This window comes from Lepidochelys kempii, chromosome 6 (genome assembly GCF_965140265.1).
Source record: "Lepidochelys kempii isolate rLepKem1 chromosome 6, rLepKem1.hap2, whole genome shotgun sequence".
NCBI lineage: Eukaryota > Metazoa > Chordata > Testudines > Cheloniidae > Lepidochelys > Lepidochelys kempii.
The window spans coordinates 12,983,576-13,124,207 of record NC_133261.1 but is presented as its reverse complement, the minus strand read 5'-3'; the positions used below and the strand labels follow the sequence as shown (position 1 = coordinate 13,124,207).

At 50.3% G+C, this 140,632-nt stretch overlaps 5 protein-coding genes and 1 pseudogene across 9 annotated transcripts in view; 4 read left to right on the top strand and 2 right to left on the bottom strand.

Moving 5' to 3' along the window:
* Positions 1-23,168, top strand: part of ZFP91 (ZFP91 zinc finger protein, atypical E3 ubiquitin ligase) — a 31,740-nt gene extending 8,572 nt beyond the window's left edge. Inside the window, exons 1-10 of one of the 3 annotated variants that reach the window (XM_073346739.1) lie at positions 5,774-5,976; positions 8,626-8,841; positions 9,136-9,172; positions 11,432-11,524; positions 12,433-12,561; positions 16,975-17,025; positions 17,498-17,576; positions 18,469-18,583; positions 19,155-19,254; positions 19,466-23,168. In XM_073346739.1, coding sequence (XP_073202840.1) covers positions 5,904-5,976; positions 8,626-8,841; positions 9,136-9,172; positions 11,432-11,524; positions 12,433-12,561; positions 16,975-17,025; positions 17,498-17,576; positions 18,469-18,583; positions 19,155-19,254; positions 19,466-19,976 — 1,404 coding nt within the window. In that variant the 5' untranslated portion in view covers positions 5,774-5,903 and the 3' untranslated portion in view covers positions 19,977-23,168. Of the gene's footprint in view, positions 1-5,773; positions 5,977-8,625; positions 8,842-9,135; positions 9,173-11,431; positions 11,525-12,432; positions 12,562-16,974; positions 17,026-17,497; positions 17,577-18,468; positions 18,584-19,154; positions 19,255-19,465 lie in introns of those variants that run through there. The other 2 variants (XM_073346737.1, XM_073346736.1) reach the window with 2 other exon arrangements.
* A 139-nt stretch (positions 23,169-23,307) lies between these two features.
* CNTF (ciliary neurotrophic factor) lies at positions 23,308-30,077 on the top strand. Its single transcript, XM_073348900.1, is given in 4 exon segments — positions 23,308-23,321; positions 25,501-25,636; positions 29,317-29,618; positions 29,620-30,077. Coding segments are annotated over 4 exon segments (618 nt in total). The 3' UTR covers positions 29,786-30,077.
* A 5,136-nt stretch (positions 30,078-35,213) lies between these two features.
* LOC140913786 (macrophage-expressed gene 1 protein-like) lies at positions 35,214-37,954 on the bottom strand. Its single transcript, XM_073350581.1, has one exon. The coding sequence runs from the start codon at positions 37,789-37,791 to the stop codon at positions 35,629-35,631; it is 2,163 nt and encodes a 720-aa protein (XP_073206682.1). The 5' UTR covers positions 37,792-37,954; the 3' UTR covers positions 35,214-35,628.
* An 18,851-nt stretch (positions 37,955-56,805) lies between these two features.
* On the top strand, positions 56,806-59,565 carry LOC140913121 (serine protease FAM111A-like; annotated as a pseudogene).
* Positions 59,566-89,675: 30,110 nt separating this feature from the next.
* DTX4 (deltex E3 ubiquitin ligase 4) lies at positions 89,676-115,591 on the top strand. Of its 3 annotated transcripts, XM_073346735.1 has the most exons (10): positions 90,488-90,528; positions 96,520-96,733; positions 97,401-98,124; positions 102,765-102,826; positions 103,300-103,461; positions 103,739-103,800; positions 104,640-104,792; positions 107,085-107,246; positions 110,553-110,642; positions 112,212-115,591. In XM_073346735.1, the coding sequence occupies exons 3-10, from the start codon at positions 97,508-97,510 to the stop codon at positions 112,443-112,445; spliced, it is 1,542 nt and encodes a 513-aa protein (XP_073202836.1). In that variant the 5' UTR covers positions 90,488-90,528; positions 96,520-96,733; positions 97,401-97,507; the 3' UTR covers positions 112,446-115,591. The 3 variants fall into 3 exon arrangements, with proteins under 3 accessions (XP_073202834.1, XP_073202835.1, XP_073202836.1); XM_073346733.1 differs by lacking the exon at positions 96,520-96,733 and having other exon boundaries at positions 89,676-90,528; XM_073346734.1 differs by lacking the exons at positions 96,520-96,733; positions 104,640-104,792 and having other exon boundaries at positions 89,676-90,528.
* A 9,163-nt stretch (positions 115,592-124,754) lies between these two features.
* LOC140913785 (lectin-like) lies at positions 124,755-134,996 on the bottom strand. Its single transcript, XM_073350580.1, has 6 exons — positions 134,825-134,996; positions 132,914-133,032; positions 129,307-129,453; positions 128,612-128,726; positions 126,261-126,333; positions 124,755-125,581 (listed from the first exon to the last, which is right to left on the bottom strand). Exons 1-6 carry the CDS (start codon positions 134,871-134,873, stop codon positions 125,560-125,562), a joined length of 525 nt encoding a protein of 174 aa, XP_073206681.1. The 5' UTR covers positions 134,874-134,996; the 3' UTR covers positions 124,755-125,559.
* Positions 134,997-140,632: the final 5,636 nt, after the last annotated feature.

The window sequence follows — 140,632 nt, the reverse complement described above, 5'->3', positions numbered from 1 at the left end:
GTTTAACTCTGTATTTTCTATATCTTTGTGTTTAACTCTGCAGCCTTCACATTGCATTAATGCAGTGGTTCTCAATCTATTTATCATTCTGGTTCACATATGCAGCTCACTATGTTTTATGTGGGTTCCATCCACACAATATATATACTACCTTTATGGCCCTGAGGATGTCACATGGGCTGTAGCTATGTGCAGATTGGGCTGCAAGGGGCCCACAGGCTGAGAACCACTGCATTGATGGGATTTCCTTGGATTTTTCAGTCAAAAATGAAAAAGGACACGTGAAGTACGTGTATGGACATTGTATGAGGATTTGACCTGTTAGAGGTGGGGTGTAGTAATTTTTGTTCTCAGAAGGGGGTTGCGGTTGCAATGAAGCTTAAGGACCACTGGAATATTCAGATGCTTATAACTTACTTATGAATGATGACTGGTCTCATTAGGAGTTAGTCATCACAGATTTGAAAACTGAAATTTAAACTATGAGTTAAGCCTGAAAAAGTGTATTGGACTTGAATAACTCTAGTAGCCAGACTCATTCTTGAACTTCCCTAAAATACACTATATGTTGCATCCAAAAAGTTTCTAAAGTGCAAACCAGAGGAAATAGGGGCTTACCCTAGCCTCATTTTCAGCCTCATTTCCTAGCTGTGCCACAGCAGTAGAGTGAAATCGTATTTAATGCAACTTCATAGTCAGGTGATTGTACTAATTAAAAGTCTAAACATACATCCCAGAAAGCTAACTTATGTTAATACAGTTTTGTCTTCAGATTAATATCTCACTTGAAACTCTAAAGCACAAGTGAGTCTTTTTTCATTTACACTTAATTAATTTACACAGGTTAATTTCTGATTGTCTACGGTGTATGCATAGAATGTCACTTTCAAACACTCATAATATAAAGATGAAATTTTCAAAATTTAACAAAGGTTCTGCCCCTCACTTAAAAACCAAGTTTAGATGGTTCGGGTTTTTTGTACCTGGGGAGGTGGGAAACAAATAGATAAATGGCATATTTGTTATACTGTTGCAACTTTGAAAAAAAAAAAAGAGAGAGAAAGAAAAATGGATTTTTGCAACAAAATTACCTTTGGGCTGAGGTGGAGCATAAAATGCTCCTATCCTAAATAGGAGTCATAAATAAAAGTTCATGAACATCTGAAAATGGGTCTATAATGGGAAGGTCTGCAAACTTTATATAGCTTCCACTGGCAGTGAAATCAGCAATTCAAGATTAAAAAACAACACTGTTGTAAAAAGTAAATATAGCAAATTAAACAATTGCCATTTTAGTTCTTACAGTGATAGTGGTTGAAAGGGTCCCCAAACTGCTGCTGAAAAGGTACCATGCCACACTGAGGGAAAGGAGCAACTTAAAACTCACTTTCTTCGTTCCTTTTTCTTCCCTGTCTGCCTGTTTCTTTAACCCCTCCCCCTTCCACTGACTCTTGTCATCCTTCTGTTTAAGGGAGGATTGGAATTTTTGTTTTTAATTGATGGAATCTCAACTGTGCACTCTTGGGAGCTGGTGCATGGGGATGACACCATCAAAATAGCCCACCAAGCTAAGCAGAATGTGACTTGGCATGTTTGTCCTCAGCCAGTTCTAATGTGCAAATATCCCTTGAATCAGTCACTTCTAAAATACTGTTTTAGACTCTTCCCTCATCACATGATTCATTGAACCTGCTTATTGTCACTGGCTAACAGCAGCTGAAAAGTTTTAGCAATGATACATTTCTGGTGCACTTTGGAAGTCAAGCTAAAGCTTCAGTTGCAGATTCCACAGGAGACTGTGACTCTTAACAATGGAGCAAGTTACATTGGCTTTTCAGAAGACAAATGTAATAAAGGTTTTGACCCATTTTTGGTCTTTATGATGAATTATGTCTTTTTCCTGTCCAGTATCTGATACCTCTCCAGAATTTCACTTTCCTTTTCCTCCAATGTTCTGGTGCATTCACTTCAAGGAGCACTTGTCTGTGGAGTGTCTTTCTCTTCTGCTGGGACTCTTTGGTCAGCCAGCATGCTAAAATACAGATGCACTATGGTACTCTTACATAACTCATAGAATATCAGGGTTGGAAGGGACCTCAGGAGGTCATCTAGTCCAACCCCCTGCTCAAAAGCAGGACCCATCCCCAATTAAATCATCCCAGCCAGGGCTTTGTCAAGCCTGACCTTAAAAACTTCTAAGGAAGGAGATTCCACCACCTCCCTAGGCAATGCATTCCAGTGTTTCACCACCCTCCTAGTGAAAAAGTTTTTCCTAATATCCAACCTAAACCTCCCCCACTGCAACTTGAGACCATTACTCCTTGTCCTGTCCTCTTCCACCACTGAGAATAGTCTAGAACCATCCTCTCTGGAACCACCTCTCAGGTAGTTGAAAGCAGCTATCAAATCCGCCCTCATTCTTCTCTTCCGCAGACTAAACAATCCCAGTTCCCTCAGCCTCTCCTCATAAGTCATGTGTTCCAGACCCCTAATCATTTTTGTTGCCCTTAGCTGGACTCTCTCCAATTTATCCACATCCTTCTTGTAGTGTGGGGCCCAAAACTGGACACAGTACTCCAGATGAGGCCTCACCAATGTCGAATAGAGGGGGACAATCACGTCCCTCGATCTGCTCGCTATGCCCCTACTTATACATCCCAAAATACTATTGGCCTTCTTGGCAACAAGGGCACACTGCTGACTCATATCCAGCTTCTCGTCCACTGTCACCCCTAGGTCCTTTTCCGCAGAACTGCTGCCTAGCCATTCGGTCCCTAGTCTGTAGCTGTGCATTGGGTTCTTCCGTCCTAAGTGCAGGACCCTGCACTTATCCTTATTGAACCTCATCAAATTTCTTTTGGCCCAATCCTCCAATTTCTCTAGGTCCCTCTGTATCCTATCCCTGCCCTCCAGCGTATCTACCACGCCTCCCAGTTTAGTATCATCCGCAATTTTGCTGAGAGTGCAGTCCACACCATCCTCCAGATCATTTATGAAGATATTGAACAAAACCGGCCCCAGGACCGACCCCTGGGGCACTCCACTTGACACTGGCTGCCAACTAGACATGGTTGAAGAGATCAAGAATGTAGATAGACCAAGCTCCTGGAAAACTCCTCTTAAGGAAAAAGCTGGTATCGGACAATGGTACGCTACTGATGGATAAGAGAGTGTACTAAACTTGTGGAAATTTCACTGTTGCCTTCCAGTGAATTGTCATGAGAGCTGTGGGAATTAGATTTTTTTTTTTTTTTTGCCATGCTGCAGAAAGCTGAAGTTCAGAAGGAAAAAGTTGTCTCAAGCAATAGCAGAGTGGAGGGCTGCCAGAAGTACTTTAGCATTTAACCCTTTTGATATCTGGCTGCTTCAGCTACCCTTACATACATTTAAAATAAACTGAATAACTCTATGATTTGGGGTTTGAAGGAGAGGACTTCCTGATCTCTGTGAAAAATGCCCCAAAATCAGAACTTGCACAGTGAAGAAAACTGTTTACCTTGTGCATCTAGAGTTGGGACTCATGATGCCCAGCAGATGTTGTATTGAGTATGGAGGGTTATTTGAGCGCATTCAGTTGAGAGAAGTGAAACACTGAATGTCCAGAGCTCTGTCCGCTTTGTTAGCGTGGCATGGAACAATAAAAATTTCATAACAAATCTTTGCAGCTAACTCCCTTATTTTCAGTGGATGGCATTTTCTTTGCTTGTAGTAATATTTAAAACAGTTTAATGGTTATTGTGATGGAAGTGGAGCTACTCAGTAAATTACAAATGCAGTATGTTGACCTGATTATTGGGATGTTTACTATGTGAATGTATTTGTAATAGGGGACTGTAAGGGTAAACAAGTGGAAAGGGAGGAATGGCTCAAGATGAAAGCTGCTTCTCAGCAAACACTTAAGAGATAATGCCAGGATAGGGAAAGACCTGGAAACCAAAAAAACTGAGACAGAATTTAAACAAGGGACTCTGTCAGGAGACAAGGATAGGTGTTTGGGGTAGTTGTCCAGGAGAACCAAAGTAAGGCACCTGTGGAGGTGTCTGAAGAAGGTCACCAAATGCCCAGGTCAGCATCAGGAGATGGGAAGCCTTTGGGTAAGACTAAACATGAGTATAGACTGTTTGTTTTAAAAAAAATTTCTCTAAATGCTTTGTTCCTACTGTTAAAATAAACAATCCTTTAGTTTAAAAAGGCTGTTTGGTCACTATACACAAATGGTCATAGACTCCGGAAGGGAAGAACCATGGGTGCCAAACTCACTCAGACCTTCCTGGTAAGCATGGTTGATACACAGGATGCTGTAGCCCAGGGCCCAGTCCAGGGGTAGGTGAATCTCAAAGCAGAGAAGGAGTACCAGGTGGAGTTGTAATATATCTGCAGCACCTCCAGAGAAAAGGTAATAGCTTCCTCTAACACATTGGGTTATGTGAGCTAGACAAGAATATGACAGTGGAAGAAGGTGCTGCTTTTTCCTTTAAAGGATTCTCAGATCTATAGACACTGATTGCAGAGTTGTAATTGTTAGGGGCACATGAATACTGAATTGAAAGGCTGGCTTCTTCAAAAGAACCACTCTTTTCCTCTACAGAAATGGCTAAGCACTGTGAGGAGAAAACGCTTACTCCTACTGTGGTTCATTGGGATCTCTTCTTTAGGACTGATGAATTGCAGTGAACATCTGTTCTGAGTTCATCTATTAGTAAGGCTGAATGTTTGTTGCAGCTGCACCTTGCATGACACAACTGTGACTTTTACACACATGGCTCTGTATGTATCCAGGATAGTGAATTCTGGGGTTTATAATGATTTTAAACTAATAGATGTACATTAGTTCACAACAGCTTTTAATATAAAACAGAATATTTGACTTATCATAATTTCCCAGTATTCATCAAATATTTGTGTTTTGGCTGTACAGAAGCCAGCTTAACATGCAAAGAGCAATGAATTTGCTAGACAGTGATACCAAAGCAGAGGACCGTATGGAAATGAGAAATCAGGAAATGGCTTATTAAACATTTTTTATTTTGAACAAGTGCCATGAAATTGCCACATGTGTTGTTTTGAGTGTACTTTATACATGGTAACTCTGAGGCCTGTTTCAACTTGATTCACTGGATTAAAGTTTAAAATACTAGCTTTTGCTAGCCTGCCAGCCAAATAAATGTGTAGGACATACGTCCAATCTACAATGTGGTTAAACATTTTTCAAGCAGCAGAACAAGGGTTAACATTTATATAGAAGTGGCACTTGATATGGAATAATTTGAGATTCCCCTAAAGTATTTAAATGAAGGGACTGTTTGGTAACTGCACCAAAATGAGAGCGTTTTGAATTGAGACAGAAGTAAAGCAGAATAGGGCTAGAGATCTTAACATAAACTGAGCAGCAGATAAATCTTTTTCACTGTTTCACAGTAAACTTGCAATACTTCATACAGTCTAAGCCCCAGTCATTGATTACTTATTCTAACCATTGGCGGCGGGGCTTGAAAAATCCGCTTGCCGGAGATCAAGGGAAATTTTGCCTGGTCGGGGTGGAAGTGTTAAGCCACAATTTCTGCAGAATCCAAGTCTTCATCCTTTTAGGAAAAAAAGTATTTCTCAACCTTATGTCTGGGTGGCTAGGTGGGGACTTTTGAATATGACTCTCTGTGGGGCTGTATCCTAAGGATGCAGAGGGAACTATTGTGTTGCTGCTTAAACTTTAACCAGCAGCAGAGTGAAGTTACCAACACTTGTCTGTTTCACAGTTGCTATTCCCTACTTCTGGACAGCAGTGAAACTGTCAAGAATCAGGTCAGTTTAACAGTACTGCTGTTGTCAAGAAAGCTTTCTGAGTAGCAGTAGAGACAAGCATTTGAGCTATTATCTGTGGAGGACTCCAAAAAAGAGACTGCAAAATGAATACAGTAGAGAAGTACTCCTACAAACCTCCTCTACAACAAGAAGGAGGCCCTGGAATAGGAGAAATCAGTAAGTGCCTTTTTCGAATATCTGGAGAGAAGTAGAGCTTCAAGTTTTATCAGACCACTCTTAGCCAGAGGCTGATATAACAGATAATACCTCACATAGGGACTCCAGAGACAGCATCCTGGTAGAAATCCCAGCTGGTGCTTATGGAACACAGGTTTCTCACAGGAGACCTGACTCTCTTGAATTATTGGACAAATCTGTTGCAGTGCAGAAGAACACGAATATATTGAAGATCCATGATGGTTGGGTGGGGGGACAATGATATAATAGTTGGTTCACTTTGCCCATCAGACTTCATTAATTCTGGGACTCTGAATTAAGATATCAGAATGGTGCTTTTGATGGTTTTCACGCCCACATGCATATGGGCTGCTGTTTTCCTATTAGAATTCAGCCCTCATATCAAGAGAGGCTGACTGTCAGGGAGAGATGCACTTAATAACTGTCAAGTATTGGGGGGTAGCCATGTTAGTCTGTATCCACAGAAACAACAAGGAGTTCAGTGGCATTTTAAAGACTAACAGTTTTATTTGGGTATAAGCTTTCGTGGGTAAAAAACCCACTTCAGGTGCATGGAGTGAAAATTACAGATGCAGGCATTATTATACTGACACATGAAGAGAAAGGAGTTACCTCACAAGTGGAGAACCAGTGTTGACAGGGCCAATTCGATCAGGTATCCTGTCTCGGCCTATCGTTACAAAATTAGGACTGCCTCTTCTGCAGGTCCAAATGGAAAACACTTTTATGTATTTATAGTTGGGCAACTAAATTACATACTTAGCTAGGTTATTTACTTGCTTTGCCAGACTTTCCTAGAAAAGACAGTACGTACAAATCAGCTAAAATGGACAAGTAAAAAGGAAAGGATGGATGCTCAATTTGGATTGCAGGTCTCTCGGAGAGCTGCACTTTGTTCTAAAATAGTAATACAATACCTGAGCATAGCCAGCAATTCGTTTCTTCTGCACATCAGGATTCACTAATTGTGAAGAAGCACATGGCTTCAATGGGGCTAATCTGATGGCAAGTGGGAAATGAAAAAAAAAAATCTTTGAGTTACTGGGGCACAAAAGGTTTTTCTGAAAGTTGCTCCCACAACTGTTCTACCAGTTTTATTGACTTCCCAAACATTTACATATGGGGATCAATCTGAAATGCATCAGCCCAAAAGGAACAACTTGTAGTAGTTATAAAGGAGTGAAAATGCAGGTTAAGAATGTGAGGGCTTGTTAAAATTGTTACAGGTGATTTTGTTGTTGCTTGTTTTTGCATAGAAACCAGCAAGTCTCACTCAGCTCAGATTCTTCGATGTTTGCAATGTGTAAATTTCAGTTTAAACAGCAGTGTTTGGGGATTCTATGAATAAGATTTTCAATGTGGGCCAAACTTTTGCAGGTCTTTCATAAAACTTGCTTACTGAAATCTGTTATTTTAGTGCTTTATAATAAATTATAGAGTGATGGTTGAGGACAAAGGGCAACAAAGATGATCATGGGCATGGAATGGCTTCCATACGAGGAGAAACTAAAAAGACTAAGGCTGTTTGGCTTAGAAAAGACACAACTAAGGAGGCATATGATAGCAGTTTCTAACATCATGAATGGTTTTGAAAAAGTAAATAGAGGGGTTTTGTTTACCCTTTCCCTCAATACAAAAACCACAGGCCACCCAGTGAAATTAATAGGCAGCGATTTTAATACAAACAGGAGGAGGTACTTTTCATACAATGCACAGTTACAGAACTCATTACCAGGGGATGCTGTAGTGGCCAAAAAGTATAACTGGGTTAAAAAAAGAACTAGATAAGTTCATGGAGGATAGGCCCATCAATGGGTATTAGCCAAGGTGGTCAGGTACCCCAACCTTATGCTTTGTGTGACCCTAAACCTCTGACTGTCAGAAGCTGGGAGTGGAAGATCGGTGGATCTCTCCAAAATTTCCCTGTTCTGTACACTCACCTTGAAGCTCTGGTACTGTCAGAGACAGGATACTGGGCTAGATGGATGATTTTTCTGACCCAGTGTGGCAGGTTTTGTGTTAAGTCTTTTTCATGTGAGCCTTAGCTTGAGAAACTTAATTTTTAAAAACATCAGATTATTTTGTTTTCTTTAGTCTGAGTTAGAGATCAGGATGGCTTCCAGAGAAAATACATGGGTAGAAAAATTTGAGTAGCAGCCATGTTAGTCTGTATCCACAAAAAGAAAAGGAGCACTTGTGGCACCTTAGAGACTAACACATTTATTTCAGCATAAGCTTTCGTGAGCTACAACTCACTTCATCGGATGCATATAGTGGAAAAAGCAAACAAACAAAAAACAAAAGCTTATGCTCAACTAAATTTGGTAGTCTCTAAGGTGCCACAAGTACTCCTTTTCTTTTTATGGGTAGAAAAGTGTGATAAGACTCTGTTTATATGCTGTGCAAAGAGTTCTTCTCTGTGAGGTGAAGGATATGGCCTGTAGCCTATCTGTATCACTTTGCAGTGTTACAGTCCAGATCCTCAGCCTTCCACCCACTTACTGAACATAGAGGGACATCTCCATTATAGAATAAGCAACAAACTGGTGGAGATATGGCCAGCAAAGTGTAGAGATGGGTTTGTGTTCATTGTTAACCTAGGAATTGTTTTGTGTGTTTCCCGCATAGATCCCAAAGAAGAGAGGGAGGAGGAAGAGGTTTCCACCATCCTCACCCACGGGTCTCCCGTCAGTACAGCCAGGCCCGGCCGAGGCTGGCGCAGCAGCAGGACAGCTGCTGCTGCTCGCCAACGTGACACAGAAAATTCACGCAGCTCCAGGTCCAAGACTGGATCCCTGCAGCTCATCTGCAAGTCAGAACCAAACACTGATCAGCTTGAGTATGGTATGTAGCAATTAGGGGAGTGGGAAATATTGGGATTAAAGTGTGAACAATGCCAGCAGGACAGTTTGAGGCTGATAAGTTAAGTGTGGGAGACTGGTGCCAAAACACAAGCAATGTATTAGAGACCACTGGCAAAAAGCATGGTGCCTTGCTATCCTGAGCATATTCTCATAAACTGCAGCACATCCTAGTGCTGAAGATTGGCAGAAATACTTCCAAATGTATATGCACATTGCAGTCTGGTCTGTGTCCCTTGTGAACAGTGATTAAAAACCTAATGGCTTTTCTTTTCAGAGATCACGGAAGAGCATCAGTCTCCAACTGGAATCAGGTAGGATACTCTGGTTTGGGCCTTTTTCTTTTTGGTTAAGGCTATGGGAAAAGATGTGGTAACTTTGGAACCATTCAAAGTGATAACTCTTCAATCTAAAGGATCCTGAGCTTTCTGTGGAAGGACCTGTTCAGTTTCCATTTTCATTCAATTTTGCATCTTTCCTCATTTCCCTGGATTGGTGGTGACATCTTTATAAAGTGGAGCAGTGGTTTTCAAGCTTTTTTCTGGCAACAAGGTTGAAGAAAATTATTGATCCCTGTGACCCAACAGAGCTGGGATGAGGGGTTTGGGGTGTGGGAGGTGCTCAGGGCTAGGGCAGGGGGGGTTGGGTTGCAGGAGGAGGTCAGGACTCTGGGTTGGGGCCAGGGATGAGGCGTTTGGGTTGCAGGAGGGGGCTCGGTTTGGGGAGGCTCAGGGCTGGGGCAGGGGGTGGGGTCTGGGCTGGGGGTGCAGGCTCTGGAGTGGGGCCAGGGATGAGGAGTTTGGTGTGCAGGAAGGGGCTCTGGGTTGGGGGTTCAGGGCTGGGGCACGGGGTTGGAGTGCGGGGTTACCTTGGGCGGCTCCCAGTCAGTGGCATAGTGGGGGTGCTAAGGCAGGCTTTCTGCCTATCCTGGCTCTGCAGACCACACTGTGTCCTGGAAGTGGCCAGCAGCAGGTCTGGCTCCTATGTGGAGGTGCGCAAGCAGCTCTGCTCAGCTCTCACCCGCAGACACACTCTCCCCTGCCCACTCCCAAACTCTGAGTCGGGGCGGGGGCAGCATGCAGAGCCCCGTGGTCCCCCCACCTAGGAGCCAGACCTGCTGCTGGATACTTCCGGGGCACAGCACATTGTGAAAACAGGTAGGGACTAGCCTGCCTTTGCCTGTCAGCACCACCCACAGGACTGTTAACGGCCCGGTCGGTGGTGCTGACCAGAGCCGCCGTGACCCAGTGCCTTACATTCCATGATCCAGTACTGGGTTGCAACCCGCAGTTTTAAAACCACTGACGTAGAGGACGAGGTGATGGTGTGGGGATGTAAATAATACAGCGTGGATTTTATCCAGGCTTACTACATAGCAATGGGGCTCCTTCTTCAATAGATCCTATAATCAGGTTGCTTGGTGGCCCATTGTTGCTAGAGCCTAGTAAATCTTGAAAAGGTAAAGCAGGCTCGTGTTCCCATCAGGCTGTTTAGTCAGAGTCTGATGTGCTGTACCTAGAGGGTCTATTTTGAAGCTGTCTCTGCATACTGTCACAGTGCAGGGCAACTGCATCTCTAGTCCCCCTCCATGGTCCACAAAGGGAACGCACTCTCAGGCTTTTGGCTCCCTATCTGTCATCTCTCCTGCAGGAGACCCATATTGCTTTCCCTCCCAACTCTGGGGTATTCCCAGGCTGCACAGCTCCCTGACTACGCTGAATTTCCCCCAAAGGCAGACTGCCTTAGCAGGCCGCTTTGGCTTTCTCTTCAGAGGTTGTAAGCAATGTCACTGCCACAATTAAGTTACCACATTGCTCTTTCTAAGCAGCCACATATATTCTTCAGTTAAAAGCATTCCCTAGAACATGAAAACAATAGGAGAACTTACATGCATGCTAACAAGCTTACCAGAGATTCCCCAACCCTAACAAGGGCTCTGGCAGTTCTTCAGACCACACCAGGATTATTTTTTTTTCCCCAGTGGTTACAAATTCATAACCACATTGACTCAGAACAAGGACTCCCATGAATCTAAGAGTCATTCTCTTATCCACTTTGGGCCTTTTAATCTGTCCTCTCATAAGTGGTCAGCAGACAAAAGGTCTTCTCCCCTCAGTGCATGAGTTCAGTGCATCTCCAGAGGAGTTTACAGTTGCACACACCTCCCCCTAGGGACTTCCTGGGAAACCCACTTTAAAAAATTCACATTATTTCAGATAGTCCTTGTAAGCTCTGGGAGGGGTTCTGAGCTTCAATTAGTCATCCCACCTCCCATTCCCCACCCCCCCTGCAGAGATGTTTCATAATAATACAGGTGTATTTTCAACACGGTGAACTCCTAAGATACTTAAACCTAATTCAGTAAGGTTCAACTTAATTCCATAAGTTTTGGCCAGGATATAGGAGGAAATTGTCGTGTCACATGTCCCCTTCCTTATTCTGTATAGTCTGTTCATTTTCCCTAAACAGTCTTGGCTGAAGGATATCCTCCCCTATTCCAGGGAGTGTCATACAATGACTTATTTCATATATAAGCCGTTCTACTACCTCTTCTTTTGCCTTCTCCATCATAGCAGTGATGAAGAGGAGGAGATGCTGATCAGTGAAGAAGAGATTCCCTTCAAAGATGACCCAAGAGACGAAACCTACAAACCCCATTTAGAAAGGTATGCTGGATTATATACATGCATAGTTTGCAAGACCAGAAGGGACCATTATGATCATCTACTCTGACATCCTGCAGAAAACAGGCCAAAGAACCTCTCCACATAGTATCTACATCAAGTCTAGAACTTTATTCGAGCTATAGCATATATTTTGAAAGAAAGATGGTTCTCTTTTAGTCCAGATTGATGAGTCTCCACTGCTTAGAGCTAACAGGACAGTTATCTTATTGAACAGCTCAGGTGACTTGGGTTTGAGTGCCGCTGTCTACCAGCTTGTCCCTGAACCTTGGTTTGAGATATCCCTGTCTCTGCAGGGAGGTGTATGTAACATTTTGTATAGGAGTCCAAAGTTGCCTATTGAACTCCCTCCCCTCATCATCCTTAATTAAAAGCATAGGTCAGAAGGAATATGACAGGGGGAGGCACTAGGTATGGTTACTACAATTCATATGAAAAGTTAACACCATCAATTTGGGCTTGAATAGGGACTGGAAGTGGCTGGCTCACTGCAAAAGCAATTTTCCCTCTCTTGGTAATGACACCTCCTCATCAATTATTGGGAGTGGACTACATCCACCCTGGCTAATAAATTGGCCTTCAACATTGGTTCTCCACTTGTAAGGTAACTCTTCATGTGCCAATATATATTTATGCCTGTATCTGTAATTTTCATTCCATGCATCTGAAGAAGTTTTTTTTTACCCACGAAAGCTTATGCCCAAATAAATCTTAGTCTTTAGGTGCCACTGGACTCCTCATTGTTTTTACTAAAGTTGTGCAGTTTCCAGGGATTGCTCAGGTGGGGCGAGAGGGAGAGCAGTGGTGTTGCAGTGTAAATGCAGAGGGCATTAAGACAGATGGAGGATTTCTGCTGAGTACTAGAGTGTATCATATTTGTATCTTTGCAGGGATGCTCCAAAGCCAAGGAGGAAAGCGGGCAAGGGGAAGGAAGAAAAAGAGAAACAGAAGGAGATTAAAGTGGAGGTGGAGGTGAAAGAAGAAAGTGAGTTTCGGGGAGATGAGGAGCCACCCAGGAAGTGAGTAAAAGATTCCAGGAACAGCTATTCCTGCATGTATGTTTTTGCCTAGGCATTCTGGCCAGTGTCTTACAAACATTAAGAAGCTCTTCTCTTTAGCAACTGAGTGAAATCAGCTGGGATGCATCTAGGGCTGTGGTTTGCAACCTTTTTTTTCCCTTGAATTTGCAGACCCCTAAAAAATTTTGAATGGAAGTGCCAGACCCCTTTAGAAATTGACATAGTCTGCAGACCCCCAGGGGTCCGCAGACCACAGGTTGAAAACCACTGATCTAGGTTCAGGGGTTTCCAAACTGGAGTGTATGTGCCACTGGAGGTACGCGAGCTTAGTGTTCCATCAGTTCACTTCCCAACAATTTAAGAAGGTGGTGCATGAACCAATAAATTTGGGATCCGCTGGTCTAAGTCAAGGCCTCACTTTAGCACAGGGGTAGGCAACCTATGTCACATGTGCCAAAAGCGGCACACAAGCTGATTTTCAGTGGCACTCACACTGCCCCGGTCCTGGTCACCAGTCCGGGGGGCTCTGCGTTTTAATGTAATTTTAAATGAAGCTTCTTAAACATTTTAAAAACCTTATTTACTTTACATACAAGAATCGTTTAGTTGTATATTATAGACTTCTAGAAAGAGACCTAAAAACATTAAAATGTTTCAATGTTCCGGTATCAATGTTCAATGTTTTCAATGTTCCGGTATCAAGTGGAGTGCCCCAGGGGTCGGTCCTGGGGCCGGTTTTATTCAATATCTTCATAAATGATCTGGAGGATGGTGTGGATTGCACTCTCAGCAAATTTGCGGATGATACTAAACTGGGAGGAGTGGTAGATACGCTGGAGGGGAGGGATAGGATACAGAAGGACCTAGACAAATTGGAGGATTGGGCCAAAAGGAATCTGATGAGGTTCAATAAGGATAAGTGCAGGGTCCTGCACTTAGGACGGAAGAACCCAATGCACAGCTACAGACTAGGGACCGAATGGCTAGGCAGCAGTTCTGCAGAAAAGGACCTAGGGGTGACAGTGGACGAGAAGCTGGATATGAGTCAGCAGTGTGCCCTTGTTGCCAAGAAGGCCAATGGCATTTTGGGATGTATAAGTAGGGGCATAGCGAGCAGATCGAGGGACGTGATCGTTCCCCTCTATTCGACATTGGTGAGGCCTCATCTGGAGTACTGTGTCCAGTTTTGGGCCCCACACTTCAAGAAGGATGTGGATAAATTGGAGAGAGTCAGCGAAGGGCAACAAAAATGATTAGGGGACTGGAACACATGAGTTATGAGGAGAGGCTGAGGGAGCTGGGATTGTTTAGCCTGCAGAAGAGAAGAATGAGGGGGGATTTGATAGCTGCTTTCAACTACCTGAAAGGGGGTTCCAAAGAGGATGGCTCTAGACTGTTCTCAATGGTAGCAGATGACAGAACGAGGAGTAATGGTCTCAAGTTGCAGTGGGGGAGGTTTAGATTGGATATTAGGAAAAACTTTTTCACTAAGAGGGTGGTGAAACACTGGAATGCGTTACCTAGGGAGGTGGTAGAATCTCCTTCCTTAGAGGTTTTTAAGGTCAGGCTTGACAAAGCCCTGGCTGGGATGATTTAACTGGGAATTGGTCCTGCTTTGAGCAGGGGGTTGGACTAGATGACCTTCTGGGGTCCCTTCCAACCCTGATATTCTATGATTCTATGATTCTATGTATTACTGGCACGCAAAACTTTAAATTAGAGTGAATAAATGAAGACTCGGCACACTACTTCTGAAAGGATGCCGACCCCTGCTCTAGCATGACGTAATCTCGAGAGAACTTCTAGATGGGAGAGGAAGAAGAGCAGGTCTCCCTCTGCTGGACTACACTGCCAAAAAATAAGCTGTTTGTGGAGTTTAGTCCCCAGCTGTGGTATCTGTTAAGCTGTGGTTGATTATATTTCTGCAACTCTAATATTGAAGTACAGTAGGCCTCAGAAAAGTAACTCTTCTAAACCCTGGCTTTGTGTGGCTCCCTGATATCTTCAGTGACTCCAGATCAAATATGCTCAGTTTGAGGAATTAAAATTATGCCATTCCTGTGAGCTCATTCTGAGATCTAACAGTCCCTGTGGGTTCTTACTAGCTCACATACCACCAACAATAAAAATTCAGCAAACACAATGTTATTAACAATTCTGCTTTGTGAGCCAGGAAAGAATCCATCTCGCTGCTATAAATGTGCTTGTGCTGCAGTGTTAACAGAAGTAACAAGTTACTTTAGGCAGGTCTGTTGCATAAGGTGGTGCCGTTTTTATACAGTTGTTCTTCAGAGCAGAACCACACTTAAAGCTTTTTGTGTCTGGATGTGTGTTGGTGTCACGGAGTCACCGGGTCAATGCCCCTGGAACTACTCTGTATGTAGCCAGTCGGGACTCTGGGGGAGCATGCCTCCTCTCTCTGAACATACTGTCTCCAGAGCAAGAAGCTTGCACAGCTTTGACCTTCCTAGGTCTGACCTTGGAGCATTCAGCATCCCCTTGCACGCCGTGCGCTTCCCGTAGCAAGTCCGCACAGACAGGGCTCCTGGGGAAGCCAGAGGGCCCTGCACCTCAACTCTGCAGTCAGATGTGACTCTCAGCCAGCCGGTAAACAGAAGGTTTATCAATCAACAAGAACACAGCATAGAATAGATTTTGCTATGACGGAAATCAGTGACTTTCAGGCAAGTCCATCTTGGAAATCCTGGGCCAGATGCCCTAAATTCCCCCTCTTCCAGTCCCCCTATGCAGACTTTCAGTGACCTGACCTCCCGACAACCCCCTTGTTGCTCCTCCTCCTTCTCTTTGTCACCTGGTTATATCCCCGCTCCTGGGTTTCAGATTACATAGGTGCAAACAGCTGGGCAGCCTCACCTGTCCTGAGGGCCTCAGTAAAAATCACACACCCAATTCCCACCACGGCAGTATCGGTGCAGTAAACAGGGAAACTGAGGTACACACAGTATTAGTATAGGACAGTAAGACTCACGTACAACATAACAAGGTGAATAAAACCCCACTTCGTCACAGTTGGACAATCATGTGAGCAACAGTGTTCAATTCTTGAGTGCTCGATTATTGTAAACTAGAGGGTGCTGAGAGAAAAGCAACAAAACACCATTAGAGTGGAAAAGATTCTTACGACATACATCATATCAATCCTTTAATATATCTCTTTCACAAAAGAGCTGTCTTACTCCAAATCTTCTTGTGTCCAAGTCACACCTGATTGCTTTTCTGAGACAAGGTTTTTGCTATTTTTTTTATGACTGTTAGCTGTGCGGAGCAGATAGCAATGAAGAGTGAGCTGGCTTCTGTAGATTAGCTTGGCTATTAACATTCACTGAGAGCAGAAGCTCTTGTGCTTATATACAAGCCAAAAGGGACCTTACTTAACTTTCAGATCCCAATTTGTTTTCTGGACAGTTAAAAACACCTCCTATAAACTGAGCAAACTTGATAGTGTCATTGAGAAGCTTGACGGTCCCAGGTACTGTCACATCAGAGAATCCTGAATCAGAGCGACCTCTTCTGTTAGGTCATCTAAGCCATACCCTTCACCACTGTCAGTGCAGGCTCCGATTTCGTTGCTTCTCTGTGGTGCCTGTGTGTTAACAGCTTTTATTTCTTTTTCACTACACAGAAATGTTTTGTGACTATTCATATATGTTTTAAAGTTTCTCTGTGAGCTCTTCGGTACAGGCACAGTCTTTTCTACGTGTTTATATGGTATCTAGCATCTTGATGGCCTCTGAGTGCTACACAACAAATAATTGATCTATATGACATGAATACTTGGCTGCAGGGAAAAACAGATGGAAAAAGCACAATTTCCTGAGGACCTTTTTTGATCTTTCAACCCTTCGTTCTGCTTGAGATCCAGAGCAGTGGGTATAGAAGCTAGCTACGCGGACTGAACATAGCTGGATTGGTGGGTTTGGCACCCTCTAGTGGCATAAGAATACAAAAACCAAAGTTCTTGTTAATAGTTCTTATGGAGGGAACATCCCTGTGTGAGTGGGACATTCCCACTGGAAGAAAAACCCCTATCACTTGGAGATCCTCTAGTGTAGCGTGCTGGGGGCTGAAACATGTCTTAAAGTTTGGATAGATGCTGGTTATCTGAGGTCATATACGCTATATGACCCTGATCCAAAGGCTGTGGAGGTAAGTGCAAAGACTCTCATTGACCTCTGTGGGCTTTGGATCAGGCCTGTGGAAGCTATTCCCTGCTCTCCCCCCCCCCCTTCCCCCCCCGACTGAGACTTTCTGGGGCTTTGAAATGGTGTATTTCTTCCATGACACAGAGCCGTGCTCTGGATTGCTCATGTGGAGAAGGCTTCCCTATTCCATCTCAGGTGTGCCTTGCAAAGGAGAATAATTTTTAATCCTATCTCTGTAATCCTGTCACAGGAGGGGAAGGAGGAGAAAAGATGACAAGAGCCCACGGCTGCCTAAAAGAAGGTGAGTGTGACTTACTTTTCTCCACCTTCCTTACTATAGATTTTAGTCCTTTCCATTTCTTGTGTGGAGAACCCCCTCAGAACCAGCTATTTTCATACATGTTTTTATTGAGCATAGTTTAGAAATAATTGTAGCTCTCTCTAAAACCACCATGATGGATTCTTGCAGTCAGGTCATTTTGAGTTGGTCGGTAGCATGGCAGAAGCCAATGATAAGGCTACGGGTGCTCTGTCACTGTCATCTCTTAGGTGATGAGCACGTGGCTAAAACCCATGAGCAGTCCTAGGGGTGGAGAGCTACAGGGGAGAGCACAAGCTGAAATGTGCTGACTCACAAGATGGTTGATCCGGAGACCATGTCACTTCCACATTTTTGGTGAACTGCAATGGCTTTCTTGTTTAATCTAGTACTGCATCTACTTCACATTTTCCAACTAACCTCCCTGTGCATTACTCTCCCATGTACTTCTTAGGAAGAAGCCTCCAATACAGTATGTACGGTGTGAGATGGAAGGCTGCGGCACAGTCCTCGCCCACCCTCGCTATTTGCAGGTCAGTCAGGCTCTTCCACTCGTTTGGATCTGGGGTCAAGGAGCTGCCACTCTTTCATCTTTCACTGCAGTGTTCCTTTTTAATGTAGTTTGCTAAGGGAGGCACTGGTTTAGGAGGTGGTGCACTGCACTGGGACTCAGGAGTTTTGGGTTCTGTTCCTAGCTCTGGCAGAGGCCCATTGGGTGACCTTGGGCAAGTCACTTTCCCTCCCTGTGCCTCAGTTTCCCTGTCTGTAAAATGGGGATAATATGCTGACCTCTTTTTGTAAAGTGCTTTGAGATCTACTGATGAAAAGCACTATAGAAGAGCTAGGTGTTATTCTGTATTCGAAAAAGAAAAGGAGGACTTGTGGCACCTTAGAGACTAACCAATTTATTTGAGCATGAACTTTCGTGAGCTGTAGGTGCCACAAGTACTCCTTTTCTTTTTAGGTGTTATTACTAGCCAGTAACAAGTAATGAAGCTAAGCCCAGCCCAGTTGTAACTGTACCGTATGTGCCTCTTCACCTGTATTAACACTAGAATGCGTTACCTAGGGAGGTGGTAGAATCTCCTTCCTTAGAAGTTTTTAAGGTCAGGCTTGACAAAGCCCTGGCTGGGATGATTTAGTTGGGGATTGGTCCTGCTTTGAGCAGGGGGTTGGACTAGATGACCTCCTGAGGTCCTTTCCAACCCTGATATTCTATGATTCTATGATTTCTGCTTTTCATCAGACCTCAGAGCCTGGTATAATTGCATCCTGTTAGCTCTCCTGCAATGCACAAGGAGGTAGATTGTAGCCCTTACGGTCTGTCACATTGCTTAACTTACCTTGTAACCTGGGATCTGATTTTCAGCAGTTCCTTTAGTCAGACAGGGAGAGGGTTTGTAACTTTTTCGTCGTCTTTCCTAGCATCACATCAAATACCAGCATCTGCTGAAGAAGAAATATGTGTGTCCCCATCCCTCTTGTGGACGGCTTTTCCGGCTCCAGAAGCAGCTGCTACGGCATGCCAAACACCACACAGGTACTGGGAAAGATGGGGAGACTTGAATCCAACCCATCATCCCATGGATGGATGGAGAGGGGAAAACACTCACCTCTCCTGAGGTGAGGAAGAGTCTAACCTAGGGAGCGCATGTGGCTGGTGGTTATTCCCTTCCTGCTGGGACTGCTGTCGAATTGCTTGTGCACACCCATTAGACAGTGCAAGTAGGTGGAAATAAGCCTCTGCGTTTGTACTGTAGCAGTATTTTATTGGCATATAGGTTGCCTTTTTGCAACAGTGTCATCCTGTTTTCTCCACATTTAAGATGCTCTTTTCAAGCTTCACCTTGTCAAGCATGTGGGATTGGTCAGGACTCCCATTCAAGCCCATCAGCTCTACCTGAGATGCTTCCTCCTTCATTAGTCCTGGTGGGATCAGACAGTTCTTAACACTCAAATTGCTGCCTCACTTTCAGGTAGCTTCACCCAAGAACCTTCAAAATTAAAAGTGGGGTCATAGGGCAACTTTCAGATGAGTGGACTTTCAACCCAAGCATGTGGTTCTGATCCAGATGCAAGTATTAAGATGAGATGTGTGTGCTGCTTTACAGATCAAAGGGATTATATCTGTGAATACTGTGCCCGGGCATTTAAGAGTTCCCACAACTTGGCTGTGCACCGGATGATCCACACAGGCGAGAAGCCTTTACAGTGAGTATAGTCCTGCATTGTCTTGCCTTTTGAAATATGCCTCTTCCTCCTTCAGCTGGCCACATTTCCCTGGCCACAGCTGACTCTGCCTCATGTGCCTGTCTGTGATTCTGTTTCATATCATAGAATCATATGCCTGCATTCTCTGTTGCACCTCCTTGTGTGTCCTGTTCCCATATTGACGTTTCTTTTTTTCTCTCCCACTCATCAGGTGTGAGATCTGCGGCTTCACCTGCCGGCAGAAGGCCTCTCTGAACTGGCACATGAAAAAGCATGATGCAGACTCTTTCTACCAGTTCTCCTGCAACATTTGTGGCAAGAAGTTTGAGAAGAAGGACAGCGTGGTGGCACATAAGGCCAAGAGCCACCCAGAGGTGCTTATTGCTGAAGCACTAGCCGCCAATGCAGGCGCCCTAATCACCAGCACCGACATCCTAGGCACTAGTCCAGAGTCCATTGCCCCACCCACCGATGGCCAGGGCCTTCCCCTCCTCCCTGACCCCCTGGGAAGCACTGCTCCTGGCGAGTGCCTACTGCTGAACCCCGACGGGATGCCAAAGGCGTACTGCAGTGGGGCTGAGCGCATGAGCCTGATGGCCGATGGCAAGCTCTTCGTTGGTGGCGGTAGCAGCGGGAGCACGGAAGGGCTGGTCATGAACACAGAGATTCTGGGAGCCACCACAGAGGTTCTGATTGAAGATTCTGACTCTACCGGACCTTAGCAGGCAGGGAGCACGTGGTTGTTGGGACAGCTCGGACTTTGTATTTAAAAGAAAAAATGGAGAAACTTATTAAAAAAAAAAAAAGAGAGAGAAGTTAAACAAATTTAAAATACTAGTAAATAAGAGAAGGGCCTGCTCCTCTCCAGTGTGGATCACAGCATCCCCCTCTTCCTGACCCCTTCTCTGTCCTCCTGTCCCTTTTCAGAAAGGGATGCCACAGTTACTGGAGGGAGACAGAGCAAAGGAATTCTCCGAGTGAAGGGAAGCAGCCAGAGGCCCTCACTCACCCCAAACCCAGGCGCCTTCCCTGCTCCTCAACAAATCCCTGTTTGCAAACTTGAAGGAGTTTGGGCTGTGGACCAGCTTCTCGTTCCTAGGACTCCCTCTGCCCAACTTCTATGCATTGCTGCATTCTGATCCTTGCAGTCTTGTCTTCTTCCTCCTGGGTCTGGGAGTTTGGCTTGGCACTTTAGGGCCCCTCAGCAGGGTGAGCTGTAAAACAGCACCTGTCCCCGCCTCTCACACCCTTCCTCTCTGTCACTGATGGGAAGTAGAGGGCACGCCCTGGCGCTCAGATGGTGCTCGCTTGCTGAAATGCTGGGGCTTGGCTCTGTACGAGAGCCCTGTGTTGGAGAGGCAGTGAGAAGTCTCCAATTGGTGACAGTCATTTGCACTTTGAACATGTTTCGTTTTTGTGTGGTGGTAACGAAAGTCCTTATTTATTGATCAGAGGGTCTGGTATTTTTAATTACATTTGGGGTGGATTGGGCTATTCCAGAGGGGGCTCCTTTACATCAGTGGAACTCATAGGGGTAAGCCATGCTGGAGCAGCAGCTGTAGGGCTGATCCCCACCACAAAGATAATCAGGGTGAAGAAAGCACTAGGGAAGCCGAGTAGCTGTTTGTAAACAGGTCAGTGTGATAGACCCCATGGGAGGAACTCCATTTGTATTGTGGAGTTTTGGAGCAGTTGTTTGCTTTGGGGTGGGGTAGGTGGTGAGGAATGACTAGCTTAGTTTAGGGCTCTGAACTGCAGAAACAACTTATATAGTGGTGTGTCTCCCTCCCCAGTTTATTCCAAGCTCCTTGCATTAACCCTTTTTTCTCACTGATTCATCCTCACTCCCTGCCGTGGGAAGAATTAGCGCTGTTAGCCAAGGAACTTGTTCCAGTCTTTTGACAGATGTGTAACTAAGTGGTGCAGGATATCACATTCCCTATCCAATTCTGCCTCTCCTTTCCTGAAAGAGATACAGCTATAGGGGGAAGAAACTGGGCTTAGTTATCTTGCACTTGATTTGAATAGAGGCAGACTGACTGACATCTGGTTGTGGGAATGGCAACTTGTCTCCCTGCATGGACACCCCTGGGGACAGAGCATGAGGTGTGTTCCCTCTACACATGCTCCTTACAAGGCCAGCTTTCACAAATGTTCTTTGTTTCTATGAGACATGGTGGTGTGGTTTTGCCGAAGAGCGAGAGATGGGCATGCATAGCCTTGTAATTAAGACAGTTGTTGTCCCTCAGAAAGGTTTAGGACATAATGTATCTTAAGTTTTGAGCGCAGATCTTTGCTCTGTCCGTTGTCAAACTTTGTGCAGTGACCCAGTGACCTTACAGTTGTTTGCTTTTTGGAAAAAGCAAGGAATCTGTTTGGTCATGTCAATGTGGTTTGGAAGGAAGTTACAATACCCTGTTTAAACACCGAGCCAGTAAAACTTGTTTGTAGAGCTGGTTGGAAAATGGAGTTTTTCTGCAGAAAATTTTGACGAACTAGAAGAATTTCATTTGCATTGGAAATTTACCACAGAACGTTTTGATTTTGTCTGAAAACTGGAAACAGGCTGACCGCTGAAATCTTTTGGAAAAATCACAGCAAACTGTCTTGTTTCTGGTCAGGTCGACCCACATATGTCAAACATATTGTGAAACAATTCACTTCAGTTTGGGTCAGTTCAACATTAAACTGTTTACCTGAGCTGCTGCAGGTCACCCTATGGGCTCGGTTCCCTGGTCAGACTAAATCTCCCTTGATGCACTATGTTCTTCCCTCTTTCTGATTGATTGGTTGTGTGTCATCTAGTGACATGATTGTGGTGCATCATGGGAGATGTAGTCCAGCTGAGAACATGAGTAGTTAAGAATGGAATGAGGGCTTAAGGCATCAGACCTACAACTTGCAGCAGCCCAGGAAGATGTGCTTTAATGTTGAAATGAGACCAAACCAACTTTCATTTGGAATGTTGAAATGTCTCATTTCAGTTATAAATATCAAAACAATTTTAACATTTCCAAATTGATGATTTTGGATTTTGAGCAGGAAGCTGAAATTTTCTGCAGAAAATTGAACTAAATAATTTGCTCAAAACCAGTTTTGATGGAGAGCTTTCAACTAGCCCTAGATATGGTTTTGCTGGCCAGCATGGCTGTGGCCAATTCCTGACACCTGTGTTCAAAACTCTTCTAGTCTAGGTCCTGACTTTGCATGATTAAAAGCTGTTGTGGTGCAGTTTAGCTTTGGCTAGCTGGTCAGCCAGCCAGACCCTGCTACAGACCAGTTCTGCGGGAACTCTGTGGAAACCCTCCATCACTTGGTTTGAAGTCTGGTGTAGACCGGGCCTTCCAGGGAACACTAAAAGGAGAACTTAGCCTTATCAATTTCCTTTTATTTCTAAGGATGGCACTAAAATGCTGTGTTGGGTGGAAATCTCACTCTGGGGTGGTGCAATAGCTAGACAGCGTGCTGTGGAGACTGCCCCATGACTTACCTACAGAATGATGCAGCCCAGTCACCTAGCATGGGAAATAAGAATGTGGGCTGCTCAACTTCTCCAGTAGAGGGAAAGTTTCTCACATTTCCAGCAGGCAGCAATGAGTGGGTAATTCACCTCTGAAGTCCTTCCTATCCCTGTCACTTCCTTGCTGTCATCCCACACACTCTCCTGGTTTTAGCCTTTCTCCCTCCCTCCCTCCCCCTTTGGTCTCATCCAATTGTTTCTGTCCTTAAACACAGCCTTCTAACCTCCAGGGCAGGAGAGACCTGTGTAACTTCCAGCCCCGGGTTTAAAAAATGAAAACTGACACTCAATGCCTTCCTGCTGCTTCTCCCCCTCCATGTCTCTCCCACCACTCGCATGCAGTTTGCTTCAATAAATTATTGTAGTAGTTTGCAATAAACATTTTTGTATTTTTTCCCCCATGTATTTATTTTTTCTCCGGCGGTGGGAGCACGTTGGGGAGCTGGGCTTAGGGTGCTTCTTTCCCCTTTCACGTAAACTGGTTTGTGGTGACTGACTTAACATCACTCCCCACCCCTTCCTTTTAGTATTCAATGTGGGCGCTCATGTAAGCTGCACTCTCCGCAATTGGAGTTGCCTCTTCTGCGCAAGCTTAACCTTGATAGCGGGACACGGAATTGTGCAGAGGGGCTTTTGCTTTGTGCATGGGGCGTCAGCTGCCCGCTGTCACTCTGCTGCCACTCCATCTGGCATTGATGCTTCCTGAAAGCTGGCTGGGCATTCTTCAGCTCCTGGGACAGGAGGGGAGGCAGGGGACACAACCTTGATTTGCATGAAACCTGCCAATGGGGAGGGGGGTTAAACTTGATACTGCTTAGCAGCACTACCTGCAGTAGCCACCAGGTGGCAACACAGCTGTTGCATTGGCACACCCCTCTAGTCGGGGGGGGGGGGGGAAGCTGGGGAGAGGAGATGCATAAGCTGACAAACCTTTGATTGCTATAAGTCTTGTCCCACAGCAATCTCCACAGGGAGAGGGGGAGCCCAGGTAGCTACCTGAACCCAACTTGGGGAAAGGGTAATGTAAAATGTAATAATAAAGGGATACTCTGCTTTTCAACTCGTTTTCTCTTAAACTGGGTAAGACATAACCAAAATAAATGTATAAAGGAAAACACAATAAAAGTTTTGTCTTGGTGCATGCAGCTTGTCTGCAGTGGTTGTAGTGGATTATCCTGGGATCACAGGGGTAGGGCATGGTTATGTATAAGCAGTGTGGGAGCCATTAGTTTTCAGTTACATTTGAGCAGGGTAAATACCCGATTCAATTCCCAGAGGACTGCAGATAAGCAGGGATGTGGGTGGTAAGGATGGATGACACTAGTACCATGCCTGCTGGATGGGGCTTTCTCCCTTTGCATCAGGGGTTTGCATCATGGTCAAAAGTCTGGAAATCGGGTTGAGCTGTCTGCTATTTGGTGACATGAGTGTGCAGGGGCTGTCTTCTGCCTGGAAGGACACAGTCACCACTAAAAGCATTGGGGCCCTTTGAATCTCAGGAGAGAGACAAGCTTTCCAAGTGCATATCTGGGTGCAAATAAACTCCTGCAGGTGTGCAGAAACAGAGCTGCACATGCTGTCCTGGATTTGCGAGCCCTCAGCTGGGGGCTGTGGGCCTGAGCTCCCACAATGTGAGTGGTGCTCTCCAGTCTCAGCTCAAGGAGAGGGAAGCAGCCCATGGTGATAGAAAACATACCTTGCCTCTGCAATGACGGGCTCAGGAGAAGAACCTAGTGGGGAGCACTGGCCAAGATTGTAAAACCAGCCTAAAAGGGATGGCTTGGTTTTTCAAACTGCTGAGCAGCCACTAGCTCCTGTGGACTGCCATGGGAAGTTATCAGGTGCTCAGCATTTTGGAAAATCAAGTCACTTATTTAGATACCTATATTTGCAAATCTTGGTCCCTGTGTAATGGTTGTGGTCTCTGGCTGTTGATCAGACCACCTTTGCTGAACAAGAAAATTCAAGTGTGGATGCAGCATGCATGCTTATTTTCTCTTATATTCATTTATCTGGCTGTGATTTGTCGTTGCTTAACATTAGCTAGTGAAATGACTACAGGTCTGGGAAGAGGGTTATGGGCACTAGACCTGGCTCAGCGTGATAGAAAAGAGTGAGAACTTCCCAGACAGAACCAGGAGGATGCAGGAAATAACGGATCGTATCAGGCTTCGTCTCACATCTCAGTGAGGGATTATCAGGAATCCCATTTGGCAACTGTATACAACAGGGGTAGTCAATAGGACCGTGGGCCAACTCCCAATTGCCAGATGCTTTTGAACAGACTCCAGAATCTTTTTATTCACTTTTTTTATTCTTTTCTCTGGAGTTTGGACCTTGACTTTACCTTGACCAAGAAATTTGGACCTTGACAAAAAATAGACTACCCCTCATACAAGTTGTGAGGGACGGATGTAGTTGCAGATGAGTGGACTAGAGCTGTAGGGAGACGGGCTGTGGGGGAGGAAGGGTGGAGTGAGTGGGAGACTGATTCTGGGCCAGACAACTTGAAGGTGCGTGGAGGAGGGACATGGTAAGAGATGAAAAATCTGCCTTTGTCCAATGCAGATGTGTTCAGTCTCTCCCCAGGCCTCAGAGACAGAAGAGTGGGGGAGAGAGGCGCGTGAGTGACTAATGCTCTCTAGAACTGGAATGTGTGAGCTGAGCAAGGGATTTTTCTGGCTTGGCCGTGGCACAAACAGCCCTGTGTGAGCTCTGTGGCTTAGCTGCCATCTGCATCTGGGACAGCCGGCTTTGGCCGAGCAACCCCCTGTGACCCTCCAACACCACAACCTCTGCAGCCACGCCATCCTCCTGGCTGGGAAGATCCGCTCCAACGTGGCCAGACTCTTGGAGTCCTACGTGAGTCTCTTCCTCTTAGGCCGATCCGTCAGCTGCTCAAACTGCGACATCTCGCCTGGCAGCTGAGCACGGTGGCACCTTGCTCCAACACGGTCTTTAAAAGCAAAGGGAGTGGCTCTAGTTTACACCCAACCCCCAGACAGGGAGGTCATCTTCCCATACTGGATACGGATGCATGTTGGGTACAGGTTTATAACGAGCTGGGGCGCGGGGTATTCAGTCAATCAGCTCAGCCAGTGGATGGGATTTGCCAGGTGAGCAAAAGAGTCCTTGTGCAGCCTCATAGAGGTAGGGTGTAGACTGAATTCCTCCTGTGCTTTTCCCCTCTCCGTGTTGGTAGGGAGATGAGTAATCAATGTCTCTTCCACCTGTTGCAGAGAATCCAGGCTCTTCTCCTTTGTCCGACTGCACCTCTAGTGCAGGTTCTGTTCTTTTTTTATCACCCCTGAAGCAGAAACACAGCCACCTCTAAGGTAGAATGGGACTAATGCTTAAAAGCAAGCATCACGCGCACCCTTCTGGGGACTGAACTAGCGAGATAGAGATTGCTACGGCCTCATCACCACCCTCTGGATCAGGGAGAGAGGACATGGCGCATGTTTCCCTTGCGCAGAAGTTGAAGCGGTCTCCGTGGGAGGGAATGCGCATCTGTGGGCAATGTGGAAATTCAGGTGGGGTATGGGTTAAAATTCCTGCCCTTCGCCCCAAAATGCAGTGGGAGGTTTGGGGGGGGGGAGGCGAAGGACCTTGAGTTTTTCTCAACAGATGGTAGAGCTTGGGGGGGGGGAAGGTGGATGCTAATATTCAAGGTGCCTCAGGCATGGCACCTCCTTGTGGGCGCCGCTAGAGAAAGAAACAGTGCTGATGGTTCATGGAATCTGCGTCAGTCCTGAATCCGCTTTCCACCAGCACATTGGTGATCTGGGCTGGTACTATCACAGGAGCACGGGGTGCCAAGCTCTGGAAAAGCCCTGGTGTAAGTTTCCCTAATCCTCACACCTTCCTTGAATGCTCCTGACTTTTCATCAGAGAGCTTTCCAGCAGGGATTTTCTAGCCAGTTCTAGAGGGCAACTCCTGCAGAGCTCCTGCAATTCTGCTTTTCCATTGGTTTGGTGCTTGCTTAGGAGAGGAGTGACCCCCAAATTCATAGATTACACTGGAAGGGACCATCGTGATCATTTAGTCGGACTCCTGCAAAACACAGGCCAGAGGACTGCCCCGAAATCATTCCTGGAGCAGAGCTGTGAGAAAAATATCCCGTCTTGATTTAAAAACGGTCGGTGATGGAGAATCCACCACAACCCTTGGTAAATTGTTCCAGTGGTTAATTACTCTAATCAGTAAAAATGTACTCCTTATTTCCAGCCTGAATTTGTCTAGCTTCAACTTGCAGGCGTTGTTAGACCTTTCTCTGCTAGATTTAAGAGCCCATTATTTAGTATTTGTTCTCCATGTGGGTACTTAGACTGTGATCAAGTCACCCCTTAATCTTGTTTTTGTTAAGCTAAATAGATCTTGCTCCTGGAGTCTTACTCCTTGCTCACTGTAAGGCAGGTTTTCCAATCCCTTAATCATTCTCTTGGCTCCTCTTTAATCCCTCTCCAATTTATCAACATCCTTCTTGAATTGTGGGCTCTGGAACCAGACATGGTATTCCAGCAATGATTGTACCAGTGTCAAATACAGAGGTAAAATAACCCCTCTCCTCGAGAGTCCATTTGTACATCCCAGGCTTGCATTACCTCTTGTGGACACAGCGTCGCCCTGGGAGCTTCTATTCAGTTGATTATCCAGCACCACTCCACAAATTTTTTTCAGAGGCCTCTATCCTGTATGTATGGCCAGTACCGCCATGGGCAGCACCTAGGGGCTGGCTACTGTTTTCTCTGACAATAGGCCTTGAAACAGAGACTTCCAGAGCTAAACCCGTGACCTGCTACATCTTCAGCTAAAGAACCAGCCTGGGTAGGTAGAGACTGTAGCAGACCCATCTCCTCTGTGAATCAGAGACAGAGGGACACACAACACTGGCCAGTGGCTACCTCCTAGCTGTCCCATCTAAGGGCTGACTAAAGCAAACCCAGAACAGCAGAAGCTAGGCCAAGGGCAGGCTATTCTGTCCCTTCTGCTGGGTTTACTAGCAACAATTTTGCAAACTCTTGTCTCCTCCTTGCTCAGTTCTCCATTATTCAGACAATGTGGAGCAGCCAAGGCCCAGGGCAATGATGGTAGCAAGCTGGTTCATAATAAAGATTCCTCTTCGTTCACTGGCCCTACTGTGGTCTGCCTTGGTGTACGAGTGATTGGTGACTGTGCCATTGCCCAGGGTACAATTTGGACTGCTAAACAATTGTTTCCCCTCAATACTCCAGCCTGGGGTGCCTTTTACACTGTTTTGATGTGAGAGCCACCACTCCTGGTCTGTTCACACACAGCCTTTAGCATACAAAATCACCCCCAGCTGTTTTACATGATTGCTCTGGCCAGCCACTCATGAATTACATACAGGGTAACACCAGCCAATTCCTAGTGGCAGACCTTTCACCAAAAATGTACATCTTGTACAGCCCAACACCCACTGGATGATACAAGCTCATAGAAAGGTTGTAATTTCATCAAAGGACAATGATATGCACAGACCCTGCTATCTCAAGTGGATGTTCCCAAACACTTCAATCCAAACAACAATGGTTTAGATAAAACAAGTTTATTAACTAAAGAAAGAGAGAGATTTTCAGTGATTACAAGTAATGAGGCATAGAATTCAGAATTGGTTACAAAGAAAATAAAAACGTAACACCAGCTAATACCTAACAAATGGAGTGAACTTAAAAACAAAAGATTTTTCTCAGTATATGCTTACAGCAGTCTGGTTTGGCTGAAAAGCCTCCCAGCCAGGACCCTTCCCCCAGTTCAAAGATGTTTCCTTTGTCTTTCAAGCTTTGTAGCTGTCCTGAGTAGAGATGTGGGGGAGAGAGGTGATTTGTGTTGTGTGTCCTCTCCATTCTTATACCCTTCTCCCCTCTTGGAGGATTACCTCTAACTGGGGTTCAGGCAACAGGCAGTCTGTTTACATGGAAGCTCCCAGTTGTCCTATTGTCAATATGTAAAGTATGCTTACACCCTTCTTCCTGCCACAGAATGGCCATTTAACTAGGTGACTGTCCAATTGATTATGCTGACACGTGGCCGGGGTGCCAGTGTGTCTTTGTCTCTGTAGAACTGGTTTGGGCCTGCATTTCTAACTCTGGAACATATCACAGCAATGTTACACAGTAGAATCTTATAACTTTACATACAATGTTGCCACACATTTTACCTGGACAATAATGTTCAGCAGATTATGATTTTTAAATACCAGCTCACAAGGCATACTTTGTACAAAATTTATCATGGTCTTGTGAAAAGGGTGAACTTGGGGTACAGTCTGTCTCAGTGACACTGGGATTTCTCTTCTCCCTGGCATGGGTTCTGGTTATGAGGAAAGGAGTGAGTGGTTGGCGTGGTGAGGACAAGTGAGTGGGTTTGGCTGCGGGGGCTGGTGAGGTGGAGTGGGTGGTTCTGGGGTGATGGTGTGGGGAAAAGGGGAGCTGATGAGGTGGAGAAGGGAGGGGAGTGGGTGGGGCTAATAGGGGAGAGTGGAGGGCTGATCTTTCTGTTACTGAACCTCCCCCCTCAGGTGGAGAGGCAGGGGCTAGACAGGACCATCAGCCTGGACTCAGTGGAGGGTGTGCCAGGTCCGGCCATGGAGCAAGGGGGCGAGCTGACGGTGGCTGTGCGGTTGGGCGCCAACCTGCAGGCCTACCGGGCACTCCAGACATTGCTGGGTGAGGTCCTGGAAGAGCAGGGGTTTCACCTGACCCCGCTGGACATGGACTTCCACGCCTCCATCCAGTCCATCCTGCTGCAGGTGGCGGCCCTGGCCTACCAGCTGGAGGAGCTGCTGGTGCTGCTGAGTCACAGCAGGCCAGCCTGGGAGGCAGCCGGCCCCAGGCCATCGCAGCTTGTTTGAGATGAAGCTGTGGGGGCTGAAGGTGCTGCAGGAGCTGGCTCACTGGACTGTGCGGTCCGTGCGAGACCTGCGCCAGGTTGCCAAGCACAGCCAGGGCTCTGGCACTGCCCATGGGAACCAGTCCCAGAAGGAATGAGGCTGTCTGCCTCCCTGCCACTGGGGTAGATGGGGCCTCCCCATCCCCCCTCCCTTCAGCAAGCCAAGAGCTGGTTTGGCGGGGGGGGGGAGGGGTGCTCTGCCACCCAAGGGCCAAGTCTAGACTCTGGCATCCCGCTCAGCCTCCTCGACAGCGTGGCCAGCTGGGCCATAGGCGGAACCTATTCCCAAACCATCCCTGCTAGCTCTGCAAGCCAGCTGGCTCTTCGTTGGGGGGGGGGCAGGCACCAAGTGGGCACTGGCCAGTGCCAAAGGGCTAATGGGCTGCTGTGGCAAGAGGCAGGATGGCCAGGTGGGGGTGGGGGAGCTCAAATCCCTGATGTGCCTGCTCTGTCCATTCCCCCCTCCTCTTCAGATGGGAAGGTGGGATGGCTCTGGCTCTGGGGTGGCTCAGCACAGGGTGGGGAAGGGTATGTGTGTGGAGAGAGGGGGACAGGAGGTGTCTCCTGACTCCCACTTCTCACCTTAGAAGCCGATGGCCCCATTTGCTCACAGTGGGGAGGGAGCTGTGAAGTGGCTGGAGCCTGGAGCAGCTCCTCAGGGGTGGGGGCAGGGGCTGCCCTGCTGGGAAGAGGAGGCAGGGCTGCTGCAGGGATCCCCCATATGTCCCAGCTGGGATCCCCCTCTTCCCTCTCCCACTGAGCTGCCTCCCTCTCAGGGATTTCCCTACACCCCCCACAGGGGTGTTTACCCCCCCCACCCCAATTTCCCCAACACCCCCCACAGTTTTGTGAACTAGTTACATGCAGTGATTGTTTGGAAATTTGAATTAAAATTGAAACATTAATACACACTTTAAAAGCATAGAACGTGTATCATAAAATATGTGTATCTGAAAAAGTAAAATAGATTTGAAAAGTATGAACATAGACTAGCTTCTTTATACAGCTCTTGTTTTTTATGACCATGTCAGAGCATTCATTTCAGTGATGTTGGCCAACCTAATAATTTCAAATTATGATTTATAAGCAAAGTCTAAATGAGTTCTCCCTGACAGCTAGTGATGAGCTGGGGGCTGGGGGGAAAGGCTTCAGGACCAGATTGCATTTAGGGTTCTGAGGCAAAAATTGGGGATTTGTCCTGCTTTGAGCAGGGGGTTGGACTAGATGATCTCCTGAGGTCCCTTCCAACCCTGATATTCTATGATTCTATGAAGGAATGGAAGTACCGGAGAAGCCACCAAAGATGAATGCATTGCATTCAAGCAGTTCAATAAGAGTTGTGCAAAATTATAACAAGAAACCAAGAAGGATGTAGATGTCGTGCTTCATGGAAGGCTTGAGTAGCCAGCTTTAATTTGTGTGATGATTTTAAAATCTAATAAAATGGTCATGAAACATTTTTCAGTTTTTACTATGGTGCCATACAGCCCCCCTTCACCCTCACGGTCTCACCCCTCATCAGCTCTGACCCCCCCACCCTATTTCAATTCCTGGGGGAAAACACAGCTTGCCCCGCAGCTGATCCCAGCCATGGGCTCAGGCTGAGCCCTGGCACTGGGGAGGCAGGCATGAGAAGGAGACACAGCTCAGAGCACATCGGATGTAGGCGGGAGTGGAGTGAAATCTCTACTTGGGGGGGGGGAAGCAATGTCTTCCAGGGCAGTGAGAGGGAAATGGGGGGCTTCTCTGAGACAGAGGGAGAAGGGTAGAAGGCTGGGGAGGAACTTGGAGCTGTTGCAGGGCGTTCTACCCACCTCCCACATGGTTTGAGGCCAGCTGAGGCCATCACCGAGTACCCACCTAGCACCACATGTTCCCTGCCCTGAGATTACAGTTGCTCTATTTGATGGTCTTGCTACCGGGGGCTGAGCTCTTAAGGGAAGAAGGCCAGACAAGCTTCTTCATCTCACTGCCCCCCCCGACCATGGAAGTTGGGGTCTCCTCTCCCGCCCCTCCCAGCCTTGGCTGCATTTAACCAGTGTATTGGCACTTGGAGAGCTACCAGGAAGTAATGGCTCCTGCTTAACGGGGAGACGGGGGCCCAAGACTGGTGGCGCTCCTGAGCTGGGGGCCACGTGCGGCTGCAGCAGATACTCCATGAAACCCACTAGGGCCTGTGCTGTTGCTGTTGGTTTGACATGATGCCCAGATGCTATGGTGATGGACAGCAGGATAAAACCCAGAGGTGGATGCTTCAAGGGTGTGAAAGTCAAGTGAGCAGCTGACCCATTCTGCCTGACGTAGGGCAGGTGGTTGAAGATGCTATAGGAGCTGGCTCGCTGAACCGTGAGAACTGTCTGGCTAGGACCTTAAGCTCTTTCCAGACTCTGATCCCCATTTTCCAGGTGAGAAAACTGAGGCATGGCATTGGGCAAGGTCACACAAGAAGCTTGCATCAGCCACAGGAGGGGAGCTGAGATCTGCCCACCTGTCCTGCCCCTTAACCATGTGACCCACAAAACTGGACTGATTGATCTGGCTGCTTTGGGGTCAGACACTCCCACGTGGGATCTGTGAACAGGGAGGAGCAACTGCCAGGAGAGCCCTGCTGTGTTTGTTTTGGGCAACCCTCAGGGTCCCAAAGTGGGTGTAGCCCTCAGTAAATTCCATTGAGGCTCCCAGGAAGACTGTTCTCAGCCTATACCCCTCCCCCACCCCACCCCCACACACACCCTCCTGCATCTGCTCTGGAGACGGGGCAAGAGCAGCCTCCCAATGTGTAGAGAAGGCTTGAAAAGCATGTTCTGTTTCGTTTGCCCTGGTTTTCCTGACTGCCTCCTTGAACAGATGGTGAACAGTGGTAGGATCTGGCATGAAAGATCCAGATTAAGCATGAAAAGAAATGACTTTTATCCAGACTGTGGGTTGTTGTTTTAAGCATGCATTTAACTCAAGCGCTTTGCAAACAGGTGGGAGAGAAGAGCTCTGTTAAAAATAAATTCAACTGAGGGCTGAGAGCTGGAAATCCAGATCTGCGCCTTCCTTCCAGCTATCGTGCCCAACCAGATACACCACTTTGATCCTGATATTTGGAAGGTAAAACACAAGCAGAAAAATAAAGTTTGCATTGTTTCTTTATATGGAAAAACAGCCCTTTCAGGCCTTTAAATCTATGTAACTAACAAAGGGTTTTCTCTAGTTTTCATCCCTTACAATGTGCTACCAATGTGTTTTTCTACAAAGAAGTAAAAGAGACCATACCACCTTGCCACACATTCACTCGCCCACTCTCCTCCTCCTCCTCCTCCTCTCACCTTTAACCACTATCCTTCTACCATGGCTGGGTTTGTACTATGTGGTTGAACTGTTCTATGAAATATTTTGACACATGTGAGATGGTCTAGATCTGACTGGTTTTTGGCTTTTTGCTTTCGAAAAATTAGAAGGAATAATTTAATCTGTGACTGGCGATATTTTAATAATGACCCATGAAACTTGGCGCTCTGTAATTTTACAATCTCACTTCACGATCTCTGCTTCTTGTAGAGGGGATCTTGGAGTGATTTGTTTGGGCCTGTAGAATGTTTTCTTATATTTTCCTGAATGTAACAAACAGATGCAGAAAGAAATTGAACCTAAATGGCATATCATGATTTTGCTTTTTCACTCCCCAAAACATTGCTTTACCAATTTTTGTTAGAGACAGAGTACTTTTTTGTTTTTGGGGGGGTTTGTTTAGTTTTTGTGAACACATACAATATTTTAGACTTAGCAGGAGTTGAAATGTTTAGTGTAGTTTGGGGAGATCATTGCTGTCAGCTGTTTCATACTGGGGAAATAAGACATGGAATGTACCAAACAAAACTTTTGGTGGCTTGGGGAAAGGAAGGTGGGGAAAATACAGGTGGGCGGGGTTTTAATACCTCCCCTGGACCGCAGTGCTGGGCCTGCCTTAGCCCACCATGTCCCCTGTCTACACATGGGAATGCAGAATAGTCAGCCTAGAACAGTGGTTCCTAAAATTTTCCACCCTGTGCCATATTCACAGGGATCACTGCCCTGGTGGGTGCTGGGGAAAAGATGAATATTTCTGCAGTGCAACCTCTCAAAACACTTTACAAATACAAGGAGTGAATCTGCCTCACAGCCCTGCCCAAGTATCACCCCATGGTTAATGGGGAAAACTGAGACACAAAGGTTAGTGGTCAAGGGGCTGCTGAGCAACTCAGAGCTGGGACCAGAAGGAAACTTCTGCTTCCCAGCTCTCAGCACTAACCACTAGCCTGTGCAGCCTTCTGGAAAGGGTTTGGCAGGGGGCCAGGACCTGTGCTGCCTGCTTGTGGTTGGGGCCTCTGTCAGACCCTCCCTTAGCACAGGGGGCAGTAATGTAAAGGGATACATCCATATGTGTGCAGCATTTATTTGGTTAGCAAAAAACCAACCATGCATGACCCAAGGACGGGTTTGAGAGAGAGAGACAGACAGACACACACACTCTACTCTGTGGGGGAAGAGGTATAAGGGCGGGTGTATGGCAATGTAATTGGGTTTGAGCTGTCCTCCCCACCCCCAAATTACACCACAGCATCCATTTGTCCCTGCTGCCCACACACAAGAAAAAACAACCAAACATAAAAGGAAGAGAGAGAACTATAATGAAAGCCCTGAAACTGCTTGGTGGGGTGAGCCTGGAACATTAACCATTAGACTGCTGCAGTTTGGCCTCCTCAGGCTTGCTAACTTGCTCCCCACCCCCATCCCACCAGGGCCCATGTCTCCCAACATCCCCTGCTGCAAACTCCCCCCTTCCTGTTTCCCTACCAAGCCCCCATAGCTGGTTGCCACCTACCTCAAGCTGATGGCTCTTCTGTTACTGGCCGCTCATATCCCCCACCCCCTCCCTGCCTCGCCATTACCTCCTCCGGTTATCAGCAAGCAACTGAAAATCCTTCTGTTCCCCACCACCTCCCCCTCCCCCACAAAATGCAACCTCCATCACAGCCCCTAACCCCCTCCTCTCCCCAGCACTGTCCCAATCTTCCTGTAAACTGCTGACAAGTAACCCTGATCCCCCGTCCCAACCATCCCACAATTTCCCCCCAGCTGCCAAATCCGCCCAGTTTTCCTCCATCTGGAACCTCAGCATTGCTGTAAGTGTCTGCAGGCTCAGCCCTGCCCTACAGCAGAGGCTTGTGGGCAGCTGTTGTGCAGAATGGCAGCCCCAAGAGAGAGGGTGAAGTTCTGAGCTGGGGTGAAGGTCTCTGGCCAGGCTCAGAATCCCCTAGAGGCTGTTCTGGGATGGTGGGGGCGGGCGGGATCCCCACATGGCCAACGCTCACTGGTTTCATTACGCTATTTAGTACATTTATCAAGGCCCAGCTCCTGGAGGCCCAAGAGTCCCTGAGATTCTCAGCTTTCGTTTTTTAATAACGTTTCCAGCCCTGAGGGTGGCAGGGAAGTGCTCAGAACCGTGACCCCACAACGCTGGCAACCCCCAGGAAGACAAAAGAAAAACAAATCCCTCAAAACAGTATTTTAATCAATCTCATGATTTTTGAACCTGGGGATTTGGCAATCCTGGGATCCATATGTGGCCCCTTCCCCTTTAAGAGAGAGATTTTCTCACTGGTAGACACTTACTTTCCTTTGTCCCTGTTGGTGGGTGGAACAGTGCCCCCCTTCCGCTAAACATAGGAACTTCCTTCCAGTTGATAGGGGGTTCCTAGGGCTGTTCTAGACAGATGGGGCTTCTCTTAAAGATGCCGCTACCGTCCCTGGGTGCATCAGAGAGCTGCCTGAGCGCAGCCTGCAACACTAATGCATTCATGTGATTAAAAGCTACTGCTCCCCCAGCCTTGCCACGCCCCATACCCCTCACCCAGGAGGTGTGAGCCATTCACAACTCACCCCAGGGAGAGTCCTTGGCCCAGTTCCCAGGGTCTCAGGCTGAGCTAGTCCCAAGAGACATTGTGGTGGATCCGTAGGTCCCTTGCTCTTCTGCTAGATGGCTGGGGGGCTGTACCTCCTGGTACCCCCTGCTCTTGTACCTCCGGGTGCCATAGACAGCCCCCGCAATAGCCGCTGCCAGGACAAGCGTCACAGCCACTGAGATGCCAGCCACAGCGCCCCCTGTGGGCCCCGCGCTGGACTGAGCCTGGAAGAGCTGGGCCATCTCCCTTTCATCGGTGACATTGGCTGGCCGCCAGCGTCCACTGCCCTGCAGCTTCACCCAGGCCTGGCTGCCCTCTCCCAGAACCAGGATGGTCTCGGCCACGCTGACATTGCGGGACGGCCGGCGGAGGAAGGGCGGGAGCTTGATGGGAGCCAGCTGCTGGGCAAAGAGGCTCCCAGCCTGAAGGCAGTAGAGGATCTGGCAGCCGTCACTCAGATAGGCTTTGTGCTGGCTGTACCCCTGGGGGCACTTCATGGGGTAGGCAGTGTCAGAATCCTGGTAGAAGAAATCCTGGAGGAGCCCAGGGCTCTGTCCCTTCAGGGGCCCAGCCAAGGGGTTGCCGGCCTGGCAGCTGAAGAAGCCACCGAAGGGCAGGCCGAAGCGGGCGCCCATCTCGTAGTCGTCGCTCACGCACACCTTCAGCCCACCGAAGAGCGAGAGCGGGTAGAAGTAGGATGGGCAGGCATGGGCCCCGGTGAGTGGATTCTCCTCCCCGGCGCTGTACAGCCCCCCGAAGAGGAAGCCAGAGTCTTGGGCCACAGGGCCGGTGGCAGCACACCAGTAGGCTGTGAAGCGCACCGTGGTGGAGTAGTAGCGGACGCCGCACTCCTTATGGCAGCAGGAGAAGAAGAGCCAGCAGGAGTGGCACTGCTCGTGGCACTCAGCTTGGGGCTTACTGGCCGTGCGCTCCTCGCTGTGCAGCGGGATGGGTGTGAAGCCTTCTGGGCAGGAGAAGCCCCCCGTCAGTGGGTTCTGGGTGCTATATGGCTGGCACATCTCCTCCCCGTCCAGGCCCGACACCCCGCGGCATTCTTGGAAGACACCCCCGAAGGTGAAGTTGGTGCTGGCCCCCAGGCACGAGCCATCATCCACGTTGGCCTGGAAGTTGAAGTTGCTGGCGTCGGCCTTGACACAGCCTGGGTGGGTGTTGATGGCGTAATAAAGATGAATGGCCTTGTCCACCACAGCTGTCACCCTCTTGGCTGTGGGTGCCGGCAGCTCCGGCAGGGCTTCCGGGCTGATGAAGAAGGGCAGGGGCAGGCCGGCCCTACCGATGGCCACTAGGTGGTTGGGGATCCCCTCCTGCCACTTCTGGAGCGTGATGCCCGGGTAGAAGGGCATGCTGCCCCGGCTCTCGATGCGCGAGTCCACCGTGTTTTCTAGATAGCTCTTGGTCAGCTCATCCTGGACCTGCGCAGCGGCACCGATCCCCATGTTGACCTTACCGAAAAAGGAAGCGGAGGCCGAGGCGGTGATGCTCGCCTTCTCGGCTACCTTGTCCTGCAGGAAGGTCAGTTTGACCTGGTCCTCCTGGATCAGGCTGGCTCCAGCCTCCAGCCTGGTCAGGACATGGGTGCCATAGTTCAGCACCAGCAGCTCAGCGAGGTACGTGGCCGCCTGGCTGTGGTTGTTCTCCAGCTGGTTGCCGATGGCCAGGAGCTGGTGCCGGAAGCTGGGGTGGAGGGTGAAGGCCGGCTGGGCCTTCACCGAGTAGATGTGGTGCCGCACTTGCACCCGGGTGGTGACCGTCTGGTCATAGACATTGTGGGTCTTGGTCTCCTGGCACCCAGAAGAGAACTTTCCATTGAGGATGCCCAGGAAGGAGGCCTCAGCATTGATGGAGTGGGCAAAAGCGTCGGTGTAGGAGAGCCAGTCCTCGATCAGCTCGGCATTCACCTCCACCCTGCTCTCCCGGAGCGGCACCACTTCCACCTCATCCGGCAGCAGGTACTCGCCATCCTCTGTGGTGCGGCATTGCGAATAGTTGAGGCTCATCACTCGCCCCACCTCCATGTTGCGCAGGTTGTCCCAGCCCCCGCCTGGCAGCACCTCCAGCACACTTACGTTCAGGGCCCTCTTGCAAGCTTGGAAGCCGTCCTCCAAGGCGCCCACCCCAGCTGCCACCAGCAGAGCCCAGAGCCAAGGCACCATGGCTGCGCCGTCCTGTAGCCGAGCTTCCTTCAGTGGGACGCGGCCCCTGCTCCTCTTGTGTTCTCTCCTGGCTCCTCTCTCTCCCAAACGCTGGCTTGACTCTTTCCCCAGTGAGGTTCCTTTTCCAGGAAGTCTCTGATTTTTAAATGTGCACCAAAAAGAAGGAACTGTTAGACTGTCCAATGGCCTTCGTGGAGGCAAGGCCTCTGGGCATGCCCAGAGCTAAGTCACCAGAGTCATCATCTGACTTACCATCCCCACAAAAGAGGAAGAGAAACCTACCCCTGAAAAGTTCCCCAGCGAAAACACAACGATCTCTGCATCCCCAGCCCACACACTCCCCTGCCCATCCACACTCACCAGCCCTGCCACAGATGCTTTCAGAAAGTTCCCCACAGCACCATCCCCTGAAGAGCAGATGAAAATAGACTGGTGTCAGTCCTTGGAATTTCCAGCCCCCATCATAGGCCAGTCGGAACCTGCCTGTGGCTGGGACACAGAGAAAAGGGGATTCCCTGGCTGCTGCAAACTCAGCCTGCCTTGGCTTTTCCAGCTGAGGAATTTCCCTAGGCTGAGGAGGCCCCATGCCAGAGCAAAACTGAAAGAGTTGCACAGTGTGGAGCAGCCACGCCTGGAGCAGGAAGACCTAGAGCTGTGGGGCTGGGAAGCAGAGGGTGGGGAGGCATCTGGCAGCCCTTTGCTGATGTCAGCTGAGGGGGATGGGGGGGCTCCTGTAGGGCTGCAGGGGGGAGGAGGAAGATGGGAAAGTGGTGTGATGTTGCAGGCTCAGTTGTCCACTGCCTTGCTCTGACCCTACCCACTAGGGCAGTGCCCCAGATCTCTGCCCACCTTGAGCACAGTGCGCCCTGGGCTCTGCCTGTGGAGGGGTTAAGCCCCAAAGGGGGAGTGCCTGCGCCCTAAAGGGACGTGGATAGCTAGCAAAATTCTACCCTTCTCCTGCGCTGAGCATGGTAGAAGAGGAGTCCTGGGGAGCAGACCTCCTGCTCAGTAATATCTCCCATGGCTGTCCAGAGTGGGGCCCAGGCCACACACCCTTTCCTTGCTCCCCTCAGCTGCCTCTTTCTGGCAGACAATCAAGGCCTGGCCCAGAGGTCATGGGCTGTGCCTTAGTGTGAAAGAGCAGTTGGGTTTCCTTGCACATGGCTGCATGGGGCCGCGGGTGAGAGGCCCTGGGTCCGGGGCAAGAGAGGGAGTACGCGGTGCAAACAATTGCTGGGGAGGTGAGCACTGAGGGGCAGACTGGTGCACGAGCCTGACCCTAGGACAGCCATTGCCGGGGAATTTCCTGGCCTTGCTGATCTACTCCACAGCTCTAACAGTGCCTCTCAATTCTGATCCGCAGCCCCCTGCTATCCCAGCCCTGGCCTCTCCACACACACAGCTCTAACGGTGCCCCTCAATCCCAACCCACAGCTCCCTGCTAGCCCAACCTTTGGCTTCCCTTCCCCAGCTCTGCTGGTGCCCCTCAATAGTCCAGTGAGAGAGCCCTAAAATAATCAATATGGTAACTCCTGTGTGGGCTTCCAACCTGCTGTTTTCAGTAAAGTCTCAAGCTAAAAACACAGTGTATTTTCCACAGCGACCTGTGACTGGAACAGACATGGGGTCACATCCTGCAAACCTCCCCCATCTCCAGTCCTGGGGGCTGGAGGTGGCTTAGCAGAGACACCAGAGGGTGGTATGTTAGGGGGCTTATTCCTTCACCCTCTCACTTTCCTGGTTCTTCTCACATGAACAGAGAACAACAATACCCAAAGTCCAAAGGTGCAAACAATTCAATGTTTATTGGGGTGAACTTCCAGCAAGTATGAATCCAGTTTCCTTCCTTAGTGTCCCCCTTCCCAGCTCTGACACCACAGAGCCTTACCTGTGGCCCTCTTCCCATTCCCACCACCTTAGCAAAACGTAATTCCAATTCCCCCCCTTACTTCCTGATTGACTGCAGACTATACAGTAAAACGTTGAGTTCTGCTTAGCTATACCTTAACCAATCATTTTCCTGAAATTTAACTCACCAATCCTAACATATTGTAACATGATTATCTAACCAATTATATCCCACCACCTTAATTGGTTTACACCCAACAAAATTAATTATACAGCAGACAGAAACAATCACAGAACCAGGCAGAGATTATTCAGACAAACAATAGAGAAATGAAAAGGAGGAGAACTTGTGGCACCTTAAAGACTAACAAATTTATTTGAGCATAAGCTTCTGTGGGCTAAAGAAGTGGGGACTACAGTGGTAGAACAACAAAGAAATAAGGATTTCACAGCTTAGCTATCGATAAGTAAGTTCTTGCCAGCAGGATGCTATCAAACTAAGTTTTCTTTAAATCTTTTAGGCTCTCCCCTTTCTCTGAAGGTGATAAATCGAATCACCTTTCTAACAGCCCCAGATTGCCTTATTTCCATGTGACTAGTTTGAAATGTGAGGATGTGACCATAAATTTCCCAGCTTATGGCTGCCCCTGCTGCTTAGCCAAAGGCCTTAGTTTAATGTAAGCAGAGACAGGGTGGGCTCCACCCTGACATCTGGTGGTGAGGTGTGGCAAGTTGTGGAAAAGAACTTCAGGGGCTGATCTCATTTGCATAGGCACACCCACCCTGCCTAGAATGAGGCCATAACTGCCCAAATCGTCACTTTGGCTGCTGTGGGATCCCCAGTGTCTCTGTTATTGGGGCGGGAAGAATAAATTGTTAGTACCCTGATTATGGGAACTGTGCTTGGAACTGTACTTGGCCTTTTTGTTATGATGGAGGACTCACCATCAACTGAGTAGCACTCACTAGGCAAGGGACATGGGTTCCAAAACTCTGTGAATTGAGAGAGACTTGAGACAGGTATTAGTGCCTGGTGGTGTAGGCCCCTTTTGTGAGGGCCTGAAGCACCAATTGCACCTCTGTCTCTCTCCACTGTGGAATGTCAGAGCTAATTTTGGGTCTATTAAGAGTTTTGTTACAGGTATTGTGCTGAATTCACTTCAGCCTTATAGTGCACCAGCACTAAGGCTCCCACTACTATGAGCTGAAATCACTGAGAGCTGAAATCACTGAGCACTGTGTCAAGTAGGGGGGAGCCGGAAGTTCTAGTGTGCAGTGGAGCCGGTCGTGAGACAGCAGTGTGTTTGTGAGACGGCGAGCTGAGCGGAGCCGGTCGTGAGACAGCGGTGTGTTCGTGAGACGGCGAGCTGAGCGGAGCCGGTCGTGAGACAGCGGTGTGTTCGTGAGACGGCGAGCTGTCTGGAGCCGGTCGTGAGACAGCGGTGTGTTCGTGAGACAGCGAGCTGAGCGGAGCCGGTCGTGAGACGGTGAGCTGTGCAGAGCGGAGCCGGTCGTGGTGGAGCGGAGCAGAGCCCTGTGGGGCAGTCAGCTTCAGGACACGTAAGGTGCCCCTTACCTCTTTCCCCCACACCCAGGCACATTTTAGCCAGATTGGGGAGTAACACTCTGCAGGTGAACTTTTGAACTCCGGGGCTGGACTTTTTTTGGACTTTGGGCGATTAGTGGATTGCTGGACTCAAGAGACGTTTGGGTTCTGGGACTCAAGAGCCTGAGGGAAAGGATGTGGCCCAAATTTTCTGGGGTGGGTCAGTGTTCATGGTTTGGTTAATGAACACTAGTTGTGGTGTTTCCCCAATTTAATGCTGATGTTGTTTGCCTCATGTTATTAAAGATTCTCTACTACACCAAGACTCTGTGCTTGCGAGAGGGGAAGTATTGCCTCCTTGAGGCGCCCAGGGGGTGTGTAAGATTTTCCCAGGTCACTGGGTGGGGACTCGAGCCAGTTTTGCATTTGCTTTAATGAGAGGGAACCCCTGTGTATTGAACCCGGCCCTTGCTGCTATCAACTTGGCCTGGCAGAAGGGTTACATTAAGAACAGAGCCTCAGACTGTCACAGTGAGAAAAGGTCCTTACACAGGCAGACAGTGATTTTAATTCTTGTTTTGTACCTCTATAACTAGCTAAGTGATAAGAATACACCTAAATTCTTAAAGTATAGGCCTTTCTAGACAGGCCTGAATAGCTATATCCTAACATGGTAGCGTAGCCTTGTTCTTACACTTTGTCACCACTGGTCTGGCTCCTGCTGCCGATAGAGTCTCATTGGCTGGAACTGAAAAAAGTCGAGGAAAGATTGTGAGTGCAGCACTGAGTCCTGAGAGGGAAAAGTCCTTCTGAGAGCCTCGTGTCAGCAACATCCTCTGCAGGCTGAGTGGCTTTGTGGATAAGATGTGGCCCAGCTGTGGTACAAGAATTGTCCAAACTCTGATGAGCAACTATGGTGTGTCTGAGCCACATCACTGGACCCGACCCTGCTCAGCTTTGGTTAAAAAACATTTGAAGGTGAAAGGGGGTTTATCTGGAGATTTATGTGTGCGCATGCATAGGTGTGAAGCGGGGGGATCTAAAATGAAGCTTCCAACAGAAAAGTAAAACTGGGGACCAGATCCTCAGCTGGTGTAATTCAACATAGTTCCACTGCAGCTCAGCTGCAATGAATCCAACAGACTTCACTGATTGACTCCAGCTGGGATCTGGCCCATGGACTCCAATGGAGCTATGGCCGATTGATACCAGCTGGAGATCTCTTTTATGACTGTGCAATTGCTCCCCCAGAACAACAACAGTTTTGTTTTAGGGTGGCAGGTGAAAGCATCCCAGTGCAGCCAGAGCCTGAATGTGGCCGAGGGTCGGTCAGGCTGGGAAGGTGGCATCGTTAACTCAGATCTGCTCTAAGGCTTACCCCACAGGAAATTGCTCACCCTCCCTCCTGTCCGGTGGCCTCACTCATTCTCTCCAGCACAGCCCCTGACCTTCTTGCTACATTTCAAGGGCTTCCCATGGCCCACTGAACAACCAGGCTATTGTCTGTGATGCAGCTGGATGAAAACAATCTCCCCTGGCTTTGATTCAGAGACATGTGCGTGTGTGAATTGCTGGTCTGCAAAGAGGGTGGTCCCCAGAGCAGAGAGCACATCAGCCACCCGCCATGGCTTTTCTGCACAGTCTAGATCATAGACCTCTCGCCTTCAGTGAGGAAGGATGGAGCGGGGAGGGTTGGTGAGGAGTTCCCCACAAAGCCACTTATGCAGCTGTGAAAGGTGCTCCCTGCTTTGGCTGCTGTTGTCAGATGGTGTGCATGTGTGCTCTCTCCGTATGCTGTACCAACCCCACAGAGAGCGGGCTTAGCAGTCCTCAGTAGTACTACCCAGAAAAACCACAGACTCCGTTCGGTGGCGAAGGCACTTGGCTGGGTTTATTGCCAATGAAGCGTGCTACATGTATGCCCCGTACAATGGACTCAGCTCAGTCAGCAGCGGGACTGTCTGCTGCCCCCTAAGCCAGACAAAGGTGCTCCCCTGTGATTTCTCTTTTATACATTGAGACAAACAAATTATGTATTACACTCCTGGCATGTTACCAACCCTATCCAGTGCCTGGTACTTCTTGGGAGTGCCTGTATTTTAGTAATGCTCACCATGCCTTTGCCAAGTTCATGTAATGGACAGCAAACTTGTAAGCAAGAGTCTGCTTGATGACAGGGCCTGACTTCTGCTCATGTAAGCAGAGTCAGGATGAGCTCCACCCTGACATCTGGTGGTGAGGTGTGGCAAGTTGTGGAAAAGAACTTCAGGGGCCGATCTCATTTGCATAGGCACACCCACCACGCCTAGAATGAGACCATAGCTGCCCAAATGGTCACTTTGGCTGTTGTGGGATCCCCAGTGTCTCTGTTATTGGGGAGGGAAGAATAAATTGTTATTACCCTGATTATGGGAACTGTGCTTGGAACTGCATGTGGCCTTTTGTTATGATGGAGGGATTCACCATCAACTAAGTAGCACTCGCTAGGCAAGGGTCATGGGTTCCAAAACTGTGTGAATGGAGAGAGGCTGGGGATAAGTATTAATACTTGGTGGCATGGGCCCCTTGGTGGGGGCCTTACATGCTAATTGCACTTCCTCCTCTCTCCACTGTGGAACATCAGAGCTAATTTTGATTTCGTTAGAAGTCTAGTTATAGGCTGCTGAGCTCACTTTGGGCTGACAGTGCACCAGCACTGGGGCTCCCCTATTATAAGCTGAATTCACCTAAGAGCTGAAATCACTGAGTGTTGTGTTAAGTAGTGGGGGAGCCTGAAGATATATTGTGGAGCAGTTCGATGCGGCGCAGTGTGTGGATGGCAGGAGCTGCTTGTGGGCTGTGGAGCTGAGTGAAGGAGTTCGTGGGGCGGCTGGCGGAGCGGAGCGCAGCTGAGCGAAGGAGTTTGTGGGGCGGCTGGCGGAGTGGAGCGCCGCTATGGGGCGGTCAGCTTCAGATCACGTAAGGTGCCTCTTACCCCTGTCCCATTTCCACCCAGGTTGGGAGGTAAAGCTCTGCAGATAAACTTTTGAACTCTGGGGCTGCCCTGACCAGGGACAGAGACTTTTGGGGCATTGGACTTTTGGGACTTTGGGTGATTTGGGGTTGCTGGACTCAAGAACCAAAGGGAAAAGGGCATGCCCCAATTTGCCTGGGGTGGGTTTTTTTTGCTCATGGGTTGTGTTATGAATCCGGTTGGTGGTGTTTCCCTAACATAATGCCATATTGTTTCTCTCTGTTATTAAAAGACTTTTGCTACACTCAGACTATGTGCTTGCGAGAGGGGAAGTATTGCCTCTTGGAGGCGCCCAGCGGGGGTGGTATATATTTGTCCCAGGTCACTGGGTGGGAGCTCGAGCCGGTTTGCATTGTGTTATTGGAATGGAACCCCTAGATATTGAACCCGGCCCTTGTTGCTGCCAACTCTGACGGGCAGAAGGGTTACACTCATAGCCTGGCTTTTGCTGACTTTGGTTCAGATCTCAGGTCTTGCACTAGGCCCGGTGCTCCAGTCTCTCTCTCTCTCTACTACAGCTGGAGGGTGTGGAATTTCCTTGGGAGGCCCTGGTGTGACCCCCGTGATCCCTTGTGGACCAAACAGACTTGGAACCTGTGTTATTGGGCACTGTGCCTTTAAGGACTGAGCTTCTCAGACAGAAAACCTGGGTAGGGTGCTGGGAAGCTTTTCTTACACAGCCAGCTGGAACGGGACACAGCGGGAAGCAGAGCTCTGGCAAGCCCCTTAAGCACTGAGGCCCAGATCCTCAAAGGTATTTAGGTGCTTAACTCCCACTGATTTCAGCAGGAGTTAGGGGCCTAAATTCCATTGAGGATCTGCACCTAAGTGTTCACTGAACACCACAGAACTGGCCCCTGAGCCTTCCCAGGGTCTCCCAGCACCCATTGCTCCTGGTCCCGCCCTCAGGTTCTCCCAGCAGCGGGCAGGGCTAGGTTATTTAATCAAGGTTCCTAGTCCCTTTGCGGTGGTGGTTGAGTTAGTTCCATTTCCTGATCTGACAGTTTCCCCTTTCCCAGGATGCGTGGGGGCCTCCGCATACCTATCAGAGCCCAGGGTAACATCCTAACCCCACTTTTCACCCCCGAGGCTGCTCCCCATCTTTGTCAGAGCTCCAGGGGTGTACTGTCTCTACACACAAATCCCATTGCTCTAGGGCTTCCCCATTTCAGAGGGAGCCTTTGTCCAGGTTTCACCCTGCTCCCCAGTTCACTGAGTTATTTATACTGGTTTGTTATCACATTGTCAATTGTGAGTGCTGGGGTTGCACGTAGTGGCTTGTGAAGGTCACTCACTTGTTCTTGGGCCACTGGTGTCTGTCATCACACATCACCGGTGTGGTGCTCTGATCTGTTCAATGATGGTAACAGTCAGCTGCATGTGTGTGTTCCCTCTGTGTGCTGCCCCGGCTCTGCAGATAGCTGACACAGCAGACCCCGAGAGAACCCCCAATTATCACAGACTCTGATAAGGTATGAAGGCACCCGGCCAGGTGTATTGTCAAACAAAGCACAGTAATAGTTTCCCGCAGACTCTACAGGGCACATAGGAGCTGACTCTGTGGGTGCGCTGCACCCACTGGCAGCTCCCCGCCCCACCCCTCCCCAGCTCACCTCCGCCTCCTCCTCTGAGTGCGCCTTCCCCGCTTCTCCTCCCAGCACTTGCTGCCGCGAAACGGTGTAACAAGCTGTGGGAGGAGCAGGAACGTGGCATGCTCAGGGGAGGAGGCGGGGCCGGGGCGGGGATTTGGGGAAGGAGTCCAGTGGGGCAGGGAAGGGGCGGAGTTGGGGTGGAGATTTGGGGAAAGGGTTGGAATGGGGGCAGGGAAGGGGTGGAGTCAGGGCAGGGCCAGGGGCAGGGGGCGTGAGCACCCACTGGCGCCAGGAGAAGTTGGCGCCTATGACAGGACATACTACGAATATGTGCCCCCTGACAATGGACCGGCTCAGCCAGGGGCAGAATTCTCCATTGCCCCCTAGGCCAGACAAAGACAACCCTTCAGGGGTACGCTTTTATACACAGGTACAAACAAGTTACACATCACTCCCGACGTATAGAGGTGCAACCCCTCTACATGTTGGAGTGCCGCCTCTCACCTTGTACATGTTGGTTCAAACGAAACAACTCTATCCATCATATTACCCTCCTGCCCCTGTCTTTAGGATGGGTCAGCATGTTCCTTGCTATCTATGTGGAATGTGCTAGTACCGGAATGTTCTGGTACCATCCTGGCACATGTGTATATTACTAGTGCTTAGTACCTTTTAGGTATGTGTATATTTGCAACATCAGCCGCCTTCTTGCCAGCTTCTGCCTCTGGCTCACAGCTTAACTTTGCTTTATGTTAGCAAAGTCTTGACCGTTATTTTAGTTCAGGCCTTAGGTCTCATTCCAGGCCTCTGATACAAGAGTTTGTGTTTCAGGGCCTCATCTTACCACAACTGGTATGTTATTGTAGGGTTTTTCATGAGCACTGGGGCTGTAGACACTGGTTGGTTAGTAGTACAGGTTCATCTAGATAGGAGTACTGGGGCCCTGCACACTGGTATGTTATTGTAGGATCTCTCTTTGGTGCTGGGGCTGAAAACGCTGGTTTGTTTTTTGTTGGATGTCTGTTCAGCACTGGGGCTGTAAACACTGATTTGTTATTGTAGGGTCTCTCTCTTTGGCACTGGGGCTGAAAACACTGGGTGTGGGGGTGGGGTTGGGTTGCTGGAACCAATTTTTTTATACCAGAGAGCATTTAAACATCTGTTTTGAAAGAGGGATCAGATCACAAAGGCGGAATCACAGCCAGTGAGCAGATCTGGGGATCTAGGGTAGGCCACACAGACTGAGCCACCCATCCTTAACTCTATGCCCGAGGGGACCTCTACGGGCTGGTTCTGGGTCTGTGCAGCCTGCTCACAAGTAGTCATCTCTCTCTATCAGCTGGATCTCACCAGGTCTGCAATTTTCCCAGTCCCCCTTCTCCTTCCTGCTGTATTGCCCCTCATTTCTCTCTGATCTGAACCCCTGCCCCACTGGCCCTTCTACATTCTGACCTATTGCCCTCCATCATGCACAGCACTGGGGCTGTTCTCTCCAGAGTGGTGAGGGCTCAGCATCCACATAGCCAGATCAGCCCCACGACCCCAGCCAGGCCAGGTGTTGTGGGGTCACAGGGAGCCTGGCACATGCTTCCACTAGTGCCAGTTGCACAGGGGATGATCCTGCACCCTTTGCCATCTTGCTGTCCATGGAGCTCAGGAGGGAATGCACTTGCAGCTGCTGTAGTTGGGTGCAGTGAAGTCCCTCCACATCCCAGCTGATAGCTTCATTGCATGGAGTCGCCTTCAAACCCTATGTCCTATGGTGGTGGCTGCGGCATAGGACATATCTCAGGCTTCTGCTGCCAGTGAAGCTCCTGATCCCATCCACTTAGAATCATAGAATCATAGAATTTCAGGGTTGGAAGGGACCTCAGGAGGTCATCTAGTCCAACCCCCTGCACAAAGCAGGACCAATCCCCAACTAAATCATCCCAGCCAGGGCTTTATCAAGCCTGACCTTAAAAACTTCTAAGGAAGGAGATTTCACCACCTCCCTAGATAACGCATTCCAGTGTTTCACCACCCTCCTAGTGAAAAAGTTTTTCCTAATATCCAACCTAAACCTCCCCCACTGAAACTTGAGACCATTACTCCTTGTTCTGTCATCTGCTACCACTGAGAACAGTCTAGATCCATCCTCTTTGGAACCCCCTTTCAGGTAGTTGAAAGCAGCTATCAAATCCCCCCTCATTCTTCTCTTCCGCAGACTAAACAATCCCAGTTCCCTCAGCCTCTCCTCATAACTCATGTGTTCCAGTCCCCGAATCATTTTTGTTGCCCTCCGCTGGACATTTTCCAATTTTTCCACATCCTTCTTGTAGTGTGGGGCCCAAAACTGGACACAGTACTCCAAATGAGGCCTCACCAATGTCGAATAGAGGGGAACGATCACATCCCTCAATCTGCTGGCAATGCCCCTACTTATACATCCCAAAATGCCATTGGCCTTCTTGGCAACAAGGGCACACTGTTGACTCATATCCAGCTTCTTGTCCACTAGGTCCTTTTCTGCAGAACTGCTGCCTAGCCATTCGGTCCCTAGTCTGTAGCGGTGCATGGGATTCTTCTGTCCTAAGTGCGGGATTCTTCTGTCCTAAATGCAGGATTCTGCACTTGTCCTTGTTGAACCTCATCAGATTTCTTTTGGCTCAATCCTCCAATTTGTCTAGGGCCCTCTGTATCCTATCCCTACCCTCCAGTGTATCTACCTCTCCTCCCAGTTTAGTGTCATCTGCAAACTTGCTGAGGGTGCAATCCACACCATCCTCCAGATCATTTATGAAGATATTGAACAAAACCGGCCCCAGGACCGACCCCTGGGGCACTCCACTTGATGTTGGATCATATTAAAGAAGTTCTGTATTAAAATCACAAATGAGTTTGATTCCCCAGAGTTTCAATTCCAGGGTATTACTAATTAAGAGGTCTCTTGGTTTTTGGTACTGTTTCTCTCCCTCTATGTGTGAAACTTGCAAGCTGCTAATTGTGTTAGTACATTCTAAGACAGAGTCTGTTCTCTAAGCAATTCACAGAGAGAGAGACTCAAAGCAATACTCTAACAACAGAAACAGCACCCAGAGACTCCCCGCCCTTTTGTTGTATTAACAATTGTGATTACAATAGAGATAGAGGATGTATGTGGATGGATGCTTGGTGTGGATAATAACTGAATGATCAGGGAGGTGCCAGCCTAAGAATCCAGTGTCCATCGGCTGAAGAAGGCGTCAAGTGGAAATAACCAGAGGACCCCCTCGGAGGGCAGACTGGAATCCACCCAACAGCCTCAAGAATGGGAGAACCAAAGAACAAGATAACATCTAGCAGCACGGAGCCGTCAGGAATGTGCTATCTGCTGATTGATTCAGCAACAGCATGATGAAGCAATTCCCATAGACTGGCATAGGAAGAAATTCCTATAAAAATAGACTCTAAAAAGTGAGAACTTTGGGGTCTGATTCTGCAAACCAACTTCCAGGAGCATCAGATGAGTATCTGACAAGGCCCTGCTCCCTCCTCATGTCCAGGCCACCTGGCCAGTGGCTTGGCATGAGCAACTCTAAGGCTGGTAACTATAGAATCATAGAATCATAGAATATCAGGGTTGGAAGGGACCCCAGAAGGTCATCTAGCCCAACCCCCTGCTCAAAGCAGGACCAATTCCCAGTTAAATCATCCCAGCCAGGGCTTTGTCAAGCCTGACCTTAAAAACCTCTAAGGAAGGAGATTCTACCACCTCCCTAGGTAACTCATTCCAGTGTTTCACCACCCTCTTAGTGAAAAAGTTTTTCCTAATATCCAATCGAAACCTCCCCCACTGCAACTTGAGACCATTACTCCTCGTTCTGTCATCTGCTACCATTGAGAACAGTCTAGAGCCATCCTCTTTGGAACCCCCTTTCAGGTAGTTGAAAGCAGCTATCAAATCCCCCCTCATTCTTCTCTTCTGCAGGCTAAACAATCCCAGCTCCCTCAGCCTCTCCTCATAACTCATGTGTTCCAGTCCCCTAATCATTTTTGTTGCCCTTCGCTGGACTCTCTCCAATTTATCCACATCCTTCTTGAAGTGTGGGGCCCAAAACTGGACACAGTACTCCAGATGAGGCCTCACCAATGTCGAATAGATGATATGATAACTATGATAACAACCTTGCAGAACCTGTGTGTGTGTGTGTGTGTGTGTATGAACGAATGTGTGAATAAATATGAGATTGAATGGAATGTTACAGCTGTAACTAACTGCTTACTATGATTCTTTCTGTACTCACAATAAATGTGGTATTTTGCCTTTTTCCCTTTAATAAGATCCTGCTGGTTTTTATTTTATTGGTACAACATTGATACCGGCTGCCAACTAGACATGGAGCCATTGATCATTACCCGTTAAGCCCGACAATCTAGCCAACTTTCTATCCACCTTATAGTCCATCCATCCAGCCCATACTTCTTTAACTTGCTGGCAAGAATACTGTGGGAGACCGTGTCAAAAGCTTTGCTAAAGTCAAGGAACAACACGTCCACTGCTTTCCCCTCATCCACAGAGCCAGTTATCTCGTCATAGAAGGCAATTAGATTAGTCAGGCATGACTTGCCCTTGGTGAATCCATGCTGACTGTTCCTGATCACTTTCCTCTTGTGTAAGTGCTTCAGGATTGATTCCTTGAGGACCTGCTCCATGATTTTTCCGGGGACTGAGGTGAGGCTGACTGGCCTGTAGTTCCCAGGATCCTCCTTCTTCCCTTTTTTAAAGATTGGCACTACATTACCCTTTTTCCAGTCATCTGGGACTTCCCCCGTTCGCCACGAGTTTTCAAAGATAATGGCCAGTGGCTCTGCAATCACAGCCGCCAATTCCTTCAGCACTCTCGGATGCAACTCGTCCGGCCCCATGGACTTGTGCACGTCCAGCTTTTCTAAATAGTCCCTAACCGCCTCTATCTCCACAGAGGGCTGGCCACCTCTTCCGCATTTTGTGATGCCCAGCGCAGCAGTCTGGGAGCTGACCTGGTTCGTGAAGACAGAGGCAAAAAAAGCATTGAGTACATTAGCTTTTTCCACATCCTCTGTCACTAGGTTGCCTCCCTCATTCAGTAAGGGGCCCACACTTTCCTTGACTTTCTTCTTGTTGCTAACATACCTGAAGAAACTCTTCTTGTTACTCTTAACATCTCTTGCTAGCTACAACTCGAGGTGTGATTTGGCCTTCCTGATTTCACTCCTGCATGCCTGAGCAATATTTTTATACTCTTCCCTCGTCGTTTGTCCAATCTTCCACTTCTTGTAAGCTTCTTTTTTGTGTTTAAGATCAGCAAGGATTTCACTGTTAAGCCAAGCTGGTTGCCTGCCATATTTATAGTCTTTCTACACATGGGGATGGTTTGTCCCTGTAACCTCAATAAGGATTCTTTAAAATAGAGCCAGCTCTCCTGGACTCCTTTCCCCTTCAAATTAGTCCCCCAGGGGATCCTGGCCATCCGTTCCCTGAGGGAGTCGAAGTCTGCTTTCCTGAAGTCCAGGGTCCGTATCCTGCTGCTTACCTTTCTTCCCTGTGTCAGGATCCTGAACTCAACCATCTCATGGTCACTGCCTCCCAGGTTCCCATCCACTTTTGCTTCCCCTACTAATTCTTCCCGATTTGTGAGCAGCAGGTCAAGAAGAGCTCTGCCCCTAGTTGGTTCCTCCAGCACTTGCACCAGGAAACTGTCCCCTACACTTTCCAAAAACTTCCTGGATTGTCTGTGCACCACTGTACTGTTCTCCCAGCAGATATCAGGGTGATTGAAGTCTCCCATGAGAACCAGGGCCTGCGATCTAATAACTTCCATGAGCTGCCGGAAAAAAGCCTCGTCCACCTCATCCCCCTGGTCCAGTGGTCTATAGCAGACTCCCACCACGACATCACCCTTGTTGCTCACACTTCTAAACTTAATCCAGAGACTCTCAGGTTTTTCTTCAGTTTCCTACCAGAGCTCTGAGCAATCATACTGCTCCCTTACATACAGTGCAACTCCCCCACCTTTTCTGCCCTGCCTGCCTGAACAGTTTCTATCCATCCATGACAGTACTTCAGTCATGTGAGTTATCCCACCAAGTCTCTGTTATTCCAATCACATCATAATTCCTTGACTGTGCCTGGACTTCCAGTTCTCCCTGCTTGTTTCCCAGGCTTCTTGCATTTGTGTATAGGCACTTGAGATAACTCGCTGATCATCCCTCTTTCTCAGTATGAGGCAGGAGCCCTCCCCTCTTGCGCGCTCCTGCTCATGCTTCCTCCCGGTATCCCACTTCCCCACTAACCTCAGGGCTTTGGTCTCCTTCCCCCGGTTGAACCTAGTTTAAAGCCCTCCTCACTAGGTTAGCCAGCCTGCTTGCAAAGATGCTGTTCCCTCTCTTCATTAGGTGGAGCCCGTCTCTGCCTAGCACTCCTCCTTCTTGGAACACCATCCCATGGTCAAAGAATCCAAAGTCCTTCTCTCCGACACCACCTGCGTAGCCATTTGTTGACTTCCACGATTCGACGGTCTCTACCCAGGCCTTTTCCTTCCACGGGGAGGATGGACGAAAACACCACTTGCACCTCAAACTCCTTTATCCTTCTTCCCAGAGCCACGTAGTCTGCAGTGATCTGCTCAAGGTCATTCTTGGCAGTATCATTGGTGCCCACGTGGAGAAGCAGGAAGGGGTAGCGATCCGAGGGCTTGATGAGTCTCGGCAGTCTCTCTGTCACATCGTGAATCCTAGCTCCTGGCAAGCAGCAGACTTCTCGGTTTTCCCGGTCGGGGTGGTAGATCAATGACTCAGTCCCCCTGAGGAGGGAGTCCCCAACCACCACGTTCTCTTGGGAGCGGTGGTCATGGAACCCTCAACCCTAGGATAGTGCATCTCATGCCTTTCAATCGGCGGAGTCTCCTTCTGTTCCCTTCCCTCAGATGTATCATCTAGTCCACTCTCTGCATTAGTACCTGTGGATATTCAATTACCTAGTCAGAGCTGTGAGTCAAACCGCATATGATGTCTTTTGTCTGGTGAAAGAAAATTTCCCTGGAACCTCTACAGCCCCCTGACACACAGGGACAGGCTACTTGGCATCGTTGGCCACACCATGCTGAACATGAACATGAAAATGGTTACTTACCTGTATCTGTGTTGCTGGTACATGGACACTCCCCTTTCTTCTTCTGGAGGTCACATGCTGCCAAATTTCCCCAGGTCTTTTCCTCCAATTCCTCTTGAGGTCTTCCAGCCTCTTGTCACTTTCTCCCATTAAATTGACTCACTGCTGAGGAAAGACAGTTTAGTCACATTGTTTCTGGGAAGGGGGAGAGTAGGTTGGGACTGAAGGTATATTGGCAGAGAAGTGTGTGTATGCTGAGCCCAGGGCTGAGATAGCAGAGGGATGCAGGTTGGGATTAAGGGGCATCTGCAGAGCTTTCTGAGTGGGGAGCTCAAAGCTGGAATAGCCGGGGGGCTGCAGGGCAGAACTGTGGGTCATCCACAGAGCTGTGAGGGGTTCCAGCCAGCTGACATAGCTGTGAGAGTTGTGAAATAGGATTGATGTGCACTGAAATAGCTGACCTGAAGCTGGGTACGTTTGCAGGGGTCAGATTGGGAAAAACAAGGTGGTGATTTTTATGCTTATGGCATATACACAGAGAAGTTAGATAAAGAACATAAGACTCTTGTTGGAACGTTGCAAGGTAACACACCTTTATTTCTTAGAATTCAGAGCAATAACCCACCAGAGCCCCAAACCAGAGAGAAACAAACCAGGCTGCTCCTTTAAAGGGCATGGCTCACCCCACCTTCTTGGAGGCTGTCTGTCTGCAGACTGACTACTACAGACACAGATCACACTTTTCCCTAGAATCCCCTGCCCTGGAAGCAGGACCAGGAAAGACCTGTGAAATTTAAAGTGGCAGCTTGTAATTTTTAATTTTCAAGGGACTACAGCATTGCCTCTTCCAGTGTGCTCTGCCCCTGTGAGTTGCCAGAATGAGATGCTGCTCACAGCAGATAGCAGCACTGTGTGTATCTCTGAGCTCTGCTGGGCTCCTTCAGGTTGGCTCCCCCTCGGTGGGGCTTGGATAGGGGGATTGTCTCTGCTGGGCTCCTTGAGGCTGGCTACTTGTTTGAGGGGAAATAATATGGCATCTCCCAAACATAACATCCTGGTGGCACCAAAGTCACTTTACAACACAATGAAATAGTTACCAATATTGGCATTTAAATGACCATTGCTGGGCATCTGAGCTAACTAGGGTGGATGGGGCTGTTCACATCTCTCCGAATTGTTGCCTTGGGCTCTCTGCATCCATTACTCACAGGTCACCTTCTTGAGGGCGTTTTTTAACCCCTACAATCATAACAGCTAGTAGGAACTGATGGGAGGGGGAGGGCTGGGATATGGGGGGCTGGATTGGTGAGGGGTTGGGTAGGGAGGGGGATTTGGGGGGGTGGGGGGGTGGGGGAGTGGCTGGGATGTGCCGTGAGGGGCAGTGGGGATGGGGTTCGCAGAGAAGGGGCTGAGATATGGGGGTGGGGCAGGTGAGAAGCAGGGATGGGGGTATGTGGGGGCAGTGGGAGGGCTGGGATATGGGGGGCTGGATTGGTGAGGGGTTGGGTAGGGAGGGGAATTTGGGGGGTGGGTGGGGGAGTGGCTGGGATGTGCGGTGAGGGGCAGTGGGGGTGGGGTTCGGGGAGAAGGGCCTGGGATATGGGGGAGGGGCAGGTGAGAAGCAGGGATGGGGTATGTGGGGGCAGAGGGAGGGCTGGGATGTGGAGGGCTGGATTAGTGAGGGGTTGGGTAGGGAGGGGGATTTGGGGGGGTGGGTGGGGGAGTGGCTGGGATGTTCCATGAGGGGCAGTGGGAGTGGGGTTCGGGGAGAAGGGGCTGAGATATAGGGGGTGGGGCAGGTGAGAAGCAGGGATGGGGTATGTGGGGACAGTGGGAGGGCTGGGATGTGGAGGGCTGGATTGGTGAGGGGTTGGGTAAGAAGGGGGATTTGGGAGGTGGGTGGGGGAGTGGCTGGGATGTGCGGTGAAGGGCAGTGGGGGTGGGGTTCGGGGGGCGCAGCTGAGATATAGGGGGTGGGGGGAAGTGGGGGAGGGGAGGAGGCGGGACAGACTGTGCCCCGCCCCCTCCCGTGATGCGTGGGGAGGAAGCGGAAAGTTTTTGTTTGAGACGGATCGAGTGGGGTGGGGCGCAGGCTGCCTGAGCGGGACTCAGCTGGCTGGGAACGAGACACCCCCTGACCCGTGCGAGGCGAGCGGTGGGGCTGAGAGGAGCGGTGGGGGGTGGGAGTTGGGGGAGGAGGGAGTGGTGGGGGCCGGGAGTTGGAGGAGGGTGGGAGTTGGGGCGTGAAGGGGGGGTGGGAGTTGGGGGGAGGAGGGAGTGGTGGGGGCGGGAGTTGGGGGAGGGGAGACTTGGGGGGAGAAGAGGGGGCAGAAGTTGGGGGAGGGGGAAGGAGAGGGGGAGGGAGTGGTGGGGGCAGGAGTTGGGGGAGGGGAGAGTTGTGGGGAGGAGAGGGGGCGGGAGTTGGGGAGTGAGGAGGGGCGGGGGAATGTCTATATAGTTTGACAGCTTGTTATGCAAACAGCATGGTGTGGCCATCGATGCCAAGTAGCCTGTCCCTGTGTGTCGGGGGCTGCAGAGGTTCCAGGGAAATTTTCTTTCACCAGACAAAAGACATCATATGCGGTTTGACTCACAGCTCTGACTAGGTAATTGAATATCCTCTGGCCCCAGAGCTCTGGTGAGGGTGTCGGCCAACAATACCCCCACTCCTAGGCCTGCAGACTCCTCCCCATGCAAGCTCCAAAGGTTTGGGCATGATAGCGCAGGCAAGTGCCATGTAGGAAGAGACACTGTTCTGCATCCTTCCGCAGCACCTGATGGGGATGTCTCTGCTGGCCTCTGAGCAGCAGATCACACAAATGCCTGCTCCAGTTAGCCACTGAACGCCCCTCCCCTACCCCCTGGGATGCTGGAGAGACCAGTCGTCTCCTAAGGGAACCAATCTGCCAGGTTGCATGGTACACTTGGGATGCACAACGCAGAGGCACTGGGCCTCTAGATCCCTGCAGAGCTGGAGACAGCCATAGGCTTCTGGGGCCACAGGCACTGATTTTTGAAACTGCTTGGGGGTGCTCAACCCCCGGCTCTGCCCTGGGCCCCACCCCCACTCCACCCCTTCCGCTAAGGCTCCATCCCCACCCAACCTCTTCCCGCCCAGTTCCACCCCTTCCCCCGAGCGCACCACGTCCTTACTCCTCCCCCCACCCCGCCTCAGCCTCCCTGCATGCCGCAAGACAGCTGATTGCAGCTGGCAGGAGGTGTGGGGCGGGAGTGGGAGTGGGGAGGCGCTGATCCTTGGGGCCCGCTGGTGGGTGGAAGGCACTGGAGGGGGGACATGTTAGAACATTGTGCAACTTTAAACGAGCATGTTCTCTAGTAGAACAATGACATAATAATGAAACAACTTTAACCAGACAACTTTAAGTGAGGAGTTACTGTAATATATTTTATGGAGCCAACTGATGTTGGTGAAACAGACAAGCTTCTGAACTTACACACAGCTCTTCAAGTCTTTTTAATTTATATATTTTTTCTTTAAATAAACTTTGCGAGCCTCCTCAGCACCCCTGCCCCTTCTTTACCTATCATCTGTCCTTTCAGATCAACTTTAAATACAAACTGATTTGGTAGCAATATTGCCAACCGCAAACATTCAGACAGCGTGTCAGGCCCCCAAATCATAGATTGGTTTAAAAATCATGACATTAAAAACCCCTCCCAGTTTTTTTTTATTTGTCTTCTGAGGGGTATAAGCCTTTGGGGTTCACATTTTCACGCTTTCAACACCAAATATCAAAAGAGTGGTGGTAATAGTGTGAGGTAGCAACACAAGAGACAGACACCTTGTTGTTAACATACCCTGTGCTCTCCTTTATAGTGTGCTGTCTCCAGACACTGAAAACTGTCTTTTACATGTTCTCAGTTACATCTTCTTTGAGTCAATATGGGACCCAAGAAGCAAGTTGATGGGAAGAAGCTCTCCCAGAATGGAAAATCGGGCAGAGATGGAAATATCCTGAAATATGTTCCGGTATATTAATATTGGCTTATTCTGAGCAGGGCTACCCCATCACAACCCCCAGTAACCATCCTACAAGAAGAGGGATTGGTATACCAGCCACCCTTCCTAAAATATGCACACACAGAATGCAGGAAATGCTACACTGGATCACACTAGTGGCTCATGTAGCCCAGTATCCTCTTTCCAACACGGGTCTATACTGGATCTTCAGTAGGAGGTGTAACTCTCCCCCTCCACCCATAAGACACTTGTCATAGTCCTAACCACCTGCACCTGTGCTATTCCATTTTTCTTCTCAACTGTACATAAGCACTGTTAAGTAAGTTGCAAAAGAAGAAATGAGTTTGTGCCTTTATAAATGATAAAGAAAGCCTGAAGGGTTTTTCCTAAGATTTTTTTCTGTTTTATTTTATATTATAAATTCAGATCCAGTTTATGTTGGAAAACTTGGTGGTGACTGGAAAACTAGAGAAAGTAGAACATCATAAGAGCCAGGAGAATGAAAGAAAGGTAATTAATACAAAGGGATTCTAAAAATTCCTTCCTTTATTGTTGTCAATTCTTAACTTAAATAACTGACTTTTTGGATAAAGGAAGCCTTGTTTTTTCACCTAAGATATGAGCAATTGAAATACACATGCTGTAAGAGTCCCAATATTTCTTCCAGGAAAGACTGAACTTTACATTTTTTATTTTTCTAATCAGGCTGCCCTTGTGACTCCTAAGGAAGCAAAACAGAAGTCCATTTTTCTAAACTTACTCTGCAGGTCATCATTAAACCTGAGTTCTTAAAGAACTGAGGTGGTTCTCAGACTGTACTTTGATTCTTGGATGCCAGATTTATTTTCCACTGCAGTGAGGCAGTCCCAGCAGCACAGGGAATGAGCAGTTGAATGCTGGAGTCTTTCCACGCTCAGTGCTAGCTTTTTAACAACCTTGGATGTTACGCTATTTCTGCTTATTCTTTTTGTCCCTTTCCCTGCCTCAGCATGTTCTGTGGCTCTCCCACTCCCTATATCTCACAGTACTTCTCACGCAAGAATCTACATCTGTAGCCATGTTTGAGGATTCCTTGAGCCCGGGCTGGCTTAGACTCAAAACTGGTAGTGCCCAAACTTTTCCAGTTGCGCCCCCACTTACCAGTAATGGAATCTCTCTGCGCGCGCCCCCCCCCCCTTACTGCACAGTTGGCTCAGCAGAGGAGCTTGGGCTGAAGGCAGAACTGGGGATGGGGACTGAGAGAGAATGAGGGCTGGGCGGGGGGGCAGGGGCAGAGCTGGGATGGGTGGCACTCTCTTCCTTGCCCCACCCCTCCCCCCGAGTAGGGTCTGGGCCATACCCGGTCCCACTGTGCCTCCCCTAACGTTCCTCTGTGACCCCTAGGGAGGGTGCATCCCACAGTTTGGGGACCACTGCTCAAAACAAAGCTTAGCTGTAGTCTGGGCAAGGCTTGAAACGGGATATAAATGTGTATATATATATATATATACACACGCACTCCTCCAGTGCTGCCTGTCAAAAGATGGAAGAACTTAACAGTTCCCCATTTGTCCCCATTTATCTCTTACTAGTTTCAAATGCTGCCATTATCCAAGTCCTTGTTATTTTTAAAAGTCCTGTCACAGTGACACATGAGGATCTGATGGTTCCTTCTCTCAGCTGCTCCTAGGTGGCGGTAGGGTGAGGAACCTGTAGCTCCATGTGGCTGGGCAGAGGGCTGTTTGATCAACAATTTTGGGATGGAGTTTTGGGCAGTAGTGGGATGGAGTCCTTACCAGGTGTCCCCACAGAAAGGTGCTATTTCAGTTATTTTTGTTTTGTTTTGTTTAGCGCAATGAGAGGAATAAGCAAAACTCTCCCTTGAAAAACCCACCTCCCAAAAGGAAGAGATCTGTGAACAGCACACCTCCTCTGGGTGACACCAGTAAGAGACAGACAAGAGAGAGCCTTTTAATCAGTCAGAAATCCACTGAAGAGGAGCAAGAATTCATCATCAACTTGGGTGATGGTGGCAAGGAGCATGTGGTGAAAGGCAGAACCCATGACAGCATCTACAAAGCCCTGACGGCGCTACCAGACATCTGTGCTCGGATGAAAAAAGAGAAGGGCAAGGAGATGCATCTACTGGGGAATAAAGGGATTGAGGGGTATGTTAATTTGGGGATGCCTCTCAAGTACATTCCTGAGAATTCCCACTTTGAAATGAAATTTTACAAAGTGAATTTGAATCAGAAAATAGGTGCGGTGGGACACCGACAGTATGAGAGCAAGGGAAAGAAATGCATAACATTTTATGTCTCCTCTCTTGGCAGTAGATGGGAGAACAATGCTTGATACAGAATTCTTTGGTGCCAGCAGCTTGCTAAAGACCAGAGCAAGTTGTGTGTCTTTGCCCCAGAAGGGGAGACCATCAAGGATGCCTTGTACAAAGATGGCCGGTTTTATTCTTGCCTGGAGAAAAAAGAGTGGCAGTTGGTGGAGAACAAGAAGTACAGACCTAGTAATTACTGTGTCGATAATCTAGCCAACAGGTCATTTGAGGTGGTGGTTAAAACTAAGCCCCTGCCTTGGAACGTTGATTGTTCCAACCTTCAACTTTACCTTCATATGACTAGAACAACAAGGGTTTTTTCCTTAAACTTTCTCTCATCACTCTCTTTTGAGCAGAATGAGGAAATTTGAGACTTTTTGGTAACTTATGAGCAAGTAAAAACAGGGTTGTAATGTTATCTCCTTAACTATAACAAGTTGTGACTGGCAAATGCTAAATGGAATGGCTTGTTCATTTTAAGTGGTTGCAGATGTACCATCTTCGCATTTATCAGAGCTCAGATTCTAAAGAGAGCCAGTTTAGGCTGATACTTAAACATGATTATCCATGTGCAACTGGTAGTAGTGTGGGTGAGTCTCTAAAGTCTGAGCCCATTCACTGCCCTTGAGATAGGGGGCTCTCTGCTGGCAGAGGTGCTGTTTTCTGGAAGAAATATGAAAACAAAACCCCAATCAGTTGCACGAGCCTTGGTAAATTTTTCCAATGGCTAATTACCCTCACTTTAAAATCGGTGACTTAGTTCCCATTTGAATTTGTCTAGCTTCAACTTCCAGCCAATGGATCTTGCTAAAAGCAAGCATGTGAAAGGATTACTTTGCCCTGGCATTCGCGTTTCTCCTGGATGTACTCCCAAAGCCTTTACAAAAGGTTTCTGGGGAGGGCAGCCTTATTGTGTCCTTCATGGTAGGACACTTTACCACTCCAGGCCAGTAACACGTACTCGGGAATCATTGTACAACAAAGCATTGCAGTGTATGTTTGATGGCATTCAAACAACATCCGTTCTTTATCTCTCTGTGTTATCCTCAGGAGAGTGAGATATAATTCATGGTCACCTGGTTGAGATAGGGTGCTTTTCTTCAGGGGACACTCAGAGGAGCCCATTCCTGCTGGGCTGTTTACCTGTGGCTAAACAGAAATGTTCCCCGCTGTTAGCCACAGGGAGGGGGGAAGGTTGAGGGGGTAGCCACGCGGTGGGAGGAGGCAAAATGCGACCTTGTAACGAAAGCACATGTGCTATGTATGTAATGTTAACAGCAAGGTTTACCCTGAAAGAGTGTAGCCACTGTTTCATAAAATGTGTCTTTTTAAATACCGCTGTCCCTTTTTTTTTCTCCACCAACTGCATGTGTTTCAAGGATCACAGGATCTTCTCCTTCCCAGAGGCTAGTGAAGCTTAGAAAGAAAAAAAAACGCACTCGCGATGAAATGTTCTCCGAGCTCATGCTGTCCTCCCACACTGACAGAGCACAGATGAATGCGTGGAGGCAAATAATGTCAGAGTGCAGGAAAGCACAAAATGACCGGGAGGAGAGGTGGTGGGCTGAAGAGAGTAAGTGGTGGGCTGAAGATAGGGCTGAAGCTCAAATGTGGCGGCAGCGTGATGAGAGGAGGCAGGATTCAATGCTGAGGCTGCTGGAGGTCCAAACCAGTATGCTCCAGTGTATGGTTGAGCTGCAGCAAAGGCAGCTGGAGCACAGACTGCCACTACAGCCCCTGTGTAACCAACCGCCCTCCTCCCCAAGTTGCATAGCCTCCACACCCAGACGCCCAAGAACGCGGGGGGGGGGGCCTCCGGCCAACCAGACACTCCACCACAGAGGATTGCCCAAAAAAAAGAAGGCTGTCATACAATAAATTTTAAAGTTGTAAACATTTAAAGTGCTGTGTGGCATTTTCCTTCCCTCCTCCACCACCCCTCCTGGGATACCTTGGTAGTCATTCCCCTATTTGTGTGATGAATGAATAAAGAATGCATGAATGTGAAGCAACAATGACTTTATTGCCTCTGCAAGTGGTGATTGAAGGGAGGAGGGGCGGGTGGTTAGCTTACAGGGAAGTAGAGTGAACCAAGGGGCGGGGGGTTTCATCAAGGAGAAACAAACAGAACTTTCACACCGTAGCCTGGCCAGTCATGAAACTGGTTTTCAAAGCTTCTCTGATGCGTACCGCGCCCTCCTGTGCTCTTCTAACCGCCCTGGTGTCTGGCTGCACGTAAAAAGCAGCCAGGCGATTTGCCTCAAGCTCCCACCCCGCCATAAACGTCTCCCCCTTACTCTCACAGATATTGTGGAGCACACAGCAAGCAGTAATAACAGTGGGAATATTGGTTTCGTTGAGGTCTAAGCGAGTCAGTAAACTGCACCAGCGACCCTTTAAACATCCAAATGCACATTCTACCACCATTCTGCACTTGCTCAGCCTGTCGTTGAACAGCTCCTGACTACTGTCCAGGCTGCCTGTGTACGGCTTCATGAGCCATGGCATTAAGGGGTAGGCCGGGTCCCCAAGGATACATATAGGCATTTCAACATCCCCAACGGTTATTTTCTGGTCTGGGAAGAAAGTCCCTTCCTGCAGCTTTTGAAACAGACCAGAGTTCCTGAAGATGCGAGCGTCATGTACCTTTCCCGGCCATCCCACGCTGACGTTGGTGAAACGTCCCTTGTGATCCACCAGAGCTTGCAGCACTATTGAAAAATACCCCTTGCGGTTTATGTACTCACTAGCTTGGTGCTCCAGTGCCAAGATAGGGATATGGGTTCCGTCTATGGCCCCACCACACTTAGGGAATCCCATTGCAGCAAAGCCATCCACTATGACCTGCACATTTCCCAGGGTCACTACCCTTGATATCAGCAGATGTTTGATTGCGTGGGCTACTTGCATCACAGCAGCCCCCACAGTAGATTTGCCCACTCCAAATTGATTCCCAACTGACCGGTAGCTGTCTGGCTTTGCAAGCTTCCGCAGGGCTATCGCCACTCGCTTCTCAACTGTGAGGGCTGCTCTCATCTTGGTATTCATGCACCTCAGGGCAGGGGAAAGCAAGTCACAAAGTTCCATGAAAGTGCCCTTACGCATGCGAAAGTTTCGCAGCCACTGGGAATCGTCCTAGACCTGCAACACTATGCGGTCCCACCAGTCTGTGCTTGTTTCCCGAGCCCAGAATCGGCGTTCCACAGCATGAATCTGCCCCATTAGCACCATGATGCATGCATTGGCAGGGCCCATGCTTTCAGAGAAATCTGTGTCCATGTCCTGATCACTCACGTGACCGCGCTGACGTCGCCTCCTCGCCCGGTATCGCTTTGCCAGGTTTTGGTGCTGCATATACTGCTGGATAATGCGTGTGGTGTTTAATGTGCTCCTAATTGCCAAAGTGAGCTGAGCTGCCTCCATGCTTGCCTTGATATGGTGTCCGCACAGAAAAAAGGCGCGGAACGATTGTCTGCCGTTGCTCTGATGGAGGGAGGGGCGACTGAGGACACGGCTTACAGGGTTGGCTTCAGGGAGCTAAAATCAACAAAGGGGGTGTCTTTACATCAAGGAGTATTTCAGACAGGACTTCATGGAGGGTTCCAATAAGAAATGGTGCACCTAAGTTACTGTTCTTATTGGAACAATGAGGTGAGTCTGGCCTCTGATTGATACATGGCTAGATTTACCTCGCTGCACCTTCTCTGTGAGTGACTGCACTGTGACCTAGAGGAATGAGTCCCCTAGACAGGGGAGGAGGCAAATGTGCACAAAACAAATCTGGTCTATTTCTTGTTTTGATGCACTCCATCTATCTTTTACATCTTTGGCTGGCAGCAGACAGTGCAGAAGGACTGCTTGCCATCCACATCTCATGGCTGCTCGGCAGAAGATGGTACAATACGACTGCTAGCAATCCTCATCTCTTGCCTGCCCGGCAGAAGATGGTACAGTACGACTGCTAGCAATCCGTATCTCCTGCCTGCTCACCATAAGACGGTTCAATAGGACTGACTGCAGGACTAAAGAGAATGACCTGGTCAAGTCACTCCAAATTTAGTCCCTGCGCCCATGTCTGCCCAGGCGCTCCCAGCCGACGAGGCCAGGAGCACCTCACACATGAGGACGGCTACCAGTCCTATTGCACCGTCTGCTGCCAGAAGGCAATGGGTTGCTGCTACTGTGTAGCAATGCCATACCACGTCTGCCAGCACCCAGGAGACATACGGTGACGGTTACCTGAGCGGGCTCCACGCTTGCCGTGGTATGGCATCTTCACAGGTAACTCAGGAAAAAAGGCACGAAACGATTGTCTGCCCTTGCTTTCACAGAGGGAGGGAGGGAACGGGGGCCTGACAATATGTACCCAGAACCACCCTCAACAATGTTTTAGCCCCATCAGAGTGCTCCATTGTGACTGCTCTGGACAGCACTCTCAGATGCATGATTGTTTGCTGTTGCTCTGACGCAGGCAGGGGTGACTGACAACATGGCTTACAGGGTTGGCTTCAGGGAGCTAAAATCAACAAAGGGGTTGGCTTTACATCAAGGAGTATTTCAGGCAGGACTTCACGGAGGGTTCCAATAAGAAATGGTGCACCTAAGTTATTGTTCTTATTGGAACAAGGAGGTTAGCCTAGCCTCTGATTGATACATGGCTGGATTTACCTCGCTGCACCTTCTCTGTGAGTGACTGCACTGTGACCTAGAGGAATGAGTCCCCTAGAAGGGGGAGGGAGGGAAGCAAATGAATACAAAACAAATCTGGTCTATTTCTTGTTTTGATCCACTCCATCTATCTTTTACATCTTTGGCTGACAGCAGACGGTGCAGAAGGACTGCATGCCATCCACATCTCATGGCTGCTCGGCAGAAGATGGTACAGTACGACTGCTAGCCATCCTCATCTCTTCCCTGTCCAGCAGAAGATGGTACAGTACGACTGCTAGCAATCCATATCACCTGCCTGCTCACCATAAGACGGTTCAATAGGACTGACTGCAGGACTAAAGAGAATGACCTGGTCAAGTCACTCCAAATTTAGTCCCTGCGCCCATGTCTGGCCAGGAGCACCTCGGACATGATGATGACGCCTACCAGTCAGATTGTACCATCTGCTGCCACAAGGCAAGGAGTCCAGTGCCGGACTTCTTGTTGTTTTTGTAGAAACCTCTAGTTCCCCATGAGCATGCTCAGAGGCATCGCATAGGCAGTAGAATAACCAATATGATAGCAATAGTCACTTCCGTACTAGCATTACTTTATCATTAGCATAATTATCCCCATACAAGCAATTTGATACCCACAGGAACATTTAGTGACTGTATATAAAATCCTGTTGAATCCATCCATCTCTTTGCTTCAAGGCATAAGATGAGCATCGATGGCAAGGCAGGAATGAATTTCCCCCATTTGGTGCACAATTGAGCAGGTGTATTATGGGAACTTTTCACCTTCCTTTGAAGCATGCAGGGTTGGCCATTGCTGAAGAGGGCATTTTGGACCAGATAGACCAGCGCTATGAGTTTGATATGGGGTCTGTTCCTTATTGCAGTTGTACTCCCATAACCTGAGCTAGGACTATGTTATATGTAGGGCCCTTCATTTTCAGTTTTTATTTGATTTTTTTTTCCCCTAGGAATTTATCAGTGTTTATTACTACAACAACAAGAACAGGTGAAAATCAGTGCAAAAATTACTAATTTTTCTGGGTAAATATCAGGTTTATTTTGGTGGATGGAAAGCCAGGGGGAAAAGCATGCAGTAGATTGATGAACAGAATTCAAAGCATTAATGTGATTTGCTGCAGAACTAAAACTGAACTCAAAACCCAAGGCCACCTCTGAGTTTAAGAAAACAATATTTCTCCAATCCCCAAATAAAACTTTTCATGTGAATTAACAGTTTATTGATGTAGACTTGGAACTGTTAGCCTATAAATATTTATATTTATTATTTGAACCACACCATTTGCAGCGTATACACTCAGTTTCATCCTTTTCTCCTGTTCTTGTTATTTTAAAAACTTTTGAACACTTCCTTGTGTTCTGAAACATATTCTGTTACAGATTTTTGTTTTCTTCCCATTTTAGTGTCAAATCTTTAAACCATTATCTAACAGCTTGAAATGTATATGTGAGATTCATCAGTATGTTCAGATGCGCACGCACTTCAGAGCTTTGCGCATGCCTGTTTGTTGGTGTGTATCTTCCACACTAATACATAGCATTACTTCAACAGGAAGCTTTGCATATACACACAGACTAATGTATTATCCTAATATGTATATCTCATGCAATGTATTGTATTTTCATAATAAAATTTATTTTTTAATATATTTGAATGATACAAAAGTAGGGTGAAAATCAGGAAAAAAACTGAATAATACTTTTTGTAAAACCTGGGACACTTTCGGTAAAAATAGTTTTAAACTGAAAACGAAGGGGCTTAGTTATATGTAGATGGATTTCTTAAATGACTAACAGATCGGTATTTTGTGTGCCTAGTGAAGTTTGCTCTGGCTGTCAAACGAGGAGCTGCGTGAAGTGAGAACCAGGACATCAAGCGCTCTACAGAGGATGACACACCTATGACTAAAATTAGCTTTAAATTAGGCTCAGAAAAGACACATTTCTATTAAAGAGACAGTCAGGTTAAGCTTGTCTTAGAACTTGGGCTTGAAGTGAGGAAGGATAGGGGAGTTTCACTCATTTTGTCTTTAATTTCAGTGTGCTCAGTGCTCTAAGGTGGTAGAATCCTCTTTCTTAGATGCCTGGCTAGTGTGTCTTGCCCATGCTCAGGGTCTAACTGATCACCAGACTTGGGGTTGGGAAGGAATTTTTCCCCAGGTCAAACTGGCAGGAGCTTTGGGGTTTTTGGTTTGGTTTTTTTTGCCTTCCTCTGCAGTGTGGGATGTGGGTCACCTGCTGGGATCATCTGGCAATAGCTCAACTAATCAGTTCCCTGTCATTGCAGGGGCCTGGGCATTGGTGGTACCTAGATCTCTTCTGTTTTCTGCCTGTGGCACAAAACCGCTCCTGAGTGACTGAAATGCTTTGATCAGGCTAAAGTCATTGTGCTTAATATAAGGATATCTGGGTAAAATCTAATGGCCTGTGATATACAAGAGGTTAGACTAAATAATCTAATGACCTTCTGGCTTTATACTCTGAAATCAGTGAAATTTTTAAAACAAACATTGTCCCCTTTGCAATCCAAACATCGCAGCCTTGGGCTGAGGCATGAGAATTAAATGAAATTGACTAAACTATTTTCATTTCTTAAATTGAAAAAGTGCTAACAATATATCAAGGTCAGAAGTAAATATTAGCACAACCTTATAAAGCTTTAAAAATCAATCTGAGAAAGGAAAGTTGTGTTTTTAAATATTTTTGAACCTGACCGTGTCCCTCCAAAATATAAACTGAAAAAAAATTCAACTTTGGAGAAAATAAACTGGAAATTTTTTCTTGTTCTTTTTGTGTTGATGCCCATGTACTACATATGTGTATATATACTGTTGTGTGAACCAAATACCAGCATTTGTACTTCTGTATCCTGCCAATTTAAATACATTTTTTTAAAAATGTCATACTGATGTCTTTATTATATTGAATATTCTTTACATGAAGGGGAGAAAATAAACAATCCCGTTGTATTTTACAACGGTTTCTGGGTTGGAGAAGGGAAGTGGGCAGAAGCAATCTTTAATGCTGAGAGACAGTGCAGTCCAGTGGATAGGACACTGGGAGGCAGGAAACGTGGGTTCTGTTCCTTGGCTTTGCTACTGGCCTAGCTGTGAGGTGAGTCACTTCCCTCTCTGTGCCCCTTTCCCCTCCCACCTTCTGTCTTACCTATTTAGGGTGTAAGCTTTTTGGGTAGGCACTTTCTTTCATTATATATGCCCTAGACCTTCCCCTCCATCTGTCAAGACAAGCTCTGAAGTTAACAAGGGGCCTTTGATGGTATGTACTTTTTACTAGAGAGGGTTCTTCTAGCCCACTGCATCCAAACAGAGCCATGGATGCAAGTGGAACCCACAACTTTTAGGACACTGGTAAAAAAATCCAGGAGATGCAGAACAGCAGTAAAGGGCAATATTAAAGCAATGAGATGAGAGAGAAGTCTTGCAAAGTTTAATTCCCAAATCTGATAGGTCCATTCACTTCCTGCAGGGGACTGCGCTTTTGCTCTCTAATGCTTACCTCGTGTCCTAACTCATGTCTACACTATGAAGTTAGGTCGAATTTATAGAAGTCGTTTTTTAGAAATCGGTTTTATATATTCGAGTGTGTGTGTCCCCACAGAAAATGCTCTAAGTGCATTAACTCGGCGGAGTGCTTCCACAGTACCGAGGCTAGAGTCGACTTCCGGAGCATTGCACTGTGGATAGCTATCCCACAGTTCCCGCAGTCTCCGCTGCCCATTGGAATTCTGGGTTGAGATCCCAATGCCTGATGGGGCTAAAACATTGTCGCGGGTGGTTCTGGGTACATATCGTCAGGCCCCCCTTCCCTCCCTCCCTCCGTGAAAGCAGCAGCAGACAATTGTTTCGCGCCTTTTTTCTTGAGTTACCTGTGCAGATGCCAGACCACGGCAAGCATGGAGCCTGCTCAGGTAACCATCAGCGTATGTCTCCTGGGTGCTGGCAGACTTGGTACTGCATTGCTACACAGCAGTAGCAACCCCTTGCCTTGTGGCAGCAGATGGTACAATAGGACGGGTAGCTGTCATCGTCATGTCCGAGGTACTCCTCGCCACGTCAGCCAGGAGCGCCTGGGCAGACATGGGTGCAGGGACTACATTAGAAGTGACTTGACCAGGTCATTCTCTTTAGTCCTGCAGTCAGTCCTATTGAACCATTTTATGGTGAGCAGGCAGGCGATACGGATTGCTAGCAGTCGTACTGTACCATCTTCTGCCGGGCAGGCAAGAGATGGGGATGGCTAGCAGTCCTATTGTACCATCTTCTGCCAAGCAGCCATGAGATGTGGATGGCTTGCAGTCCTTCTGCACTGTCTGCTGCCAGCCAAAGATGTAAAAGATAGATGGAGTGCATCAAAACAAGAAATAGACCAGATTTGTTTTGTACTCATTTGCAACCCTCCCCTCCTCTCCCCCCCCCCCCCCCCCGTCTAGGGGACTCATTCCTCTAGGTCACCCTGCAGTCACTCACAGAGAAGGTGCAGCGAGGTAAATCTAGCCATGTATCAATCAGAGGCCAGACCAACCTGCTTGTTCCAATAAGAACAATTACTTAGGTGCACCATTTCTTATTGGAACCCTCCGTGAAGTCCTGCCTGAAATACTCCTTGATGTAAAGACACCCCCTTTGTTGATTTTAATTCCCTGTAAGCCAACCCTGTAAGCCATGTCATCAGTCGCCCCTCCCTCCGTCAGAGCAACGGCAGACAATCGATATGTGTCTTTTTTCTGTGCGGACACCATACCAAGGCAAGCATGGAGGCTGCTCAGTTCACTTTGGCAATTAGGAGCACATTAAACACCACACGCATTATCCAGCAGTATATGCAGCACCAGAACCTGGCAAAGCGATACCGGGCGAGGAGGTGACGTCAGCGTGGTCACGTGAGTGATCAGGACATGGACACAGATTTCTCTGAAAGCATGGGCCCTGCCAAAGCATGCATCATGGTGCTAATGGGGCAGGTTCATGCTGTGCAACGCCAATTCTGGGCACGGGAAACAAACACAGACTGGTGGGACTGCATAGTGTTGCAGGTCTAGGACGATTCCCAGTGGCTGAGAAACTTTCGCATGCGTAAGGGCACTTTCATGGAACTTTGTGACTTGCTTTCCCCTGCCCTGAGGCGCATGAATACCAAGATGAGAGCAGCCCTCACAGTTGAGAAGTGAGTGGCGATAGCCCTGTGGAAATTTGCAATGCCAGACAGCTACCGGTCAGTTGGGAATCAATTTGGAGTGGGCAAATCTACTGTGGGGGCTGCTGTGATGCAAGTAGCCCACGCAATCAAACATCTGCTGATATCAAGGGTAGTGACCCTGGGAAATGTGCAGGTCATAGTGGATGGCTTTGCTGCAATGGGATTCCCTAACTGTGGTGAGGCCATAGACAGAACCCATATCCCTATCTTGGCACTGGAGCACCAAGCTGGTGAGTACATAAACCGCAAGGGGTACTTTTCAATAGTGCTGCAAGCTCTGATGGATCACAAGGGATGTTTCACCAACATCAATGTGGGATGGCCGGGAAAGGTACATGACGCTCGCACCTTCAGGAACTCTGGTCTGTTTCAAAAGCTGCAGGAAGGGACTTTATTCCCAGACCAGAAAATAACCCGTTACAGATGTTGAAATGCCTCTAGTTATTCTTGGGTCCCAGCCTACCCCTTACTGCCATGGCTCATGAAGCCGTACACAGGCAGCCTGGACAGAAGTCAGGAGCTGTTCAGCTACAGGGTAAGCAAGTGCAGAATGGTGGTAGAATGTGCATTTGGACGTTTAAAGGCACGCTGGCGCAGTTTACTGACTCACTTAGACCTCAGCGAAACCAATATTCCCACTGTTATTACTGCTTGCTGTGCACGCCACAATATCTGTGAGAGTAAGGGGGAGACATTTATGGTGGGGTGGGAGGTTAAGACAAATCACCTGACTGCTGGTTACGCGCAGCCAGACACTAGGGTGGTTAGAAGAGCACAGGAGGACAGAGTGCGCATCAGAGAAGCTTTGAAAACCAGTTTCATGACTGGACAGGCTACGGTGTGAAAGTTCTGTTTGTTTCTCCTTGATGAAACCCCCCGCCCCTTAGTTCACTCTACCTCCCTGTAAGTTAACCCACCTCTCCTCCCCACTTTGATCACCGCTTGCAGAGGCTATAAAGTCATTGTTGCTTCACATTCATGCATTCTTTATTCATTCATCACACAAATAGGGAGATGACTACCAAGGTAGCCCAGGAGGGGTGGTGGAGGAGAGAAGCACCAGGAGGGGTGGTGGAGGAGGGAAGGACAAGGCCACACAGCACTTTAAAAGTTTACAACTTTAAAAGTTATTGAATGCCAACCTTCTGTTTTTTGGGCAATCCTCTGTGGTGGAGTGGCTGGTTGGCCGGAGGCCCCCCCACCACATTCTTGGGTGTTTGGGTGAGGAGGCTATGGAACTTGGGGAGGAGGGCGGTTGGTTACACCGGGGCTGCAGTGGCAATCTGGAGCATATTGGTTTGATCCTCCCACAGCCTCAGCATTGAATCCTGCCTCCTCTCATCACGCTGCCGCCACATTTGAGCTTCAGCCCTGTCTTCAGCCCACCACCTCTCCTCCCGGTCATTTTGTGCTTTCCTCCACTCTGACATTCTTTGCCTCCACGCATTCATCTGTGCTCTGTTAGTGTGGGAGGACAGCATGAGCTCAGAGAACATTTCATCGCGAGTGCGTTTTTTTTTCTTTCTAATCTTCGATAGCCTCTGGGAAGGGGAAGATCCTGTGATCATTGAAACACATGCAGCTGGTGGAGAAAAAAAAAGGGACAGCGGTATTTAAAAAGACACATTTTATAAAACAGTGGCTACACTCTTTCAGGGTAAACCTTGCTGTTAACATTACATACATAGCACATGTGCTTTCGTTACAAGGTCGCATTTTGCCTCCCCCCACCGCATGGCTACCCCCTCAACCCTCCCCCCTCCCCATGGCTAACAGCGGGGAACATTTCTGTTCAGCTACAGGCAAACAGCCAAGCAGGAATGGGCACCTCTGAGTGTCCCCTGAAGAAAAGCATCCTATTTCAACGAGATGACCATGTATGATATCACTCTCCTGAGGATAACACAGAGAGATAAAGAAGGAATGTTGTTTGAATGCCAACAAACATACACTGCAATGCTTTGTTGTACAATGATTCCCAAGTACAAGCTACTGGCCTGGAGCGGTAAAGTGTCCTACCATGGAGGATGCAATAAGGCTGCCCTCCCCAGAAACCTTTTGCAAAGGCTTTGGGAGTACATCCAGGAGAGCCACGAATGCCAGGGCAAATTAATCCTTTCACATGCTTGCTTTTAAAACATGTATAGTATTTTAAAAGGTACACTCACCGGAGGTCCCTTCTTCTCCTGGCGGGTCCGGGAGGCAGCCTTGGGTGGGTTCGGGGGGTACTGGCTTCAGGTCCAGGGTGAGAAACAGTTCCTGGCTGTCGGGAAAACCGGTTTCTCCGCTTGCTTGCTGTGAGCTATCTACAACCTCATCATCATCATCATCATCATCTTCGTCCCCAAAACCTGCTTCTATATTGCCTCCATCTCCATTGAAGGAGTCAAACAACACGGCTGGGGTAGTAGTGGCTGAACACCCTAAAATGGCATGCAGCTCATCATAGAAGCGGCATGTTTGGGGCTCTGACCCGGAGCAGCCGTTCGCCTCTCTGGTTTTCTGGTAGGCTTGCCTCAGCTCCTTCAGTTTCAAGCAGCACTGCTTCGGGTCCCTGTTATGGCCTCAGTCCTTCATGCCCTGGGAGATTTTGACAAAGGTTTTGGCATTTCGAAAACTGGAACGGAGTTCTGATAGCATGGATTCCTCTCCCCATACAGCGATCAGATCCCGTACCTCCCGTTCAGTCCATGTTGGAGCTCTTTTGCAATTCTGGGACTCCATCATGGTCACCTCTGTTGATGAGCTCTGCATGGTCACCTGCAGCTTGCCATGCTGGCCAAACAGGAAATGAGATTCAAAAGTTCGCGGTTCTTTTCCTGTCTACCTGGCCACTGCATCTGAGTTGAGAGTGCTGTCCAGAGCGGTCACAATGGAGCACTCTGGGATAGCTCCCGGAGGCTAATACCATCAAATTGTGTCCACAGTACCCCAAATTTGAGCTGGCAAGGCCGATTTAAGTGCTAATCCACTTGTCAGGGGTGGAGTAAGAAAATCGATTTTAAGAGCCCTTTAAGTCGAAATAAAGGGCTTCATCGTGTGGACGGGTGCAGGTTTACATCGATTTAATGCTGCTAAATTCAACCTAAAGTCCTAGTGTAGTCCAGGGCTTAGTAACTAACTCTTCTGGTCATGGAACAACAAATTTCATCAACGTTGTTAGAGATAACAAAGGGATACAGGCAAATTCCCCTCCCAGGTGAGTCCAAAGAGAGCTGCTCTTGCCCCTTCCCTTGTGTTCTCTTCACCTTTATGTTGTTCAGATTGCATGGAGCTCCAGCTACCTTTCAATGGCCCTGTCTTTCATTATCATCATCCTCAGTAGGTGGCTGCGTGACTAGGTGATTTGCTTATCTCTAGAGCTGGTTGGAGACTGTAGCTGTCTTGTCATTGTTGGAGGCAGAGCTGGGCAAAATTTTTCAGATGAATAGTTTATTTGCCAAAATATATAGTTTCAGCCTAAGCCCTGGTCTACACTAGGACTTTAGGTCGAATTTAGCAGCGTTAAATCGATGTAAACCTGCACCCGTCCACACGATGAAGCCCTTTATTTCGACTTAAAGGGCTCTTAAAATCGATTTCCTTACTCCACCCCTGACAAGTGGATTAGCGCTTAAATCGGCCTTGCCGGGTCGAATTTGGGGACTGTGGACACAATTCGACGGTATTGGCCTGCGGGAGCTATCCCAGAGTGCTCCATTGTGACCGCTCTGGACAGCACTCTCAACTCAGATGCATGATTGTTTGCCGTTGCTATGATGCAGGGAGGGGTGACTGACGAAACGGCTTACAGGGTTGGCTTACAGGGAGTTAAAATCAACAAAGGGGGTGGCTTTACATCAAGGAGTATTTCAGGCAGGACTTCACAGAGGGTTCCAATAAGAAATGGTGCACCTAAGTTATTGTTCTTATTGGAACAAGGAGGTTAGCCTGGCCTCTGATTGATACATGGCTAGATTTACCTCGCTGCACCTTCTCTGTGAGTGACTGCAGTGTGACCTAGAGGAATGAGTCCCTTAGACGGGGGGAAAGGGGGATGTTTGCAAATGAGTACAAAACAAATCTGGTCTATTTCTTGTTTTGATCCACTCCATCTATCTTTTACATCTTTGGCTGGCAGCAGATGGTGCAGAAGGACTGCATGCCATCCACATCTCATGGCTGCTCGGCAGAAGATGGTACAATAGGACTGCTAGCCATCCTCATCTCTTACCTGGCTGGCAGAAGATGATGCAATAGGACTGCTAGCAATCCGTATCACCTGCCTGCTCACCATAAGATGGTTCAATAGGACTGACTGCAGGACTAAAGAGAATGACCTGGTCAAGTCACTCCAAATTTAGTCCCTGTGCCCATGTCTGCCCAGGCGCTCCTGATCGACCTCACAGAGGCGACAAGGAGCACCTCGGACATGACGATGATGGCTACCAGTCCTATTGCACCGTCTGCTGCCACAAGGCAATGGGTTGCTGCTGCTGTGTAGCAATGCAGTACCACGTCTGCAGCACCCAGGAGACATACAGTGACAGTGAGCTGAGCAGGCTCCATGCTTGCCGTGGTATGGCGTCTGCACAGGTAACTCAGGAAAAAAGGCGTGAAACGATTGTCTGCCGTTGCTTTCATGGAGGAAGGGAGGGAACGGGGGCCTGACAATATGTACCCAGAACTACCCGTGACAATGTTTTAGCCCCATCAGGCATTGGGATCTCAACCCAGAATTCCAATGGGCAGCGGAAACTGCGGGAACTGTGGGATAGCTATCCACAGGGCAACGCTCCGGAAGTCGACTCTAGCCTCGGTACTGTGGAAGCACTCCGCCGAGTTAATGCACTTAATGCACTTAGAGCATTTTCTGTGGGGACACACACACTCGAATATATAAAACCGATTTCTAAAAAACGACTTCTATAAAGTCGACCTAATTTTGTAGTGTAGACATACCCTTAGTCCCTTTGATGTTGTTCTGTAAAGATAGCCAGCTGAACCCCCAGAATCTGATTGCACCTTTCCACCATCCCATCAGAAGGAGACCCCTTTGGACCCAGCAGGGCTGACTGCAGCGTTGGCTGTATCTCAGGATAACCCATTGCCAAGAAAGCTCCAGTTCTCATTCCCATGGGAATGCTTAAAGACCTGATGTGAAAGGGGGAAAGGAAATTAAGTCACAGGACAATGCAACAAATGCAGTGAGTGTTAATGCCACTTACTGGTACAGATAGGGTAAGGCAAGTGGTTATTGCTAATTTTCGTGCCCTTGTAACATTTGTCACCACTATGCTGTACATATGGAGCAAGGACAGAGTTCAGGGAGGCAGTGGAGATAGAACAATGCTCCTCATGCCCTAAAAACTGAGCTTACCCACTCACCTGGACTAAAGGAGAATCTCGAGCAGTCCAGGGCGTATGACAAGTACAGTACTTCTGATTCCCTCCATTAGAGGGCACTAATAACACATTCACACAGCCCAGTTCATTATAACACCATGGGAAAAAGTAGTATTTTTTTTAATGATTTCAAATCAAGAAGTTCATAAACATGTAATTTTAGATGGGGCTTTAAAAATAATTAACTGGGAAATTATTGGGAAGGGGCTGAGGTGGAGAGGAGCAGGAATTGATTCTCTGCTGCTTTAGAGTGGTGTCATACACATCTGCACAGAGTGAGTGTTAAAATATCACCGAATCGGCATGGAAACATTATGTACTCACTGTAGAGCTCTAGGACAGAGGCCGTTGTCTTCTGGCATGTGGCTTCTGATGGCACACTGATGGTTTCTCATATGTGTATATAGAGACTGCACATATTACATTGTATTAAGCATGGGACTAGATTGTAACAGTAAGACTAAAAGCCTTTATGTATGTGGAACCTTTATACAAGTTACATTGAAACTACTGTATTTCTTGTATGTGATAGCTATTCTATGTAGTCTGTCTTATTTTTGCACCGCTTTATTTATATGATTCTTTAAATGTAATTCTATTGCATTTTACTATGTTCTGTGTATTCTTTCTTGCTTTATTAAATACATTGTAACCACTTATTTCCTTTAAACAGATAATTCTTTTGTTTTCAAAGAATTATTGCTTGTGTGTCCATCCTTGAGCGGGAGGTTGTATCTGTGTCCTTTCAGGGGTTAGCAAGATTAGCTTGCTCTGGGGAGCCCTCTGAAGGTCAGACACAAGCCCCCTGGTAACACCCTGGCAATTCCTTTAAGGTGGACCACAATCTTGTTACCCTTTTGTTAAATTAGACACATTTGTAGGTAACATAAGTTGCATCTAAATTTTAGGGTAACAAAGTAGTCACTCTGTCATGGCAGCATCAATCAGAGACATCAAGCGCATCAAGCCACTATCAAGATGATTAAGAGGGCAGTCCATAACCAGCTGGCATATGGTTTGTTCTTAAGCTCCAGGTAGGTAGGATGGCAAGCTTGTAGTGTTTGGGAATGTCTGCTTATGAGGTGTGGCTCTTTTTAGAAACCCAGAAGAGGAAGGGGCCCTGCCCCGGGGGGGGTCATGTGGAAGAAAAGCCAAGAAGGGGTGCCAGTAAGTCCCTGTAAAATAAAGTTTGTTCTTGTTTACATTGAAACCTGAGTGGTCTTCAAGTTATTGGGATATCACCAAGCTCAAGAAGCCCCCATGGTAAAGATGTGCGTTAAACCACTGTGTCCACAATGTATCCTGGTGTAATGCAGAAGAATTTTGGGCCATGTGGTTCTGAGAGTGAGGGAATCGCCCTATGGAGACTGGTAGAAAATCACAGGGGGTAGCTGAAGGGGAAGATATGTGAGTGGGGATCAAAGAGCACAGGGATGGTAAGGGAGTTAAAAAGAGCGAGAGCTGGAGTAAAATATAAAAAGAGACTCTAACTGGCCCATTTCCAGGTCAGCCTCTGCCACCCCTCCCCTTAGGGCTTCAGCCCCGAGCAGGGCCGGCTCCAGGATTTTTGCTGCCCCAAGCAAAAAAATTTTTGGCAGCCCCTGCTTTTTTTTCGTGCCCCCCACCTCCCACCCCTTCCCCAAATCCCCGGCCCCGCGTCCTCCTTGGGTGTGCCGGATTCCTCCCCCATTGCCTCCTGCGGCTCCCCCCCCCACAACCCCCCGCCCTAGCTCACCTCCGCTCTGCCTGCCACCCGAACATGCCACTGCTCCGCTTCCCCCTCCCTCTCAGGCGAGGGAGAGGCAGCGCGTTCAGGGGAACAGGCGGAGTGGAGGTGAGCGAGGGTGGGGGGGAAATGTGGAAGAGCAGGAAGTAACGGGGGGGGGGTAGAGGACCCTCTCCCTGCCCCAGCTCACCTCCGCTCCACCATCGCCGCCTCCCCCGAGTACGCCGCCACTCGGCTTCTCCACCCTCTCTCCCAGGCTTGCTGCGCCAAACAGCTGTTTCGCGTGCGGCAAGCCTGGGAGGGACGGGGAGAAGCGGAGCGGCGGCGGCGCGCTCAGGGGAGCAGGCAGAGGTGGAGGTGGAGTGGAGGCGAGCTGGGGCGGTGGGGGCACGTTCCTGGGGCGGCGTGGCCGGCGCCAGAAAGCCACCCCTAGAAATGTGCCACCGCAAGCACCTGCTTGTTTTGCTGGTGCCTAGAGCCGGCCCTGGCCCCGAGGAGTCACCCCGCCTGCACCTGTGGGGAAATCTCCAGCCGCCTTCCCACCTCGTGGGGGCGGGGCCAGGCACATGACGGGGTTGTCATGGTGATCGAGCCCCTCTCCCCACATTGGCTGCGCTCCTTGAAGGAAGCCGAACTACCTCCCTGCCCCGTGCTCTCCCCAACTCAGCAACCGCCGCGAAGCCTGCAGCCAATCAGCTTTTGAGGGCGGCCCAATGACGAGGAGGACTCGCCCCATCTTCTTCCCCCCGCTCCATGTCCCAGCGGCCAATGAGACGTGAATCCCGCCTCTCCCCCATGGCGGGAACCATGTGACTGTCCGCTGGCCTCGCGACCTGCGCAGCCGAGACCCAGTGAGAGGCTCGAGCAGCCCCTGGGGGACTGGCCTGGAAGGGGGATAGATGGGGAGAGGATCCCATGGGGGCAGGTCCTAGATCAGTGGTTCCCAGCTAGGGGCGCCACTTGTTCAGGGAAATGGGGGCTTCGGGAAGCGATGGCCAGCACATCCCTCGGCCCACGCCGCTTCCTGCAGCTCCTATTGGCCTGGAGCGGTGATCCGCGGCCACTGGGAGCCGCGATCGTCCGAACCTGCGGACGCAGCAGGTAAACAAACTGGCCCAGCCCGCCAGGGGCTTTCCCTGAACAAGCGGCACCCCTAGTTTGGGAACCACTGTCCTAGATGGAGGCTGTGAGAGGGATGGATCCTGTGGGGACCAGGAGAGAGGGCAGGACCCTGTCGGGGGGTGGGAGGGGGAAGATCCTGTGAGGACTAGGAGAGAGGGCAGGACCCTGGGGGGGATGGGAGGGCTGAGCAGGGGAGGGCTGTGTGGGGATCAGGAGGGGGAGGCCCCCATGGGGGAATGGGGGGGGTTGGATCTCATGAGTCGGGGAGGACCTCTCAGGGAGGGTCAAGTGGGTAAATGAACCAAAAATCTCTTTTGCAGAGAAAACAAAAAATCCCTCTCACCTGGTCAGCTCTTCCTTCCCTTTCCCCGTGGTATCTGCCTGCCCCACCACACTGTTGTGTGGTCAGTACTGAGTGTGACCTGTTGCCCCAGCCAGGTGGGACGATCCACGGGGATTTCCAAAGAGGACAGGTTTCAGAGCGGTAGCCGTGTTTCCAAAAACTTGTGTGCAATGGTGCACTGTTTCCATACTCATTCTGCTGAGTGTCACGGATGCAGGGGTGGTGATGAGGTGGGAGGATGAAGGACAAAGCAGATGGGACGTGAATAGGGATTGTCCGTACTCTCTCTCAGCTGTCTCCTAACACTGAAATCTCTTGACTCTTTAGTTTATTATTCCCGCTCCTGAGCCAGCATGAGTGCCAGGAAGCCACCCATCGGCAGGAGTCCAGCCAGTGCCCCCCAGAAATACACCATCCCATATTACTTTCTGGTAATTCACTCTAAATCAGATTTCCTCATATGATGTATTATTATTTTACTAGCACTGTGGTAGCACATAGGAGCTCCAGTCATGGTCCAGGACCTTACTGTGATAGGTGCTGCCTGCACACATAATGTAAGCCAGTTCCTGTCCCAACCCCGTTAAAGCAGTGGTGCTCAAACTTTTCCTGTCACGCCCCCATAATGGAATCTGTCTGTACCCCACTCCACTACTGCAGAGTCGGCTCAGCGGAGGAGCTGGGGCTGAAGGTGGAGCTGGCCTGCAGGGCAGAGAGGGAATGAGGGCAGAGCTGGGCTAGGGGCGGAGTGGGGCTGGGTGACCACACAGCAGGGACCCGGAGAGGAGAGAAGTAGGGGGGGAGCGGGAACTGGGGACAGGAGCAAGTTGAGGCTTGCAGGGCTGCTGTATGCCTCTCCCCAGCCAGAGCTCCTGCTGCCGGCAGGGGGAAGAAAGGGCTCCTTCCCCCGGAGCTCCCGTGCCACCCGCCAGCAGGGGGAAGAAAGGGCTCCTTCCCCCGGAGCTCCCGTGCCACCCGCCAGCAGGGAGAGGGCTGGGGGGAGTCCTCTGGCTATGGGAACATTATGTACTCACTGTAGAGCTCGAGGACAGAGGCTGTTGTCTTCTGGCATATGGCCCCAGCCCCCGGGCAGCCTCCTGCACCCCAAACTTCTCATTCCCAGCCCAACCCCAGAGCCTGCACCCCGAACAAGAGCCTCACCCCCTCCTGCATCCCAACCCTCTGTCCCAGCCCTGAGCCCTCTCCTGCACCGTGAACCCCTCATCCCTGGCCCCACCTGGCAGGCCTCACCCCTGCACCCCACCCTCTGCCCTACCCTGGGTCACCTCCCACACTCTGAACCCCTCGACCCCACCCCATGTGGCTCTCACATTGAAGGTTTTTTGCCAAAGTGGCCCCCACTTCAAAAATAGTGAAGAGCACTGACGTAGGGCTACAAAAGGGAAACTGCAGCTGTTGTTCATTCACACTGGTTTGTGTTGTTGTTGTTGTTGTTCAGCAAGAGAATGTGCAGGGTTCAAACCCCCTCACGCCAAACAGGATGAGATCAAACACTGGTGCAGTGCTCTGAAGGACATTGGCAATACGCTGATGTCTACTGAAAAACCTGGAACCCGAGACCCTGAATCCGATGACAGTGAGGATAGAAAATTCACTATTAACTTAGGTAAAAATGGAGTGAAGTATGTGGTGAAAGGCAAAGCCAGTGACAGTATTTACACGGCCCTGATGGCTCTGAAACGTATCCGGACTCACATCGAGAAGCAGCAGGGCAAGGAGACGTATCTGCAGCGGAAGAGGCAGATTAAGGGGTTTGTGAAGTTGGGAATGCCCCTCAAGTGCCTTCCTCAGAAGTCCCACTTTGCAATGAAGTTTTATAAAGTGAAGAGAGACCAGAAAGGTGGTGAGCAAGGATACCGCCAGCTCGACAGCACAAGGACTGAATGCATTGTATTTTATATCACTTCCACTGGAAAGAAAGGGCCTGATGGGGTGCAAATTCAAAAAATAATGTTGTGCCAGGAGCTTACAAAAGAGTGCTGCAAGATATGCGTCTTTGCCCCAAAAGGGGAGACCATCAAGACTGCTCTGAGCAAGGATGGACGGTTTTTGCCCCTCTTGGAGGAAGACGAGTGGTATCTAGTGGAGAACAGCGAAACATTCCACTATAGTCACAATTTTGTCAATGACTTAGACAATCAGTCATCTGAGTGAGGTGCAGGTTGTATCTGAGCGTGCCGTTAAGGCAAGGAATGAGCAGCTTGGTGGGGCCACTCGGGAGCGACGGGGGAAGCATTCTATCAATTTAACCTAGCTGTTCTGGTACAGTATCCTGAATTAAAGAACCAAAGTGAATTGATCAAAGAGTTCTTTAAGGAGGAGATTCGAGAATCAGGCAAACACATCAAAGCTCTGCTGGAACTGCATAGAAAAAACCTTAAGTTACAAAAAAGACACACAGACAGAAATAGTCATTCTATTCAGCACAATTCTTTTCTCAGCCATTTAAAGAAATCATAATCTAACACATACCTAGCTAGGGATACCCTCTAGGGTAGGGCTGCTAACCCTGCGGTCCTGGCCAAACTCCAGTGGGATTAAACCTCACCCCTGCAGCTTCAGTTCACCATGGGATCCCTTCCTGATTCCTGTGCTAAACACCATGCGTTTGCCACACTCTTCCCCAGAGGTGGCTGCATCTTGGCACTGCGGGAAGCAGCCCCTGCCTGTAGGTTATATCAGTCTGGGTCATTCAGGGAATGTAAGATCTTTGCTCTGGGTATTAACCCTTGAACCCCAGCTGGTGTGACCCCTGGGAAAAGCCTGCCATCAAAGGGTTACCTTGCTCCTCCTGAGTCTGAGATAGGTGCTAGTTCTCCTCTCCCTGCTCTGTCCTTGCTCCCGGCCCTGCCTCTGCCTCTGCCTCTTGACTGGTGTTCTGCGGCTTCCCTGCACACAGCTGCAGTGTGCGTAACTGTGCTCAGTCCAGAGTGATGGGCCAGGCAGCCAGGAGCTTCTTAGGCTCCCCCTGGCTTCCTCAGCTTCTGCTTATCTGTGGTGAGGTCTCTGGTCCTCTGCCACTTCACTCCACGGTGTCCTAACTACGCCTCAGCTGCCCTTACCTTGCTGATCTCTGCCAGCTGCTCTGCATTCACACCTCTGCCCAATTATTTTTAAATCAGGAACAGAAGAGAAATGAAGGGATTTTTTTTCTAAACAGGTCTGCCCTTTAATTACCTTTTGCTTGGGCCTGGAAAGCCTTAGCAGCGGCTGGCTAAGCACACGCTCCCTGACAGTTTGCTTGCTGGAAGGGCACAGAGGCACCCTTGCTATCTCTGCAGGAAACTGCTTTCTGGTGCCTGGCCCAGCCAGAACAAACCAGGGTTTGACTGTATCCATTGGAAGCTCACAGGTTTGAGGAAGCGAAGGATCCTCAGGATCTCTGCTCGTTACCAACCATTTTCCTTTCCTTCCTCATTGCTGGTGCTCCAGGCACAGAGGAGTAAATCTAAGGTTGTCTCGTACTAGAACTTTTAACTGAGTTTGTAGCCAGCTGGTTGGCTCTGAGCGTAGTTTGTGCCTGCCCTTCTCTTGGTGACCTCAATGGCATGGCACATGGTCAGCTCCTCAACCAGGGCCTAATACTGTCTTAGCTGCACAGAGGGGAGGGGAGTCTCCCAGCTGTGCCCCTGTCACCGAACCGGCTGAGCTGTCTGTGCAATAGTGTGCCCCAGAATGCTTTGCCTAGCCAGTGCTGCTCCGTGTGCACGTCCTGTGCAAACTCTATCCCCTGGCAAGGCAGGCTGGGAAAATGGCCTAGATTTTCCCCACAATTCAATGGTTCAAAACACAGTGTGGGCGATACCGGTGCACAAATGCGGTTGATGGCAGGGCGTGCCATGGGACAACCCTTGCTGTGCAGTTGCAGACCGGTTGTGTTGGTAGCCAGGGAAAAGGAGTGCGTCCCAAACAGCTTATAAAAATGGGGTGGGGCTTATAAGGCCAAAGTTTGAGTGACTAGTGATTTGGGAGGGCCTTAATCTCAGGGGTGCCTGGAAAGGGAGACTCCCCACAAAGGCCTGGCTTCCAGTGAGTTAGTATCTCCAGCTGACAAACCCACCTCCCTCCTCGCCCCCTGCCAGAAACTGAAGCCCTCAAAATTGCTAATCGCTTCTGAAAACCATGGCTGTAGTGTGGACGGAGGTGGAACCAGCCAGTGAGCCTATACAATGGTCACTGGCACAGAATCTCTAGGGTATTTAGGTGCCTAACTCCTCTTGAAACCAGTGGGAGTTAGGAACCTAAATACTTTTGAGGCTCAGTGCCTTTGTCCTCACTCTAAGTCTTCTCGTTGCTTCCAGAGGGCTTTGGCTCAGGCCCAGTAGGGGAGATCTGCAGGCTTGAGTGTTAGCAAAGGGCTAGTTCCCCCCTCAGAGCTACAATGCTTGCCTGCCTGCAGACTCAGGACTACCAGGCTCATGGTTCCTTACAACCAGAAGAGCTCATAACTGTAAACTGAAATCCTAAATCCTGCAGCCTAGCTATGAAACTTATCTGGGGGGACCTGGCATGGGAGGAGGGGAGACCGGGGGTGGGAGGGGGGAATCCAGAACCGCTGGTCTGAGCAGGGAGGCAGGCAAGTGCAAAGTGTCTAAGTAGAGGGGGATAGGTGGGTGGTACCCAGGGAGCTTGTTGGGGAAGGGTGAGATGGAAGGAGCCCCATCCCTGGGGCGTGCAATAAGCTCAGCTGACAGACGCTGTGATGTGTGTGACCCCTTAGAGTAGTCATCCTTGCACACCCTTGTCAGGCTGGGCAGTGCTATTCTCCACTTTGTTCAGCAGGAGAACTGAGGCATAGAAAGGCTAAGAGCCAGAGTCTTGGGGAGTTAGGCACTTAGGGCCAGAATTGTAAAGGTATTTCAGTGACTTGCCCAAGGTTGCACAGTCAGTCTGTGCAGACCAGGGAGCTGAACCAGGCTATTCCGAATCCTGAGCTAGTGCTCTAACCACTGGGACATCCTTCCTCTCCCCTGAGGCACAAACCCCCAGCTAACCCCGCAAAACTCCCTCTTCACCAGCAGTAGGAAGGTAAATGGTGTTGCCAGGCTCTGGTGCCAGTTTTCCCGTTGCTCAAACCCATGGTCTTGGAATCGCTTTTGTGCCGTGAGCTCCTTTTCAGCTACCCAAGCTGTTAGCACACACCATCATCTGTATGCATGGGCCTGCCCATCAATTACACACACACGCTGGGCCTGTAACCTTTGGCAGAAGAATGCAGTGCGGAAATATGGCCCTGACCTCCAGCTTTCTCCTGGTGCTAACATAAATTCCCAGGCGCTCAGTTACTGCCACAGTAGTTTACTAGAGACACAAGGTAGGGGAGGTAATATCTTTTATTGGCCCAACTTCTGTAGGTGAAAGAGACTAGCTTTCCAGCTACCCACAGCTCTACTTCGGGTCTGGGAAGAGCTGTGCGTCGCTCGAACGATTATGCTACAGAGCAGAACAAAGCTGGTTGGCAGTGGCAGCTCGTGAAACTGTTCCTGGGCCCTCCAGCCCCGCAGAAACACTTTCACAAATCCTTTGTCGTGTGGAAACAAGCCGGATCCATCCACAAGCCCTGGGCAGCTCAGGCGCTCCACAGCAGAGAGATGCAGCTGCTGGGCAGAGGTTCCCAAGCCATGCAGGGGTCCTGCTCTACCCCATACCTCCCCGCTCCCTACAAATCAGCACTTCCCCACTAAAAATCCCAAGTCTAGAAAGGTGCCCGCAGTAGGCTTGTCCCTTCTTAGCCATGCTAAGACCTTTGCTCCCTGTTAAGCCTTACTACGTCCCAACTCCCTCAGCCAATCCCCCCCACACTCCACCTGGCTAGCTCCCTCCGCACCTCAGCTCCCCTCCCATGGTCCCCCACCAGGCCTAACCCATCCCCCATAGCTTCCTTATCCAATCCTCCCCACCTGGCATGTCCCATCCCTCTTTAGCTCCCCTGCTCCTTTCCTCCTCCGCTCCCCTCCCCAGGTCCTCCCTACCTGGCCTGTAGAATCATAGAATCATAGAATATCAGGGTTGGAAGAGACCTCAGGAGGTCATCTAGTCCAACCCCCTGCTCAAAGCAGGACCAATCCCCAACTAAATCATCCCAGCCAGGGCTTTGTCAAGCCTGACCTTAAAAACCTCTAAGGATGGAGATTCCACCACCTAGGGAATCCATTCCAGTGCTTCATCACCCTCCTAGTGAAATAGTGTTTCCTAATATCCAACCTAAACCTCCCCCACTGCAACTTGAGACCATTACTCCTTGTTCTGTCAACTGCCACCACTGAGAATAGCCAAGCTCCATCCTCTTTGGAACCCCCCTTCAGGTATTTGAAGGCTGCTATCAAATCCTCATTCACTCTTTTCTTCTGCAGACTAAATAACCCCAGTTCCCTCAGCTTCTCCTCGTAAGTCATGTGCCCCAGCCCCCTAATCATTTTTGTTGCCTTCCGCTGGACTCTCTCCAATTTGTCCACATCCCTTCTGTAGTGGGGTGGCCAAAATTGGACGCAATACTCCATATGTGGACTCACCAGTGCCGAATAGAGGGGAATAATCACTTCCCTCGATCTGCTGGCAATGCTCCTACTAATACAGCCCAATACGCCGTTGGCCTTCTCGGCAACAAGAACACACTGCTGACTCATATCCAGCTTCTCATCCACTGTAATCCCCAGGTCCTTTTCTGCAGAACTGCTGCTCAGCCAGTCAATCCCCAGCCTGTAGCGGTGCATGGGATTCTTCCTTCCTAAGTGCAGGACTCTGCATTGTCATTGTTGAACCTCATCAGATTTCTTTTGGCTCAGTCCTCCAATTTGTCTAGGTCACTCTGGACCCTATCCCTACCCTCCAGCTTATCGACCTCTCCCCGCATCTTAGTGTCATCCGCGAACTTGCTGCAGGTGCATTTAATCCCATCATCCAAATCATTGATAAAGATGTTGAACAACACCAGCCCCAGGACCGACCCCTGGGGCACTCCGCTTGATACCAGCTGCCAACTAGACATTGAGCAGTTGATTACTACCTGTTGAGCCTGACAATCTAGCTAGCTTTCTATCCACGTTATAGTCCATTCATCCAATCCATACTTCTTTAACTTGCTGGCAAGAATACTGTGGGAGACTGTATCAAAAGCTTTGCTAAAGTCAAGATATATCACATCCACCACTTTCCCCATATCCACAGAGTCCCAAGTCCCATCCCCCCTCAGCTCCCCTCCCCAGGCTCACCCCAGCAGGCCTGCCCCCCGTCCACTCCTCAAGGCAGATGAGTTGTGTGTGGATTGCATGGGCTCTCCTCTCCTAACTGTTGGCAGGGGTTCTCTTCACACCAAATCTGGCCACAAAGGGCTCTTCTGAGCTCCCCCACACAGAAGAAGGCTGCCCGATGGGTAAGGCCCTAGCCTGGGCCCTGGGTTCCACTCCCTGGCTCTGGCACAAACTACCCATTTGCCCTTGAGCAAGTCACTTGGGGCCAGCTCTGCAAAGGTATGTGGGCACCTAAAGATGCAAAGGTGTCTAGCAGATTTTCAGAAGTGCCCAATCTGGCCCTTAAACCTCTCCATGCCTCAGTTTCCTCTCTGTAGCAAGGGGGTAGATAGCACTGGCGTGATTGTGGGATGCACAAGGCATTGGGGCATAGATGACCCTTAGCTATGTAGCAGTAGATTGTTTGGTCAGTGAAGAGACATGGGTAGGACTGTTGGTTTACATGGAGTGGATCATCTCATCTCAGCTAATAACAATACGACATGGAACAGCTACGGCACCTTTTATAGCTGGATCTCAAAGCACTTTCCAAAGAAGGACCAGGTCATAGCTTCATGGCACAGAGATCCATAGATTCTAGGGCCAGAAGGGACCAGTGTGATCATCTAGTTTGACCTTCTTCTAACTCAGGCCAGAGACCTGCCCCCAAATAATCCCTGTTTGAGCCAGAAAAACATCACGTCTTGGTTGAAAAATTGCCAGTAATGGAGAATCCACCACAAGGCTTGGCTTGGTAAATTGGTCCAATGGTTAATTACCCTCGCTGTTAAAAATGTCCACCTTATTTCCAGTCTGAATTTGTCTAGCTTCAACTTCCAGCGATTGGATTTTGTTACAGCTTTGTCTGCTAGACTGAAGAGCCCATTATCAAACGTCTGTTCCCCATGTAGGTACTTACAGGCTGAGATCAAGTCACCCCTTAATCTTCTGTTTGTTAAATTCAACAGATTGAGCCCCTTGTCTCTCTCACTCTATGGCATGTTTTCCAATCCTTTAATCATCTCAGGGGAAGGAACTGAGGCCCAGAGAGACAGAGACAGCTCCCGGCCAATGGGAGCTGTGGAGTCGGCACTCTGGGTGGAGGCAGTGCGCGGAGACTCCCTGTTCCCCTCCAGGCTGCAGGGATGGTGCTGGCTGCTTCCAGGTGTGGGGCAGAGTGAAAGAAGGTAAAGGGGCCTGCTTTCGCTCCGTTGCCGTGCCGACTGTTAGCGCCCAAAATCTCCTGGTTTGGCTGAGGTAGCCTCCGGGAGATAGAGAGTGATTGTGGGAGACTCCTGGCGAAAGAGGGAGGGTTGGGAACCCTAATCCTCGGAGAGGTGGATTAACTCTACTGATGGAAAATCCCTTCCATTGCTGTAGGACACATCTAGACTAGGGTTACACTGGCACAGCTGCAGTACTAGCTAGGCCACTGTAACAGCTGTAGACATGTAGACGTGGCCTAAGAAGGCCCTACGCTAGAATGCCAACTAGGCGGCAACATCTGTAACATCCCTTCCCTGAGCATACACCAGCCATACCTGGCAGTGTATTCATGGCCCTTAAAGGGAACACATCTCTGGTAACGCTTTCTCTGATGGAAGCTCTGCAGCCAGTCCATATCTGGTACAGGTGCCTGACCTGCTAGGAGCACCCCTGCAACCTGCTGTGCACAAGGTGTACATGACAGGCCCAGGGCCGCAGAGGTATTCAGCTGCCTGAGTCACCCAAGGCCTTGGAAAGAGTCCAGAGCGGAGCTGGGAGGTGAACCCAGACACTAAACCCACTGGAAGGATGTTAGGCCTCAGTGCTGCAGCTGTGGCATTCGCCCATGGCACAAAGCGAGGTGTTTGGGGGCACCAGGGAGCGAGGTGTTTTGGGGGTGCCTAGGGGGGTGGGGAAGCCCTGGAATGGGTTCCCTAGGGAGGTGATGGAATCTCCATCCTTAGAGGTTTTTAAGGTCAAGCTTGACAAAGCCCTGGCTGGGATGATTTAGTTGGGGATCGGTCCTGCTTTGAGCAGGGGGTTGCACTGGATGACCTCCTGAGGTCTCTTCCCACCCTAATCTTCTGTGATTCTATGATCTAGCTGGTTCGCGGGGGAAGGGGGAAGCTGAGATCTCAGCTGGCTCCGACCCGCTTTTCAGGGCTCATCACTAGCGCCACAATAATGATTTCCCTTGTTAGGTGAATGATAATGAATCCGAGAAACTTACCAGGTGCCCCTGCTAGGATCTGTGGGGATTTCCTAGTGGTATGAGAGCAGCCCCAGCTAGGTGACGCAGAACATTCTGACTGGGCTGGGGCCGCCTTCGCTACTGTGAAATTATCCGACCCTGGGCTCCTGGCGTGGGGTCTCAGGCCTGTGGGGGGCAGATGTAGTGCTGCTGATTACTCCCATCCAGCTGGCATCTGCTCTCCCAGCTGCACCTACCGTGCTAGGGAGTTCCTGGGCTCCGTGCTGCTGGGGGTGCGGGCACCTTGCTCATGCGTAGGGAGCGGGAGGCTCTTGGGCAGGTGAAGAGGAAACCAGGGATGGGTCTCCTCCCCATGGTTGCGGGAGATCTTTCTCTGGGCAGCCAGCCCTGTTGGTTGGAAGAGATTGGAGACTCGTTCAGCCAAATGGGGAGCAGAGGAGGAGGGGGAATCAGTTGCGGGGGGGGGGGGTATAGCAGCCAGGAGTGAGCAGGGTCGCAGTTAGGAAAGGGCTGAGACAGTTAGGGGACAATTTTCCCGCCATGCTATAACCCTAGCATCCCCAGGGAACTGCCTACGTCTTGGGGAGGCATCTTCTTGACCAAGGCAATTCCCCTCTGAGGATCCCCACTGAATGCATCCGATGAAGTGAGCTGTAGCTCACGAAAGCTTATGCTCAAATAAATTTGTTAGTCTCTAAGGTGCCACAAGTACTCCTTTTCTTCCTCTGAGGAGTGTGATTTTTACCTGTTTAACTCAAAAGCTAAGCGAACAGCTGAGAGAAACACTCGCTGTGTGAAAGTAGCATCAAGGTTTCAGGGCAGTCCTGCTGCAGGTGCTGCTGGCAACCAGTCAGGAGAAGCTATTGCAATTCACAGACAAGTGGGGCAGTGAGCTGTATGCATAACCCAGGCTAGCGGCACTCTGTCTTCCTCTAGTGGGGGCATCACTTATAGAGATTTATGACTTCTACAGCCTCGGGGCTGCAGGAGCCCATCCTTTAGCTCAGGCAATCAAAGCCCCTGCTTTATAGCTGCCCAGAGTCACGGCGACTCACGGGTTCAAACCCTGCAGCGCAGCTATCTAGGGCAGGGGTTCTCAAACTGGGGGTCATGCGGTTTATTACATGGGGGGTTGCAAGCTGTCAGCCTCCACCCCAAACCCTGCTTTGCCTCCAGCATTTATAATGGTGTTAAATATATTTAAAAGTGTTTTTAATTTATTAGGGGGGTCACACTCAGAGGCTTGCTATGTGAAAGGGGTCACCAGTACAAAAGTTTGAGAACCACTGATCTAGGGTGTCACTGCAATGCTGTGGTGAGGTGAGACATGCTGGCTTTGTGGCTGTTACCAGGTGTGAAGGGCAATGGGGAGAGAAATGGGCGATCGTTGCTGGTGAGTTGAACCTTCCAGGTTCCAACTTCCAGTCACTAAGCAATGGTCACTGTTCCCCTTGGGCCTACGCCCAAGTTTCTAGGAAGCCAGCTCCAACAGAATGACTCAACAACAAACAGGGTTGATACTCAGGTCACTTCTCAGTAAAAGCCAGTTCAAATGGCTCTGGCTGTGGGGATCATGTTCCTTTGAAAGGATTTGCACTACTGGCATGCTCGGGTCATAAAGACCCAGACACCTGGATAGGAGTTGCCTATTAATCAGGGTTTGCAGCTGTTCAAATCAGTTCTGGCTGCGCACAGCATTCTATCTGCAAACACTAAGCAGATTGTGTTGACAAATTCTAAGGATGATTAGGAAGGGGAGTGCTGGCTGGGAAGCAGCGAATGAGCCCTGAGAGCTCCCTTAAGGAAGATTCTAAAAGGGATCCTGCCAGGCTAAAAAAGCCACAGGTCTGATTTTACAATTGAGTTAGGCATACAACTGCAGAGCCATGTGGGGAAGGCCCTGGGCTGGGATAGCAGGGGGTTGTGAGTCAGGATCAAGGGGCACAAGCTGAGCAGGGGGTGCAGGGCTGGGATATTGTGGGGGCTGCAGGTGGGGACTGAGAGGTTCTGGGGGCAGGGCTGGGATAGTGGGGGGGCTGCAGGTTGGGGCTGAGGGGCACCGGCAGGCTCTGGGGGGCAGGGTTGAGATAGCAGGGAACTTTGGATTGGGATTGAGGGGCAGCAGCAGAGCTGGGGGCACTGGGCTGGCATAGCGTGTGGGGGGGTGCAGGTTGAGGGACACACGGTTGGGATAGTTAGGGGGCTGCAAGTTGGGACTGACCGGCAGGAGCAGAGCTGGGGGTGTAGGCCTGGGATAGCAGGGTGCTGTGGGTTGGGATCGAGGGCACTGGCCCAGCTGTGTGTGGCGGAGTCTCACAGACACCCTCAGGCCCACCCAGGGCCTGGAGCTTCCTTTTCTGGGGGAATCCCCCCACCCCATCTCTCTTTACATCAAAGTGCTGATAAATGGTTTAACCCCCAGGTGAAATCCCCCTCTTTTGGGGTGAGATGGTTCAACCCAACCCTGCAGCTGCAGTTCCAGCTACGTGGTCAGCAGGTGGCGTCCTGGCGCTGGGCCGGGCATGAGGTAATGTGGTGAGAGTAGGGAGGGGGCAGTGAGGGCTCTGGAGACGCTACGCTCCTGGGAGCTCGCGCTGCGGCTCAGACTCCCCGGCTGCAAAACCTAAGGAAGTTGTTTGGGGAGGATACAATAGGCAGGAGGGAAGGAAGCAACCAAGCCGTGCAATGGGGCGTCGCTTCCCGGCTTTGGAAAGGGGACATCGAGCTGGGTGACGGCTTGCATTTCCCTGCCTGCGTCCGGGAAAGCCCGGCCACCCAGATTCCTTTAAAACAAGGAGGCAGGAGAGCAACAGGGAGGTGGAGCTGCTGCTCATCCCGTGCAAAGGGGGGGAGAAAAAAACTAGAGCATGAAATTTCGAGAAGGGCTTATTGCAGAAAGAAGCAGCAGCAGGAGGCGGAGGCGCTGCAACTAGTGTAACTAAACCCCCGCCCCCAAGAAACCCAGAGCGAGCTAATCCTCCTCCTGGGAGCCCCATTGCAGAGCAGCGCCCCGTAGCTGGGTCTTGGCGGATGAGTGCAATGTCTCGGCGCTGCAGGAGAGCTCCGGGGGGGCACGTTGCAGGGAGGGGGGAGTGAGGGCGAGCCGCATCCCCCCTCAACAAGCAGCCCGGAGGACCCCCTCCCCCCGATTTGTTGAGGTCGCGGGCCGATGCGGCGCTGAACCCGGCCGGCGGAGCCATGCTGCTGGGCTCGGCCGTGGTGGTCTGGGAATGGCTGAACGAGCACGGCCGCTGGAGACCCTACAGCCCGGCCGTCAGCCACCACATCGAGGCGGTGATCCGGGCCGGGCCGCGGGCGGGCAGCGTGGTGCTGGGCCAGGCGGACCGGCGGCTGGCGCCCTACCTCCTGGATCTGCACTCTATGCACCAGTTCCGCCAGGATACCGGTGAGTGGGGGGCGCTCAGCATGACGCGGATCGCCCTGCTCTGCCGGGCCGGGCCTGGCCTGACCCGGATCGCCCTGGGGAAGGGGAGCCCGACCCGCATTGTCCCGTCCCTGTCTCGGGTCGTTCTGTTTTCTGCCCTGTAGCGCCCTGGTCCGGATTGAGGGGCACTGGCAGAGCCGTGGCGGGAGCTGGGGGGGGGAGGTGTCGGGCTGGAGGGGCACTGGCAGGGCGGGGGTCCCGAAGCGTGACAGTGCCTGTGGTTGGTGCCCGTGGTTTTTTCAGTCCTCGAGACTTGGAGGCTGGTGTTTCCAGCCCAGCTGCACCTGGGCTCCCTGCGGGGAGGCAGCCCCCGGTTCGCAATGGGAAGGATGTGGGTGTTTCCGAGAACGGGAATATACCCAGGAAAGGCGGCTTGCCTGGGAATCCCTGGGCGCCTGTGAGCTCACACCGAGCTGGGGAATCCCCACTGCATCCCGAGAGGAGGGGGGAAGAGGTTGCAGGTGGGGCAGCTCCCCCAACATGCAGGGTGTGGAGCAGTGTGAGCCTAGCCTGGCACCGGGGGGGGGGGAGGGAGTGGAACTGGGAGGGGTGGGGGGAAGAGATGGCAGCATGGGGAGTGCCAGCTGGGATGGGGAGACCCCTGACAGCACAGGGGCTCCCAGCTTTATGGCAGCCCCTCCCCGCTTTGTTATAAAGTGGGGAAGTGCTGACTCTTGGCTGAAGCTATGCCGCTCGAAAGGGCAGAGCAGAATCTGGTTGTTGGCATGGGGAAGAGTGCTGGCTGGGGCTACTGTGGGGCCACAATGGTTGGCTCCTCGGCTAGCCTCTCTGGCACTCTTGGCTTGGTGCCCTGTGCAGCCCCGTAGATGCAAGGGTATAAGTTGGCTGTGGGGGCTGAGCTGGAGACATCAGTGGCCCTGCCCAGAAACAAGGGTGCAGTGGTGGCCTGTGCATGGCTGGACATGATGCTGGGGAAGATGGGCACCATGCTCCTAGTCCTGGATGTTCCCAAGCGGGATGGATCATGGACTGGCGCTGCTCCTGCTGTGGGTTCCTTTCCCCCATGGGGCGTGGCTCAGCTCCCACTCCTCATCCTTCCCGCTGGCCCTGTGTCTGCTCGGTCCAGGCCCTCCAAAATCACCCCACTCAGTGGGCTAGTCACCATGGAGAGAGAGGCAAGTTGTCTGTCCAGGTTCATTGGGGCCAGATTTTTCTCTAGAGACTGTCCAGAATAACCCCTCCACACACACACACCACTCCCAGTGATGGAAGGGCCAGGCAATCCATTGCTCACGGTCTGCCCAGAAAGTGACATGGTGAGCCAGCACAGAGGATTGGGAGGGAGATGGTGATCCCCAGGTGGATGCCCGGGAGAGGGGCGGTGACCCAGGGTGCGGGCAGCCTTTCTGAATGGGATGTTGGTTTTGCTCTTGGCGTGAAGCCTGGCAGAAGCTACAGGTGTCCGTGGCTGGGGGCTGTGGCCCAATGGTGATTGCACCCGTCCTCAGATCCCTTTTCATTTCCCATGTGGCTGGGGAGGGCGCCACAGCCCTCCAGATGAACTGCCCCTTGGCGGGCTGGTGCTCCTGGCACAGAGAGTTAAGCCCACCCCACTCCCAGCTCTGAGATCTCCCCTGGGGTGATAGGGGAGGGGGGTTCTCCATTTTTGTACAGGCCTGAGATCTGCAGACAGCAGAGCCCCCCCATCCACTTTGGTGGGATGCGGAGTCGGTTTCCAGTGGAGGCACCCCTACATACATGGGGCTCCCAGTGGCAACCCTCTCTTTCCCCAGGTTCCATCTGAGAGGAAGGCAGGGAGTAATAGTGAAACAGGGGCTCTGAGGGAGGGAGGGGGGTGGGGTGTTGGCTGCTAGAGTGCCCCCCCCCCCCGCCCTACTGCTGGGCTGAATGGGGAATTGTTCTGCCTCTGGCTGGCTTGCTCTGAATGTTGTTGTTTTGGGTCATTAAGGGGTTCTGATGTGGGGGGTCACGACCCCAGCTGAGCCTTGAATAGCTATTGTCTCTTTTCTTCCCTTATTGAATGGGAGGCTGGCCGCATGTCCCTGGCTATGGGAGGGGAGGGGGGACTTTCCCACAGGATTGCTGCATGGCGCTGGACCTGCCAGATGCTGAATGCCAGCACTGGCTCCTTCCCCTTCTCATCTGGGATTATAATAAATTACAGATGCTGTTTGGAGCTTGGTTTCTCTCCCCACCCCTCCCCACACACAGCTCCCTTGGCAATTCCCCCTTTGTCCCCCTCACGTCTCATTCTCTGGCCTTTCTCGATGGAGGAGAGTTAAAATATTTTCTACTGAAAACTCAAGACTAATTGGCTGAGGAATTCTGTCAAGCTCGGAGTTCGAAAAATCACATGGGAAGCGTTCGAACTCCCTTCCCCTGCCATGTTAATGTGCACAATTAAAAATCCAAGCGTGACCTCCCATGGAGATGTAATGAAGTGTTGGAGCTGACAAAGTGAGGGGTTGTACCCCAAAATTGTAGCACTTTAACTATATACTGGTGCTTATGATGTGATAGCTGTTGCCATTTGGGAAGAGGCAGAAGCTATACCAGTATAAAGCATGCTAGGGGTTGTACTGATTTAAATGTGAAGGTAGAATCTCACCAGAATAATTACAGTGGTACCAAACTGGTGTGTAGACCAGCTCTGAGACTTCCTTGTGCTTTACAGCATGCTTACGTGCATGTTACGAAGCACCGTATGTAATTACAGTTAAACTCCAGTTTATTCTTTGTTCATATGCTGAGCTGCAAAATTCAGTGTGTTCTATTCTGCTTCCACCATTGCAGTGTCTGGGTGCCTCACAATCTCTGATATTTATCCACACACATCCGTGTGTGTGTCTGCTTTACTGATGCAGATCTGAGGCCCAAAGAATCATAGAATATCAGGGTTGGAAGGGACCTCAGGAGGTCATCTAGTTCAACCCCCTGCTCAAAGCAGGACCAATCCCCAACTAAATCATCCCAGCCAGGGCTTTGTCAAGCCTGACCTTAAAAACTTCAAAGGAAGGAGATTCCACCACCTCCCTAGGTAACGCATTCCAGTGTTTCACCACCCTCCTAGTGAAAAAGGTTTTCCTAATATCCAACCTAAACCACCCCCACTGCAACTTGAGACCATTACTCCTTGTTCTGTCATCTGCTACCACTGAGAACAGTCTAGATCCATCTACTTTGGAACCCCCTTTCAGGTAGTTGAAAGCAGCTATCAAATCCCCCCTCATTCTTCTCTTCCGCAGACTAAACAATCCCAGTTCCCTCAGCCTCTCCTCATAACTCATGTGTTCCAGACCCCTAATCATTTTTGTTGTCCTCTGCTGGACTCTTTCCAATTTTTCCACATCCTTCTTGTAGTGTGGGACCCAAAACTGGACATAGTACTCCAGATGAGGCCTCACCAATGTCGAATAGAGGGGAATGATTACGTCCCTCGATCTGCTGGCAATGCCCCTACTTATACAGCCCAAAATGCCATTGGCCTTCTTGGCAACAAGGGCAAACTGTTGACTCATATCCAGCTTCTCATCCACTGTAACCCCTAGGTCCTTTTCTGCAGAACTGCTGCTGAGCCATTCGGTTCCTAGTCTATAGTGATGCATGGGATTCTTCCGTCCTAAGTGCAGGTCTCTGCACTTGTCCTTGTTGAACCTCATTGAACCAGATTTCTTTTGGCCCAATCCTCTAAGGGAACCTCTAAGAAACTAAGGGACTTGCCCAAGAACCTGCAAGAAATCTGTGCCAGAGCAGCGAATTGACCGTGGGTGTCCTAAATCCCAGGCTGGTACTCTAACCTCTGGGCTGTCCATCCTCGATGGGATTTCTAATGGGAATCTGTCATTAGTATTGATTAGTGTGGTTCCATTGCTGTGTTTGTTTGTTTTAAAGTCTCTAGAAGCTTTTTATTTTTGGGAACGCCCTACTCACAGAGGGCTGGGTCCAGCAGCTGCATGTTTGTTTAGTGCAATAGTGACTGGATGAGGTATCGCATACAGAGCTAAAGGTTAGTTTTTTCTTGAGAAGTTTGATCCTGCAGTGTCGAAGTCAGGGGAAATTGTGCTGCTGCCCTGGGTGGTGGCAGGACCGGGCACAAGAGGGGAACCACAGCAGAGCAGTTAGTGTGCCCCAGCAGTGTCTCTCTCTGAGATCTCATGTGATCAGAATAAGCCCAGCAGGGTTTTAAAACTTAACACTGTCAGAGTTTGTGAGATTCACCAACTGAGCTGCGCTGGGTCAGAGAGGGTCCATGCGGCACCCGTGGAGTACTGGATCCGAGTGTTGTCTTCTTGGGTTCCATCGCCTAACATGGTTCAGCTTTGCAGGGACTGTAGTCCCACGTGTATTGCCTTTTGACAATTTTTTTGCATCAGTGTCGTAAAACATTTCCTTTAAAAACTAAGGAAATTCCCAAATGCACAATTGTGTGAAAGCTACAAATGGAGGTTGGTTCTTAAAATGGAAAGAGAAATTTTGTAGTAATTTTAACAACAAAACATCTGAAATTCAGGAATCTCCTGGTTTGTGGAACCTCATTTAACTGGACTCTGCACTTTTACCAATGCTTGTCCTCTACCCATGCCCCACTCCCTTCTACCCCTACCCTTCATCCGCATTCTCGGTATGTACCACAAACCTTGAATTACCAAAAATACACAGAATGCCATTGCACTGTGCCAGGGATGAAATGAGTTGCTGGGGCTCAGCCCAATTCTGGGGTGCCCACACCCAGAGAACTAAAGCTCACTGGGGCTCTCCCAGTACTGGAGTCCTGTGAATTTTGGGTTCTGATTCATGCTGGGAATACTATCAACTACCGTAATGTAGATACGCTTCTACTCCTCCATTCTCACCTCTCCATGGAGCAGCAACTCACACACAGACTCTCCTTCCATTCAGCCACCTGTCAACAGAGAGAGACATTTCTGCTCTTACCCCTCTGCCTACAGCCCAGAAATGATACTGCCCTGGATACCTGTGGCTTGACTATATTCAGAGGTGGCTACATTTTGTAGCAGAGCCCTCTACGACTTGCATAGCTGGGCTGGGGCTGAGTGCTATGGGCGGTGTCAAACTGCATTCAGGTCCAATTCAAATAATGTCATTGATGCAAACAGCATTTGGAGGTGATTGTGTGGGAGGAAATCAAAACCAAGGGGACAGAAAGCTCAGGCTACCCTTTCTACCCTGTTGATTGCAATACACCTTGTATCTGTAACCTCCACATGAGCAGCAGACTCCAAAGAGAGGTGGGTAGGGAGGTGGGGTCTGAGTTAAGGCTGTTTGTGGAACCATGACTGTAAATTTTCTGTCTTTTACAGAGTTAAAAAAAATCATTATTTGTAGCCAATAAAGGCCCCAGCTCCAGCTGGGCTTCATGGTGGTGGGTGCTGCACAGACCCTCAGCTTGTCTTTGCTCCCAAGTTCCATTCGTCTAACTTAAATTGGTTTAGTCAAATGAGTGCAACTTTTGAGTGGACTTGTGTACCAGCTTAGTGCTGGTTATATCTGTTTAGTTTCTGCTTGTAAATCTACTGATGAGGGACAGACTACTACCAGCTAGATTAAGGCCTGGTCTACACTTAAAATATTTGCTGGCATAGCTATGTTGATTACGAGGGGGGAGGGAGAATCACACCTCTTGTCAACATAACTGTGCTGGTAAAAGTTCCAGTGTAGACAAAGTTACACTGGCAAAAAAGGTCCTTTTGCTGGTTTTGCTTGTTTTGTTCAGAGAACAGGTATAAACTCTACCAGCGGAGGAACTCTTGCTGGCATCAGCTGTGTCTCCAGTAGGAGGGGTTGCCAGGATCACTATACCTGCAAATGCTTTCCTTTGTAACAGGGAGGCTAATGAATCGTTCGAACAATTTAGCAAGTCTCGCGGTGGATACTCCGTCACTGGTCATTTTTAAATCAAGATGGGATGATTTTATTAAAAGCTGTTCTCTGGGAATTGTTTTGGAGCAGGTCTCTTGGCTGTATTAGACAGGAGGTCAGACAAGATGATCGCAATGGTCCCTTCTGGTCTTGGAATCTATGAATCTAGTGGAGATGAAGCCTGATGGAAGAGAGTCCACACACACAATTGTGCTGATAAATAAACTGGTATAAAATCAGCCCTTCCCCTTAAGCTCATGCGACTTTGTTTGAAGTGCAAGAAACATTCTTTGCCCCTAAAAACGTAAGTCCAGATCCCCTAAAAGGTATTTAGTGCTTAATTCCCATTGATTTCAATTACAGTCAAGGCAATGGCTCTCAACCTTTCCAGACTACTGAACCCCTTTCAGGAGTCTGATTTGTCTTGCATACCCCCAAGCTACACCTCACTTAAAAACTACTTGCTTACAAAATCAGACCTAAAAATACAAAAGTGTCAGAGCACACTAATACTGAGAAATTGCTGACTTTCTCATTTTTACAACATAATTATTAAAAAAAAATCAATTGGAATATAAATATTGTACTTACATTTCAGTGTAGAGTATATAGAGCAGTATAAATATGTCATTGTCTGTATAAAATTTTAGAGAGTACTGACTTCGCTATTGCTTTTTATGTAGCCTGTTGTAAAACTAGGCAAATATCTAGATAAGTTGATGTACCTGCAGGGGTACACATACCCCTGGTTGAGAACCACTGGTCTAAGGCTCTGACATCTTGCTTTAGGCTGGTTACGTCTTGTATCCCCCAGCTCGTACCCCCATCCCATCCCATGGAGGCTGTGGGCCCCCAGCTTGTAACCCCCGTCCCTTCCCAGGGATGCTCTTGGGGAGTGGGGTATGGACAATGTATGTAGCCTGGCTACCACAGACTCTTCTCATCTCTCTGTTTCTCCCTGCTCTCCCTAGGCACCATCCGCCCAGTGCGGCGGAGTTACTATGACCCCTCCTCGGCACCGGGCAAGGGTGTGGTGTGGGAGTGGGAGAATGACAGCGGCTCATGGACAGCCTACGACATGGAGGTGGGCATCACCATCCAGCATGCCTACGAGAAGCAGCACCCCTGGATCGACCTCACCTCCATTGGCTTCTGCTACGTCATTGACTTCAGCACTATGGGCCAGATCAACCGGCAGACCCAACGCAAGCGCCGCATCCGCCGACGCCTCGACCTGGTCTACCCGCTGGTCACCGGCACCTTGCCTAAGTCCCAGTCATGGCCGGCCAGCCCAGGCGTTTCCAGCTCACCTCCCACCCCACCCTGCACCTGCCCCCAGTGCCTTCTGGTCATGAGTGTCAAGGCGGCGGTTGCGGCTGGGGCCAATGGTGGGACTGGCGCCGCGGTCCCCCAGCAGCAGCAGCGTAAAGCCTCCGCCCCGTTGGGTGGCCCCAAGCCTCCCATCCCAGCACCTGGGCTCAAGCCCCCAGATGGCACAGCCACCACGCGCAGCTCGCTGAAGACCCTGGCCTCCCAGGTGAGCCGGAGGCAGGCAGCCAGCACACCGGCCCTGAGCTCGGCCACCAGCCTGCCTGCCGCCAATGGGAAGACCACACGCGCCAGCCTCAACACCCTCAACCGCACCCACCTGCAGCGCCTGGCCATCGCTCAGTCCCGTGTGCTGATTGCCTCCGGGTGAGTGAGCGAGCAAGCGAGGTTCCCCCTGGGGTTCTTAATAATCAGCCCAGGTCCAGGGTACCCACAGCACAGAATGCCAGCCCTCCAATAGCTGGTGCTAATCAGCGTCTTAGCCAAGGGTCAGTGAAGTAGGCTATGGAGGCCGAACTCCCTGGTGGCTGTTGGCAGGACTGTGCATGCGGGAGGGGGGAACTTGCCCTGGGGTAACCTGTCCAGTACCCACTCTGGGAATGGGCTCCGAGGGCTGCCCCACTGGCCCTTTCAGCTGCGTTCAGTTAACATCCATTGAAAGGAGAGCCTGCATCACGGGTCCCGCTGTTTGTTTCCGGTGCCCTGCACCCTCGGCCTTGTCCATGGACATCTGTGCTGCCACTGTAGCATGGGTCCGTCTGCCACGGCTGCCCATCTGGGACCATGCATCTGTTGTTTCAGTCTCGTGCTGTGTGTATACTTTCATTCTGGTGTTGCTGCTGTTTTACTTTAAAGGCCTTCGGCAGTCAAGACACCAGGCTGGCATGGGATGAGAGACCAAGTGTTGTCATAGATCAAAATCTGGATAGGAGTCGGAAAGCAAAAAGTAGGGTCCAGTGGTCAGTTCTCATCCCGGCAGAAGGTGAACAGAGGGATATAATTTCCATACTGAACCGTGCGGTATTTTATATATTTATTAGTGATCTGGAAAGGAGGGTGGACAGGAAAATGTGCAGAAGACACAAAGGTATTTAGGTTAGTTAGGACCAGAGAGGGCTCCGAGGAACTTCAGAGAGACCCAAACAAGCCTGGGGAATGGGCAACATGATGATAAATGAAGTTCAGTGTTAATAAATGCTGTGTAATGCATACTGGAGGGGAAAATTTAAACCACTCGTGCACCGTACGTTAATCGCATCAGCTCAGGAATAAGTTGTCATTGTAGATAGCTCAGTGGAGACCTCTGCGCAGTGTGCAGCTATGGTCAGAAAAGCAAAAAAGCTGTTAGGATGCTCAAGGAATGGGATGGAGAATAACACAGACACTTGTAGTGCCAATACATCAGTCAGTGGGGTGGCTTTGCCTGGATGCCTTTGACAGCACAGGTCACCCTGTTCCAGAAGGATGTTGTAGAATTAGTGGGGTTCAGAGAAGGGCGGTGTGAATGGCTAGGGCCCTGAAAAAACTTCTATGAAGAGAGATTGTAAAAGATTACCTTAAAGAGGAGCTGTATAAGAGGGGACGTGATGGAAATATGTAAAATACTGACTGGTCTAGAGAAGGGAGATCCCTGTCTCATAACATAAGAACAAGGGCGAGTCAGTGAAACGGAGAGGGGGGGAATTCAAAACTGATGAAAGGAAATACTTTTCCGCACATTTTGTCATTAGCCAGTGGAACTCTCTGCCACAGGATGTCGTTGAGGCCAACGACCTAGTAAGGTTCAAAAAGGAACTGGACATTTTCACTGTTAACAAGAATACCCAGAGTTATAACAGTAAGTGATGACAAAGGTAGCAGGGATATTAAACCTCCTGCTGCAGGGGTTAAGCCAGTCTCTAGTAGAGACCACGATGAGACCTAATGTGGGGGGAAATTATAACCTGTCTGCTCCTGTAAGGCTCATGTAGCTTCTTCTGCAGCATATGGTGCCAACCACTGTCAGAGACAGGAGATTGGGCTAGCTGGATCTGGGGTCTGATCCAGACTGGCAGTTTCCTTGCGAGTCCCAGCCCAAGTGTGCAGGGTGCATTTACGCCAGGTGACTGGGGTGTAGACCATGTCAGCCAGTCCCAGGTTCCAGCCATTAAGACCTGGGAATTTCGTTAACAATTGGCCTGGGGATTCCATAGTATTTGTGTTTTAGCTGCCGTAGGTGGAGGAAACCCCAAGGTCCAGATCCCAGCTGGTATAAATCAGCTTGAGCCCAGCTGGGGATCTGGCCCACTGATTCCACTGGAGCTACATGGGCCATCGCTCCATTGACTTCATCTTCTGATTTACACCCACTGCAGATCAGGCCCAGAATCTTTGTGGTGGCTATTTGTCACCTCCAAATCTATATGGCACAAACCTCCAGGGTGGTGGAAAGTCCCTAAGGAAGAAATAAAGCCTGCTGTAACTGTAGCCCACACCTCAGCCCCTCTCTATCTCCCTCTTCACATCCCAGCCCCTCTCTTTCCCCCTTGACAAATACCAGACACCTCTTTAATGATAAAATGGGTGAGGCCCGCAATCCCCTTTTGAATCTTAATGAGGCTATGGGACATTCTTTCACTCGGCCCTGCAGGGGGAGGGAGGCGCTATCAAAAGGCCTATAGAAAGCTTTTCATGCCGCTGCCTGATGAGGAAAACATTTCGCCCCCCTCCCCAGAAATCCCTTTCTTGGCCATTTAATTAGCGTGGTTCTCGCCCTTTGTCTGTCTTTTCCATCAGCCTTCTGTCGCGGTTCGCCCAGGCCTGTGACCCCTCCGGGAAACTTTCCCATGATAGAGAGCAGGAGGAAAGGGCCACAGGAACAAAAGGAGCTGTGAATGGTTTAGAGACTCAGGCAGGGTTTCTAAAGATTGAGAGAAAAGGGACATGGGGATTGAGAGAAAAGGGACATGGGGAGGAGGAGCGCGGGGGAGGGCATGTCTCTAGATTAGAGGATTCTCTGGCTAGGCCTTGGTCTGTCACTACGGCAACTGTTGTCCGGCTAGGAGGGTGCCCGGTTCTGGCTCGCCCTCCTCTGTTGCCGCCCCCAGGTATTAAATAGATCCCCCTGCTCCCCCCCCCGCCCTAAGCCATGTCAAAAGTCCAGCCATGAAATGGCACATTCCGACTCGGCCGGGCGCGCTGGTGCCCTGGCGTTGTGCCACCTGACCCCTGTGTCTTGCCGGGGAGCTGTCTCTCATTCCGCAGGCTCACATGGCCGTTTGTCCCTTCCAAGGCCGCAGAATGGGACACGGGCCACCCCCAGTGCAAAGTGTGTGGGGCTGTTTTGCCATCATCGCCCCCTAGAAGCCCCACTTCTTCCCCGACTCTCCAACGCCACTTAGCCCTTCAGGGGCATAAGCATTGATGGAGAAAGTGGGCAAAGCAGGCCTCACTGGGACACCAGCAAAAAGCACAGGGCATGGAGAAGAGAGAGTGGGGGGGGCACCAGTTGTGGGCTCAGCTGACCTCACTGGCAATGAGCGGTACATGCCCAGCCAGCAGTCTGCGATGGTGCCTATGTCTGCAATTTCCTGGGCTCAACCTGGTTGGCAGCAAACACTGGACACGAGAGTGGGTTGCGTAGTGGGACCTCTGCCCCCTGGGTTCTGCCTTGTACCCAGAGTCCCCCTTGGTGGTATATTTCCCCGAGTCTTGTTGCAGTGTTGTCTTTTCCTTTTCGTAAGTCCATCTCAGGTGGTGCAGTCATTAGATTCGGTGCCAGCCCAAGGTCTTGTGATATTCAGTCCCAGCGCCTTGGTCTGGGCCAGAACAGCACTGCCACCTCCAAAGCTTGGCTGTGCTTCCAGGTCTGAAAGATTGTAGCCCCACCAGCCCTAGAAATGATCTCTTGAATGAGTAGGAGATGTGCGTATAAAAATCCCATTGCCTGGATTATCGTGATGCTCCTGCCGTGTCAGTCCTGGCGGAAGAGCTAAACCCGGAAAACAGGGCTGTGTACCATCTGGGTGTAACTGGAGCTTTCTGCTGCTCTCAGGCTGCCACGGACATGTCTGAAGTGCGTGGGTGGGTGGAGCAGTGGCCTGAGGTGATTTTTAGGGCCAGCCCCCAAGCTGGTGCTGCACCCCCCACCCGTCAGCAAGAGTGAAATCAAATCCATCCTGGGCGTGGCCAACACCCGCCGCAAGACGACCAAAAATACGCTGGAGTGCAGTTGTCATCAGGACAAGGAAATTTTGGGGGCAAGGCCTTGTGGGGACTAGAGCTCTCTAGCTTCTGCCCCACACTCCCCTCAGCCTGTCATTGTCTCTGGTGGCTGTATTTCCAGATCAGATGATGAGTGTCTTCCCCACCCACGCTCTAGCCCTATGCTCCTACCCAGATTGGGTGCACACCCTGGCTCGCATGTGCACATGCTGGCCCTTGCCAGACTGGGTTGGCCCACAAGGTGTGTGAACTGCAGGATGTTAGCCGGAGGTAAAACCTGCTGGTCTGGTTGGGTCACATGAACAATAACAGCTCCCATCCCCTGCAAGGTGCAGCCTGGAGTGGAGAGGAGAGGACAAGTGGCTGCGGGCTGTCTGGTGGGAGCTGAGTGCAAGGCATCCTGGGAAAGGGAATGTGCCACGTGCCCTTGCTTTGCCAGCCCCCTTCTCCAGTGGGGGGTGTCTTGTGAACTTCAGGCTGAGCCACATTCACTCCCTGGTTTGCTGAGCCCCTTGTCCTCGGATCGCTCAGCCTGCCCCAGCCCCAGACCATGTCCCCTGCTTTTCGGGCTCTCCGTTGTCCATTGACGTTCCCGCTCCCTCTCTGTTTGGAGGGCTTCTGTTTGCTCCTCGCTCGCCCCCCTACTCCCTAGCCAGGATTCCCGTGGTGGGGGGCAGTGGCCTGAGACAGGGGAGCCTCTGGGAACCGGTGGGTCCATGCATTGCACCAATCAGTGGGCCAGGAGCTTTCCCCAAGGGGATGGACTCACAGTGAATTCTGACCCCCCAATTCCTTCCCCTCAGGGTTCCCACCGTCCCAGTGAAGAACCTCAACGGCTCAAGCCCTGTTAACCCCGCGCTGGCAGGTGAGGGAGCCAACCGGTTGGGCCAGCCTAGTGTGACTGAGCAATAAAGACCTCCGGGGGCAGGGGGGCAGACTCACACTTCTGGGGCTGGTGTGGGGAGTGGGCTTTGAGCAGCACCTGTGTAGAAAGGGATGGGGGGTTCTGGGCAAGCCTGTACCTCAGAGGAATGGGGACAGACAGTGATATTGGTCCATTTGTTGTAAGGGGTGGGTGGAGAGGTACCCTGTTCTAGGTAGGGGATGGAGAGCACCATTGGAGGGCAGGACAGGGGGCTCATAGGCTGCGGTTTAGGAGTGAGTGGGGTTGGGATGTCCGTTCTGTGAGGGTGCTGGGGTGCGGGGGATTCACAGGGTGGATCTGGATCTGTTAGAGGCGGGGTGGAGCTTCGGGTTGCTGGCCCAAAGGGCTTGTGGGGGTGCCTGAGATTCCTCGGAGCTGGCTTCTCAGGGCCTTTCCTCATCTCTCTCCGGCAGGGATCACTGGGATCCTCATGAGCGCGGCGGGGCTGCCCGTCTGCCTCACCCGCCCCCCCAAGCTGGTGCTGCACCCCCCACCCGTCAGCAAGAGTGAAATCAAATCCATCCCGGGCGTGGCCAACACCTGCCGCAAGACGACCAAAAAGCAGGCCAAGAAAGGTGAGTGTGAGCCCTTACTCAGAGCCTCTGGGAGTCTGCACACCCCTAGCGGGAGCCCCTTTCTGTCCCCATGTCCTGCCAATCTCCCCACCAGGGTGCCATTCACCCCAGCCTTATTGCACAGCTTCCTCTCCCCCCCCCCCCCCGAGCTCTGTCCCCACTCAACCCTCCCTTCCCCATGGCGCCCTTTTCCTAGGGTGCCTCATGTCTCCCCAGACACGTTCAGGGCAGTGTAACTCTTGCTCCCATGTGCTGGTTCTCTTCCTACCTGCCCCAGGTAAAACCCCGGAGGAGGTGCTGAAGAAATACCTGCAGAAGGTGCGTCATCCTCCGGACGAGGTGAGAGCGTGGTGTGCCAGGTTGCCGTCTGTTGGGGTGTAGGGTCGGTCGTCTGTCTTGGGCTAGGTATTCACTGCCAAAATCTCTGTAGTTCTGCAGTGCATTAGCGCTCTGGCTGTACAATCCTGGAGAAGACAAGGCACAGGTAGATTTGACCTCAGTGTAGCTGGACAAAGTCAATGCTCTACCCCCGCATCCCTCAGGTGACCTCCGCCAGCTACAGCGAGATCAGAGCCACGTCTACACCAGGATCGTACAGCGAGCTGGAGCTGTCCCTGGTTGGTTATCTTGCCATGCAAACATACCCTTTTGGGTGAATTGTGAGGAAAGGTTGCTCACGCTGTATGTGAGGTGTAGGGGGTTGCATGCTGTGTGCACGTTGTCTGGGTGGGTGTAAGCACATGGCAGAGTTGCACTGAGGGCGTTTCATAGCTGCTTGCTTCTGGCTGTTGGTGTGTCCTCGGGAAGGGGATCCTCGCGCCAGCAAACAGGGCTAGGCTGATGCCACTGGAGCTCACATCTGCCTGTCCTTCCACAGAGCAAGGCCAGCTCTGGCTTCCCCCGCCAGTGGGCCCTGACCCTACCCTGATGACGGGGCTCTGATTCCTGGTTAGCCTCGCCGCCACACTGAACCTGCATGGCAGTAGTTCTTGCCCAGTGGGACCTGGGCTGAAAAATGCTCCTCTCTCCCCCCCAACATGGCTCATTCACATTGGCCTACATGCTCAATCGCTGCGAGCCTGGGCTGGATTCAGACCAGGTCTGTCTCTCCGTCTGACTCAACTTTCTCCTCTCACTGCCTCCTCCTCCTCCGCTGCCCCCCCCCCCCCCCCTCCCAGGACTGCACCATCTGTATGGAGCGCCTCTCCACCCCCTCTGGCTACAAGGGACCCCAGCCAGCTGTCAAGCCCGACCTAGTGGGAAAACTGTCCAAGTGTGGCCACATCTACCACCTCCACTGCCTGGTCGCCATGTACAACAACGGCAACAAGGTGCGTGGGGGGCTTGGCCAGCTGCCACTACGGGGCCCTGGCTAGGACTGGCTCCTAGCATAGAACGTTCCCTGGGGTTGGACGCTGAGCCAATCAGATCGCTTGCCTGGGGCTGAATCCTCCTTCCTGATAGGCTGTAAGAGCCCAGTGTTCTCTCTACCATTTCTGCTGGTGTCTTCCATTGGCTCTGTGGAACAGGAGGGCTTTGCTTAGTCACTTTGCGGTGAGCGCCGATTGACCCTTCCTGAATGCTTGGCTGTCTCAGTAAACGTTAGCAAGTCGAGTAGAAACCATTCTCAGTGTGGGTCTTCCTCATATCTGGCCATCCCTGCCCCAGACGGCCTCTTCCATTCTCTTCCCTTAAACCATCAGTGAATTTTACACAGTTTTCCCATGGTTTTATCCTGTTTCGTTAGGATACCTGTCTGTGCTGCAAAGGTTATCTGGTTTGCTGCTGGGCGTGAGGCAGTAGTTAGAGATCCAGATGGGGAGTCATGAGACCTTCGCTGATGTGCAGTTATGGTTGGAAAATGTCCCCTCACCTGCTGGAGAATTTTTGAGTTTTTGGCAAAAAAATCTAAAGCTAGAGTATCTTGGCTACAGTCCCAATATTTCCATTTGGAAAGTAAGCTGTGGTGCCTCCTACGAGTTACTTTGTGGGTGCCTTGTGACGCCATTCTCCTCTATTGGCCAGGCTACCTGCTTGGACTATGTCTCCCCTGTTGCATCATGGTCTCCTTGTCTTGGTGAGGGGAGGTGGTTGCATCAGGACTGGTGTATAGCCATGATGCATCACGGGAGTTGAAGTCCAGCTGAGGAGCCCAGACCATAGAAGAGAATGGGAGCATGAGACAGCTGAAATTCAACTCTGATAAGGTCCCTGCTCTGTGCCTCATTTTCCCTATCTGTACTACAGAAGGTATTGTGAGTAGAGCGGGGTGAATCACTGCATTTTTTTTTGGTTTGCTGACCGTTCTGCAAAATTTAAAAAAAAAAAAGTTTGGGTCAAGCTGAATTTGAAAATTCTGAAAAAATTTGCCACATCAAAAAAGTTTGTTTTGGGTCAAATGAAATGTTTTAGCAACCCAAGACGTTTTGTTTTGGGCATTTTTAAAGGCCTAGAGCAGTGGTGCTCAACCGGGGTACGCGTACCCCTGGGGGTTTGCAGAGGTACATCAACTCATCTAGATATTTGCCTAGTTTTACAACAGGCTACATAAAAAGCCCTAGCGAAGTCAGTACAAACTAAAATTTCATAGAATTACTTGTTTATACTGCTCCATATGCTGTACACTGAATTGTGACTATAATATTTACATCCCAATTGATTTATTTTATAATTAATTGTAAAGATCAAAGTCAGCAATTTGTCAGTAATAGTGTGCTGTGACACTTCCGTATTCTTATGTCTGATTTTGTAAGCAAGTAGTTTTTAAGTGAGGTGAAACCTGGGGGTGGCACACAAGACACATCATCCTCTGGAAAGGGGTATGGTAGTCTGGAAAGATTGAGAACCACTGATCTAGAGTCACAAAATGGCCAAAGAAGGAAGCATTGGTGCCACCTCCCTTAAAAGCTTTTTCTCAGGAGTTAGGACACTCCCTTGGATTGTGGGAGACGTGAATTCAATCCCCCTCCCTCCCCACCACCTGATCGGAAGAAGAGATTTGAAGTTGGGTCTCTCACATTGCAGAAGAGTGTCCTGTGGGCACCGGGGCAGGTCTCTCTCTCTTTCTTCTTGAAAATGATTCACGCAGATGACCATTGATCAGTGTGTCTTGAGAAGAAGATCCATTCAATATATCCTAGGGAAGGTTGAAATTTTTCTGATGAAAAATGGCTTTTCAAACCAAACAAATTTTTGTTTGGTTTGAAATTTTATGGGGAATCAAAAATGTTTTGCATCATTTTGATTTTTCATTTTTGGGTTTTGTCCCCCCACCAAGAAAAGCGAGGGAAAGGCGTGAGGAAGAAACATGAAACTCAGAACAAAACTTTTCGATTTTAAATTTAAATGGGGGAGAAAAGGAAATTGTTTAGTCAAAAAACCTGAAAAAATTCCATAAACATTTTTGAAAAAAACAAAGAATGTTTCATTCTCAATCATTTTATGGGAAAAACTATTTTTGATCATTCATATTATTTCCTAGACAAGGTGCGGGGGGAGTGTGTGTGGTTCAGTAGAGGGGTGTGTGGCGGGATTGGAGGAATGTCAGTCTGACAACAGTAAATATGAAGGAGGAAGCTCTCCTGATTTGGTTTCTTTGTCTCCTTTCTTCCTCTTGTTCTCAGGATGGGAGCTTGCAGTGCCCAACCTGCAAAACCATATATGGGGTGAAGACTGGGACTCAGCCCCCCGGGAAGATGGAATATCACCTCATCCCTCACTCGCTGCCTGGGCACCCTGACTGTAAAACCATTCGGATCATCTACAACATCGCGCCAGGGGTCCAGGTGAGACCCCAGCTCTACAGGAGGGAGGGGGCGTGTGTGACACTTCCCGGAGTTATCTGGGGTTGGGAGGCACTTCGCTACCACCTGCCCTTAGCATGAGGAAACCTTGTCTGTGCCTACAGGGGACCTGCTCCCTGCCTCCACAGGCAACAGACTCAATCCCCTCTAGGCCTCGTCAGCCCCCCATCACTCAATGGCATAGCGCTAAGCACACTCCAACCTTAAACCCTCTGAGCGTCTCTCTGGAGCATCCAGCCCCTGCTCCACTGGACACTCACAAAGTTCACAGATTCACTGCTCCCAGTTTACCAGTTCCACCTCCAGTCACGGCTCTGTGAAACACACAGCACTGAGACAAGTATGTCGTGAAAACAAGCCAAAGTTTATTTAACAAGGCATAAGAACGGCCATACTGGGTCAGACCAAAGCCCCGTATCCTGTCTTCCAACAGTTGCCAATGCCAGGTGCCCCATAGGGAATGAACAGAACAGGTCACCATCAAGTGATCCATCCCCTGTTGCCCATTCCCAGTTTCTGGCAAACAGAGGCGACTACAGACACAATCCCTACCAATTCTGGCTAATAGCCATTGATGGATCTATCCTCCATGAATTTATCTAGTTCTTTTTTGAATCCTCTTATAGTCTTGACCTTCAGAACATACCCTAGCAAAGACTTCCACAGGTTGACTGTGCATTGTGTGAAGAAATACTTTTTTGTTTGTTTTAAACCTGCTGCCTATTAATTTCATTGGGTGAGCCCTAGTTCTTGTGTTATGAGAAGGAGTAAATAACACTTCCTTATTTACTTTCTCCACACCAATCATGATTTTATAGACCTCCATCATATCCCCCCCCTTAGTTGTCTCTTTAACAAGATTGAGACTTTTCAGCTTAGAAATCTCTCCTCATATGGAAGCTGTTTCATGCCCCTAATCCTTTCTGTTGCCCTTTTCTGTACCTTTTCCAATTCCAATATAGGCATGGAGATTCAAATGAAAGCAAGTAGAAATTTTAGAAACAAAAGGTTACATCTAAAGTAAAATCATAACGTGTGTTCGATAACCTAGACCAAGTCAGCTAAAGCTCCCCCCAAAGCCCTGCCAGTGTGTTTCAGCCAGGCCTGGCTGTGATCCTTTTCCCATGAGGCAAGTCACGCTTGTGTCCTCAGTAAAGAATGCCAGGGGTACCTCTGCCCCCCCAGATATCCCCTGAGAATCTGTCATCTGTACTTGTAAACAGGATCTCTTGTATATTTCCTTACTTGATTAGCAGCTTGGCTATGTATGCAAATAGATCTGCATTGTGGACAACAGACAATGCTCAGACAGGGAGGTAAGCTCAGCCTGGAATGGTCTGAGGCATGTCACCTGTTTACCCACTGTGATGGGTTCCCCCTGGGGTGCCACCTGGAAGTTTGGTACCACTGAGCCCTCTGACCCACCAGCCTGGGCGCTTCTTCTCACACTATACTGCTGTGACAAGCAACAGACTCACTCCCGGTCCTGCACTTTCTCCAGCATTCATACAGGTAGGGACACACCCAGCTGCAGTTACTTCAGGCTCTCTGACCAGGCACTGCATGGACCAAAAATAGAGAGGCTACAGCCAAAGTAACCACCAGCTTCCCAGCTAGAACCACCACCCCCGCCACCCACACACACACTGGAGTATAAACCCAAAATTATACCATCTTGCACTGTAAGCTAATAGAGTTCATCCCTCCCTAAATGTGGAGAGGAAATGCAACAGCCCCCTGAGCTAAGATTCCCAAGCACTTCACTCCAAACTTACTGATTTAGATTAAAACATAAAATAAGTTTAACTACAAAAGATAGCAGATCAAAGCAGATTACTTAGTAAATAAACAAAAATGCAAACTAAGCTCAACATACTAGAAAGATAGGATTTGAATTAACCATCTCTCACCCTGATGGATGATACAAGGAGGCTGCAGATTCTTAAGGCACAAGCTTGCTTTGCAGCTTGGAATCCCCAAGTTTTCATACACAGGCTAGAAATCCCTTTAGTCTGGGTCCAGCACTTCCCCCAGTTCAGTCTTTGTTCCTCAGGTGTTTTCAGGAGTCCTCTTGTGTGTGGAGTGAAGAACAACAGATGATGTCACTCCCTGCCTTATATAGCTTTAGCATATGGTGTGAATCTTTTGTCCCAAACTCAGCTTGTGGAAAAACACTGACATCCCCAAGATGGAGCCCAGAGTCATGGGGCCTGGTTAAATGCCCTTGCATACCTTGCTGAGTTATAGCAGCCATTACTTACAGGCTGCCTGGAATGTTTACAGGGGAAGATTAAGTTTTTCCATGGTCCATTGTCTTTGCTGATGGGCCATCAGCACTGTCTGGCTTCTTCATTGTTGTACCAGAAAGGCTAGTTGTGGGTGTCACCCACAGTAAGCAGGATGGAAATATATTCCTAATTTTATATACAAAAACGATTAATGCACGCAAATAATCATATTCAGCAAATTATAACTTTTCCAATGACACCTCACATTACCCGTCTTGTACAAAATGCATCATAATTATGTCCTTAGCATATCGTCATATCACTGTGAAGAATATGGGGTGCAATGTCACACCAGCCTTAACTCACATACCTTGAGAACATAATTTTCAGTATAGATGCATAACCCCTTAAATATTATCTGTACATACATGTCACAGCGATCGTGATGACCAGTGGGCTGCTGGCGCTCTGTAGAGACCTCATGTGCCACCCTTTGGTGAATTATTATGCAGATATCCAACTCGGGGGATCCCTATAAAACCCTATGTACCCACTCTGCCCACTGGCCTCAGGAGACCCCTGTATCAGAGCAGATGGGTGTGGAAGGCGCCTCTTGTGAGAGCAGTTGCTGTATTGTTGCGTGTAGCCGCCTTGGTGCAACCATGGAGAGAGATCTGTGATAACTCCATACCCCCAAGGGCTGTCTCTGGTTGTGACCCAGTTCTTGGAGGGAATGATCATGCTGGTGCAGCAGCTGTCTTTTGCTTGGTGATGGCGCGTACATTAGAAGCAGCCTTTTTTGGAAGTGCTGCCGGACAGGCAGGCTGCATGGGGAGTTCGGGGTAATGTCTCTCTGCAGGGCCACGGGCCCCTGGCTGGGCACCCTCCTCCCTGGCGGGGGGCTTGTAGTAGATCCAGCAGTGGGTGATGGGGGCACTGGAGGGCCCTGCAGTTGTGTGGCCCTGCAGCTGGTGATGCTGTGATGACTCAAGATTAAACAGCGCTTATGCACCCTCTCAAGATCCCAAAGGATGCAATTTCTCTCTCTCCCTCTGCACAGGGACCAGAACATCCAAACCCTGGGAAAGGCTTCACAGCCCGTGGATTCCCTCGACACTGTTACCTCCCGGACAGCGAGAAGGGCCGAAAGGTGAGGGGTGTCCTGCCAGCGTTCCCTCTGATTTTTCCCACACATATGCAGAATGAATTTTGTTATGGGCATCAATATGAAGGCAATGTGTGACACATCACCTTCATATTGTGCACATTACAAAATTCGTGTGGTGGGCGTGGGGCCGAGGGGTTTGGAGTGTGGGAGGGGGCTCAGGGCTGGGGCAGAGGGTTGAGGTGCGGGCTCTGGCTGGCAATGAGGGCTCAGGACTGGGGCAGAGGGTTGGGGTGGGGCTGGGGATGAAGGGTTTGGGATGCAGGCTGTCCCAGGGCTACAGTGGGGAGAGAGGACTCCCTACCAGCTCTCTCTCACCCCCCCTCCCCTGCAGTAGCACCTGTGCTGAGGGGGTGGCAGGGGAGAGGCGCCTCTCCCCACCACAGAAGCTCTAGGGCTTGGCTGGGTTGGCCTCTCCCCACCACAGCCCTGAGTGCCTGCGGGGTGCTTAATAGGCTGCTGTGTGGCCGTGCAGCTTAGAGGGAACTTAAGTCTTGTCCTATGTCTCCCAAACCCAGGACATTCGGACTGTGGGGAGATTCTGCCTTCAGTCAATGGTTCATTAGGGCAGTGTGGGGTGGGGTGAGGTGAGCTTTCCCCAAGAGAGCAGCTGGTTTGGGGCGGGACAATAGCCAAAGGAAGAACCACACACCTCTAATATCCCAGGTGGAAAGTGTTCTCCAGACCCAGAGAGGGGACAGAGCATCCCTACAGAGTGGGGTTATTGTCCTGTGGAGCTGAGAGAAGGGGCTGTCATAGGACAGGCTGCCCCCTCCTCACTAGAGAGCCGATGAGGGAGGGAAATCTGTAGAAGATATAGGGTTGCCGGACTAGCCCAGGGGTCTTTGGATGATGATGGGGATTCATACAGGATCATAGCCTGGTGCGTGCGTCCCCGACACAAGCTCCTCTTAGGAGATGAGCTTCAGCTCTGGGACGTACCAGCTCCTTTCACTTGGTCTCCTGCAAAAGACCTAAGATGCCAGGAGCCCACCATTTCAGTGACATCTCTAATGGATAATCGAGGCCTTTTCAGAGGCTGTGGGTTCATGCCAGAGAAAGCCCCGGTATACTCCACAGTGAGCCAGACCTAAGTCCATCAGCGCTCTGTGTACAAGAGACCAGATACAAGGTCAGTTGCAGACCATTTAAAACAAAAAACAAACCCCCAAATCAAACCCTGGAGTTTTTTATTGAATTTTGATATGAAAATAAACTCATGTTTCTTTTGTGCTGCTTCTGAATGTGCTGGTCATAACATGTTGCCGCATTTTGTATGGAAAACTCAGTGCCTTGCCTGTCATGAGAGGCAGCTGGAGATTTTGGTTGGGGAGCCAGGTTGGTGGTTGGTGGTGGTGAAGCACATCAGCTGGATGAACAGCTGTGAAATAACAGAGTTATCATGTTATGTCATCGTTATGTTTCAGAGTTAACGACACAATGGGATGAACCGCGCCACTCAAGCTTGGGAGAGGCTGTGTGCAGACTCCAGCCTGTCTTGGGGTGGGCTCTCAGCTGCTTGTGTATTAACCTTTCCTTCCTGCACTCCCCCAGGTGCTGAAGCTGCTGCTCGTGGCCTGGGACCGCCGCCTGATCTTTGCCATCGGTACCTCCAGCACCACCGGCGAGTCAGACACGGTGATCTGGAACGAGATCCACCACAAGACGGAGTTTGGTTCTAACCTCACGGGCCACGGCTACCCAGACTCCAACTATCTGGACAATGTGCTGGCCGAGCTGGCGGTGCAGGGCATCACGGAGGAGAGCGCGGCCCAGGAGAAGGACTGAGAACAGGAGGAGGGGAGGAGATGGCATTTCTTTGTGGCGGGAGCAGCGCTTTGTCACGTGGCGGTGCCCCACACTCGCCGCCTCCTCTCTGCCCCGGTGCCTGCACCCTCCCCCACCTCCTCCTCCCACTGCTGTGATGCTCAGAGGGCACCAGTCGCACCATTGAGACGTGTGGCTTGGGGTTGGAGCAGAGGAGGAGGCCCACGGTGCCTCGTCAATGGGCATATCTGTGGGGCCGGTCTCCCAACATGGGCGCCGCCCGCACCCAAGGTTACCAAGGTTAATCTTGTTGCACTTGGCTGGGAATGGAGGGGGGATTGAACCGCTAAACCCTGTGAAAATGAACTGCCTCTTAGGGCACTACCCTGCGGGAAGTGCTCCTGTCCCATAAGGCAGCTCCGGCACCGCATGGGAGCCGCTGCAAAGGCCTGTGGGAATGCCAAGGATTCAAACCGGTCCTAGTCTTGCCCCGGTTAGGAGACTGGTTGCGTGTTGTTATGTCACTGCTGCTTTCATGTTGTGGACTCAGTGTGAGTTGGAAATGTGCTGTTTGCAGGTCTGGTACCCCCCGCCCAACCCACCTCACCCTCCCAGGCCTGCCTGCCTGCCTCCCCGATCCCACCGCACATCGGGTCAGAACCAGGTCTGCTGCCTGCTTGGATCTGAGCCTTGGGGAAATGAGATGGAAATCCCATCTCTTTGATATGTTCCACACTGGGTCAGGACCAGAACTAGCTGGGTACGAGTCTCCTGGTGCTGGTCCATAGTGGGCTGGAGCAGAACTAGTTCCTTAATAATTCATTCCAGCCGCTACGTGAACAGTGCTAGAGCAGGGGATGGGAATCCGTGATGGATGGATCAGAACCAGACCCGGTCTTCTCCGGGTCCCTCTTCCCCTCCCACTCCCCCTAATCCATTCTCACCTGGGTCAGAACCAGTCCAGCTGGCTCAGTTTTGTGCAGTGGGGTGTGCGGGAGAGAAATCCCTCACTCCCTGATCCCTTCTGTACGGCTCAAAACCAAGTCTGGTTCTCCCTGTCTCAGTGAGTGTAGTTTACTCCAGTCCCATCCAGAACTGTGTGAGCTGATCTCCTTGTACCTGTGAAGGAGCCATACCCCCGGGGTGGCTCTGTCTGGTCAGGCCTGGTGGGGGTGAGTTGTTATGTGGGGAGGGGAGGTCTGATTTCCCTCCCCCCCCCCCCCCCGGCCCCATAAGATGGGTTCTTTGAACTGTTTGTATGGGGGAGTCCCCCTGGATACGGATCTGAATTTATATACCTCATGTTTTGGGGGTTTGTCGTATATATGTATGTATATCTATCACGTCACGCTTGAAGATGACGTTGGCGCTAGGATGCTTAAAGGAAACGGTACTTAAGTTAGACCTAGAGGCCAAGTCCGCTGGCACTGGCCGTTCACCATGGCATGGGGGCGAGGCAAGCTGGGCGGCCATCTTGAAAGAGAGGCGCCCAGTCAGGCTTGGCCACATTGCAAAATGGCCACCACACGCCCCTCAGGAAGGTGGGAAAAGGGCACAAATACGCTCCTGTTAGTGTTTGGAGGGGGGCAGGGGGCTGATTGGAAACATGCCTGACCTGGGGTTAGCCTCCATGTTGGGGAAACAGGAGCCCAGTAACATCTATAGTTCATCCATAACCCTGCTCAGCCTCTGTGGTGCTGCGACCTAGTGGCCTCTTTGCAGCTAGTGAGTGAGGTGGGTCCCATGGGCTATGCGCCAGGTCCCATCCCTGTAGTGAGATGGGGAAGGGGTGGGTGAGGTGGCTCCCTGCTGGGATCCTGACCCTTTCCTGTCTTGTTGCTTAGTTCTTTGGCTTCTTGGGCTTTCCTGGCTTGGGGATTTTCCCCTTGCAGCCCTTGTGAAGTCCCTGTGGGGCAGAGGAGAGGGGAGCAGGTGATGTGGCTGGGTGGGGGTAGGTGAGGCAGGACTAGGGAGGGATAGGAGTTGCGATTGGCTGCAGATGGAGTTTGCCGGAGTGGTGGCAGGAGCAGGGAGAGGAGGAGGGGAAACCCAGAGGCTTCACAAGGCCTGTTCACCCTGCCCCAGAGAGATCACAGCAGCCGCCAAGCTGGGATGCCTGAGGAACTGATCCTGTTCCAAACTGCCTGGAAACCCCCTTCATTGCCACAACAGCCCCTTTTAGTGAGGGGCTGAGATCATCCTGTCCTGAGCACCCCTTTTGTCCCCCAGAGGTGGCCAGTGCCCCAAGACCCACCCTTTTCTGTATTTCCCATGCACTTGCTAATGATGGGGGAGTAGTCCTACCCCCAGACTAGAACAGGGGGGAAAAGGAAAAAAAACACTAAAAAATGGAAATGTTTTGATTTTTTTACAAGGCAAATGATGCTTTTTTGATTCAAAATTGCTTTCCATTTTCTTTATCTTTAAAATGCTCTAAACTTGAAACTATCTTTTTTTCTTTGAGTTGCCAGAATTTTTTGGTTTCTAAATTATTATTTTTTGAACCACCAGCAAACTGAAAATGCTGTTAATCACACAGATCTCCCCCCAACCCTTGAGATTCCCCACTGTGCATATCTGAGCTCCCTGCCCTAGCCTCCCCCACATCCTCTATCCCCCTCCAAGTATATCTCAGCTCCCGCCCCAGTCCCATATTCCCCCTCCTAGCCAGTAAGATTGTCACACGTTACCCAGCCCCTACCCCTGTTGCGCTAGCAAGGAGTGGCCTCCAGTCTGACTTGGTTTCTAGGATAGGGGAAGAGGCTTGGAAGGGGTCACCTACAGGCCCCTGTGATTGTTCCTCCCAGGGAGGGGTGGGGTGTTGATTGTCTCTTCCTCCCTCCCCCTCCAGCTGTGCTTTTGTTTTATTTCTAACTGTGGTTTTATACTTTCTCTAGAAGGACCAGGGTGGGGCAGGGTGGCTGGGCTGTGGGAAGGGTCATCCCTCCTCTCTGTGTGTCCTCGTGGCATTGGATGCGGGGTGTGCGGCTGGGGTGGGGCAGTGTCCTGCTGTATATTGTGTTCTGTTTGTGAACGGTGCGCTGTGCCCATCTCTCTGGTGTGTTGCCACACGATGGCACTGCCTGCTCGTGTGGGGTGTATGTGCCAGTTTAATAAACGGAGAGCTCTCCCACCAGGTGGTGGGGGCGTTTGCTGTCTGCATCACCCGGGCCTGTCCGTGTGTCTTTTGTTACCCGTTTGTGGCAAGTGGTCATGTGAGAGCCTCTTCCTTCCAGGGGGATGGTCAACCCAAGGCCAAGAGGGAGTTACGGAGTCTGATTCTCATTCACCAGCAGAAGTTGGTTCCATAAGAGAGATTCCCTCGCCCACCTGCTCTCGCTGAAATCTGGGACGAGCATGGCTGCCAACAATCTTTTCGTATCAGTGAGTTGAGTTGAAACAGTTCTCTGCTTTGGTCTGTCTGAGCAGGCACTGCCCCTCTCACTCTCCAGAGGTGATGCCCCCCTCATGAGCTGTGAGTGTTTAATTCCCTCTACCCCAAGGTAGAGGGCTGAGTTCACAAGTGGTAGAACAAGGTGGGTTATACTAGGAGTCACCACTAAAAACCTGGCCCTGCTCTTCCCTAAGGAAACAATCCCAATCTATGAAAAATCCCTCTTGATCTAGGAATCTGTTCACCCAAACACATGCTGGATTTCATAGACTACAACACAGTATATACATATATATTTTTTTACAGGTTTTTTTAATGCATTGTCCCCTGTGCAATTAACTGCTAGCTGAAATAAAAGAAAAGCTGCATCTTTCTAATCTATTGTGGAAACCTGCCAGAGGTTAGAGAGAGAAGGTAGTGGGTGACTCAGGATACTGAGTTCCTTTTCTATAATGGCATATGAGCCAACTGTGAGTACTCAGAAAAGGGTAAGGGGGGGGAAGGAATGGGGGCGAGAGAGGGGGTATTTTCAATAGAACTCAACCTTGAACCATTTTAGTTCTTGCTTTTATGGATGCCCCCTAGGAGCATGCTGGAAAAACTTCCTATGGATGGACAAAGGCCACGCCGCTCTTTGTGTCTCTCAATTTTTGCCCAAAAGCAGGCTCTTTGGCTTCTATTGGGGTTTGCTCTGCCTCCCGGGTTGCAAAGGAGGTCTGTCCATCCATTACCACCACCCTCTCCTGCAGTGTGAACATTATCCTGCCTTTCCAGCTGGGGAAACTAACATGGGGCAGGGGTGGGGACACAGAGCTATGAACGGAGCTGTGCCAATCTGCTGCTATAGCCCAGCAGCCCTGTGGCAGCCATCTCCCTGCAGAAGAGAGCTAAAGGAGGTCTGGGGCCTGTAGCATGAGAGAAAGGGGGAAGGAGAGCTGGGGGCGTAGGTAGGGGAGGTTCCCCTTTTTGAAGGATGACCCTAAAGACACCCCAAACTACACAGCACCCCTGGTGGGGCCATGTAAGCAGAGGTGATACAAGGGGCATTAAGCTGGTGTGGCTGGGCAGGGGGTGCCAGGGGTTAGAAAGAGGCAGGCTCCAGCCTGAGGGTTCCTGGGAGGGGATGGGGGCTCTGAAATACAGAGTGCATGTATTTCCCCCTCCCTTGGTGTTGGCTCCCTGGCATTGCTGCATGGGAGGGTGGGTGTCTATGTGCCTATAGACTGAGATGGCTCTGAACTCTGCCCACCCCCTGCCACCACCTTGCAGGAGATAGATGACATCCCCTGTTCAGGCACCTCAGCGTTGCAACCCTGCCCTCCTCCTGGAGCTGCCCATGGAGACAGGCTCCTGGCTCCTACCCTGGCTGGTTATGCTTTCCTTTCTACACCTGAGCATTGGGAAGGGACTCATGACTTGGGGGGGGGGGGGGCAAAAAGTGACACTCCCCAAGAGCTAGGTGCCAGGACAATGAGTCAGGTCCCTTTAAGGGACTTCAGGTTGGGCCCTGTGGAAATTGAGGCCCACATCTCATTTCGGAGAATTGGCAAAGGGGATTCAGGGGAGTGGGGTGGAGGTAAAAGGAGCAAAGACGCTCTGGGCTGGCCCATGAGGGGGACCTTTAGAGTGATCCCTGCACGGTGTAGTGCTGGGTCACAGGCCATCCCCCCCACCCACAGCCTGATCTCAACTGTGGCTCGTTCCCTACCACCCTGCTGAGTTAATTCCACCCCCACAGGTCAGCCCTGGGGGAAGGCTAGGGAGTTGCCCTCACTGTCTCTGCATTGAATCACTGGGCAGTTCAGAGCACAGACGCTCCACGGCTCTCTGAGGTGGACTTCAGCATTACCCCTGCCCTGACTCCTGTGCACATATATCTCTAGCTCCAGGGGCTTGGACCCAGCAACAGCCTGGGAGGGGAGGGATCTCCTGTCTCTGCCCAGCAGAGGAAGAGGAGCGTGTGGCTCTGCCATGCAGCGTGGGGAGGGAAAGAAGAGTTCAGGTTCTGCCGAGCGGGAGCTCAGGGTTCTGTGCAGCGGGAAGCTTGTTGCTGTGCCTGGGGCCAGAGGGGGCTTTTCCCAGTAGAAGCCAGTGGGAGTTAACCTGTCTGGCTCTCCGGGTCAGGCTGGCATCTCCCCCACAGCTCAGCAGCGGGGCCATACGCAGAGCTGCCTGGGACTAGGCTCTGTCCCTTTTCCACTGTGCGGTAACCTTTGGCCTTGTGCCTCCAGGAGCCATACGCAGCCAGGGCGATGAGGATGGCCAGGCCCGTGGCCGTGCCAGACAGGCCCCCTCCACCACCCAGCCCTGTGGCAGGGCATGGCTCAGCGGGATCCCTGAGCTGCCACAGCTGGGTCTGGGCATCTTTGACCCAGCAACGCTCTCCCTTGGCATTGGTCACCAGGACTGTGTCAATGCCCACCAGGGTCATGACGAATATAGGGAGGGAGCTGTGCCGGGGAGAGGGCCCCTCCGGTGAAGATCCCAGACTGGATGCAGTACTCTACTTGGCAGCTGTTGCTGATCAGAGCCAGGTGCTGGCTGAATCCCACCAGGCAGCACTTCAGGTAGGGGTCATCCATGGTCCCCAGGTGGGTGCCCCCAGGGGGTTCCCTGTTTTGCAGCAGAAGAGCCCCCCAAAGGGCACAGAATACCTGTGCCCCATCTCATAGTCCCTGCTGACACACAGCTGGTGCACTTGTGCTGATAGGAGTGGGGGAGGTGGGGTGGGGTGCAGCCCCAGCTTGGGGGGGCAGGTGAGGCAGATGCATAACTTTGCTGCATTCATGAGGATCCCTGGTGGACTCAGCAGGGAATGCGGAGTGCCAGTGACCACATGGTGGCAGCACAGGCCAGGGGTCCCAATAGCAGATTGGCCATCAGCAGATCTCAAAGCGCTTTCCAGAGCAGGTCGGCATCATTCTCCCTGTGCTAAGCATGAGAAAACCAACACACTAAAGAAGCGAAGTGACTTACCCCAGGCCAGAAAGCCAATGACATAGAACCAGCTCTCTCCAGCCACAATCTAGTGCCCTAGGCCACACAGTGCCCCCTTGCATTTCATTGGGAAAGAGCCTCTGGGAATCAAGATGGCTGAGAAGAGGGGTGGGTACTAACATAGGCTCCCCCAGTGATATAAAATCATCCCAGAAAGTTGCAGCATTGGCTTTTACGCTCTGGCAGCAGGGCTCAGCTGGTTCCACTGGGGCTTGAACCCAGGCCCTTCTGTACATAAAAAGAGCTGGAACCAGGATTACACTACAGAGTCAAATACCACAAGAAAACTCCATTGATCTCCTAAGCAAAGGTCACAGCGGCTTCTAGGTCTATGCATGGATGATATTTTAAGGCCTAGATCTTCAAAGGTATTTTTAGGCACTTAACCCGCATTAAAAGCGATGGGAGTTGGGCACTGAAGTCTCTGTGAAAATGTGGGCCTAAGTCCCTTGCTGCATAGCTCTTCAGCTGCTAGAGCCTGTAGGTTCCTTGCAGTCCTTGGGGCCATTTCCCAGCCTGGTCTTGCATGTAAAGTGCATAGATCCATCTCCATGACTGGCCATGGGGAACTGCAGCAGCATCGACTGGAAGAGAGCGCTAGAGGACACAGGGGCTGGCAAGACAAAGGCAGCAGGAACCACGCCTTGGTTTTTGATCCCCGTCCAGACATGAGGGCACGGACTAAACCCGCCTCACGAGCCCAGCTGCAGCTCCTTTCTTCGCTCTCTGGAAGTGAGAGACCAATGCAGGGAGGTGTCATTAGTCGCACAAAGCAGGATTATGCTAAATTAGTACAATAGCTCCTTCTAGCTGTGATTGTGATCCATGGACTTCTAACCATTCATAAACAGAAAGAAAACAGCCACAACTAGTGCCAAACAAATTGGCTTCCACCTGGTGTGAATTCCGGTTTTGTTACCATTGTTTACCAGGACCTACACCCCATTTGGAACTCTATAAAGTGCATAGAGACATCTAATGTCCGAATACCGCCCTGCAGGTACAGATCATTACACTGGTAACAACACAGCTTTACTTAGGATTAGGGTCTACTGACATTGTGGAGAAATCACATTTTTCAAAGGTTGATCACAGCATAAATAGTAAATTTTGTGGATGTGTTCATACAGTATAAACACAAGTATTGTACTGTACAACTGTAATGTTTGTAAGTCGCCCTGGATAAGGATGTCTGCTAAAATTCAGAGTTAGAACCCCAATACCCTACCATGTTACCCTTACTTCTGCACTGCTGCTGGCAGCAGTGCTGCCTCCAGAGCTGGGTGCCTGGCCAGCAGCTGTTGCTCTCCGACCACCCAGCTCGGAAGGCAGCGCAGAAGTAAGGGTGGCAATATCATGACCGCCTGCCCCCCAATAGCCAGATTTCACAGGGGAGACCAGATTTCAGAATGTGTGACATGTTTTTCATGGCTGTGAATTTGGTAGGACTCAATTTATGATGTCATAATTGTGGAGTAATGAACAATTGAACAATATTAGAAATAGGATAAGGGCAGGATGTGTAGATAAAGGCACTGAGAAGTCTCTTCATTTTTCTGACTGTGGCTGTCACAGCTCAACCTGTGTTGGGAATTAAGGCTGTGAAGCGTGAAGAAATATACAACGGGAGCCTTGTCTGATCTGGATGACAATGGCAGACCAGAAACAGAACAATGTATCTAATGAAATCCAAAGCTTTCAGGATACAAGCACCATTTGTTTTACCCATTTCTTTTTCTCCCTAATCTCTAGGGAGCATTCCACAGGATGGGCCTAATGGGGAATGTATTTTATTTATTCCATTAAAAACAATACTGCATTAAGCTTGGGCGCTGGCAAAGCAGCAGATGCCAGAGCTAAGGGGCTATGCACAACCTTAACTCCGATTCCTTGGGTCTTTGCCTGATTGCATCACAGCCTGTAATCCCAGGGTCATCTACTACATCACCTTACCACCCGAGAGCTGCGACCGAGCTCTGTAGTTAGGGCTGGAGACCAGATTAGTCATCCCTAGTGTTTCCAGTGCACTTTTCATCAGGAGATTTCAAAGCATGTCACAAAGTAATTAGCATCCCCCTTTCACAGATGGGGAAACTGAGGCTCAGAGAGGGGATATGACCTGCCCAAGGTGTTGCAGCAGAGCCAGGAATAGAAGCCATATCTCCTGAATTCCAGTCCACAGCACCATCCACTAGGCCACATAATAGAACAGCCCCTCCCCGACCTTCTTAAATGCTTACATTTTTCTACACCTACTTGTGCTCCATCACTGTGCACAACAGTGGTCAGCTGGAGGCAATTGGTGGGAAGGATCCTGGGTGGCTTGATAGCTGGAGGAAGCATAGAAACTGAAATCAGGTTTGCCTGTGTAACCCACACACCTTGTGGGTGTGATTCTCTTTCCCCTCTAGTGGCACAGGGACCATTTGAGATTAATGAATCTGCTACTGCTTTAGCTATGCACCATGTGGCTTTCAGCTAATGCAGTAGAGGCTAATGCATTTAGCTCCAGAGGTCCCAGGTTTGATCCTGCTTGCCGACAACCAGGGTCTGGATCTGGAAAATGCTACACCCTCAATGCCCAAAGCTCTCAGTATTGTTGCTCCTCTCGCTCTGGCAGCTCTCTCCTTTCCTTCTCAGAGTCAAGCAGCTCCCAGTGGACTGGCCTAGGGCCCAGGTGCTCTCTCAAACCCAATCAGGAGGCAGCTGATCAATCCCTGTAACAAGGGGTTTCCCCAGTTGCAAACACAGGGGCTGGGTAATTGGTTTAGAAGCCTGTGTGTGCTGGAGACAGAGAAAGCCAGAAGCAGCAGATGTGAGCATGGCCCTGAGAGGAAGGACCTGCTGGGCTTCTTGGGCAGAGAGCCCGTTGGAGAGGCAGGTGTGGGGATTTCTGGCAATGAAGCTGCCTGCTGCTGTCAGGACTGTGTGTACATTCTTTGGAGATACACAAGATGCCACCAAAGAATAGACTTGACTCACATCATGGACTGACCCATGGTAACAGAAACAAGGCCCCAAACATCAGCTAATGGCTCAGGCCAAAGGGCCAACCCTGGTAAAACGTCCTGTGGTGCAGTTTCTTCCTCCAAAGAGTTTGTGGCCACAGCCTTTAGTGGGGCGTTGCCCCTGGCCTGTCACTCTGGGCTGAAGCTTTGTGGTGAATGCCACAGCCCCCGGGGGAAGCACTGCCATTCATTTTCCAGCACCGAGCCAGCCCTGCAAACACTGGGCCACCCAATCCTGCAGGGCCAGGAAGGGCCCAAGTCCCAGGTGAGGCTGGCTGGCAACAGTCTGAGGCAAACACCTCAGCAGGAGCTAGGCACCCAGAACAGGACAGTGAAGCACAAGGCTACGGGTGTCCAGTGCAGCTACCGACACACTAGGGTAGAAGGATGCAAAGCAACAAGCGCTTAGAGGGATGCTGTCTCTGGGATGGGGTGTCACAGGGCGCATCACCAGACTGGCACCTCCTCCTGGTCACGCTGGGGAGGAGCTCAAGTCCAGCCCCCCCATCTGCAGCTTGCACACCATTACTGCATCTGCCTGCAACCCCCCTCAAGAACCACAGCACCCTCTTCGTGACTCGGCCCTCCAGCCATGTCGCCATCTGTGTTCCCCCTTCTGGGGGATTAGCATTCCTGCCTAACAGTCCAGTCACTTCCCCAGTGGCGGGGAGGGGAGACCCAGGCCGCCCACAACTCCTGGTCCCAGCCCAGGGACCCTATAGATGGCAGCCACATGCTGCACCCCAACCAACTGCTCAGCACATTTTCCGGGGCCACTTCCCCACGACCCCAGCACCTTCTTCACCCTTACCTCAGGGATGCAGCGCGTCTGTCCTAGCAGCCAGCTGCGAGTTCCCTCGGTCCCCGCCAGCACTGCTCTGTCCATGGTGCCGCAGGGCTCTCCGCCTGCTAGAGACACACTTCTTCCTCCTCAAGCTCCCAGCAGCCACTGACCACCTCTAGCCCAGGGGCTTCTTTTATGTGAGCCTGCCAGGCCCTGATTGGTCATTCCCTGCAGCCCTTCCCAGATTGCCTGCGCCCAATGCAGCCTCTCTAGGCTGATTGGAGGACTCACATCCGCTGCTCGCATGCAGGATTAACCCCTTTTACAGTGTGTGAGGTAGACACCCCATCACAAACCATCCCCCTCAAGATTGCATCCCTCAAGGGGTTGGGTGTCTCCGACCCTGCAGCTGCCTAAGCTGCATCCATAGCTCACCCCTTTCTCTGTCTGCCTCCCTCAACAGGGGACACACGTCTTCCTGGTCCTGTACATCATCGCTAAACTTTCCCCTCTGGTATGCTAGGTCTCCCTCTGCCCTTTGCAATGGCTAGTTTATCTTTTCACTTGCCCCACTGGGTCCCCCAGCACCTTTACATTCAGGGTCTGAGTCCCCCCACTTGCCACTGGGGAAGTGACTGAACAGCTGCCTGCCAGCCCCCGAGAAGGGGGGAGCACAGATCATGACTCAGAGGATACCCCGGTCCTTCTGCCGTGAGATGGACCCGAGAGCAGATGTGATGGTAGGGAAAGCACCGTTGGGAGAAGGTGCACCAACCTGCCAGCAAGAGGTGCCACTGTGGTGAGTCACACCTTGTCACAGGGGGCACAAATCACCCCCCACCGGCTTCCTAGAGACTGCTCCAGAGACCGCACTGATTTTTCTGAGGTGCCCCTTGTGGGGCAGATGTTGGTTGAGGTGTCCCTCTGCTGGCTGTCAGGGACCTGGAGAAGAGCCATAGGAGCCCAAGATCCAACACAGATCTACCTGGCGAGCCTGTGTGTGCAGTGCCTTGCAGACACCCATGGAGTTTAAGGCCTGAAGAGACCATTAGATCATCGAGTCTGAACTCCTGTATATCACAGGCCTCAAAGTTCACCCATTTCCCCCTGCCCTGCGCCCAGTAACAAGTGTCTGGCTGAAGCATCTTCCCCCAAGGCCTCCCAACTGAGTTTGAAGGCCCCCCCCTGCCCTTGGCAGGCTGTGCCACGGTTACTCACCCAGCCTGCCTCAAACATCCATGCCTTGTTTCTAATTCAGGTGTGTCTGGCTTTAACCTTCCAGCTGTTGGTTCTTGTGCTGCCTTTCTCCACCAGGTTAGACACCCCATTGGTACCTGGGCTGTTCTCCCCTGGGCAGAATGTAAAGGCTGCCATCAAGTCAGCCTCAGTCTTCCAATGGCCTGATGCAGGTGGGGATCCAGGTGGGCTGAGGGGGATGAGCCCCTCATTTTTCTGCCGTGGAGTAAACACTGCCTCCCTGCAGAAGAAGAGTCTCCATATGGGGCACCTTGTAACATGAGGCTGTAAGGTTGGGCCTGCAGATTTCACACATCCCTTAGCCAGGCAAAAGCCCCAGTGTCACCGGCTGGATAAGGGCCCTGGGGTTCAGTCCATTGTGGTTATGGTCAAGAGTAGACGCAGCCCAAGGCTTGCCAGAGCAATTCCACCTCTGGGATTCAGCAGAGCCCCGTTGGGTCGTGTTGGTGACTTGAGATGGGAAATTCAGCTGGGGGAGAGGGTAGAAATCTCCCTGTCCCTTGAAATCTCAGAGAGTCAAGAGGAAATCTGGAAGCCTGGCTTATCCCCAAGCAACGCGGCAAGTGAGTGTTCCACCTGGCAAAGCTGCCGTGGTTTTATAAACCTTTCCCCACAGGTCGCTGCCCTTTCCTCCCCCCACCCCACCTCGCTTTGAAGGTTAAAAACATCAACCATTCAGGAGCAGAACTGAGCCTTACAGCCTCCACATTGTCACAGGCATTATTATTTATTAGGTGTATTATGGTAGCACCCGAGCGCCCCAGTCATGGACCAGCACCGCATTGTGCCAGGCACTGCACATTATTAGGTGTATTACAGTAGTACCTGGGAGCCCCACCCATGGACAGGACCCCATTGTGCCAGGAGCTGAACAATGACGACTACATTCGTTCTCTGGGCGCGCAGCTTTTTTATTGATCATTTTGTTTTGGCCCAGAACATTTGTATGAATGACCTGGTACATGTATAAAGCAGGAGGAAGGGGAGGGAGAAAGACAAGCAGGGATCGGAACAGGGAGCTCGCTAAGCTTGTATCAGCAGAATCGCCGAATGATGCCATGCCAGTGAGAGCGCAGTGTACAGCTGGGTGGCTCTGGAGTCCAAAGAGACTGTGACCCTTGTTCCCCCTGCCTCAGGCCTGCTGCGGGTTCCCATTGGAAAGTGGCTCCCAGCAGGCGCCCGCCAGCTGGGACCGAGGGGGAATCCAGTTGGGTGACATTTTTCAGACCAGCCCCTTTTCCGGTGAAAAATGCAGATTTGGTGAAATCGAACCATTTGGTGAATTGTTTTGGCTTCACTAAAGTGTATCTGTCAAAACTAAAAACCAACCCAGAACAAATCTAAACGTTTGGCGTGTTTGGTCTGAAACTACTTTTCCTTTTGAAATGGCCTTTAGTTTGATTACAAACAAACAAAGTTTTTAAATGGTCACACTCAAAACAAAATTTTTGTCTGGTGCAAAATGATTCCCCCACTTCTCCATTTGCAGAATATTTTTTAAACATTTACCCCCCCCACCCCAATTTTTCAGAATTCTCAGCAAACCCCAAGACCTGTTATTTGCCCAGTTCTACCAAGGACACAAAAGACGGGATAAGGACACAGCAGTAATTGGTTCCAGATGTGAAGCTACAGCATAGGAAGGTGACGCAGCCTCCACTGCAGGATACAGGCCATGTCTTCCACCACATCCTGTTACCAGGATTGGTCCCTGAAGCTGTGGGAACAGGCATTGCCCATGCAAAAGAGGAAGAGAAACAGCTGTTGGTTGTGGTGCCCAGATGTGGATGGGACCTTTCCTCTCTAGGGGCGCCAGTTCTGATCTGGCCCCAGGGTGCTGGCTCAGGGGATGGGAAATGGGACATGGGGCCTTTGCCCTGTAGGGGGTGCTAGCTCCAATGTGGCCCCAGGGCAGTGGTCCTGGCGGATTTAGGGGGGTCAGGGAAGGGGATACGGGGCCTTTCCCATTTGAGGCTCTAATGCCAGTATGGCCAGTTTCAGGTCAGCAGTAACTAAAGATGCTCCTGTCTGAAGGCCGTTTAGTGGCTCCTGCCTGAGCTGGAGGATCTCAGCCTGGGAGGATGGCGCCCATCTCACAGGAGTCACCCACCCTTGGGCCAGAGGAGCCCTGGAGACTAAGCTCCCTAGAGACGTCTCTTCCCGAGCAGGCGGTATGCAGGCAGGACACTGCCATCGCTGTATGTGGAGCTCACTGGGACAGACTGTGTCTTCCTACGTGTTGGTACAGTGGCTGGCACAGTCTGAGCACAAGTGCAATATAAACAACAACAGGGCCCCGTGGGTGCCCGAACAGTCACCGGGACACCTTCAGCCACTGCTAGAGTTTGCCTGTCTGGAGAAGAGCCCGCCCTGGTGGGAGCGAAGCTGGATGGTACCTGTTCTGCAGGGTGTATTTGCAAACGAATGGGAAGGACCAGCTGCCGTCAAAGTCGTTCCAGGTGACAAAGCCTGAAAGAGATGGAATCAGAAGGAATCAACCCAGGAACAAACCGCCCGCTGGCAGGAACAGGCACATCCATGACTAGGAAAGTCATCTGCATGTGAGAGCTAATGTAACCACTCTACCAGTGCGGGCATCTGTTAGGTCATTACTGGGGTGATAGAAATGTAAGCAGTGTCAGGATGAGCTCCACCTTGACATCTGGTGGTGAGGTGTGGCAAGTTGTGGAAAAGAACTTCAGGGGCTGATCTCATTTGCATAGGCACACCCACCCTGCCTAGAATGAGGCCATAGCTGCCCAAATGGTCACTTTGGCTGCTGTGGGATCCCCAGTGTCTCTGTTATTGGGGCAGGAAGAATAAATTGTTATTACCCTGATTATGGGAACTGTGCTTGGAACTGTACTTGGCCTTTTGTTATGATGGAGGGACTCACCATCAATTAAGTAGCACTCGCTAGGCAAGGGTTATGGGTTTTAAAACTCTGTGAATTGAGAGTGGTTGGGGATAAGTATTAATACTTGATAGCATGGATCTCTGGGTGATGACCTTATATGCTAATTGCACTTCCTCCTCTCTCTACTATGGAATATCAGAGCTAATTTTGATTCCATTAGGAGTCTAGTTATAGGCTGCTGAACTCACTTTGGGCTAATGGTGCACCAGTACTGAGGCTCCCCTACTACAGGCTGAATTCACTAAAGAGCTGAACTGACTAAGAGCTGAAATTACTGAGTATTGTGTTAAGTAGTGGGGGAGCCTGAAGATATATTGTGGAGTAGTTTGCGGGATGGCTGGAGTGCCTTGTGGACAGGCTGGTGGAGCAGTTCGTGGGACGGCGGGAGCTGCTGGTGGGACGCGGAGCAGTTCGGGGGACGACGGGAGCTGCTTGTAGGCTGCGGAGCGAAGCGAAGGCCTATGGAGCTATGGGGCGGTCAGCTTCAGATCATGTAAGGTGCCTCTTACGCCCGTCCCATCTCCACCCAGGTTGGGAGGTAAAGCTCCGCAGATAAACTTTCGAACTCTGGGGCTGCCCTGACCAGGGACAGAGACTTTTGGGTCATTGGACTTTTGGGACTTTGGGTGATTTGGGGTTGCTGGACTCAAGAACCAAAGGGAAAGGGGCATGCCCCAATTTGCTTGGGGTGGGTTTTTTGCTCATGGGTTGTGTTATGAATCCGGTTGGTGGTGTTTCCCCAACATAATGCCACATTGTTTCTCTCTGTTATTAAAAGACTTTTGCTACACTCAGACTATGTGCTTGCGAGAGGGGAAGTATTGCCTCTTGGAGGCGCCCAGCGGGGGTGGTATATATTTGTCCCAGGTCACTGGGTGGGGGCTCAAGCCGGTTTGCATTGTGTTATTGGAATGGATCCCCTAGATATTGAACCCGGCCCTTGTTGCTGCCAACTCTGATGGGCAGAAGGGTTACAGAAAGATAGATAGATAGATAAATAGTGGAAAACCCTAGTGGGAACTTAGATGAGGCCTGAAAAGAAAGGCTGAGAGCAACATTGCCCTGCTCCATTGCCACCTTGCATCTTGGGTCCTCAATTTCTCCAGTGCAAATTGGTGTAACTGGGTGACCCATGCCTGCCAATAGCGGGGTGGGGCGGGAGTGAGGGCAGCCAGCTTCAGTAGTGTTACTGAGCATGCTCAGTACAAGCCAAGCAGCAAATCTGGGGCGGGTGGGTGCGACCCTGCTTGACCCCACTACGCATCCCCTGTTTGCACCCATGTAGCTGTGGTATACCTGAGGGCACATGGGGCAGGCCGGAGCTGATCCCAGCCCGAGGTGATCACACACTGTTCCATATGTGGAGTTCACTTTGAGAGTGGGTCACAATGCACTGGAATTGTCAGTCCTCAGGCTTACGTGCATGTGCTGATCACTGATCGGGATGTATTGGAGAGGGCTCTCCCCAGGAAACTGGCCAGCCACTAGGGAGGGCTTTTGTTTGGATTGGGGTGGTCTTGGGAGGGGGGGAGGCAGGGGTTGTCTTCCTCCAAAGCTTTTGGCGTAAGCCCTAGTCAGAGACAGTCAGAGGCAGAGGTCAGTGGACTGAGTTGCTAGGGCAGAGGTAGGAGACCAAACCAGACAGCTCAATGCTTTGATCGGATGGTCCAGCCAACCAGCAGGAACTGAAGCTGGGTGATGATCTTCTGGTGAGAGTCAGGGGGTTGAGATAATGAGCCAGCCCTGACCAAACAGAGCCACCAAGCATCTGCCCCCGCCCCCCCGCACACATGCACACACACACACACCACCCCAGGACAAAGCTCCCACCGTTTTCCAGGATCCAGGAGCCCAGGTAGTTTTCTCCCGGGAGGCCATCGGGCTGGTCTGCAGGAAATGTCTTGAAACTGTATTTGGAACCATCCGTCCACATGAAAGACCCCTCCTAGGGAAAAGGTGATGCTGTTAGTGACTAAACCAGGGGCCAGGAGTGGAGCAATAGCCACTCAAGAATCAGCATTCTCTCTAGCACCTCAGCTGCCCCTAATATCCCAGCTATGGAGGTCCCTTCTCTAGGTGTCCCCATGTCTTTCCTCACTGCAGCCCACTCCAGCACAGACAGAGTCAGCCTCACACCATCCCGGGGAGTGGGGAAGGGTCCTCCCCATGTTACAGATAGGGGAACTCAGCACAGGGTAGATTAAGTGACTGCACCAAGGTCACACAGAGACACAGTGGCAGACCCAGGAACTGAACCCAGGACTCTCAAGTCCCCTTGCACTGCCCTAAGCGCTGGGCCATCCTTCTGTCTGTTGGGCTGGCAGAGTGAGCAGCACCGACCTGGCTTCAGATTGAAATAACAAGCCCACAACTTTAGACACAGGAAGCCAAATTCTTCTCTCAACCCCATGGATTTCCCTGGGTATAAGTGGAAAGGCCAGTCTGACTCTCCGTCCCTGGCAATTGCTCTGAAGTTGCAGTTGCTCTGATCATGGGTTGTGCCAGACGGGTGAGACGGGAGCTACCTTGAAAGTGTCGTGTGCGCCGATCCAGTAGGCCTGCCCTTTAGTGTAATCCAGCGGCTTGCCCATCAGGTGAAAGATGAAATCATTTTCCTCTGCGCTGTGGATGGAGGCCAGATGGGAGTTCCTGCCAAGGCTTTGACATGCCACCTGAAAAGGCACCGCAAGGACAGCTCACACAAGGCTGCAACCTGCACACCTGACCCAAAACACTGAGAAATCAATGAAAAAGGGCCTGTGAACATCAGTGGGTCAGGGCCCTAGAGAAGGAGAGTGGTCTTCTCGTTGAGGCAGTGGGCTAGCCATGAAGAGAGATGGGCTGAATTCCCAGTTCTGCCACAGACTCACCAGGTGGCCTTGGGCAAGTCTCGTAGCTTCTCAGACCTTGGTTTCCGCCACAGGGAGGGGACTTGTCCATTTGCTACAGGGACAAAAGCACCCCTCCCACGGCGGTAGTAAGTGTCTATGCTACTGCAGCACAGCTGCAGTTGTGCCATTATAGCATTTTGAGTGAAGACTGGGGTGCCAGAATGGGGGGGAGGGGGGCAAGGGGACATGCCCCCCACTTTTAAAAGTGAGGGAAGAAGCCATGTGGAGGCGTGGCCTAGTGGGGGAAGGGCTAGCACAGGAGCAGGGTCTCTGAGGAAGGGGCAGTGTGGGGGGCGGGGCCATGGTTCGGGCACCTATGCCCCCCCCCCCTTTAGAGGTTTCCACCACTCTTGGTGTAGGCACAGGCTCAGAGTGTCAACATTTGAAAAGTCTGTGGGGAGGACAGGCAGAGCTAAGATCAGGAGCTGTATGATGCCGGAAGGTGTTAATGGCTGCCATCCACCAACAATTCAAGAGGCGGTGGTTGCAGCTACCTGCTCTGCTAACCAGATGGCAAAGACTGGCCCTGTGTCCTCCATTTCCCCCTTTCTTGTTTTTTTCTGATTTTCCCCCAGATCACTAGAACTCTGGGCATCGATGCCTGGACAGTTCCCTGACGTTTTGGGACAGATGGCATGCGGCCTTCAAGTGTTATCACGTTGCAGACAGACAGACCCACGGAGAAATGCCCTCGAGCGGAGTATAAGCTTATGGATACAGAGATCTTGGTGGGAAGGGAATAATGGCCATTGGAGGAATGTTTAGAGGAGGTGAACAGAGGCCATCTGGAAGGCTGGGAAATTCCCTCAGACTTGTTCGTGTGGCGGAGGAGGGATTCCAAGATTCCCCCTAGCAGGGGTCACACCAGCTGCTTAAGGGATAGATTCACTCACATGGCTCAGGATTTAAAGAGAGACGTCAGTGGACCCCTTTGAACAGACGCTGCATAGGAGCCCACTCCACCAACAGTGCCACTGATCTCAAGGGAACCACGTACAGCACCACCCGGGGCTGGCCAGAATCCAGCCCTTAGTAACCTGCCCTCAAGAGCATTTCCTGTCCCCTCCCTCTCTCCCCGCTCAGCAAAGAAGCCCAGCTGTTAATACTCCCTAGCGCTTGTAAAGTGCTTCTCATCCACCGATCTGGGCCAGAGCGCTGGGCGACAGCAGCTGCACCAGCCCTCTGACCACCAGAGCACCAATTAACTAGCCCCAGAGTAAACCAGAGGGGCAGAGCTGTGCCTAATTGACAGATCAGAGATGGGCTGCGGACAGACAGGGCTAATGAGCCCATTTGCCCAGAAAGTAGAAAAGGCCCAGGAAGGAAGTGCCAGGGGAGAGTGTCTGCACTGCAATCAAAAGACCTACAGCATGGCCATGGCTGGCCCAGGTCAGCTGACTTGGGATCCTGAGGCTCGGGCTACGGAGCTTTAAATTGCAGTGTAGACGATCAGGCTCCATCATCAGTCCAGCTCTGAAACTCTGCGAAGGGGGAAGGTTTCAGAGCTGGGCTCCAGCTCAAGCCCGAATAGCTCCAAAGCTATTTGTTGTCTTGCAAGCCCGAGTCTGCTGACCTGGGCTCAGACACTGTGCAGTGGGGTTTTTAATCGCAGTGTAGACATACCCTCAGCATTAGTCCCAGGCAAGGTCTCTGAGGGAGAGCGCTCCTCCCTCTCCAGTCCTTGCTCTAAGGGGCTGAGGATTATGAGCTAGTGCAGATAAGGTGCTGCACTCTGCTGAAAAGGTGATGAGGGAACCCTGTAAATCAGTGGTCTCCAACCTTTTTACACACTAGATCCCTTTTTGAATTTAAGATCAACCCAGTATTTACCCCACCCATTCCCCAAGGCCCCACCCCTTCCCTGAGGCCCCATCCTGCTCACTCCATCCCCTCCTCACTCTGTTGCTTGCTCTCCCCAACCCTCACTCACTTTCACCAGGCTGGGGCAGGGAGTGGGGGTGCAGTGCAGGAGGGGGTGCAGACTCTGGACTGGAGCTGAGGGGTTCCGAGTGTGGGAGGGGGCTCCAAGCTGAGCCTGGGGCAGGGGGTTGGGGTGCAAGAGTGAGGGGTGCAAGCTCTGGGAGGGAGTTTGGGTGCAGGGGTCATATGGTCACACTGCACCAAATCTCATAGAATCCACTGGACATGAGTTTTACTTTTTATTAGTGTCATTTGTGGTTTATGGATCCAAAATCCTTCAGGGATTGACACAATTCTGTGTAACATTCTCAACTGTGGGGTGTGCATTGGTTGAGCCTGGGGCAGGGGTTGGGTGCAGGAGTGAGGGATGCAATCTCTGATACGCGAGATAGCATGCAGGAGTGGGCTCCAGGCTGGGGCAGAGTGTTGGGGTGAATGAGGGGGTGAGGGTGGTGGGAGGGAGTTTGGTGCAGGAGGGGGCTCTGGGCTGGTGCAGAGGATTGGGGTGCAGGAGGGGATGAGGAGTGTGGGCTCTGGGAGGGAGGTTGGGTGCAGGAGGGGCTCCAGCCTGGGGCAGGGGTTTGGGGTGCAGGAGGGGGTACAAGGTACAGGCTCCATCCAGGAGGCACTTACCACAGGTGGCTCCTGGTAGGTGGCGCAGCAGGGCTCAGGTAGGCTGCCTGCCTGCCATAGCACCACACCATTCCCAGAAGCGGGTGGCTGCTGGCACATCTCTGCGTGCCCCTTGGGGGGAGGAGGGCAGCGGATCTCTGTGCATTGCCCCTGACCACAAGCACCACCCCCGCCACTCCCATTGGCCAGTTTCCGGAGCTGCTTTCCCCTGCTCCCCAGGGGCCACGGACACGTGCCAGCAGCCAGCAGCTACTGGAAGCAGTTTGGGGCCACAGAAGACAGGCAGCTTGCCTGAGCCCCGCTGTGCCATGGGACTTTTAACGGCCCAGAGATTGCGATCAACTGGCAGAGGCTCCAGGATCGACCAGTCGATCATAATCGATGGGTTGGTGATCACTGCTGTAAATCAGCTACACGTAGTGTTCCCAAGCAGAGCATCTCCAAGTGCTTTGTGCGCTCAGAAAAAGATAGGAGCAGAGTCCATGCACTGTTAAAAGATCTCAAAGCACTTTACAAAGGAAGTCAGTATCTTTACATTTTACAGACTGGGAAACTGAGGCACAGAGAGGAGAGTGACTTGCCCTAGGTCACCCAGCAAACCAGTGCTGGGAATAGAATCCAGCTCTCCTATGTCCCAGGCTGGGGCTCTTTCCACTAGGCCTTGCTGCCTCCCTGTATTCAGACTTGCCTCAGCTTCGGGCCACTTCGTCGGTTTCATCACAGCCTTATAGCAGGCATCTTGATACTGCACCCAGCCTTCAGCACAAAAGCCACGGGTGCAGAGACAATTCTCCTGGGAGCAGGCACCTAGTGTCAAGATTGGGAACCACAAGTGCAATAAGCATGCAAGAGAGAATAAAACATTAGTGCAGCATATTTCATGCATTGGTCCCAAAGGCAGGTAAATACTACACCAATTGCTCATTGCAGGAGAAATCAGTGATACGGAGTCTGAGTAGTTTCTTAGTGCACCTTGTTTATTTACATTTATGCACCAGCAGTCCTGGAACAGAGGTGGTCACAAACAGCACACATCCAAGCCCCTCTGTCAGGGATCTCAGTCCACGCATCAGTGCCAGGTTCCCAGGGAGCAACAAACCCTCCTTCCCTTTGCAACAGTTGCCCACCAAAAATAAACTGCATTACAAAACTAAAAAGACTATGTCTGCCAAGACTGTACTCTGGCTCACATACTAAGATTGTGTGTAACAGCACCATCTGGTGGCACCACCATAGCAGTATCATTACCCTCATGCAGGGAGAAGAGTGAGCTAGAGGTTGCTATAATTGTTAATGATTTTAACCGATTGCTTCATTTATCAATAGTAGTTTTTCATACACAATAATTATTAATACAGCAGCAGCATTTTGCTTGGTGCTTTACAGTGAATGAAAAAGAAGGGGTCCCTTGCTTAAAAACTACATGGAACAAACATAAAAGGTGGTGACAGACAAGATTCATAGCTGCCAAGGCCAGAAGAAACCATAGTGATATCTAGAGTTACTGCCTAGATAACACAAGTCAGAGAATTGCCCTGAAATAATTCCTACAGCAGATCTCTCGGGAAGCATCCAATCTTGATTTTGAAATGGCCAGTGATGGAGAATCCATCATGACCCGAGGAAGAAGGGAACGGAGAAGAGTTTTGGGTGGAAGGAAATTAAAATAATATGAACCACGTTATTTAGAGCTAACTTGTGGCAGTGAAGAGCTGGGCTGCCCAGCGAGCAGAGTGGGACCTGAATCAGTGGGTACACTGCTTCCCCCTTTTGCTCCAGAAGGGGGCGCTGAACCTGTGCCAGCCCTGACTCTGTGGCAGATTAATCCCGCTGATACTTTTATTATTATGATTAATTATATTACGGGAGCGGCTCGGAACCCTCTTCATGGACCAAGACCCTGTTGCACTAGGCACTGTACAAAGAAGCAGCTGACAGCCTCCCCCAAAAGCTTACAAACTAGGCCAAGAGCTGGTTGCAGCTGTATGGAGGAGTGCAAGGAAATAATGCGACGATATTGGTCAGCAGGTTGGGCAGGGGTCTCAGCACGCCAGTGGCATAACTGATGCCAAGTTTTTGTAGCTGTCATGGCAGGGGAGAATTTTGAAGGAGGACAAGGAGGCAGTTTTGTGCATGTTTACAGGGAGTTCCTCCCAAGCATGGAGTCAGGATGACTTTGTTGGACAGGGGAAACTCTGGGTGCATAGGAAGAGGGAGGTCATTCCAGGCAGAGGTGCATGGAAAAGGGCACAAGTGGGATGGGGAGACAAACGAAGCTTCAAGGTTAGGGTGAGAGGTGGGAGGAAGAGGAGAAGACAGGGAGCCAGATGCCCTCTGCTTCACCTTCCAGCTCTCAAGCCTGGGGTGAGTGAAGTGTTCAGACCCCATGGACCTCTCAGTCCTTGGACTCTTTGCCAAAATCCAGCAAGGGGAAGCAGTGGGTGCTGAGCCGGCAGAAGGGGTGCGAAGTGAAGACATCTCTCTACCAGGACCAGGGCTCCCCATGGACTCCATGAGGCTGTCTCGGTCAGGTGGTGGTGCCTAGAGAACACTGTGGTTGGGCTGGGGGTTAGCAGCAGGGAAGGATAACCCAACTCACCCCAGGCAATGAAGATGAGCACGAGGTAGAGGGATGTCCTGGGCTCCATCTCTGGTGAGGATGAGGGTCAGCAGGCAAATCTCAACAGACCCGCTGGCTAGCAGAGACTCCCCTCGGGTTGGGCTCTCTCGCTTTGCTCACGGTGGAATAATGAGGACACAAAGGGATGCAGGAACTTTTGTATCAGTCCTCTGCACAGCTGTGATTCATCACAGGAAATCCCGCTCCTCTGACCTTCCTCTGTGTTCCTTCTGGCTCCAGCAGCCTGGTTTAACCCTCTCTCCACATGGAGGCCAGTGGAGTAAGCCCTGCAGCTGCTCACTTTATTGTGGTGGGCAAATGTACTAGTTGTCTTCAGGCAGGAAACTGGACAACATGGGAGAGTGAAGGCACAAGGAAATCTCCCTGGAACCTGAGCAATAGCCACCCCACAATAGCCACCATCCTGCAATTCCTTTCTTTGCCATTAGGGGAGGGCAGAGTGGCTGCACAGGTGGAAAAGAGAGAAAGCAGAAGCCCGGCAGTGGAAAATTCAGCTCTTAAAGGGAAGTGTGCACATGGATCATACCCACTGGGATGAGTTCCCCCCCAGCATACTTTTAACTAAGGAGAGCAATTTGGATGGGGAGGACAGAAATTGGGAAGACACACTGGTTAAAAAACAACACACAATAGCATCAATCCAGGAAGATTTTGGAAAATGTAGGGGACAATTTCCTGGTGCAAGTGCTAGAGGAACCAACTGGGGGGGAGCTTTTCTTGACCTGCTGCTCACAAACCGGGAAGAATTAGTGGGGGAAGCAAAAGTGGATGGGAATCTGGGAGGCAGTGACCATGAGTTGGTTGAGTTCAGGATCCTGACACAGGGAAGAAAGGTAAGCAGCAGAATACAGACCCTGGACTTTAGGAAAGCAGACTTCGACTCCCTCAGGAAAATGATGGGCAGGATCCCCTGGGGGACTAACATGAAGGGGAAAGGAGTCCAGGAGAGCTGGCTGTATTTCAAGGAATCCCTATTGAGGTTACAGGGACGAACCATCCCCATGTGTAGAAAGAATAGTAAATATGGCAGGCGACCAGCTTGGCTTAATGGTGAAATCCTTGCGGATCTTAAACATAAAAAAGAAGCTTACAAGAAGTGGAAGATAGGACAACTGACCAGGGAAGAGTATAATATTATTGCTCGGGCATGTAGGAATGAAATCAGGAAGGCCAAATCACACCTGGAGTTGCAGCTAGCAAGAGATATTAAGAGTAACAAGAAGGGTTTCTTCAGGTATGTTGGCAACAAGAAGAAAGCCAAGGAGAGTGTGGGCCCCTTACTGAATGAGGAAGGCAACCTAGTGAGAGAGGATGTTGAAAAAGCTAATGTACTTGTAACCCTTCTGCCCGTCAGAGTTGGCAGCAACAAGGGCCGGGTTCAATATCTAGGGGTTCCATTCCAATAACACAATGCAAACCGGCTCGAGCCCCCACCCAGTGACCTGGGACAAATCTATACCACCCCCGCTGGGCGCCTCCAAGAGGCAATACTTCCCCTCTCGCAAGCACATAGTCTGAGTGTAGCAAAAGTCTTTTAATAACAGAGAGAAACAATGTGGCATTATGTTGGGGAAACACCACCAACAGGATTCATAACACAACCCATGAGCAAAAAAAAACCCACCCCAGGCAAATTGGGGCATGCCCTTTTCCCTTTGGTTCTTGAGTCCAGCAACCCCAAATCACCCAAAGTCCCAAAAGTCCAATGCCCCAAAAGTCTCTGTCCCTGGTCAGGGCAGCCCCAGAGTTCGAAAGTTTATCTGCGGAGCTTTACCTCCCAACCTGGGTGGAAATGGGACAGGGGTAAGAGGCACCTTACGTGATCTGAAGCTGACCGCCCCATAGCGGCGCTCCACTCCGCCAGCCGCCCCACAAACTCCTTCGCTCAGCTGCGCTCCGCTCCGCCAGCCGCCCCACGAACTCCTTCGCTCAGCTGCACTCCGCTCCGCCAGCCACCCCACGAACTCCTTCGCTCAGCTGCACTCCGCTCTGCCAGCCACCCCACAAACTCCTTCACTCAGCTCCACGGCCCACAAGCAGCTCCTGCCATCCACACACTGCGCCGCATCGAACTGCTCCACAATATATCTTCAGGCTCCCCCACTACTTAACACAACACTCAGTGATTTCAGCTCTTAGGTGAACTCAGCTTATAATAGGGGAGCCCCAGTGGTGGTGCACTGTCAGCCCAAAGTGAGCTCAGCAGCCTATAACTAGACTTCTAATGAAATCAAAATTAGCTCTGATATTCCACAGTGAAGAGAGGAGGAAGTGCAATTAGCATATAAGGCCCGCACCAAGGGGCCCATGCCACCAAGTATTAATACTTGCCCCCAGCCTCTCTCCATTCACACAGTTTTGGAACCCATGACCCTTGCCTAGCGAGTGCTACTTAGTTGATGGTGAATCCCTCCATCATAACAAAAGGCCACGTGCAGTTCCAAGCACAGTTCCCATAATCAGGGTAATAACAATTTATTCTTCCCGCCCCAATAACAGAGACACTGGGGATCCCACAACAGCCAAAGTGACCATTTGGGCAGCTATGGTCTCATTCTAGGCGTGGTGGGTGTGCCTATGCAAATGAGATCGGCCCCTGAAGTTCTTTTCCACAACTTGCCACACCTCACCACCAGATGTCAGGGTGGAGCTCATCCTGACTCTGCTTACATACTCAATGCTTTTTTTGCCTCTGTCTTCACGAACAAGGTCAGCTCCCAGACTGCTGCGCTGGGCATCACAGCATGAGGAGTAGGTGGCCAGCCCTCTGTGGAGAAAGAGGTGGTTAGGGACTATTTAGAAATGCTGGACGTGCACAAGTCTATGGGGCCGGACGTGTTGCACCCGAGAGTGCTAAAGGAATTGGCAGCTGTGATTGCAGAGCCATTGGCCATTATCTTTGAAAACTCGTGGCGAACGGGTGAAGTCCCAGATGACTGGAAAAAGGGTAATGTAGTGCCAATCTTTAAAAAAGGGAAGAAGGAGGATCCTGGGAACTACAGGCCAGTCAGCCTTACCTCAGTCCTCGGAAAAATCATGGAGCAGGTCCTCAAGGAATCAATCCTGAAGCACTAACACGAGAGGAAAGTGATCAGGAACAGTCAGCATGGATTCACCAAGGGAAGGTCATGCCTGACTAATCTAATCGCCTTCTATGATGAGATTACTGGTTCTGTGGATGAAGGGGAAGCAGTGGATGTATTGTTTCTTGACTTTAGCAAAGCTTTTGACACGGTCTCCCACAGTATTCTTGTCAGCAAGTTAAAGTATGGGCTGGATGAATGCGCTATAAGGTGGGTTGAAAGTTGGCTAGATTGTCAGGCTCAACGAGTAGTGATCAATGGCTCCATGTCTAGTTGGCAGCCGGTATCAAGTGGAGTGCTCCAAGGGTCAGTCCTGGGGCCGGTTTTGTTCAATATCTTCATAAATGATCTGGAGGATGGTGTGGATTGCACTCTCAGCAAATTTGCTAAACTAGGAGGAGTGGTAGATACTCTGGAGGGCAGGGATAGGATACAGAGGGACCTAGACAAATTGGAGGATTGGGCCAAAAGAAATCTGATGAGGTTCAACAAGGATAAGTGCAGGGTCCTGCACTTAGGACGGAAAAACCCAATGCACCATTACAGACTAGGGACCGAATGGCTAGGCAGCAGTCCTGCGGAAAAGGACCTAGGGGTGACAGTGGACGAGAAGCTGGATATGAGTCAGCAGTGTGCCCTTGTTGCCAAGAAAGCCAATGGCATTTTGGGTTGTATAAGTAGGGGCATAGCCAGCAGATTGAGGGATGTGATCGTTCCCCTCTGTTCGACATTGGTGAGGCCTCATCTGGAGTACTGTGTCCAGTTTTGGGCCCCACACTACAAGAAGGATGTGGATAAATTGGAGAGAGTCCAGCTAAGGGCAACAAAAATTATTAGGGGTCTGGAACACATGACTTATGAGGAGAGGCTGAGGGAACTGGGATTGTTTTGTCTGCAGAAGAGAAGAATAAGGGCGGATTTGATAGCTGCTTTCAACTACCTGAGAGGTGGTTCCAAAGAGGATGGTTCTAGACTATTCTCAGTGGTAGAAGAGGACAGGACAAGGAGTAATGGTCTAAAGTTGCAGTGGGGGTTGGATATTAGGAAAAACTTCTTCACTAGGAGGGTGGTGAAACACTGGAATGCGTTACCTAGGGAGGTGGTAGAATCTCCTTCCTTAGAAGTTTTTAAGGTCAGGCTTGACAAAGCCCTGGCTGGGATGATTTAATTGGGGATTGGTCCTGCTTTGAGCAGGGGGTTGGACTAGATGACCTCCTGAGGTCCCTTCCAACCCTGATATTCTCTGATTCTATGATTCTATGAGATGGTCGAGTTCAGGATCCTGACACAAGGAAGAAAGGAACGCAGCAGAATACGGACCGTGGACTTCAGAAAAGCAGACTTTGACTCCCTCAGGGAACTGATGGGCAAGATCCCCTGGGAGAATAACATGAGGGGGAAAGGAGTCCAGGAGAGCTGGCTGTATTTTAAAGAATCCTTATTGAGGTTACAGGGACAAACCATCGCCATGTGTAGAAAGACTAGTAAATATGGCAGGCGACCAGCTTGGCTTAACAGTGAAGTCCTTGCTGATCTTAAATACAAAAAAGAAGCTTACAAGAAGTGGAAGGTTGGACAAATGACCAGGGATGAGTATAAAAATATTGCTCGGGCATGCAGGAGTAATATCAGGAAGGCCAAATCACACCAGGAGTTGCAGCGAGCAAGAGATGTTAAGAGTAACAAGAAGGGTTTCTTCAGGTATGTTAGCAACAAGAAGAAAGTCAAGGAAAGTGTGGGTCCCTTACTGAATGAGGGAGGCAACCTAGTGAGAGAGGATGTGGAAAAAGCTAATGTACTCAATGCTTTTTTTGCCTCTGTCTTCACGAACAAGGTCAGCTCCCAGACTACTGCACTGGGCAGCACAGCATGGGGAGGAGGTGACCAGCCCTCTGTGGAGAAAGAAGTGGTTTGGCACTATTTAGAAAAGCTGGACATGCACAAATCCATGGAGCCGGATGCGCTGCATCCGAGAGTGCTAAAGGAGTTGGCGGATGTGATTGCAGAGCCATTGGCCATTATCTTTGAAAACTCGTGGCGAACGGGTGAAGTCCCAGGTGACTGGAAAAAGGGTAATGTAGTGCCAATCTTTAAAAAAGGGAAGAAGGAGGATCCTGGGAACTACAGGCCAGTCAGCCTCACCTCAGTCCCCGGAAAAATCATGGAGCAGGTCCTCAAGGAATCAATCCTGAAGCACTTACACAAGAGGAAAGTGATCAGGAACAGTCAGCATGGATTTACAGAGGTGCTTCTTTTACTTTTTCTTTATAATAAAGTTCTGTTTTTAAAAACCTGATTGGTGTAAAAACCCAAGGGTCTGGTCTGTGCTCACCTTGTTTACCTATTTGGTTGGTATATGATTCTCAAGCCTCCCCAGGAAAGGGGGGTGAAGCGGCTTGGGGGGATATTTTGGGGAAACAGGAACTCCAAGTGCTCCTTTTCCTGAATCTTTGTCTAACTCACTTGGTGTTGGCAGCAATCCCGGCCAAGGACAAGGAAGAATTTGTGCCTTGGGAAAGTTTTTAACCTAAGCTGGTAGAAATAAGCTTAGGAGGTCTTTCTTGCGGGTCCCCACATCTGTACCCTAGAGTTCAGAGTGGGGAGGGAACCCTGACAGATGCTAACTAGGAGCAAGAATAAAACAGTCTTTTTTGCTATGTTTGGAAAGTGCGTCACAAGGGAT

What these genes read in the sequence shown, in the direction of transcription:
- LOC140913785 (XM_073350580.1), bottom strand. Translation starts at nt 134,873, where the DNA reads ATGGAGCCCAGGACATCCCTCTACCTCGTGCTCATCTTCATTGCCTGG. An exon ending in GCTCATCTTCATTGCCTGGG is followed by an intron (nt 133,033 to 134,824) that starts GTGAGTTGGGTT and finishes TCTTGACACTAG; the next exon opens with GTGCCTGCTCCCAGGAGAAT. An exon ending in GCGCACACGACACTTTCAAG is followed by an intron (nt 128,727 to 129,306) that starts GTAGCTCCCGTC and finishes CCTTTTCCCTAG; the next exon opens with GAGGGGTCTTTCATGTGGAC.
- DTX4 (XM_073346733.1), top strand. Translation starts at nt 90,321, where the DNA reads ATGCTGCTGGGCTCGGCCGTGGTGGTCTGGGAATGGCTGAACGAGCAC. An exon ending in CCAGTTCCGCCAGGATACCG is followed by an intron (nt 90,529 to 97,400) that starts GTGAGTGGGGGG and finishes TGCTCTCCCTAG; the next exon opens with GCACCATCCGCCCAGTGCGG. An exon ending in ACATCGCGCCAGGGGTCCAG is followed by an intron (nt 107,247 to 110,552) that starts GTGAGACCCCAG and finishes CCCTCTGCACAG; the next exon opens with GGACCAGAACATCCAAACCC.
- LOC140913786 (XM_073350581.1), bottom strand. Translation starts at nt 37,791, where the DNA reads ATGGTGCCTTGGCTCTGGGCTCTGCTGGTGGCAGCTGGGGTGGGCGCC.